Consider the following 144179-nt stretch of genomic DNA (forward strand, 5'->3'; position numbering starts at 1 on the left):
TTTACATCACATCCATCTCTCGTTAGCCTATCCTTTCGATATACGCTTGAATTTTTTCCACAAATCTCACTGCTCTGCAGTTCGGGAGTAACCAGTTATCTGGACCTAATATTACACGTGTTTTACCGCTTTTTAAAGGCGCATCGAACTCGGCCACTTTGTTAAGAATTCTTCGGCAATTAACCTATGTGTGTTTGAAAAGAGGGACAATACAAGTAGACAACCCAAACACAAGGAAAGGTAGCTGTACCGTAGGGGAAACCACACAGTAGTCAAGATACCTTAATATTAATGTCCAACAGCCTCCACACCCTAAGGCATCACTGCGGACTTATCCTCAATCGCCGTAAGTATAGAATGGCCTGAAATTGAAACAGTAGGTATAGACAGCTAGTCAGGCACCATATGTAGTGTTGCCAGAATTACATCCTTTTCTCTCATACCATGCATCGTTGCCAGATTTCCACCTTCCCTGTCCCCCCCCCCCTCCTCCTCCTCATCCTATAACATAGGCAAATTGCTCCATGTATTAAATGGCGACAAATTCAAAAAAGGGAGCTAAGCTAAAAGATGGCGAGAAATTCAAAAGTAGTGCCGTTCTGCAAGTGGGTTTGCCCATCCCTCCTCCTATGATGTCACTGTGAAACCAGAACTCTTGTCCTAAGTATAAATGGGCAGGAAACTGTAGATGAGGCATTGTCTACTGCCATTTAATACGGTTCATCTCTGATACTGGCACCATCCATATCGTTGCAACATTTCCAAAGTTCTACTCAACACCCATGCCAGTCTTAGCGTGTGTGGGATGCTATACACAGCCAGGACAACAGGTGTTTCTTCCTCCTGTAGCTCGAGCCCTGCCTGTTAGGCAAGATATATTTTGCCCCTGCTAGTCTGAGCCTCTTGGGTACTTCCAGGATATGTAGATAAGTTTTTCATGCTATGGGTTGTAACCAAGGTCAACTTGTCTGCACTCCAACTCAGTTCAGATTCGACTCAGCTCAGCTCAGTTCGACTCAGCTCACTTCAGATTAGATTCGACTCAGCCGAGTTCAGTTCAGATTCATCTCTGCTCAGTTCAGATTCATCTCAGATCAGTTCAGATTCATCTCAGCTCAGTTCAGTTCCATCTCAGCTCAGTTCAGTTCCATCTCAGCTCAGTTCAGATCCATCTCAGCTCAGTTCAGATCCATCTCAGCTCAGTTCAGATCCATCTCAGCTCAGTTCAGATTCATCTCAGCTCAGTTCAGATTCATCTCAGCTCAGTTCAGATCCATCTCAGCTCAGTTCAGAAATATACAGCTTCTCTTTCCCTAAATTTAAAAGATTCCCAGCCCAGCTGACAGTAGTTGAAACAGTTAAGCCTTGGACATTACAATTGAAACAATTTAACCCACTGCAATTACCTTAAGTTCAGAACCCAAGAGCTCATTTCTCCAAAGTTTTAAATGGTGAGATGATTCAAATTTCACTTGTTCTAAAATTATAATGGTGAGAAATTCACTTATCCTAAGTGTAATATGACAGAGAGCCCTCTGGTTGTCAGAACTAGATCGCTTATACCATACTGTATAGCTCGCTGGTGCAGCTAGTACAGTTGGCACATGAGACACTATGTTTGGTATGGGGATAGGAGAGGTAGGCACTCACGCCTTTATTTAGACAGCAAGAAGGGCCTCCAGGTCGCAGTGTCGGGATGCATCAGAAGCCACGCTGTGCCCTGTGTGCCCACTGAGTCGTGCCACTCCACTGTTGGAACCTCCCTGACTGTCAAAGGCAGCATATGCTGCACACCCACCTGTGAGAGGCACCACTCAGGCCAGCTGCCTCTGTGCAACTCAGAGCTGCTGCTGCCACACAGAACCTCCAGCATGCTCTGCATTGCTTCTCATAGTCTACTGGCCAACAGGCAGGAAGGAATCCTGTGCTAACAGGAGTATCTCGGCAGGCTGCAATGTAGGTAAACACCTGTTTGGGGACAGGCTGAGTATAGTGCCACAGTAGACTACACAACTCAGAATTTCAGATCCAGACAGTTTCTCACCTCTTTTTCCTCTGGAATGCATCGCTTTCAGACACATTTTTTCTGATGTCTCAACCGAGTCTCAGTTTTACAAGTAGTGTGCTACCAGAATTGACGATTATGACTGCACACTACAGAGCTGCAGCCAAAGAGAGAATCTTCAGCAGTCAAGTGGGTCACATGTCAAGTCGCATAACAATATATCATCTAGGTGACTCACAGTGCCCACATTAGTACACCTATTGTGATGAAGTGTGCACCACACACTAACTCTAGGTGCATGCCATGCTCTTAACCCAATTACTTGTCCTTCTGACAGAAACCGTATTAACCTCAAAGAGATTGATTTCAAGTTAGTTTTACATTTTATTTCATACGTTATACTGTCCACCAGTGTTCCATATGAATATTCCAGAAGAATTTGAATATGTTAATACACATTAGCAACGACTTTCAAGCAGCTATAAACCATGATTTTCGATTGTGAGGCTAGCTCTCCTTCACTCATTCTTTCCATACACCATTCTTGAATGGATCAAAAGAGAGTGTGGGGGCAGTAGCCACCCTAAGTCAGCCTATGCTGACTCTCCCATATGCTGACTCTCCCATCACTACCTTTTCTTCAGTACTACACAATGCCATAGTGCCACTGCACTGCACTTCCTTGTATTACACGAGTTTCTGCCTGTCAATCTATTGTAGACACCCCTTTACAAGATAGGCTGTTCCATCATCTCCTAAGTATTTCTCTTTCCCTGAACAGTCCCTAGATCCGATGCTAGCCTCAATGTTTGACAGTGTGAGAAAACTTCATCGTTCAGATGGCCTGACAATGAAATTATTCATACTTTGCTCTCATTTCCCAGTACGCAGATGAAAAGAACACATTGAAGGCCTCTATGAGGGGTAGGAGTTGTTGGCTGATTAGGTGATAGAAGAAGAAGAAGCAGGAGTTGATATAGAAGAGAGGGGTGGTACAATATTAGAATCAGAATTTAAAAGAGCTTTGGAAGATATCTCTAAAATCACTGGGGGAAGTGGCAACAAATCGACTGTTCACACTGGTGTGTAGAATGTATGATACTCACGATATACTGTCTGACATTCAGAAACCGGTATCCACACCATTTCGAATTTCACAAGAGTCAGTAACTCCGAGAATTCACCTTAACAGCTCATGTGTCCAAGTTCTCAACAGGAATAGTATACAGAAGAATGGAAAAGAAAATTCAGGATCTGTTAGATGGTTTATTTTTAGGAAGGATAAAGGCACAAGGGAGACAGTTCTGGTGTTGCAGTTGATAAGGGAAGTAATACCGAAGAAAAATCGAGACTTTTCATAGGATCTGTTGGCCTAGAACAGGTATTCGACAATGTAAAATGGTGCAACATACTCTCAATTCTGCCAAAAATATGGACAAACTACATAGAATAACAGGTAATATACAATACGTACAAGAACCAAGATGAAGGCTAAGTCTGGAAGACCTAGAATGACGAAGTACACAAATTAAAAAGGATGTAAGACAGGGGTCTAGTATTTCATCGTTGCCGTTCCTTTCATAAATTGAAGAAGCAGTGATGAAATAAAAGAAAGGTTAAAGAGTGGGACTAGAATTCAAAGTGTAAGGATATTGATAATATTTGCTAATAGCAGCGCTATCCTCAGTGAAACTGAAGAAGAATGACAGGATCTGCTGAATGGAATAAACAATCTACTGGACTACAAGATATGAATTGAGACTAAATCGAAGAAACGTGAATACAATGAGAAGAAGCACAGATGACAATAGCAAGAATTGGTTATCACAAAATACATGAAGTCTAGGAATCTACCTACTAGGCAGCAAAATAACCAATGATGGACATAGCAAGGAGGACATAATAAACAGACCGGCATAGAGAAAAAAAGACATTCCTGGACAAGAGAAGTCTGCTAGTATCAAACATAGATCTTAGTTTGAGGAAGATTTATGAGAACATACATTTCGAGCGCGGCATTATATGATAGTGAGTCATGGACCGTTGGAAAACTAGAACAGGACAGGATCAAAGCATTTGAGATGTGGTGCTACAGAAGAATGTTGAAAATCAGGTGGACTGATAAGGAATGAGGTGGTCATCCCCAGAAAATACAAGCAAAGGAATGTATGAAAAACACTGACAAGATGAAGGGAGAGGATGATAGGACATCTGTCAAGATATCTGGCAGTAATTTTCATGATACTGGAGGGAGCTGCAGAGAGTAAAAACTGTAGAGCAAGGCAGACCTGACTAATCCAGTAGGTTGCAGTTTCTACCTAGTAGGTCATAGGTTTGATATGGGTACCACTCAGTAAGGGTGTGCAGTTTGAGTGAAGCAAATCAACATTTGTGACTTACTATGAGGAAATTTTTCCAACAGCTTGCTTCAGTTATCTAGTAAAGGAAGATTTCATGTGTAGGACACGCTTACAGCAAACAGTCAACATAATGCAATTTAGGGACACAAATATCTCAGTCAGTTATTTTACAGTATTTGAGGGAGTGACACTGCACGTCGCCGTAGACCAGAATGCAGATTTGTGGAATGTAGAGCTGAGCGTGTACAAATAGAGAAAAATTAAACCATCCCACCTAGTCAGATGTTAGCTCTAACATGCCTTACATGCCCATAGCGTTCTTGTTGCACATGAAATACCTCCATCATGGGGATAAAACCATTGTTCATGTAGACTGCCAATAAAACTGTGCCAAGTGATGACTAAACCACCTAGTGCTTCCATCATTCATTTGACGTTCATTTCCTACCCCGCCCATTATTTTGGTTCATATTAGTTCCTCAAAGTGAATTCTATTAGGCGAGTGTCACAACTGCCCACCCTAACAGACCCCATACAAGCTGAGCTCTCACTAGCAGGGTCCAAGAATCTATCACTGGATAGACTGTTGTAGCTCCTTCGTCACTTAACACAGTTTTATGAGCAGTTCTAAGTGAACAATGCTTTTATCCACATGATGGAGAAATTGCAGATGTTAACTGCTATCCTCTTTAATCGAAAATTCATTTTAAGACCACATTTAATAAGGAGTCACCATATAACACCCTGGGATGGTTGTAACAAAGCTTTGCTTTCTTAATGAGTCATGAGTTTTGACACTTTAGACGTTCACTTTAGGCTCTAGAATTCAGAGTTAAGCTAATCTGATAACATTTCCATTGGTTATACAATTGATCAGTTTACAACTTCAATGTTGGTATATCCTACATCGTCTCTAGCCTTATGCAGTGTAATTATCACTGTACATTAGACTTATAATGGTGGTTGTGTTGTCTAATAAAAGAACCTCTATACAGCTAATGTGACCCTGAGGCATTTTCATCCGTTCTCAGAACAAAATTTTAATCGATATTTAAAATTTTGGAGAATTTCTGTAAATTTCTTTACACTAACAATGTACGAGTATAGCTAAAGCTGTTGTTGCTCCGACTACAAAATATTACGACTCTTCAATATTTGACTGAATGTCCAATGACCAACTACATGAAGGACATCAGTTTGCAGAAATGAGGAAACAACATGGTCGTCAGTCTCGTTTTCTGCAAACTGATTCATTAATTCAGCGCCTAGATACTGATATCATGACAGCATAATACACACATCAAAAATGTTTTGCATCACCCCGGTTTCCAGAACTCCTTTTGTTTTCTGCAAACTGCCAAGTTCTATCTATCTGCATAGCTATTCCATAAAATGTAACAAGTACAGTTTTCTTCCTTCTTTTGGATTGGGGTGGCATATGTATCTATCGTGAAGTGCTCCTTTTCGTGACCTAGTTGTCTACAGAAGTACGTCACGTTCTGGTATCGGCTGTAGAATTCCTGCAATCTGTAGTTACAAAGACTGCCAACTGGGGCAGTGAGGGTGCTGTCAGCAATGGCGCCTGTCTGTCCAGAGTTGCTACAAGCGCTCATCTGACGATACCTGGATAGGGGAATGCACAGAAGGTTGAAAGAACGGAAATGTGTAAAGTAGTGAGATTTGCCAAGGCATCCCATACGTGGGGGTATTCAACACTGTCTGTCAGATCGTAACATGTTTCATGTCAGCAGCATTACAGCCAGATGAAGATCATGAGATTTGAGATTGTGCTTTGCTTCTCTGTAGTTAAACAAGAACTGCTTTTACAATTACAGATGACCAGCACATAAGGTAATGCGAATTATACTACCAGTATGACACAATAATAAAATATATGAACTATTCCATTATTGCAGCAAACGCAGAAATAGATACCGTCTTATATCATAGAAACATATTCTTATCTTATAATCTGGAAAGTTGGCTGTGTCCTTTTCCTTTATAAGAATTTAACTGATTTTTATTCTATTGACGATGATGCTTCAGCTGCATTATGACATAGGACCATGAACAATTATCATTATAACAGTTGTATGATTGTGCTGTATTCTATCAATGTATAGAATTGCTTGTCTAATCATTTGTGTGTCAAGTCTGTGTGGCAGGCACCTTGAATGAATGGCTGCTTAACCCCAATTGCCTCGCACAGCACAGAATACGAAGTCTATGATAATGAGACCACTGTATTTGGGTCCTACTTAAAGGTGAGTACAAATGATGGACTGCAGTATTCACTTTTGCATTCTTTATTTAGAACAATATCACAGACAGATGCAGAGAGTCATTTCAGCATTATTGCAGAGATGTTTGTTGAACTGAATCCTTCACGATAGCATCTCCACGAGCTGCTGCTTGCCGTTTTGCCTGGCGATGACCCAGGGTTCGTGCCCGTGTGCGTCCCTGGCCCCAGTGTCAGCTCCTGCATCAAGCAGCACGGCCGCCACCTTTGTGTGGCCACATCTTGCTGCACAGTGCAGCGGCGTCCACCCATACTTATCCCTGGCATCGGGATCAGCAGAGGAGTCCAGCAATAGCCGTGTCACAGCCACGTGACCGCGGTATGCAGCCCAGTGCAGTGGCGTGGTCTGCCTGCTGTCCCCGACATCCACCTCTGCTCCACCTTCCAACAGACATGTTACTGCTTCCAGGTGTCCCCTCTCAGCTGCCCAGTGCAGAGCAGTCCACATGTCCTCGTCCCTCGCCCCCACTTTCGCCCCTGTCGCAAGAAGCACCCTGAGCTCCTCCACCGCCCCCTCCTTAGCTGCCTGGATCAGTCCTCGGCTAATCTTCTTTCCAGGAAGGCTCCTGCACAAAACATAAAAATTCTCACACCTTCCTGAAAACACACACTTAATAAAGAAAACATACAACCAAAAATGTATACATATGTCCAACAACGAGCCTACTATATTCCCCTTCTATGATACGAAACTCGTATATTAAGGTATAGTGGTTCTGTCTTCAACCACTATCCATTAAAAGTTTGTTTATGCAACCTCTCAAGATTTTCATCTGTCAAATTCCGACACGCTGATTGCTGTAACTCACTTTCTTTCAACTCGGGGTGCTGTTTCTTAGCAGTCATTATATCTGCTACAATAGATGCTTCAGGAAGCTTATACTAGTTCTCAGTGAAACTATCAAAGATTACACACAAAACAATTTACATTTACATGTTAAAGACTTTCCTGACATTAAAGCAAAATCCTTCAAACCTCTTATTGGTATATTTGGTGACCTGTATCAGCAAATTTTGCCAGCTTCTGTTTCACAGAAAAGAAATTCATCGAAACATTTTACATGTAACAATGGCACGTAATCTACTACTTCTCCATCGTGTGTGTGTGTGTGTGTACAACTGAAGCCTGTAACAGTGTACAGTCTTCTACATGAACATATTTGAAAAAACAGGGAAACACCGACACACACACACAAAGTGTCACTTGTATCTGACAAGTTCACTACAGTCATCCTAGAAAAGAATACATATTGTAAAATACGTGTGGCATGTGCTGGTAACTAAAATGTGGCAACTTCTGGACAAACAAAGCAAATAAATGATATGTACTTTTCTTATTCTGCCAAGAGATTTATTACAACTTATCAACATAATATTCATCTTCCATATGCCCAGATCCATTCTGTTAAAATATCAGATGCGCACTAAAATGGTAATACGACTGTTCCAGTTAAAATAAATCCATGAAATGGAATGAAAAATTAATGAACTCTTACATACATCATGTACTCTCGATGAATAAGTTTTTTGAAAATTTATGTAACATTCCATAACCTGTCCTATTGAATAATGAGGTAGAGAATGTGAATCATGAAAAAGTCTACAATATTTAACAGCCTGCAAATCGTGTTGACTCCCATAGTGCTTTACTAGGTCCACCAATGGTTGTGCTGGTTGTGGTGGTGGTGGTGGTGGTTGTGGTGCTTGTGCTCCACTGCCTATCTCTGTTGTGTCCACTGGTTTACAGGGGACAACAGTGACATTTACTACATAGTAGCAATGTTGCTACTTCATTTTAGAACACAGAGCGCACAGAGATACCAAAATCAAGTTAAAGCATCATGGGACTGTGTATGAATAGACCCTGTTGTTTGGAATCCGAGGCTATGGTAAAGAGCAACTAAGTCGATTCATCTATGTCTACATGTATACCATAAAATGACATGTCATGAGTAAGGGCAAAACGACTCATTTTGACTGATCAACTGACGTAATAAAACCATTTAAATATTTACAAATACACTGCAATAGCATTACTAATACCATGAAAGAGCTTGGATCCCAATTCCTACCAAATTTTTGCAGTTTGTTAAAATGTTTGTCCGAAAGACTACATGCCCGTCATGGGATAAATAAGCCATGGAAAGGGCCATCAGTATAGTAAACAAGAATGAAATCGGCTGATTGAGAGCAGCCAGACAGTTTGGTGTATCACAGGTGACTTTCAGAAGGCATGCCACAAACGAAGGGTCAGAGGTTTCAGACTACATTTGACGAGGGGTTTATGCAGGATATACTGTCCCAAAGGAACTAGCTTACTAAGCCACAGAACAAAATAGTATCTCTCAAAAATTTAATAAGGACTGACTGACTGAATGGATTTATGCCACACAATCCTGATTTATCTTTAAGGGAGCTGGAAGCTGCTACTTTGGCTCATGCAATGGTATTTAATAGAGTTCAGGTTAACAGATTTTACACGCTATATGAATGTCCTCAATAAAGAAGAATTTCACCGGCATGAATTTATCTGTACTTTCATGTGTGGACATGAGGCAAAAAATTTTTGCAATGACTGGAGAAACAAGTGGGGGTACTTACAAATGTTGAAAGGAGGTTGCACATTACAACATTAGCGTGCATGAATTCTGCTGCTAACTTTATACCTCCAGCTTTACTCTACCCCATAAAAAACCGAAAGAGCAATTAACTGATGGAGTACCTATAAGAACTCTAGAAATAGGGCCAGAAAGTGGATGAATGGCTGGAGAAATTTTTCTAGTTTCATTAAGGTAAGCAAAGAGAATAAAGTGTTTATCACTGATGATGATTGCTGGAATCTCAAACATGTTCAAGTGCTGAAATGTGCCAATGAAAATGGAGTTTCTCTATTTTGCCTACTATCCCACTGTAATTGCCAACTTCAGCCAATACACGTTTGCATTTTTGGGCCCAGGAAGACCCATTATAATGAAAGTTTCAAACCTCCTAGAAACACACCCAACGTCACCCAGTGCCAAATGCGTTAGCTCTTTGCCACTGCATAAGGTATAGAAGCATGTGTGGTTAATACTAAGAGTGGATTTCCTAAGGTTGCTTGACTCACTCCAGGTCACACTGTTGCTGCCCTCTCGTTCGCCTGCATCACTTACCTAGCTGAAATGTCCACACGCAAAAAGGGAGGCTAAGTCAAGGGAAAGTGAAAGTACCACTCAAGCAGGGCTGGGCTTCAGTTCCTAGTCAGCAGAATCTACCCTCTTTTGCGCAAGGCTAAGTATGCAGAGCCTGTGGGTGCCTGGGCACCATTCTACCTCGCCGCCATCACCGAGTACCTAGCAGCTGAGTGCTTGAGCTGGATGGAATCATAGCCTGCAACAATAAGACATACGTCACCCTGCACCACTTGGACCTGCAATCTGCAACAAGCTCCCCTCTGACATCACCACAGAGGCTTTTGTCCTGCCCAACATCCAAGCAATCCTGTTACCAAAGGAGTGTGAGAAGAAGGCATAAACGGTGGCCGCCTCTCTGGCTCATGGGACACACAGTGCTGCATGCTCCCTGTATGCAATGGGCTCGGCCGGCAGCTTGGACGAAAACAATCTTCGCCTGTACATGGTGACCAAAATTCACATCCACCTAAGCGTGACAGCAAATATCCCAATTTTTCTGCATGTTCACATGTTTTACAGAATATTTCACCATCTGAAGAGGAATACTTCCACAAACAGCTTTGAGACTTGTAAAAGATAGCTCTAGATGACTCAAGGCACCATTTGATGAAGTATTTCCAGTTTGTGCTGCAGTACAATGCTCATTAAAGAAACGTAAAATAACTCTGGTTTCTTCTGGCTTTCTGAGTAGCTGTACCAACAACAAGCTTCTAGAAGAAAAAGTGCACCAGTGAAAATTAACTGAGGATTGGCAGATATTTCGACAAGCTTGCAAAAGAATATAGTTAAGCAGGGTGGAAGCCTATAACTCAGATCTCAGTGCAGATGATGACTGTGTTTGTATGAACTGCACTATCTTCTTCCATTCAAGACCAGGGGAATCGTGCATTAAATATACTAGATGTAAGGTATGGGCTCACAGTATGCTGATATCCCAGGTACAGTTATGAATTTTGTGAGAAATCTTTTCAGAAACATATGCATGGATATGTATTAAACCTTCAAGAGGTTTTGGCTTAGGGTGTTTACTTTTTCTGAAAATTGTGCACCATCATTTTGTCCCTATTGTAAGTATAAAATGACACATGAGCATAGTTTCTTGTCTTAATTTTTTCTTAGTATTGTAGTTTCATGTTTAATGATTTCTAATAATTTTTGTGGACGTCCTGGATTTTGAAGTGTTTACATAATAAAAAATGATTAAATTTTTGAATAAAAACAAAACATTAAAATAGTGTGTCATTTCTGGAACTGTTCCCTACAGCATTACAGGTCACTAAGGAATCAATGAAAAAGGAAGTTCTGGAAAAACAAAAGCAAAATGGTTGCTGGAAAAGTGTGAGCATTCAAGATCAAGAGTAAGAAAGGAATTCTGTTGTTAAAAGCAGAGCAGAGCAAGGTTGGAAACAGTATAGTGAAGACCTCTATGAGTGAAAGGAACTATCAGATGACATGACACAAGAAAAAAATGGTCATCAAATAACAAAACATAGGGGACTCAGTATTAGAACTTAAGAAAAGCTTTGGAATACTTGCACACATACAAGACAATCTGGTTGGATAATATTACTTAGGAATTTCTATAACGTTTGGTGAAAGTGACACCCATATGACTGTTCAAGTTGGTTGCACAACCTATGACAAGGGACATACAAGCAGACCTTCAGAAAAAAATGTCATGCAGATACTATAGAAGCAGGCAAAGGCCAATAAGTGAAGAGTTCCACACAATCAGCTTGACAACTCATGCATCCAAATTTATGATGAGAACAACATACAGTAGAATGGTAGGGAAAGTTTAAGATCTATTATAGTCTGATAAGTTTGGATTTAGGAAAGATAAAGGTCTCAGAGAGGCACTTGCACTTGGTAATGGAAGCAATATTTACCAAAAATAAAGGAATGTTCATTGGATTAGTCTACCTTTAGGAAGCTTTGGCAGTGTAAAATGGTGCAACTCGTATAAAATCCTTAAAAATAGTTTAATAAATAGGGGAAATGCAGGTAACATGTAGTTATATACAATAATCGACAGGGAAAAATAGGAATGGAAGAAAGAGGAACTAATTCAAAATATGCTAGAAATGGTTCACCGTAATCGTTTAAAACGAAAATTGAGGTATCACTGCTGCAACTGAAGAGATTCAGGAATAGAATTAAAATTCAGAATGAAAGGATTTCATGATAGGATTCGCTGATGGTATTGTTATCATTAGTAAAAGTGAGAAAGAATTACCAGAGCGGTTGAATGGAATGAACAGTCTAATGAATACAGCATTAGGATTTACAATCAAAAGAAAGATGAATGTATTGGGTAGTAGTAGAAATAACATTGATAACAAAGTTATGAAAATTAAGGACCACACAGCAACAAACATAGACATGAGGGACAATGAAAGTTGCTCCAGCAGGGTAATACGACATTCCTCAGAAAACAAGACTACAAATACCAAACACAGGCCTTAATCTGTAGAAGAAGTATCTGAGAATGTACAACTGGAGCTGAGTAGTGAATGAAAATGAATCGTGCGCTGCGAGAAAAGCAAGAAAAGATAATACCACATTCAGAATGGGAGGCTATAGGAAGATGTGAACTGATAAGAAAGGAACTGTGGAAGTTCTCTACAAAATAGGTGACAAGAAGAAGGGACAGGGTAATAGTATGTGAAGACATCAGGGAATACAGCCATGGTACTACAGGGAGCAGTATTGCTACTCTCATGTGAAGAAACTCAGTTCCTCCCCCCACCCCCATATCTCACATAAACGTAGGTGGTGCTATCAACACTAAATTTCTTGGAACAGCCAGAAAAGTAATCTATAACGGTTACAGTTTCTGCTCTGTATGTGTGTCAATGCTGGGACAGGCTGTTATGCAAAACTGCAGCGGCGCGACCAAGGTGCTCCATATCTTGAGGAGCTGAGGCAGAAGAGGCCTTTTCCACTTTCTTCTGATTTGATTCTTTTAGATCGTGTTTATTGTTACCAGTAGGTATTTAATTCAGAATTCTAGGAAACTTTCTCCTCTCTCATTCTTTCCAATAATCTTATATTGTCTCTTAACTATGTCTTTTTACCTTCCCCTATTACAGCAACCCAATGATTATTAGATGTTTCTCTCTTTTTACATACAGAGATACCTATTCACTATCGTTGTATACTCTCTTACTGTCAGTTGATTTTCTGGGAGTGACAATGGCTTCCTAACCCGAATTATTGTTGCTGTTGTTTTGCTAATTATGACACAAATAAATCACTGAACTCTTCAAAATTACTCCTGGGTTGCTATTCAGTGCTGACCTTTTCCTCAACTTCCTCATCCTGTTGATATCATCACATTCCTCTAACATGCCATCCTTCTTTCCATTTCAGTTCGCTGGTCACGTTAAATCTAGATTCAGGCATCATATTTTCTTTTTCACATTTCCCAGCCTTCCTACAACTCCCCCCTTTCCCCCTCACCACTCCAATCGATGATCTTTGGGACTACCTCGAGTGTGCTGTTCATGCCATGGATTCTAAACTGAGAAGCCTAGTGCAGCTGGCCTGTCTGTACCTTCCAGAAACTCATTGACTCTCTTACCACATATGTTGTGCTGCCAAAGGAGCTTATTCAGGCCTTTGACAGGTTGTCACATTAATGCGATTAGATAGTGATGTGTTTCGAAAACAGCTTCTTTAAAAAAAATGTAGAGCAGTTTTAATACATTTCGTGTTTCAAACATGAATTTTCATGTCATGCTAACCAAACAAGAGAGGATCAGGCTGAATAATTAACAATAGGGGCTAGAAGTTAATTATCAATGATCTAGGGAGTGCAGCCAATTTAACCAAAAGAGAAAATTACTAGTAAGTAAACAGCACAAAGTATTGCACAAATATTTAAGTCTAGCCAAAAATTTTATTAGCTATCAGAAATTCAGGGGAATATATAACTAAGTGGTGTGGAGCAAATGGAAGTTAAATATCAGTGACTCTTCAATGTTCTGGTTATCGGAGAAGGTACAGCAGCAGCAATGGGTAGGGTAGAGAAGGCCGTCAGCAGCACCCTAACTGAAGGAAATCCTGTGGTAGTTACTGGAGAGTTTGTGAAGATACAGAAAACTTGAAAGACAGGCAGACAAATATGACGCCTTTTCATCAAGGATGCAGGCAAAGCATGCTGACCACTAAACCCCTTCTGTGGGAGTGAGTGTTGCATGTGCTCTGCATGATGGCTAAACTGAGAGAAACAATATGGGGACACTCCACACTGTATGGGAGCACCCAGAGCTGCCGTTAGGCCTGGGTTCTTATCCTTTGAGCTGGTCACAGGTTGCATGCATAATGATCAACCTCACATGGGTGCATAGACGCTCATTTCACCTTTTCTGCGAATCTTCTATACGAGCCATTAATGAGAAACAGTTTCATCTGCTGTGCCTTAAATGTAGTTAAAAAGTTTTCTTGTACCGTCTAAAGACAATAAAGGATTGTGCTGAGAAAATTATTTTCAGATTGTAAACACCGAGTTGGGAATAGCAATTGCTCTGAGTATCTACTTTACACGAACTGATTTCCTCAGGTCTATATTAGCTACATCATCAAACGAAAACTGTAAATATATTGTTGCTCAACATGATCTGTGCTGCAGTAGGCTACTTTGTACCAGGTGTTGGTTATGAGTGACACAGTTAGCCCTCATCTTTTCTTGAGTTTACGCAGCGTGACACTATTGCTAGGTATTTAAGTGTGAGTAGCAGTTGCAGAAGACACACTGAACCGCTTTAAACTCTACTTTATGCAAACAGGATTTTAGTGACCTGCACACTGCACAGAATGAGGCCTGAGGCACAGCTCGTCTTGCCCCCAAACTAGACACATCACTGCTTCAGCTTATGTGCTGAGCAACGCATCTTTGTGCCCACAGCAAAATGACTGATGCTGTATACAAAGGGTTTGTACCTTTGTTGAGATACCTGATGCATAAAGCTATAGGGCAACGTTTTGTACACATGCAATTTAACAGTAACAACAAATAAGGAGGGACTGTTTAAAGGTCAAAATTTTTGAAGCTACGAAAACTTGGGCTATTTCATGACATGTGCTGGTAAACACTGTTAAATTTAGAGATATGTCTGAATGTGACAAAACTGCCTATTGGCTTCTGTCGCTGGTTCTTTGGCCGATGTTTGTCTGATGATTTTACTGATGTTACGGCAGCATGATTGGCTGGCATTGTCAAAGCTTCACCCTCCATTGCCGGTGATAAAATGGAGCCGAGCTCACAGCCACAGACCATATGTACCTGTTGCACCAATGTCTGAGGGCTTTTCCGCGGTCATTTCCGGTACAGTTGTACTCTTGCTACCTGCGACGGTCGTTCGCTGCATTACAGGAATCCAGGATCCGTTTACCATAAGGCTTTCCGCTTTATTGTTGAAGCCATTCTCGTGTTTTTCTATTTCTACAGCTTCTCTGAATAAGCGGCTGATTTCTCAAGCTGGCCCAACCTGCAATGTCTCTTATGTTCTTTCATCCTGGTAATGATTGATCGTCCAGTCATCCCATCTGTGGCAGCGAGGTGGGCTCCAGTTCACCACTGGCAGTGGTGAAACTTTGACAATGTTAGCCACTCGTGCTGGCGAAACGTCAGTAAAATCATCAGACGAACATCGGCCAAAGAACCCGAGATATAAGCCAGTAGGCAGTTTGCCAACAAGTGGCGACGTAAGCCTTAAGAATTCCCTTTCAGTCTGCCAGGCAACAAAAGTATTCTGAGGTACCAGCAAATGGCTGTTGTAGGCATCAATGAAGCTGCATTTTGCAGGACAGAGACATCTATACAAACTGAGTGGCAAACATTATAGCCTTGAACACACACACACACACACACAGGTATGGGAATAGAGTTTCACACTTAACAATGGGAAATGCAGGTGATCATCTTGTGTCGCACTTACCTGGTTTCTTTTAGTGGCCCACCGAGCAACTGACTCACTTTGACCACCTCATCAGGGTGGTTGAGGATAGCATCGGCCCAACCCGCTGTGGCAAACACCAGCGAGTTGGCTTTTATGAAGGCGACAGCGACCTCTGCGAGGCTGGGACAGGAGTGCCTCACAGCCAGCACCGCCGTGCGCGCCGCGTTCTCTGCTGACAGCTGACTGGCCAGCTGCTCCTCACACTGGACCTTCAGCCCCCACACGCCGTACCTGTCGGCAGCTGCCAGGAGTTGTGGGGCCATGCGGGGCACCTCGGGAGCACGGGGGGAGTACATGTAGGCGAGCAGCTGGTGCAGCACCGGGCCCTCCACGTCGGGGACTGCGACCACACTGCTGCTGGCCTCCGGCGTGTCCTGGCAGAGCATGGCGGCGAACACGGGGCTCCTGCCTGCCAGGACGGCCCTGTGCGCCACCAGCCGCGTGTCACCGGCCACCAGCGTCACCGTGGCCCCTTCCCCAGCACCCGTAGCAGCAGCCTCTTGCACCTCCTTGGCGGCTGCCATTGTGAACGTTTCTGAAACAAGGCATCACTGAACAGCCATTTGCCCTTACACAGCACCGTAAATTCATGTATTAGGCATAGGTGATCTGTGCTCAGCAGTAGCGGGTAAATATCGCCCATTACATGTCAATCACAACTGCATGACATCCTTCCCTAGCCACAGGTTGTAAGTAGGCTGTTTATGTTTTCTTGTCATTGTATTCTTATGTTATAAAATTTTAATTGACAGCAGTTCATCAAATTAAGTAACTTGTAAGTTCCAATTCACTGCACACGTTTCTGTTGGTCATAGTATATGGAGAAGTAGGGACTGATAGTGTTTGCACGTGTGTTAATAATTCAGCAAGGGACTGGTTAACAGCATTGCTGGTTCTAAGGACAATTCCAAAAAACTTTGTGAGTGCACAAGTGGTGGTTATGGACTTGCTATATTAACTGCAAGACTCTTCACTGGTGATTGTGCACCCGCACAGTCACAACAGATGGCTGCTGGTCGTCTCTACCAGGACTATAGTGGGCCTGTCCACAATTTCTACAAGGACTGCAGTGGGTCTACACCTCTGGTGGCCCACCAATACCACAGTCTCTACCAGGACTACAGTGGGTCTGCTCTGTGATGACCTACCTACCAATATTCTTCAAAACTTCGACTGACTCTGCTGTGGGTTTGCTCTGTTGTGGCCCATTACCTGTCAGCATGTCGAGAGTCAGCACTGTCTTTCCGTTGGAAGGACAACACTACTTCTTCAAGACTGCATGGAAATCCACTACTTCCGTGTGCATTGTCTTTTACTGCTCAGACTTTGAAAAAAAAAAAAACACTGAAATTTTACTGTGATGAACAATCTGGACTGTCTTTATGGACTGTGAGAAAATTTTAGCTTTTGACCAACATTGTATAAATAAGTGTGTGCATTTGATATCTTTGTTATTGTAATTATGAAAAAAGTTTTCAAATCATTATTGGCCACTGCCCAAAAATATTTTGTAAAATTTTTTGTGGGGAGCATGGGGGCTATGTAAGTAGGCTGTTTATGTTTTCTTATTGGCAACCTTACGTAGCGCTCTGTGTGCTAGTTTGCATTGTTGTCTGCCATTGTAGTGTTGCGCAGCGGCAGCTGGATGTTAACAGCGCATAGCGTTGCCATTGTAGTGTTGCGCAGCGGCAGCTGGATGTTAACAGCTCATAGCGTTGGGCAGTTGGAGGTGAGCCACCAGCAGTGGTGGATGTGGGGAGAGAGATGGCGGAGTTTTGTAATTTGTCATGAACTGCTATATATATTATGACTATTAAGGTAAATACATTGTTTGTTCTCTATTAATATCTTTCATTTGCTAACTATCCCTATCAGTAGTTAGTGCCTTCCGTAGTTTGAATCTTTTATTTAGCTGGCAGTAGTGGCGCTCGCTGTATTGCAGTAGTTCGAGTAATGAAGATTTTTGTGAGGTAAGTGATTTCTGAAAGGTATAGTTTAATGTTACTCAGGGCCATTCTTTTGCAGGGATCTTTGATAGTCAGATTGCGTTGCGCTAAAAACATTGTGTGTCAGTTTAGGCACAGTCGTGTATAAATTGTTCTAAGGGGACGTTTCAAGGTGATAGCCACGTGTCTTCAACAATACAATATCAAACACCTGTATTTCTTACAAGAAGTCGACAGAAAGGGGTGAAGACACTATCTCTGTAATTTCTAGTCGCAGTACAGTGTTACAAAACAATGAAGGTTTTAAATATGGAGATCAGGAGCAATACAAACAAGACCTGGCGAATCTATAGCTCATAATCACTCCAGGTATTTAGGAAACTGCTAGTAATTACCTTTCCTGTTCCACTCCCAAGTAGAGCGACAGTGAAACAAGTACTAGAATGTAGACTTTCACGGCCGGAAATATCATGTCCATTATAATTATCCGGGCTGTTATGCCGTGGTCGGTTGATGAATTCTGTGTCAATTCCCAACGTTTCGTCTCCGACTGCGGGAGACATCTTCAAGGGGGTCAGTAGCTCGATGGAAGGTCCAACACACCCAGTACACTCAGTAGCGAGCCAGTGTGTGTGTTGGACCTTCCATCGAGCTACAGACCCCCTTGAAGATATCTCCCGCAGTCGGAGACGAAACGTTGGGAATCGACACAGAATTCATCAATCGACCACGGCATAACAGCCCGGATAATTATAATGGACAGTGAAACAAGTGTCTATATGCCTCCTTACGAGTCCTAATTCCTAGCATCTTATCTTTGGGTTCTTACGCTAAATGTACGTTGGTAGCAGCAGAATCGTTCTGCTGTCAGCTGCCAAAGCCAATTCTCTACGTAATCTCAATGGTGTTCCTTGAAAGAACATCAGCTTCCCCCCAGGGATTGACATTTGAGTTTCCACAGCAGCTCTGTAACATTTTCTTCAAACCTATTGCTACCAAATGTTAGAAGCCTGCCTCAATTTCTTTGATGCCCTTCCTTCAATCCGACTCGGTGACGATCAACACTCACGCAGTACCCAAGAATAAGTCGCATTACTGTTCCATAGATATCTACTTTACAGGTTATTTACACATTCCTAAAATGTACTGAGTACACGCCTTCCCTTCTACCCTACTTACGTGCTCGTTCTATTTCATATCGCTTTGCAGCGTTACTCCAGGATATTTAATCGACGTGACTGTGAAACAGCACACTTCTAATGCTGTAGTGGAGCACTACTGGGTAGTTTTTCCTACTCATCTGCCATAGCTTACATATTTCTACGTTTAAAGGTAGCTTTCATTCATTATACAAACAAGTAATTTCGTCTAAGTCACCTTGTACATTGCTAAGTCACTCAAAAACACCACCTTTCTGCACCTCAGCCTCATCAGCAAATAGCTGCAGATTGCCGCCCACCCTGTCTGCCAGCTCATTTATGTGTATGGAGGACCACAGGGGTCCTCTCACACCACCCTGCCGATACCCTTGTCACTGATGAACGCTCTTCATCAAGGACAGCATATTAGATTCTGTTATTGAAGAGGTTTTAAATTGTAAGACATTTCCTGGGGCAGATGTGGATTCTGACCACAATCTATTGGTTATGAACTGCAGATTGAAACTAAAGAAACTGCAAAAAGGTGGGAATTTAAGGAGATGGGACCTGGATAAACTGAAAGAACCAGAGGTTGTAGAGAGTTTCAGGGAGAGCATAAGGGAACAATTGACAGGAATGGGGGAAAGAAATACAGTAGAAGAAGAATGGGTAGCTCTGAGGGATGAAGTAGTGAAGGCAGCAGAGGATCAAGTAGGTAAAAAGACGAGGGCTAATAGAAATCCTTGGGTAACAGATGAAATATTGAATTTAATTGATGAAAGGAGAAAATATAAAAATGCAGTAAATGAAGCAGGCAAAAAGGAATACAAACGTCTCAAAAATGATATCGACAGGAAGTGCAAAATGGCTAAGCAGGAATGGCTAGAGGACAAATGTAAGGATGTAGAGGCTTGTCTCACTAGGTGTAAGATAGATACTGCCTACAGGAAAATTAAAGAGACCTTTGAAGAAAAGAGAACCACTTGTATGAATATCAAGAGCTCAGATGGCAACCCAGTTCTAAGCAAAGAAGGGAATGCAGAAAGGTGGAAGGAGTATATAGAAGGTTTATACAAGGGCGAGGTACTTGAGGACAATATTATGGAAATGGAAGAGGATGTAGATGAAGACGAAATGGGAGATAAGATACTGCGTGAAGAGTTTGACAGAGCACTGAAAGACCTGAGTCGAAACAAGGCCCCCGGAGTAGACAACATTCCATTTGAACTACTGATGGCCTCGGGAGAGCCAGTCATGACAAAACTCTACCATCTGGTGAGCACGATGTATGAGACAGGCGAAATACCCTCAGACTTTAAGAAGAATATAATAATTCCAATCCCAAAGAAAGCATGTGTTGACAGATGTGAAAATTACCGAACTATCAGTTTAATAAGTCACAGCTGCAAAATACTAACGCGAATTCTTTACAGACGAATGGAAAAACTAGTAGAAGCCAACCTCGGGGAAGATCAGTTTGGATTCCGTAGAAATGTTGGAACACGTTAGGCAATACTGACCTTACGACTTATCTTAGAAGAAAGATTAAGGAAAGGCAAACCTACGTTTCTAGCATTTGTAGACTTAGAGAAAGCTTTTGACAATGTTGATTGGAATACTCTCTTTCAAATTCTGAAGGTGGCACGGGTAAAATACATGGAGCGAAAGGCTATTTACAGTTTGTACAGAAACCAGATGGCAGTTATAAGAGTCGAGGGGCATGAAAGGGAAGCAGTGGTTGGGAAAGGAGTACGACAGGGTTGTAGCCTATCCCCGATGTTATTCAATCTGTATATTGAGCAAGCAGTAAAGGAAACAAAAGAAAAATTCGGAGTAGGTATTAAAATTCATGGAGAAGAAGTAAAAACTTTGAGGTTCGCCGATGACATTGTAATTCTGTCGGAGACAGCAAAGGACTTGGAAGAGCAGTTGAACGAAATGGACAGTGTCTTGAAAGGAGGATATAAGATGAACATCAACAAAAGTAAAACGAGGATAATGGAATGTAGTCAAATCAAGTCGGGTGATGCTGAGGGAATTAGATTAGGAAATGAGAAACTTAAAGTAGTAAAGGAGTTTTGCTATTTAGGGAGTAAAATAACCGATGATGGTCGAAGTAGAGAGGATATAAAATGTAGACTGGCAATGGCAAGGAAAGCGTTTCTCAAGAAGAGGAATTTGTTAACATCGAGTATAGATTTAAGTGTCAAGAAGTCGTTTCTGAAAGTATTTGTATGGAGTGTAGCCATGTATGGAAGTGAAACATGGACATGGACTGTCTTGTGACAGCCAGAGCGAGAGCACCAGCAGCAGCGAGTACTGTTTGTATAAAGCGTTTATTTTGCATTTTGTTTACGACCTTCTACTAAGGAAGGGATTCTATTTGTGTTTATCTGCTCTGCATAGTAACTAACAGTTCTTGATAAAACTTTACGTAGTTTTCGTGTTAGATTTCTTAGTGTTTTCTTGATCGTTTGGAACAGAAAGCGCCCTAAAACCGTCTTTTGTTTGTTTCGCGGCCGTTAGCCACTAGTCACTTGAATCAGCAGTTGTCTTGTGACAGCCAGAGCGAGAGCACCAGCAGCAGCGAGTACTGTTTGTATAAAGCGTTTTTGTACTTATTTGCTGCGATTAGCTTTTAAATAGTTTTTCTGGGAAAACCTAGCGTAGTTTTCGCGTCTCGTATTTCAGTGAGTGTTTCTTGATTATCAGAGTAGCTCATCAGAAGATTATCTTGGGAATTTGTCACCGTATAGGGTAGGGTAAACATAGTCATGTGTAGGGACTGTGGTTGTTGTGAGCGGACGCAAGGAGAATTGGCCACTCTTCGGGGGCAGGTGGAGGCTTTGTCTGTTAGGCTCATCGAGCTCGAGGCGCAGGCGTCGGCTCGTAGTGGCGTTGGGGCAAATGTGGTGAGACCTATGCCTACTTCGGTGGCCTTGGAATCACATGGAACCCCTGATGTCGCTGCGTCTTCCGGCAGTGAGCATCTTACCGGTCAGCCATCACTCCAGGGTGAATGGCGGACAGTGGTGGGCTCGCGCGTGCCTGGCCGAAAGGCGAAGGTGGGATCTGGCCGCGTGGCAGCTGCCTTACCCCTTTCCAACAGGTACGGGGTGCTTCCTAGTGGTGATGACATCGTTTCCGAGCCACCACAGGATGCCTCGCCTGTTGGGCCAGTGGCCGATTCTCCGGCAAGGTCCCGACAGTCACAGAGGGCGGGCCTATTAGTTATAGGGAGCTCCAACGTTAGGCGGGTTATGGAGCCCCTCAGGAAAATAGCGGGTAGGTCGGGGAAGAATGCCAGTGTGCACTCGGTGTGCTTGCCGGGGGGTCTCGTCCGTAATGTGGAGGAGGCCCTTCCGGCAGCTATTGAACGCACTGGGTGTGACCGGCTGCAGATAGTAGCACATGTCGGAACGAATGACGCCTGCCGCTTGGGTTCTGAGGCCATCCTTGGTTCCTTCCGGCGGCTGGCTGATTTGGTGAAGACAACCAGCATCGCACGCGGAGTGCAAGCTGAGCTTAATATCTGCAGCATAGTGCCCAGAGTCGATCGCGGTCCTCTGGTTTGGAGCCGTGTGGAGGGTCTAAACCAGAGGCTCAGACGACTCTGCGACTATAATGGTTGCAAATTCATCGACCTCCGTTATTGGGTGGAGAACTGTAGGGCCCCCCTAGACAGGTCAGGCGTGCACTACACACCGGAAGCAGCTACTAGGGTAGCAGAGTACGTGTGGCGTGCACACGGGGGTTTTTTAGGTTAGAGGGACCCCCCCTTGGGCGAAACGATAAAATACCTGACGGCTTACCAGAGAGGACATTATCATCGTTGATAAAGAACGTCTGTCCTCAGAGACCAAAAACAGGAAAAGTTAACGTAATATTGGTAAACTGCAGGAGTATCCAGGGCAAGGTTCCTGAATTAGTATCTCTTATTGAAGGAAATAGTGCGCATATAGTATTAGGAACGGAAAGTTGGTTAAAACCGGAAGTGAACAGTAACGAAATCCTAGACACAGAATGGAATATATACCGCAAGGATAGGATAAACGCCAATGGTGGAGGAGTATTTATAGCAGTAAAGAATTCAATAATATCCAGTGAAGTTATTAGTGAATGCGAATGTGAAATAATCTGGGTTAAGCTAAGTATCAAAGGTGGGTCAGATATGATAGTCGGATGCTTCTATAGACCACCTGCATCAGCAACCGTAGTAGTTGAGCGCCTCAGAGAGAACCTGCAGAACGTCGTGAAGAAGTTTCGTGATCATACTATTGTAATAGGGGGAGACTTCAATCTACCAGGTATAGAATGGGATAGTCACACAATCAGAACTGGAGCCAGGGACAGAGACTCTTGTGACATTATCCTGACTGCCTTGTCCGAGAATTACTTCGAGCAGATAGTTAGAGAACCAACTCGTGAAGCTAACGTTTTAGACCTCATAGCAACAAATAGACCGGAACTTTTCGACTCCGTGAATGTAGAAGAGGGTATCAGTGATCATAAGTCAGTGGTTGCATCAATGACTACAAGTGTAATAAGAAATGCCAAGAAAGGAAGGAAAATATATTTGCTTAACAAGAGTGATAGGGCACAAATCGCAGAATATCTGAGTGACCACCATCAAACGTTCATTTCTGAGGAAGAGGATGTGGAACAAAAATGGAAAAAATTCAGAAACATCGTCCAGTACGCCTTAGATAAGTTCGTACCGACTAAGGTCCAAAGCGAGGGGAAAGATCCACCGTGGTATAACAATCATGTACGAAAGGTACTACGGAAACAAAGAAAGCTTCATCATAGGTTTAAGAGTAGTCGAATCATAGCTGATAAGGAAAAGCTGAACGAAGCGAAAAAGAGCGTAAAGAGAGCAATGAGAGAAGCATTCAACGAATTCGAACATAAAACATTGGCAAATAATATAAACAAGAACCCTAAAAAGTTTTGGTCATATGTAAAATCGGTAAGCGGATCTAAATCCCCTATTCAGTCACTCGTTGACCACGATGGCACCGAAACAGAGGACGACCGAAGAAAGGCAGAAATACTGAATTCAGTGTTCCGAAACTGTTTCACTGCGGAAAATCGTAACACGGTCCCTGACTTCAGCCGTCGCACGGACGCCAAAATGGAAAATATTGAAATAAACGATATCGGAATTGAAAAACAACTGCTATCACTTAGTAGCGGAAAAGCATCCGGACCAGACGAGATACCCTTAAGATTCTACAGTGATTATGCTAAAGAACTTGCCCCCTTTCTATCAGCAATTTATCGTAGATCGCTGGAAGAACGTAAAGTACCTAGCGATTGGAAGAAAGCGCAGGTCGTTCCCATTTTCAAGAAGGGTCATAAATCAGATGCAAATAATTATAGGCCTATTTCGCTTACGTCAATCTGTTGTAGAATAATGGAACATGTTTTGTGTTCTCGTATTATGACGTTCTTAGATAATACAAATCTCCTTCATCATAACCAACATGGATTCCGCAAACAGAGATCATGTGAAACTCAGCTCGCCCTATTTGCCCAAGAAATTCACAGTGCCGTAGACACTGGCGAGCAGATTGATGCCGTATTCCTGGACTTCAGGAAGGCATTTGATACGGTTCCGCACTTACGTTTAGTGAAAAAAATACGATCTTACGGAATATCGGACCAGGTTTGTGATTGGATTCAGGACTTCCTAGAAGAAAGAACACGTCATTCTTAACGGTTCAAAATCTGCAGATGTAGAGGTAATTTCGGGAGTACCGCAAGGAAGCGTGATAGGACCTTTATTGTTTACAATATACATAAATGACTTAGTTGACAACATCGGTAGCTCCGTGAGGCTATTTGCAGATGACACGGTTGTCTACAAGAAAGTAGCAACATCAGAAGACTCGTACGTACTCCAGGAAGACCTGCAGAGGATTAATGCATGGTGCGACAGCTGGCAGCTTTCCCTAAACGTAGATAAATGTAATATAATGCGCATACATAGGGGCAGAAATCCATTCCAGTACGATTATGCCATAGGTGGTAAATCATTGGAAGCGGTAACGACCGTAAAATACTTAGGAGTTACTATCCGGAGCGATCTGAAGTGGAATGATCACATAAAACAAATAGTGGGAAAAGCAGGCGCCAGGTTGACATTCATAGGAAGAATTCTAAGAAAATGTGACTCATCGACGAAAGAAGTAGCTTACAAAACGCTTGTTCGTCCGATTCTTGAGTATTGCTCATCAGTATGGGACCCTTACCAGGTTGGATTAATAGAAGAGATAGACATGATCCAGCGAAAAGCAGCGCGATTCGTCATGGGGACATTTAGTCAGCGCGAGAGCGTTACGGAGATGCTGAACAAGCTCCAGTGGCGGACACTTCAAGAAAGGCGTTACGCAATACGGAGAGGTTTATTATCGAAATTACGAGAGAGCACATTCCGGGAAGAGATGGGCAACATATTACTACCGCCCACATATATCTCGCGTAATGATCACAACGAAAAGATCCGAGAAATTAGAGCAAATACGGAGACTTACAAGCAGTCGTTCTTCCCACGCACAATTCGTGAATGGAACAGGGAAGGGGGGATCAGATAGTGGTACAATAAGTACCCTCCGCCACACACCGTAAGGTGGCTCGCGGAGTATAGATGTAGATGTAGATGTAGATAACTAGTTTGGACAAGAAGAGAATAGAAGCTTTCAAAATGTGGTGCTACAGAAGAATGCTGAAGATAAGGTGGGTAGATCACATAACTAATGAGGAGGTATTGAATAGGATTGGGGAGAAGAGAAGTTTGTGACAGAACTTGACTAGAAGAAGGGATCGGTTGGTAGGACATGTTTTGAGGAATCAAGGGATCACAAATTTAGCATTGGAGGGCAGTGTGGAGGGTAAAAATCGTAGAGGGAGACCAAGAGATGAATACACTAAGCAGATTCAGAAGGATGTAGGTTGCAGTAGATACTGGGAGATGAAGAAGCTTGCACAGGATAGAGTAGCATGGAGAGCTGCATCAAACCAGTCTCAGGACTGAAGACCACAACAACAACATTGAAGAAGTCTTTCAGCCACTCACATATCTGGGAACCTTTTCTGTTGCTATCTCCATTAACTGGCTGCAGTGCGACAGTTGCAGATACTTTCCGGAAATCTAGCAGTATGGACTACCTTTTGCCCTTCAACCAGAGTTCGCAGTATAATCATGTCAAATGACAAGGCGAGATTCACACATGCAATTATTCCTGAATTTGTGCTGATTTGCACACAGAGGCTCTTAAATGAAGGAAATTTATTTTCTTTCAACAGATAACATGTTCAAGGATTCTACAGCAGACGAATGTTGAGAACATTGATCTGTAATTTTGCATATTCGTTTTTTTATTCTGGTTATATGGATGCACTTTTTTTCAGTCGCTTTGAATTTTGTGCTAGACAAGAGATTCGCGACAAATGAAAGCTAAATTTGGGGCCTATGCCGTATATCGGGTGTCGCCAAACATTTTAGCCTAAGGGTCACACTGGCTGTTCTACTAAATCCCGAGGGCAAGACCTGGCTACAGCCTCTAAGTTTTCCTGAGACCTGATACAAGTATTGCTCTGCTCTCCTCGGTACAATTCAGTTATTGTGACGCTTATCACTGTCATCATTCTTTACGAGCCGACAGTGGCACTTCAGTTGCCATTACGCAATGAACAGGTATTATTGCATGAAATCTGGGAGGGAAGAAAATGTGTAAGACTCTGTGAGTAATCACACTGAAGTCGGAAACGAAATATCAAGCAAAAATAGGAAACATTAACGGAAAGGAAGAAAAGCTGTTAAAAGTGTTAAAAACAATATAGCAGGTTGCCTTGGCTGGCTGACTGCAGTAATAAAAATGGATGAGCCAGACACTGCCACACTCTAAAATACCCAGCCTAAGAGCAAAAGGCAAGAGAAACACAAATGCTGAAAGGATGAATACCAAGTCGAATAGACAGCACCAGACGGGGCGGGGTGAGTTAAAATGCAGGTAGGGTGAAGGGATGGAAGACAAGGCCACATGCCAACCCTTAGACTGAATGTTAAAATCCTCCTCTCGAATAAAACTTGAAGCTAGATCGGCTGTTCAGGCACTGTCACGTAACACTGCAGGCAGTGCGCCAGGAAGGTTAAAGGTCCGTCTCAGGGCGGCTAAATCTGGACAGTCCAATAAGATGTCAGACACTCAAGAGTGAACCACAGCGACACTTTGGTGGGTCCTCGCAACGTAGGTGACCGTGAGCCAGCGAAGTATGTCCGATGAGGGGCCAGCAAAGGACGATGTAGTCCTTGTGAAAAGCTCGCATGGAGGACTACCACACATTCGTCGTCTCCTTTACCATTCGTAGCTTATTCAGCAAAGTCAGGGAGCAGCATTCTGTATACCAGAGCCCGAAAACTTTGCGGCATAATACTGAACCGAACAACAGATTCCGGTAGGCCGATCTCCAGACTTTACAAGTAGTCTATCTAGCTAGACTTTCAGCAAATTCATTTCCCAGGATTCCGACGTGACCTGGGGTCCATAGAAAGACTGATCGTCCATGATGTTTGAGGATGTAAACAGACTCTTGGATGACCGTTAGCAAAGGATGGCGATGACAGCACTGGTGGAGAGCTTGTGAGGTGCCCAAGTTGCTCAAGGGGTCGCTACAAATGAAGAAGGACTTCTGATGCAGGGACAGATATGCTCAAGGGGGCGAGAGAAGGCTACCAGCACTACAGTGGAAACACTGCGGCCATCTTGCAAGGAGCGCTGTTCAGTATGTCGTGCATGAGCGTAAACGAACCCAACATGACCATCAATCTTCGAGCCATCCGTGTATACTACCACTGAAATGGGTACACTTCAAGAGAAACAGGTGACAGAGAGCCGCGGGGTGAACCGAGACTTTTGGGACTAGTGAGAGGTCTAGAGGAAGCTGCAGCTGAGGTACAGACCTTGGAGGTGTACCTGAGTGGGCGTGGAAGAGAAGTGGTAGAGGAGAAGACGAGTTCAGAGAGAAGGCACCGGACACCCAATTTCTGTTCACCTATGGGAAGCATCCAGGTCATTTCATTGCCACGTTGAGAGCCGATGCACGTGCTGCGCTTTACACATTGTTACAACTACTTCTGACAGTGTTAAATGTATGGTGGTGACGTCTTCCGAGGAGTACAAAGGTGCAGTAGTATAGCACCATGTTGTATTCAACATGTGCCACCCGAAAAGCAAAATGTAATGGACTATTGTGTTTTGTGACTGTTGTTTCTTGGTGAAGATACAGTGAGTTTATCACTGAGTAATTTAATTTAAATTGCCTTAACGCTAAATTCAATGCAATTGCTAACTCAGAACCCAATTTTTGCATCAGCTCCGCAAACGGTTGATTCGCAATGTAGCGATTTTTATGAAGATAGTTGCTGGAATTTAATTCTTCCACTCACACAGTTTGACCAGCTGCGGAAGTTTGCTCATGTCCATCCCTTCCGCTTTGTTGACCTGTGAAGAAAAATGCTGCTAAGTGAAACCGACAAAAATATTTACAGATGTAAATTAAGTGATGAGCAGCATTTGAAGTCCTGCTGATGATTTCCACTAGTAAACTTGATTCACAACCATAGACAATTGTGAGTGGTGGTGGTGGTTTGTTTTTAGGGCCCTCAACATCCATCTTTTTCACATTCCAGTCTCCCCATTTTTCTGAATGATGATGAAATGGTGAGGAGAACAGGAACACCCAGTCTCTGGGCAGAAAAAAATCCGCCGATCTAGCCGGTAATCGAACGTGAGACCCTGTGATAGAGAGGTTCCAATAGTAACCACTAGGCCACGAGCTGTGGACAATTGTAAGTGGGATGTTACTATTACATAAATTTTATTAATCATAATTACAATGCTTAATTTCATTATGTTTATTGAATTACGTGACTTAGGCACAGTAAAGTTTCAGGAAGTGTCATAATTAATTACAATTAAAGTGTTCATTTACACGATATATGTGTCAGTAGTTAATTTGTAGTTTAATTGGTGGTAGAATAAAAGTAAATTATTATTTCACGATTAAGTTTCATCGTAACTTCGCTTAATGAGCATGATGCATTGCTAAATCTCACTCAATTAACCCTCTTTAAGTGCAACAGTTTTTCGTAGGAATCCATGAATAATAGGTCAATACGTTCCATTCCGAAAATATAGGCACCCAAAAAGACATAATACAGTAATATAATTTATTTGTAGTACAGTATATCCTGTTTCAGAAGAATGATGTCTCAAGATATTTGTTAACGACTGTGGCTGAAAACTTGTCGACAAAGGGAAATAGCATGTTCATACTTCGCATAGCTACTGTCTTATGGTTATCTTAAATGAATTCGTGTCAGTTAACGATCAAAAATCCTTGCCCTTGCATCGTAGCAGAAGCAGTCCCAATATTTGGCGCGAGGCGAATCGCGACCGGTACTTCTGGCTGAACGAAAACAGGCGGCACCGTCGGAGTTTCCATCCACTTTACAGAGCGCGGTGGTCTGCAGGTGCGGCTGCCATCCGCCCCGACACGTCAGGACCGTCACTGGTACGGACCTCCCCCTCCCGACACCCCTGACAAGAGGAAATTATGTCCCCATTTTGCAAAATACTCTTAACGAGCTTGGCTGACGTACTGACGCAACACCATCTCTTAGCGCAACACATAAATGCAGCCTCAATTCCTCTCTATGTCAACAAGTTTATGTTGATAAGATCATCTCACAGATGGCGTTGCATGTTCTGTATCCTGTATTGCCGATGCAAGCACCTTCTAGCTGCAGCACTGTCATTCGAGGTAATACCAGAAATCTCCAGTAGTACGGGGCTGCAACTATACAAGCAGCGCCACACGGAAAAATCGGCCAGTTCCCATTTGCAATCTGATAAGACGGTTCTTCCTAAACGTAATACGAACAACGTGTGCAAGTTGGTAATGTATAGTCACGTGTACGGTGACGAAAGTGTTGTCGACTTTTTACCGCCTAATTAGCTTATCACAGCTAAAAAATGTCTGGAAAAAGTGTGTCACTTTTCGAATGATTACACAAAAAAGCGGTCCTTTGTCAAGAAAGGACGTGCAGATCAGGCAGAGCTGAGAGCTTCGTTGCTGTTTCTTCTCAGTAACTCACGGAGGTAAGCCAGACGTGAGGCATCCAGCTTTCTACGAAGAATCTTACAATAGATTTGCAGTAGCATCGACATCAAAGCACATGGCTACATTCATGATGAAAGAAGGTACCCAGGATGAATTACTCGTAGCTGCTGCAAAACCAACAGCAGCTTACGAAGTTGTCACGCATCGTCAGTCCTTTACTGTGACGTAAAAGTGAATGCCTCAATGTATCCCGACTACAAAGTCGCAGCAAAGCAGTCTACAGTCAGAACCAAAGCTATAGCGATTGTTAAAAATATTATCGCACCACACTCCGTGTATGACCGCACAAAACATTTGCAGAGAGTTTCATTTTAGAACACTGGCACCGACGCATCGAACCAGGAGGCCGAAATGGTGTTTCCTTTAGTTGACCACTACTTAGTTGAAAGTGACGGAATCCAAAAGAAGCTGTTCAAGTTTGAGTCGCATAATAACGAAACATCGGAGACAATTGCAAAGTTTTCTTTAGACCCTTTAAGACAACTGCAAATTCCATCACATAAATTAATCGCTTTAGTGGAGGCAATACCAATAACTTCGGAGACCTTCTTCGACGCGGTCAGCGGAATGTGTTTCACCAAATTAAGGAGCGACTAGGAGACAATGTAGAGGGAACTGGATGGCCTGCCCGTATTCTCCACAGTACTAGTATCAAGCGCCGCTGCAGTCTTAACTCTAGACATTGAAACAACCGTCGTGAAAATACGTAATTGTGTTTCAATACACTCTGTTGAGGACAAGTTGAGAAAGTTCTGCTTATACGTTGATGTAAAGCATCAAACTCTTCTGTCTCATTGAAAAGCAAGATGGCTCGTTAATGCCCGCAGTTGAGAGAATTCTTAACCTTTGGACAATTTTTTGACGCCAAAGAGGCCACTTAAAATAATTTGATTTTTTCAGTAATCCCATGCGCGAAATTTATTTCACGTTTCTGTTTGAAAAATATATAGAAAACGAGAAGAGTAAAGTCTCGATAATTGAAGTAAGAAATATATTAACTTACACTTAAAGGTATATAAATGAAAGGAAGACAGTCAATTTTACCGGCATGCAAACAAACATGTATTTGAAGAAATTAAAGAATGAGAACCCTAGCCAAGAAATAATTTGATTTCAGAATTTGAACTTGAGACAATAGCTTTCTGTACCATAACATTTGATTAGTGGGAGAAATGGGATAGTTATCTTCATAAAGATAAGGTATTTGATTGGATGACGCCATCTGAAACCACAGATTGCTTGACGATTGAAAACGCTGCTATGTACCTGAATAAAAATTATGCGAGTATTTCAGGCGACAATTGTTTTCGGTAATACCATATCAGAGAGGTCCGAAGAGCTTTTCGAAACTCAGGGGAATGAACTGTTAACACTCCGTGGAAGAAAGGTGGATTTACTTTCTTAAGGAAACCCAAAATCCTGAACACAAATGCCGACTACTAGAATCTTGCGAGTATTTTTGTTCTATTCCCGCACACAATGCCACTGTGGAAAGAGCATTTTGGCTGACATCGACCCAGTGCACCGACGAAAGAAGTCGATTGCCGACAGGCACTGTGGAATCAATCTTACAGTGCCAGTTTAACTACAAGCTGACTTGCATGGAGTTTTATAAATACGTAAAGGGAAAAAAAAGATTTGCTGAAAGAGGTGAAATCTTCAGAAATATGTGGTGTACCAATTATTTCTCCGCAACAAATTACTTGTAAGTTCTAAATAAAAATAATTCTAATAAATGAATTTCTTGCTTCATTTCTAGTGCCCTATATGAAGAGTGTCCCGACGAGTCCCAACTAGATAGAGCAATGCTAATCATACAGGAGATCGAATTTCATACAACATACAGATACAGTCATGAATGTAAGTATGCATGATAAGGGATGCTACGTATATACGAAGCACGCACGGGAATAACGATAGAGGTCCATCAGAATCGTAAATTTTATTCGTGATGTCGTCTCAGAAAGGAATGGACGTACTGCAATATGCCAAAGTTTTTCGTGAAATCGATCAAGTCAACTGAAAATCCGCGTCGAAGTTTTGATGTAGGAAGAACGACCTCCGCCCCCTGTGGTTCGTATTGTGTGCTGCAGCTCCGTGCTACTGGCGTAACAATACGTGACCGTCACTCACATAGTGAGAACCGAGTTCGAATTGTTACGTTGTTTAGTAACAAAGCACACACAAGTGAAGTGAAATGAAAGCCACAGAAACGCAGGAGGATGAAGAACGTCCTGCCGACGGCGAGTCCAGTGTGGTAACCACTGCGCTACCTCACTCGATGCTGACGTCTTGACGTTTTGAACGCCATGACAACGCCCTTTATATTTACCTCTATGCATAATGACAAATTCACAATCACTGAAACTGAAACACCACCTCTGGATTTACACGATGTAATCTACTCTGTAAACGTTAACCATCACAACTGTCAATAAACTCCATGTAAAATTATTTAAACTCCAATAACGAAAGAAAATATGTGGTTCGTAACAACGACACGTTAAAACACAGAAATCTCGCTCTAACATGCATTAGAGACGTAATATAACATAGAAAATGCATAGACCCTCATACAGTACAACAATAACATCCCACATAGACGTAAGCACAATCTAATGTAATACTAGGTGGGAAGTACAAAGACGTACGTATAGTTCAACAATTATCTGAAGAGGAACACTTGAAAATGGCAATTCCGCCGAAACGAGGCCGTTGTCAATCAATGTAATGAACAGACGTCAAAACAACTGACAGCTAATTGGAGCAGTTGTAGGAGAATGTCATTTTTACCTCATGTTCGCTGCAGTCCCAGTAGAGAAGGTTTTATACTTGTGTCGGAAAAAGCAGGTGACACAAATTCAATTTAGGGTCTAGTTAAACAGCCAATACTAATCATGGTGAACAAGCGCCACAGACTCACTGTGCACTACCTCGATTTCCAGCAGTTCCACGTAAACAGTGGGTGACCAAAAAGCTAGCATTAGCGTTGCTGCTACGTGTATGCAACGGAGCGCGACTCCGATGCACGTGTGTAATAAATAAGCACCGATACGTAGGCAAGGCATCATCAGTGTGGCATTCCTGTCTCTCCGGCGTGCGTTCGGTAAATGCGAAAACGAGGACTGTGTCGATGTTGCCATACGAAACGGGACCAACGCGTTGTTATTCTGTTCTTGGCTGCCGAAGGCCAAACAACAGCAGACATCCACCGGAGAATGAGGAATATGTATGGGGCGGCACGTCTGTTGAAAACGACCACTGTTAGACAAGGGGGCAGGGGGTGGGGTGGCGGAGGGGGAGGAGGGCGCTGCCGCTTCATGGAAGAGCACGTCCCCATATCACAAACGACGTAACTCTGAAGTTAGACCAACAGAAGTGGGAGAGACGAGGTGGTCTGACGGGTAATGAACCCCTGTGTTCAAAAGATCGGATCTGATGTGATCCCTGCCTTTTGTCTGATGATGATGGTAACAAAATGATGGGATGAAAACGTCGTTATTGTATGTTTGTGAGTGTGTGTATTTTGGTGTCTTTAGCTTATATGATTTGATTAAACACGTACGTTATAGTTCCTGGTATTTGTCATGATGGGGAATTTAGTTCTGGGCTCGGGTGGATTTTGTCCCAGATTCCTGATGAGTAGGTGGTTGGAGTCTGTTTGGTGGACGAATTTAAAGGGCTTCTTTTGGATGATTTCTGGAATTTTTTGTATACTGTGAGTCGTATAGATGTCTGTTTGATTCATACCGGCTAGCATCAGCAGCAGTTCTTAAGTATTTGTTTTGGAGTCTCTGTACTTCTGCGATATTGCACTCTGCTATGTAGCACTCGCGTCCTCATCATCGTATGCTTCTCTCTGGCACATAGGTAGCTAATACATACCTACGAGAAAAGTAGCGGCCATTCTGGTAATCTTGATACGTTGTTCTGTCTGCCGTTTGTCGAGAAAAGTTGGGAATATTCTACTGATTTCTTGTACGGAGAACCTTCGATACGTAGCGTTGTAAGTACGGACGATGTAATTAACCAATTTTCCAGGAAGAATAGGTGCATAGTATTCATCATTTAAGAAAGAGGACCACAATTTTACCTTTTTTTATATCATAAGATGGCACTCTCTTGTATATATGTATAATCAGTTTAAATAAAACAAACTTTGCATATGACTTTCTTATTACGGTAAAAGTAAAGATAGCTCAAGATATCTTTTGGGCTCCTCCTTGAGGTTTTTCTGTATCCACCAATGGCACCCGCCCTATATACATCTACATGGATACTATGCAAATCACATTTAAGTGCCTGGCAGAGGGTTCATCGACCCACCTTCACAACAATTATTTATTATTCCAATTTCGTACAGCGCGCTGAAAAACGAACACCTACATCTTTCCGTTCCCTTATTTTATTGTGATGATCGTTTCTCCTATGTATGCCGGCGTCAATAAAATATTTCCGCATTCGGAGGAGAAAGTTGGTGACTGAAATTTCGCCACAATATTCCGCCGCAACGAAAAACTTTCTTTTAATGATGTCCACCTCAAATCATGTATCATTTTAGTGACACTCTCTCGCCTTTTTCGAGCTAATACAAAACGCGCTGTCGTCCTTTTAACTTTCTCGGTGTACTCCGTTATTTCTATCTAGTAACAATCCCACACGGCGCAGCAGTATTCTAAAAAGGCACCGACAATCCTATTATATGCAGTCTCTTTGGTAGATCTATTACATGTTCTTAGTGTCCTGCCAATAGAACACTGTGTTTGGTTAGCCTTCCCCACGTTATTTGCATCTGTTCCTTCCAATTTAAGTTGTTCGTAATTGTAATTCATAGGTATTTAGTTTAGATTTGACTGACTTATCGTGTAACCGAAATTTGACGGATTCCTTATAGCACTTATGTCGATGACTTCAGACTTTTCGTTAATTAGGGTCAATTTCCGCACCATACAGATATCTTTTCTAAAGCGTTTTGCAATTTGTTTTGATCTTCTGACGAATTTATTAGTCGATAAACGACAGCATCATCTGCTAGCAACCTAACAAGATTGCTCAGATTGTCTCCTAAATCGTTTATATACATAAGGACCTATAACACTACCCTGGGGAAAGCCAGAAATCACTTGAGTTTTATTCTATGACTTTCCTTCAATTACTACGAACTGTGACCCCTCTGACAGGAAATCACGAATCCAGTCACATAACTGAGACGATATTCCATAAGCACGCAATTTCACTACAAGCCACTTGTGTGGTACAATGTCAAAAGCCTTCCGTAAATCCCGAAATACGGAATCAATTGCAAATCCCTTGTCAACAGGACTCAACACTTCATGTGAAAAAAGTGTGTGTTCACAGGAATGATGTTTTGTAAACCCATGTTGACTGTGTGTCAATAGACCGTTTTCTTCGAGGTAATTCATGATGTTGGATCACAATATATGTTCAAAACTCCTGCTGCATATCGACGTTAACGATATGGGCCTGTAATTTAGTGGATTACTCCTACTACCTTTCTTGAATATTTGTGTTAGCTGTGCAACTTTCCGGTCTTTGGGTACGGATCTTTCGTCTAGTGAAGGATTGTATATAATTAGGTATGGAGCTAATGCATCAGCATACTGTGAAAGGAACCTAATTGTATACAGTCTGGACCAGAAGACTTGTTTTTGTTAAGTGATTTAAGTTGTTTCACTACTCCGAGTATATTTTCTTCTACATTGCTCACGTTGGCAGCTGTTGTTACTTCGAATTATGGTATATTTACTTCATCTCCTTTGGTTAGGGAATTTCGGAAGGCTGTGTTTAGTAACTCTGCTTTGGCAGCTCTGTCTTCGATAGTATTTCCATCGCTATCGGCCAGAGAAGGCACTGATTGTGTCTTGACGCTAGCATACTTTACATTCGACCAGGATCTCTATTTTGTGCCAGCTATACTTTGTTCACCATAAGAGTAAACCCGGTGTAAACAAACACAAGCTGGACGATCAGTCAGCAGCCGCAGCTCTGCTCTCCCACACTGGCGCTGTCCCGTTCTTTGAAGGGGGTCCAACGCACGAATTACGCATCTTATTACTACGTCACTGTCAATGAAACTAAGGCATCCTTATCTACTAACAGCCATCAAAGTTTTTTCTTAATCACACTTTAACTACGCAATTTTATTTCAAAAACCGTGTTCTCTCACAGTTTCCATAAACGCCACTTGCGCTCTGATTGTCGCGCTGTTGATACGTATCGTGTAAATGGATAACTGTTTGCTGCTTAGTGAAACACGCACGCAACACCGTCAGTATCGAGAAACAAGTTGTTCTTAATGTTTTTCACGAGCTTACAGAGGAAAACCAGCTCTGACGTTTCTCGAGAAACACTATTTAATAAAAATAAGAAGGTGGCTCATTTATATGCGTGATGTAATCTATAGATTGATGGTTACGTGTACTTGCGGGCGGCGAATCGAAAATCTTAATTTAGAGTGTTTTTCTTTGTTCGGTTTGAAAAACTAAATCACTTTAACATGAAATACATCAAATGTGTGGTAATTAATTCATACGTAATAACTTTTTCAAGAAAGTGCACATCTAGTTTCCAATTACATATCGCATGAAAAATTCTAGTTTTCTTTGGAAACACACATTCTTAGTTGTCGATATTTTAAAAAAGATTCTTAAATATTGTTGAAGTTAAGAATACATTACACAATTAAAATTTTTCGAGGAATATGAAAAGTCAAATACTCTGAATGTGCCCATTGTTTTGTAGGACAGATGTGATGTCTCGGGAGCCAGAGTGGTGAACGTGGTAGACAAATGGCAAACAGTAGTTTTCACGGCGTCGAGCTCACTACAACAATGCTGCAGTTTTGCAGTTGTCACCTTAACGCTGCAATCTGAACCCAACCGAACTGATCTGGAGCAGAGGTAATGGATTTATCGCGAGAACTGGCAGGACATTTAAGCTTGCAAACGTACTAAAAGCTTTGTGACACGTCACTGCTGAACGATGAAGAAATGCCGAACAGTACCTCATAAAAGAGGGCGAAATGTGGACCTTTTGCTGGCTTTGGATTCTGATGGCGTCCTTATGAACGTAGCAGTACTGAAATTTATTCCTCTGTCTCCGATAAGGAAGGAGTTGGATTACCAGGCGACTCACTGTAATACCATCAGTGGCTTCATTATTTAAATACCTAGGAAATCCTCTGAAAATGTTGAATGATGGTTGGTTGTGTATTTAGGACAGAATGCCGGAAAACTGAAAGCTTCAGGAGTGTTATAACTATTCTGTGGACCAGTGACTCGATAACGAACATTTGACAAGGGAGATGTAGAGCTGCAGTGGAAGGCGCCATCGCATTAACAGCGTCTCAAAAGCGTTGAAAAGAGGAATAAATACATTAGCATCTGAAGCTCATCCTGATGTTTACTCATTAGTGAAAAATCTTCGAGAAGATGCAGAATACCACGGCCACCTAAATTTTGATGGGAAAAGAAGACAGAAGGGCGTCAACAATGAAGAATGGCGAGTCGGTTACGAAGGCCAAAGAAACTCCAGACTTGTGTAAACTTAAACCATTTCTGACTTGGGTGGGCTACGCACAGAATTTGCAACGACGAAGAAAACGTCAGAACCATTGAAAAAATTTGTAAATGTTGGAAGGTACTTTAACTGTTTGCTATCTTGTAAATACTGTAAATAATGACTAACGCCTCCTGGCGTTCCCTCGAAACGACACAAAGTCGACTACATGTCTCTTGAAATTTGTAAAATATTCTCCAATGAAGACTGACAAAAGTATCTCAAGGACCAAGCCTTTTCCTCGCAATAATCGCAGCACTTGCCTTGAAAGGGTCTTTTGAATCAAAATCTGTACGGGCAGACACCGAATAAAAATTCTTTAGAGTGCAAACTTTGGCAATAAACATGGAATTAAATCCATACGTCATCCCTCTGTTAGAAGACGAGCAAACCTGCATGAAACTGGTGAGGACGAAATAATCATAAAAAAGCGACAGGTCGCAGTTTTGCATCCTTTCCACACTTTCTGAAGCTAATTTCCAGTAACACATGTCGTCGACTGCAGAAGGCCTGTTCAGGATGCGGCTAGGCGCCCGCTCGCCGCAAAATGGGACGATCAGATGATGTTACACAGCGCATCTTTTGCTTGTAATTTTTGACTTATGTCGTTGAGGGTAATGTGTTTGTTTGCTTTTATATTTTCACGTTAATTCCTTTTCCACAATTGTTGTTATATTAACTGTTAGTTCATTCGCTTCAGTCAGGAACCGCGCTGCTGCTACGGCCGCAGGTTCGAATCCTGCCTCGGGCATGGATGTGTGTGATGTCCTTAGATCAGTTAGGTTTAAGTACCGTAGTTCTAAGTCTAGGGGACTAATGACCTTGGATGTTAAGTCCCATACTGCTTAGAGCCATTTTTGTCAGTTCATTTTGCTTTCTAATTGACATGCTTGCCATATCGATTGCTACTTTTGTAGTGGCTATTACGGGTATGTGTTTTAAGGAATTTTTGTGTTATTGCAAGTAAACGGTGCATCTGCAATAAAATCTGATAAAGGAAATTTTACAGTCATAATCGACCTCAATGACTACAAGATTTTGACATTTTTCGAAGCTAACAACATAACAGAACTATCAAATAAACCAACAAATATACAGCATAACTAAAGAAAAGTACTAAAAGTTGTAATGCAATACTAACGGAATACCAAAAGAAATCACGTATTTTAATGAACCCACGCACACTGACGTTATGTGCTTAACCGAAGATACATAAATTCAACTCATACCAGCTCAACTGTCAATCTGATAAATAGCGCAATATATTTGATCAGTAAAAACTGAACAAACTACTAACAGAGCTGTATACATATAACAAGAAATGTACCACAAAAAATTCAGGTACTTTTGCAAAAGCAATAAAAGACATGCAGATTTCACGTAATGCGAAATTTCTCCCTTTTCACGTTGCAAACCTATATACAAAGATACCAGTACAGGAAAGAATATGAATTATGTAGCAAAATCTATTACAGCAGAGGAAAACGACTGTAGAAACTTATTAAATCAGATATCTCCTTAAAACGAATTTGTCAAAAAATTATTCTGAATGAAATGGAAAGATCTACACTCAAGCATTGGAGTAACTATAGGAAATTGTGTAGCTGGCACAATTGTGAACATTTTTCTCAACACATTAGAAGAAAACGTTTTCCGCTAACAGTGGCCAGTACTTAATAAGATCGTTTACTATTATAGATATGTTTATGACACGCTAATGTTCATTGATGGAAACAATACAGACAATATTATCCTGAAGTTACTGAACATCCTCCATCGCAATACCAAGTTTACTGTGGAATTGGGAATGGACAATTTAGTAAACTATCTTGACCTAAAAATTAGCAAAGGCAACAATTGCCACACATTTGACATATACAGAAAACCGACCACCAGAGATAATGGAATAAATGCTCACTCTAAGCATCCCAAAACAGAACAGCATGCCTTCCTCCACCGCACGATTAATATAATTTACTTCCAGAAAAACCAGCTATATAAAAGGAACTGAAAACACTGTTACATACCCTACAAAAATGATTTTGATCCAGATACACCAACCAAAAAAACACAACCGAAACTCACCACGATACATAACATAAATCTTACCAAAGGAACCTCAACAAAACATAGAACCTACATACTTACAATTTACTCAGGACGAATGTCAAATAAAGACAAATGCACTATTTAAAACCACAAACATAGAACTGGCTTTGCATACAAACAACAATGTTACATCGAAATTTCGTTCAAGTGCAACCAAAATCTCAGAACATGGCCACTTCTGGAATATACAAAACTGACGATTGCAACAATTTCTATATTGACTAAACCGCACGAAATTAATACCAGATTTTGAGAACACACTAGAAGCGGTAACTGATCAATCACGCTTCAGTTTCCACCTGAAAACTCAACACCACGATGTGGAGCTAATTGAAACTGTGTTAGAAATATTACACAAAATACTATGAACATTCTGGAAGAACTGAAAATTTATATTCTTACAAGGAAATATCCACACGAAATTCTAACTGAACACAGATTTTAAACACAAATACTATCTAGAAAACTGACAAAACAGAACACGAAAAGACAGTCAAATGTTAAACAAAATGTACATGGACCATAGATAAACTTTAAAGGAAAAGAAGTACACCGATAGGTATTAATCTCCGGTAAGCTGTTATTTATTTTGCAAACACATAGTAAAGAACTGTCAAAACTGAATTGTCAACATATCTGACAAACTTATTTTTACGTTTCGTAAGTACAAGATCTACTACACTTTGTGCGATATGACAAAGACTACTATATATGCAATATATTCGTCACTTCCAACTAGACGTTTAAGTACCAGTGCTAATGAAAATGCGAATCAGCCACAGTTTATGTACAGTTACTCTTACTGATGTTATTTCACAGGTCACTTGATAGCAGCAATAAGCTGAAACAGACCTGTCGTGAAAAATATTAAAAGACATACCTCATTGCAGCTAGTTTGCAGCATTAGTATCCATAATGTCTTATACTGACGAAATATAAATTTGTGTATTTAAATTTCGTTCTAAAACAACAGTCGTCATAAGGCTGCAACACTTTTAAGAAATACGTTTTCATACTTCCCTTCCCCCCATTCTTTGCCTCTTCAAAATGTTAAAAGAGACATTGAATTTCATTGTCAGTTCTCATTACGCTGAATCTTACTGTCAGTTCTCATTAATACAACGGACCTAAAACTAAAATTCACCACGGGACGTGATGACGGGCCACCCTGAAGCGACACGCGGTTGACCACTGCTCTTGTGACCTCGGGCAGTGGCGTCGCAACTAGTGCGCGATCGCCCATTTGTCTATTAAAAGCTTTACTGTATGTGGGCTGCAGTGTAAGCCGCTAGAGTATTACACGGTCAGTAACGGACGAGCTGTGTCCTGCAGACTGACGTCACGACCATCTGTTGCAGCTGCGCGTGTGAAAGCAGTGGAGTAACGCTGGCTGGCCACTTATTATACGAAACTAAAAATATTAATAACTAATGAAGGAATAACCCGAGGAACGTCATATTTAATGTACAACCTTCTGTTGTGAAAACAAACAATATGTCAAAGTCTGAGATCAAAAATAGTTGTATTTTGGAAGTTAGTAAAATTCCATAAAAAAAACGTAATTTTCCGACAGTCAAGAATTTAAATACAGTGATGTAATAGTTCACCTTCAGATGTGACAAATTTGGAACGTTTTTAGTTTCAGAAAACCTCTGGGACTTTTCTATAATAATAACTTCAAGAATTCTAAGTAAATATGTGTATTGTGTGTTGGGTGCGTGTGAATGAGAATGCGTGCGTGAGAGTATGTGGGACGTTCGGCATTATTAAAAAATCTTTCATGTAATTCTCTACAGGAACTGGCAAGTGTTCCAACTCTGTAACGTGGGAACGAATCCACTAGTGGTTCCCCTTCTAGTGAATGTCGCATGTCCAAGTATGTATGATTATGTTAACACAGCCAGAACATTCGCGACTACATAATAAATTTCCAGATATAGAGTAAAGCTTATATTTAATTTTGTTCTGTTTATTTAATTAGACAAGTTTCGTGTTGCTTAATTTGATGATGTCAATGAGCCTAGAGAAGTGGTTGGTGCTTGCTAGATTTTGGCGCGAGCCGCGCCCTAGAAGTGAGTTCTCATTGGTCGTAAGTGCTGACAGCCAATGAGAAGCGAGACAGCTGGCCGCCTAGCGAGGAGATATAGTTTTGAGTGTGGGAGAGTGAGAAAGGGAAGTCGCGAGGTACCTTTGATTGGAGGCGGTTATGCTGGATGTGACTTTTCGCATTACGTGTAAAATGAAGTCTTGGGATCACTTTGGCGTTATAGTCCAGTGTTAATGGTATCTGGTAGTGACCAGAAACTGTTTATGAAAACTTTAGAGTGTTGTGATAATTCGTTTCGACGAAAATCGCGAGTGAACTTTGAATTATATAGCGTGGCGGTACTGAGTATATTCTTACTGAGTATTTTATAGCGAGCATAAACTTTTACTAAAGACAACCACTGAATAACGTGTGCAGATGTAATTGGCCGATCATTGACTCTGTTACAAGTAATAGGTTTCGGAATTCGGGAAGGTAGAAGTTCTGGCTGTTTTAGGTATGGTGATAACTGTGAGCAGAAACTTTAGTAATTTTCGTAAATGTGGGCTGATGATCTTGCTTAACGGCAATAAAGATCTACTGACGGTTTAAATTTGAACTTCATGTTTAAAGAACGAGTGACATCCCATTTCCGAACCATTTCTTTAAAGTACATAGAAAATTTTCAGCAAATTTTATAGCGGCCTCCGGCGTGTAGCTATGAGGTTACAGTTTCCTCAGCACTGCTTTTCTGTGACCTGGTAAGTAGCTGCAGTCAGGAGTTTACGTGCGAACATCTACCGCTGTAATGAGATAGGTGAACAAAAATTATAAAAGAAATTGCATTGCAGCAGCAACATATGATCCGTCGCAATTGGTGCATCGCACGCACGCACGTAAAAAAAAAAATCCGTCACAGGGCCACATCTGTGCAGAACCGCTGGACGTCTCAGCCAGTGCGCCTGTTGCTGTGAAGAGCCAGCCAGTGTGTCGCTCCGCGCAGCTGTCGCAACCCCGAGGGAAGTGACAAGACCGTGACTCAGAGAGAACGTTTCACACTTGCATAAGCAATGCTAAGGTAATCGGCAGACCTACATCGACGGATAAGATGGTAACAGATCGCTTCTGCATACAAAAACATTGAGAAACCAGCCAGCGACCGGACACTCTTGCTCACTGACCGATGAAGGTGTCAGGTTTACCGCAAGGGAAATCAAAATTTTAAAATCAGCGTGCCTAGTTTATTCGATACACCAGTTCCCGTGAGATCACCGAAGTTAAGCGCTGTCGAGCGTGGTCGGCACTTGGATGGGTGACCATCCGGGCCGCTATGCGCTGTTGCCATTTTTCGGGGTGCACTCAGCCTCGTGACGCCAACTGAGGAGCTACTCGACCGAATAGTAGCGGCTACGGTCACCGAAAGCCATCATAACGACCGGGAGAGCGGTGTGCTGACCTCACGCCCCTCCTATCCACATCCTCCACCCAGGATGACACGGCGGTCGGCCTGAAGACGAACTGCTAATTTGTCCGAGGAGTTAGAAGCAGAGGGACGAAACAGTATTTGCCAACACAGAAGTAGAGGTATAATGGCCAGATAGCTCGAAACACATCTTCAACAGAATGCGAAGAAATGTCTGTTTTGCTTGGGAACAAGAATCCAAGAAGGCGAACTTCTGAAATACTTATATTTTGTGACGAAGTGAATATAGCACGAACAGATTGGATGGCAGACAAATAGTGTGGCGTATGAAAACACAGATATTGCCAAGGAAGCTTGTACACATTGCGAAACATGGTAAGGGTTTGCTGACGGTGTGGTTGCTGCAGGCTGTGAAAACTTGTATTTTATAGAAGGTACAATGGATCAAAACATGCTTGTATACATCTTAAGAGAATATACTGAAACTACACATCCCTTCTAAGGACACAGACAATACCACTCAATACTTATGGAAACTGCTTGAAGAGAACATCAGCAAAAGGCAAACGTCTAACAACGAAGACGTAAAACAAGCTCTTCAAGAAGAACAGGACAAAATTCCATTCTAGATTCTTATCAGGGGAATACCGAAGCGTCCGATTCCACTCGTCTGCTTTGACCCATGACATCACCAGTATGGCGGTAACGACCATTCTCAACGTCTCCAAACGGCGCCTACGATGTCATTGCATAAACACAACAGACACGAAAATACATATAAACCAACAAACACATCTCCCTCCAAAAATATAATGAAACTAACGGGACCAGCGCGGGAAACTGGGGGCTTTTGGGTGGCGACAAACTAATTATAAATACATACACACACTACGATCCCACACCACACAAAATGACGACATAAAAACACCACAAAATTCCCAAATTCCGCTACACTCACAATATCGACAGGAATCGGTCACTTCCCTTCACCTACATAGCTCAACCGCAATTGTCGAAACCATAAAATAAAAACCAATTATTCCAAACTTATAATCACACCACAACTCTCCATACCACAAAACCAACACCTAAAACAACAGAAGTTGAAATCGGACACTTCCCTTGACCTATATAGGTGAACAGCAGCTCACGATAGCAAAAGACATACATAACTACGACACATTGGAATCTGACACTTCCCTTGACCTCTATAGCTCAAATCCAACTGACGATACCAAAAAACTGAAATTGAGTACTTCCCCTAGGATACATAAATCAACCACAAGTGCCGATACCAAATCATCAACCACGAACACATGCAGCAAATAACACTGACCCAACAACACATAAAAACCCCACCAAACATCATAACACGCACACAATAGACCCAAAAAAACATTACCTACCACAAAATGGTTCCAGCGCTATACACTAGGTCAGCCACCCCAATCACACACACGCACACAGACATACACAAAGAAACAAACACAACCAAAACAAACCCCCAACTCGCATATTCTGCTTGCATACGCCGGATTTCACTATCTCAGCCACAAGCCCAAAAAGTTGCAGAAACTTAATGACGGACAATATGTCGCACCCCATTTCAGCCCGCATACGTGCACTATCAGACTTAGAAGTCACATCCATACCTAACAAAAGAAGCTTCCGTTGACCCATTTCCAGGCTGTATAGATATATATATAAATTGAGTGGACTAATACTTTATGAAGTAGCTTTTGCATGAAATTTTCTATTTTATTAACTTGATTATCGCTACGAACGTATTCTGTTACTTGTTTTTCAGTAAAATCACTTATCGAAGTGTCCGCCCCTGGTAGCTGAGTGGATAGCATGACGGAATCTCATACGTAACGGCCTTGGTTCGATTCCCGGCTGGCTCGGAGATTTTCTCCGCTCAGAGACTGAGTGTTGTCGTGTCCTAATCATCATTTCATCCCCGCCGACACGCAAGTCGCCGACGTGGCTTCAACTCTGAAGACTTGCACCAGGCGAACCGTCTACCCGACGGGAGGCCCTAGCCACACGGCATTTACATTTACATTTATTGAGGTACTGTTCTTTCCACAGCATTGGCTCTTCAGATTTTGCATTCGCTTCTTTTCACATTCCATAACCTTACTTTTTTTTAAATATACAGATAGGTTGAGTACTTCTTGATTTCACTGTACGCTGGTCTGTGTGCTTGCGTAGCTACTATGCCGTATTTAATACTTTTTCATTCGCACTTACATATTACGACAATGTGCAGTTTAATTGATACACCACATTAAGGATACCTTCAAGAAAAGTCAATTTTGTACGTTTCCTTATGCTAGTGTCGGGAAACGGGACCTCATAGGCTGCCCATGTTTCAAAAACCATGACTTAACATCACTAGTACTGCTGACTTCTCGTAAGATTAGCATTTGGCTAAGTAAAATCTACTTAAACGTATTTAACAAATGCCTGTATCAGTTTTATAATTCCGACATATTTCAGTCCTCTGATGGAAACTAATAACAAGAGCCAAGTCAATTCATACAGTTCTCGCAATGGAAATGAATGGGTCGTTTTGGGTTCAAGATGTTTCTATCGTCTGTAAAGGGGAGCACAGAAATTTATGCTGCACTTTCATCGTGACATTTTAACGTCGAGGGCACAACTTCGTAAACGATAGCGTCGTGTCCACTAACATTCGCTGTTTTGCAACGAAATATACGACAAACGCACAGTCCCGACTGCAACAGCTTGCCTGCACAACACGCCACACGGAAACCGACGCCATTCAGGTGGACCTTTCACGCGCTGCGTGACGAGACGTCACGCTTTCCTGTCACGCAGATTTCAGTACAGCAAGAGACTGGTAAGCGCTGCAAGGTTTATAAAGTTGTAATGCCGCCTCATCCGTTTACTCACATCAGCAAATCACACAACATAACATTTTACGTCACAGAACCATGAAACACAGTCTACAAAAGGCAAAAAGATCGTAAGGTCGGGTTTGTAACTATGTATTTGTTTACGTTATGGCACAATTAAATCCGATAATCCAGCTTAATTGTTGTATTTCTCTTTACAACAATTTAATTTGAGCAAGTCCGTTCACTGTTATGTTCGTATTTCCCAAAAGCGGCGTAAATCTTGGTTTGTTTGATATAGAAACTTTCGCACTAGTTGGTTGTTTACGTGCAGTTTGCATACAATGAAGTTACATTTTATTGTGATTAAGATAATTTAGCGGATACTGCAGTTGAGTGAGTGCTTAATTACTGTTGCAAGCGGCAATAACGTTTCACGTTATACCATACAGCTGACGCGCTAACCTGTAGGCCTAATTCTTGCTGCCCATAAGTAACAAAAATTCGTGTAGCGAAAAGTGTGGTAAGTGATTTAATTCTATTTTTAAGCGTGTAATCTGTGTTGCCAGGCGTGACGAGTGTGGATGGATACTCCTCAGTGGAAATCACTAGAATAATTAGTCACTAGAGGGCAAATTGTTTCAGAAATAGCTTACAGAAGATGGCACAGGATGTAATTTATATCAAACCAAATGCTAACAAATAATTTAATGTATTCCATGATAAATTCATATTATTTGAAAACAGCTCTGTACACAAGTTAATCAGAAAGGATACTAAACAGCCACGTAAAAAACCAAGGATCACTACAACGATCGAAGTATCTTTTGAAAGGAAAGGAAATTTATCTTTTCGCAAGAAGAAGTAGGAATCCTGAGTGGTTGCACGCTAAGAAGATACTTAAAATTACTAAGTAACATTATTAAAAATGAAAGAACATGTACATAATGTTAGAAAGAAGACTATATGAAATTTAGTGAAGTGAGAGACAGGATAACCAGCCATAAAAAGACATTACCATTTAACCGAACAGAAGGGGCATAAATAATGAGTCACAGGTAGCATTTAATAATCATTTTTTATATATAATAGAAATCGGTAGGGACAGACAGTTAAAGAGCAAAATCAGAGCAGTATCTTGAAAATATAACTTCCATAAAATTCAATCATATGAATATATTCCAACTTCGCCTTCTGAAATTAATAAAATTACACATTGCCTCGAAAATAAAAACTCTTCTGATTTTTATGGCATTTCCAACAAAGTACTAAAAATTTTTCCCATTCAATAAGCGCAGTCTTATATGAAATGTGCAATGCATCACCAACTCCAGGTCATTTTTCCGTGCGACTGAAATGTGCAGTTGTTAAACCTCTGTTGGAGGAAGCTAATGAGACAGATGTCGGTTAGTACCGACCTGTTTCATGGCTGACATTCTCAAAAATTTTTGAGAAGATGACGTATTCTAAGATATTATCTCACCTTAGTGACAATAGTATCCTTATCAAATTACAGTTTGGGTTTCAACAGGGCTCCTTTACTGAGAATGCCAATTACACGTTCACTCACTAGATTTTACAAGCATTACATAGTAAAACAGCGCCAATTCGTATTTTCTGTGATCCCTCTATGGAATTTGACTGCGTGGATCACAGTATTCTCCTAGATAATTTTAGGTCTTATGGGACTGATGGTATAGGCAACCAATGGATAATATACCTAAGCAAAAGAATGTAGAAAGCTGTACTTAGTAACTCAAGCAATATAGTCCAGGGACATAATTCTGACTGGGAGGAAATCACTTATGGGTTCAGTCTTATACCACTACTATTCCTAATACATGTAAATGATCGTCTATCGAGTATACAACATCTAGAATCGGTTCTTTTTGCAGATGACACTAGTATCGTAATTAATCCAAGCCCACATACGGAAACAAAAGAAATGGTAAACGAACTCCTCACAATTATTAACGGCTGGTTTTCTGCTAGTGACAAAAGATATTCAGCTTCACACATCTACAGGTAGTACAGCAAGGATGAGTAACATGGTGAGAAAATATATAGGGAGGAAATTCCAAAATTCTTGTGGGTCCATACTGATGAGAACTTAAATTGGGAAAAAACACTTCGCAACTCCCAAAACTTAGTTCAGCTACATTTGCACTTAGAATCATTGCAAATTTTGGCAGCAGACATACCAGTAATTTGGCATGTTTTGCATATTTTCATTCAATAATTTCCTGTAGAATAATGGTCTTGGTAACTCATCTTCCTTGTAAATAATCCACTATAATTCAAAAGGAACAATGATGTACATAATTACTATACGAAAAGCAAAAATAACCTTACTACCCCACATTAAGGTTGGTGCAAAATGCTGTGACAAAAACTTTTGATGACTTACACAGTCATATGAAACGTCAGATAGCGAAGTAAAATTTGATAACAAAGTGATAAAGTTTGTCCTTACAAGTCCTACTCCGTAGAAGAATTTCTATTACCGTAATGCGTAAAAGGAGGTAGGTAGGAATTACCAACTCGTGTCGGTATATTTAATTTTTTTAAAAGTAAAAAGGCTATCAAATCTTCAGAATTGAACCTATATACAGATCAATTTGCGATGTAAAAGTACAATGACTCGTTCCCCATCATTAAGACATATCATGGAAAATGATCAATTGAACACTTAAGTAACAGCATATAGAGGGCTCTTTCATAATGCACAAACATTACACAAACTTATTGTGAAATCACGAACTCCCAACGTAATTTTCGCCTCTCAACCTAACCAACATATTGAGTAATGCCACAGATCATTCCTTCACAACCTAAACACCACAAAATTTTAGAAGTGTTGAAATAAAGACAAAGTGTCGGTTTGCCGCCCGAGGCAATGTTATACGTAGCGATTGGCTGACAACCATCAAAGACAACGAATTTGGATTAAAAATTTTCGAAGACAAAGTATGTAACGAATTTTAAGCATTGCATTGTCAAATAGTTGTATTCCCGTTTTTATTGGGACCAAACGATTTCGGTCCGCCATCTGGTCGTCTTCGGGTACCTAGTACCGAAACAAGAGAATCAGGTAAGTGTGTACAATTCTAATATGTAACTAGAATGTGCAAATACATTACATGCAGCCCATCACTCATTATAATAAGATACTTACAAAGTCGAGCTCAGCTATGCACTTTTACTGCTGAAATAACAAACTTTGCTTATGTGATATTCCATTACAGTTATTAACTGTCTACGAGTAACAGTGGTGTCCTGACAACGAACCACCGTCCTATGCGCACGGGGTCGCATCGAGGCATGGCTAGCACTGCAGTTTCGCAGGATGAGACACCTGACACATCGGAACACAAACCATCTGAATCAGACGCCGTTTTCCGTTCACAACGTTGTTCTCACGTTTTTCGGAAATTAAATATGCGATAATGGGCGACAAATTTCGATCAATAAGTTATCAAAGGCTAGAGATGTAAATCTACCACAGTAAAGTCGCCTTTCTTTTGCTGGAAGTGGTGCTACTTTCTCTTGGGTGAAGCCTAATTTACACATCGACACCGGGTTGCATGCAAATACGCTACTGCCCACTGCGCATGCGCGGCGCGCGTTTGCGCAAGTCGTTGGTGAAACTAAACATTTTCGGCTTCTGCCAGGTTTGGAGATTAGTGGCGAGGGTCTGGAAGTTTGGTGTGGCGATAGGGTGTAAAACTGGCGTATGAAGTGAGGAAGGAAGGAAATGGTTCGCTTATTGGATACCTATGCTAGGCATAGGTGTTTGTGGGATTTAAATGGTGTGTACTAAAAAGCAGCCGCGTTGTGCGTGAGACCATCATATGCGATTTGAGCATGAATGGGTTGACATCGTCTGAGCTGTAAAGGAGAGTTCATTCGATTTGGAGTGGATACACAAAAGAATTAAGAAAAATACAGGCATGGGAAACATCTAGCTGCGGAACAGTTCACTTTTACAAAACTAAACCCCCTTGGTTTGAGTTGGCAGATTCTTTTTTAACGGAAACTGTTAACAGGAGGAAAAGTTACACAAATCGTTATGAATTTATTTGAAGGCGACAGCAGTGTTCATTGAGAAACGTATTTGAACTTTGCAATGTTGCCATGATTGTTGTAGCTTTTCATTCATGTCCCTCCTTGTTCCTAACTCAGTTATCGAGACGCTCCTGGTCTGCTAGCTGTGGTTGTACAGACTGTTGAGGAGCTGCTTTTCTCTGACGAACTACCGTATGCAGCACTGACAATTTTGTCAACTGTTTCTAGCAGCGGTGGTATTGGTTCTTCATATAAGCGAAAGTGGGAACCCGAATTCAGAATGCATTTTTCACGACACAGTGAGCTACATGCTTTGTTCGAAAATCAGTGAAGCATGTGGCCAGAAAGGCTAAGTTAAATGTTGTGTTAATGCAAACACGTCACTAGCTATTACATCTGAACCTTCTAGCACGATGAGAGTTCTGGACACCATACAATGTGATTTGTAATTTCACTTCCGGCGTCTTTACTTCACACACTACAATATTTTTGCTTCGTCACTGCAGTACAGACTATTTAGGGGAAACATAACCTATTCAGGTAGCATTCTATGATAAGATAAGTTTAAGGGTTTTGCATTACGGTTTGCTTCTGCAAGATCGCTGAGCTACGGAGCTGACGTCTTATCTTTCTTCACTCATGGACCCAAACAGGTTTCTTATTTCTTTTCTCATGCAGTGATTTCACGCAAAGAGGCATTAATTAACTACGCCACAACTCGTACAGCTGCCGAAACTTTCAGTTTAGACACGACTACGGGACTCACAAAACTATGAAACTTACGTGAACACAGGTTGCTGATGATGTTTCGTTTGTGGGTCGCTCACCTGAGCGGTTATCGGCGCCCGTACAAATTCCCAATGTTTAGTCAGTCCGATCTCGCCATTTTGATAAAATATGATGATGAAGACGACACAAACTCCCAGTCCCCAAGGGAAGAATAATCCCCAACCCAGCGGGGAATCGAACCCGGGACCCCGTGATGCAGTTGTAGCAACGGTAGCCACTAGAACACGAGCTACGGACGTGAACACCGGTGTCACCGTGTCTTCTGTCATGTATTATAAAACCACCTGCGTGAACTCGTTTCGCACAAGCGCAATGCCGTAGTTACACTAGCCTTAATGGAACAACAGCCACATAGACACTAGTAGTTAGCGAATGAGGAAACCAGATCGCTCCGAACAGCGCTCCTCTTAAGACATTCCAGCAGAGTCCAGCTGGCCGCCTTACCTGTCTCTCTCGGGTGTTCCAGCGGACGCCTCTGCGCCCCTGGCTGCCTTCTCTGTCAGGACTGAGCCGGGCGAGCGGCGCACACAGCAGAGAGCCGCAGCGGCAGCCGGCGCTGACGTCACGGGGCGGCGTTGCCAGCTCGCCCCCCAGCAGCAGGCCGACGGCAGGGACCGCACTGCGCGACAGAGGGGCGGGGGGCGGCGCGGCGCGGCTGCACTTCGGCCGGACTGTGTAGACGTCGCCAGCTGGGGATCGAGTCTGACGACAGATGAGAATCTGTTCCATCTTCTGGACTCAGCTGTACTGTGTAAACGCTATACCTGGATCCACCGGAGCAGGTTCAGGTGTCATCTAAGCTAGCACGTAACACGCTTTGCAACACGGCTCAAGTCGCCTATCGAGACGAGTATTGCGCTGCCGTGCGGGATTAGCCAAGCGGTCTGAGGCGTTACTGTTATGGATTGTGCGGCTGATCCCGGCGGAGGTTAGAGTCCTACCTCGGACATGGGTGTGTGTGTTTGTCCTTAGTATAATTTAGGTTAAGTAGTGTGTAAGCTTAGGGACTGATGACCTTAGCAGTTAAGTCCCATAAGGTTACACACACGTTTGAACATTTGATTACTGCGCTGCGACCGCATATATAGGGAGTTTCAAAACGAATATTCGTATTTTGATTGCATATATTTATTAAACTTTAAGACATACGAATATGAATCATTACACACATATTTACGAACCTCTCAAGTTCAGATTACAGATGTTTCATATGTCCTCCATCAGTGACACGAACATTATCACATCGATACTCAAATTGCTTCCATACTCTGGCTTGTCATTTATCACTGTTGTTATGGCTGTATGCATCCGGTTCTTCAACTCCTCCAGGTTCTGTGGGAATGTTGGAACATAAACGTTGTCTCTAACGAAACCTCACAGCAAAAAGTCAGAGGGTATCAAACCCAGTGACTGTGGAGCCCAGGTGACACATGCTAAGTCGCCAGCTCCTTGACGACCGATCCAACGGTTCGGTAGAGTTTCATTCAGATACTCACGCACTTGGTGACTCCAATTAGGGAGTGCCCCGTCTTGTTGAAAAATGAAGTTGTCTTCGTGCAGCCTCGAAAGCAAGCAGTTTTGTAACATAGCGAGATACTGCTGACAGTTAACTGCGTTTCCATCATTGAAGAATGGGCCATAAACAGATGATCGGGATATCGCACAAAACACATTGACTTTGGGCGAACCTCGTACATGTTCAATTGCTGCTTATAGGTTCTGTAGGCCCCAAATTCGAACGTTGTGTTTGTTTACCTGGCCACTAACATGAAAAGTCGCTTCTTCACTTAACACAATGTGTTATGCGAAAGTGTTATAATTGTCAATAGCATAAAGAATCTCGTTTACAAAATGCCACACTTTTGCGTTTGTCGTCGCGACGCAGAGCTTGTAACGGCTATAACTTCTATGGCGACACAACCAACCGACGTCTCAAAACACGCCAAATTGTTGTTGTAGGCAGTTGTAACTCCCGAATGGCACGATGAGTTGATTTTGAACGACTAGATTGCAAAGTAGTATGAATTCGTACAACATTTTCTTCAAGAACATGACGGCAGGCAGGACTCTTTCCTTTACATACAAATCCTGTATCTAGAAACTGTCGATGCCATCTGCGAATGTTCCGCCCATTCGGATGGATCAGTTTGGTACCTCAGGCTGAAACGTCTTTTCACTGTAATCACGGAACTGCACTCGAGAACACAAAATGATTTCTGCTGCGGAGTAGCCATTTTAAACATATGTCGGTTACGTAGCAAAACAGAAGACAACTGACATCTAGCGGCTATTAACATAAACTAGACTCTGTATTCCTTGCTCTAATAGCCAAGCCGAGGCGCAGCGATCGATAGTTTGCACAAAATAATACTTTGTAATATGTATATTCTTTTTGAATTTTGTATTCATCGTACATCTTACATACACTGTATTTATTATTGAAGATGTCGAGCTATAACCGTGGAGACAAGCAAACGGAAAAAGATCATCGAACTTTTCCCTAAATACAAGCAAGATTTGCTGCTGTAAATTGTGTTAGACCAGTACAAAGATACAACTGGAAAGAAACGAAAACTCAGATTAAACCCATTGCGGTCAACAAGGTAGAGGCATGGAGAGAAGTTATTGTTGACTTTAATTCTCGTAACATCGCGGCAAATGGTAACTCGAAGAGCCTGAAAATGTGTTACCAAAAAGCTAAGAAAAGGATCAACAAAGCATTTGCGCATGGCGAGGTCTAATTATGTATGTGATACGTAAACTGCAGTAAAAATTATGGCTAAACTTTTCAAGGCTGAAATGTGTAGAACAGGAGACAGTAATTTCCTAAGGCTGTAATGGAAAGTGGAGCTCCTGAAGCCACAACATTTTTGTGCACTGATCTGCAAGTTTTTTGCAACCAATTTTGCTGTTTAGAAGATATTTTATAACCCCATTCGTTATGTTCTTGTTCTGATACAGATTTGGATAACACAGGCTGCCGTTCATTCACATTATCAGTAAACGAGGATACAGCTGCATCTTCACGCGAAATTATTGCTCTCGTGGATGACAATGAAAATGAAAACGAAGGAAGGGATGTTTAGTCGAGCTGGTAACAACGATACTAAAATAATGTACAATGCTACGCATTTTGCACTGAAAATAACCTCTAGTTAAATGTAGATGAGCAACACACATGCCAGTATTCTGTCATACGAGGGTGTGTAGTCTCCTTGGTCCAACGATGTTCCAGTGCCTTCATCACATCTGGAAAATGAGTTTCCTCCAGGCCTGCGAAATAGTTGTCAACTCTGGCTATCAGTTCTTCGTTTGAAGTGAATCTTCATCCTCTGAGACAAATTTTCAGTTTTCAGAAGAGATGGAAGTCTGACGGAGCCATATCAGGTGAATCAGTTCGCGTAATTCAGCCACGGCGACAGCACATGTGAGTGGGCGAGCATTGTCTTGATGGAAGATGATTTCCTTCCTTGCTAAACCTGGCCTTTTTTAGCGTAGCTTTTGTTGCAATTTGACCAGGAGGTTAGCATACTATTCTCCAGTAATTGTTTGTCCAGTGGGGAGATAATCTACAAACAGAATCCCCTTCGCATCCCAGAAGATGGATGCAATGACCTTTCCTGCCAAAGGAATTGTCTTTGCTTTCTTTGGTGGCAGAGAATCAGCATGTTTCCACTGCTTTGACGGTTGTTTTGTCTCTGGGGTATAGCAGCGCACCCAGGTTTGATCTGTGATCACAAACTGACGCAAAAAATTTTGTTCGTTTCTCCTAAAACGGGCGAAACATTGTTCCGATATGCCCATTCTCGTGTGTTTTGGTTCAAATGGTTCAAATGGCTCTGAGCACTATGCGACATAACTTCTGAGGTCATCAGTCGCCTAGAACTTAGAACTAATTAAACCTAACTAACCTAAGGACATCACACACATCCATGCCCGAGGCAGGATTCGAAACTGCGACCGTAGCGGTCACTCGGCTCCGGACTGTAGCGCCTAGAACCGCAAGACCACTCCAGCCGGCTCGGGCGTTTTTGACCCAGCGTCGAGAGTCGCCGCACCCATCTTGCAGATATATTTTTTTTTCATATCTAATTCTTCAGTTATGATGTGATATACCCTTTCAGATGATATCTGGCAAGTGTGAGAAATTTCACGCCCTTTCAATCGGCGATCCTCCTTTGTGCACTTTTGCAATGATTTCTGGAGTAGCGACACATCTTGGCCGACCACTGCACGGATCATTACCTAATCTCTCCCGACCAAGTCCCTCAGTGTATTCTGGAAGTCGGCACGAATGTCCATTGCTTTCACACCTTTCTTTAATCACTGCTCGAATCTCGATTTTTTCCATCTTCGCAAATCATTGCGCCGGAACAACAACAGAGCCACGTCGCCGCCACAGCTCTCTTCAGAGAGCACTGACGTGGCCCGTGTTTGCAGGCGACAAACAGTCCAGGCTAAGAATTTTTAACACTTTGCAGCCCTGTCAGCAACTGTGATAAATTAATATGTCAAAAATCCACCTCAGTTGCGAAATGTTACTGGTCTTTACCCAGATTTCAGCTAGACTAATCTAGCCATCTTCAGAAGCGTAAAATAAACTAACACATGCCAGATCAAGGCACGGTCAAACATAGAAAGCTACAGTACCGTGGTGCCATGTGAGGCTACGTCACTCAGCTGAGGAACAGCCCCGGCCCCACTTCGTGGAGAGCGGTCGGTTAGCCGCGGACGCTACGTCGCAACTGACTGCGGCACGCGGGTTATGTACTGAGACGGTGGACCACAGGTGCCTGCCATTGGCTGTCTTTTTCTTAAGTACTGGGAAATTTCCTACAATGTTAAACCGTAAATTTGTGAGAGAACAAGGCACTAAGTAGATAGGATCGCGATGAGCGTTAACTGTAACCCGACACCTTATTAACTGATAAGAAATTTACTTAGACGTAAAGTTCAGATTGTTACATTAAAAACCGCATATTATCACCGCTATATTGTATGGTTCCGCACGATATCATGTGGGGGATGAGCAAGATTATATGTCCGTAACGCGAGAACTTCTCAGGGTTAGGACAAGGTGGAAATGAAATAATTTCCATTATACAGAGAGCAATACGTCAATTTGTTAACGCGAAATTTGACTAAAGTTGTTATGCTACGGCACTACATTACTACGGATTTATAACTGACTGGGTGTGTAAAGCTTAGGGCATCATTTATAACTTTATGCACACATGGTCAACGTTGTGTTTAGGAAACCTGTAGTAACTTAATCAAACATACACTAACTATAAATATAATATGTACGACCGTTCGTGATACAGGGTGGTCCATTGATCGTGACCGGGCCAAATATCTCACGAAATAAGCGTCAAACGAAAAAATTAGAAAGAACGAAACTTCAAGGGGGAAACCAGATGGCGGTATGGTTGGCCGGCTACATGGCGCTGCCATAGGTCAAATGGATATCAACCGCGTTTTTTTTTTTTTAAATGGGAGACCCCATTTTTAATTACATATTCGTGTTGTACGTAAAGAAATATTAATGTTTTAGTTGCACCACATTTTTCGCTTTGTGATAGATGGCGCGGTCCTGGAGGAGGTTCGAGTCCTCCCTCGGGCATGGGTATGTGGGTTTGTCCTTAGGATGATTTAGGTTAAGTAGTGTGTAAGCTTACGGACTGATGACCTTAGCAGTTAAGTCCCATAAGATTTCACACACATTTAAACATTTTTGATAGATGGCGCTGTAGTAGTCACAAACATATGGCTCAAAATTTTAGACGAATAGTTGGTAACAGGTAGGTTGTTTTAAGTTAAAATACAGTACATACGTACATATCAACATTTTATTTCGCTTGTTCCAATGTGATACGTGTACCTTTGTGAACTTATCATTTCTGTGAACGCATGCTGTTACAGCGTGATTACTGTAAATACCACCTTAATGCAATAAATGCTCAAAATGATGTCTCTCAACCTCAATGCATTTGGCAACATGTGTAACGACATTCGACTCTACAGCGAGTAGTTCGCCTTCCGTAACGTTCGCACATGCATTGACAATGCGCTGACGCATGTTGTCAGGCGTTGTCGGTGGATCACGATAGCCAATATCCTTCAACTTTCCCCACAGAAAGAAATCCGGGGACGTCAGATCTGGTGAACGTGCGGGCCACGGTATGGTGGTTCGACGACCAATCCACCTATTCAATACCGCTTCAACCACACGCGAGCTATGTGCCAGACATCCTTCATGTTGGAAGTACATCGCCATTCTGTCATGCAGTCAAACATCTTGTAGTAACATCGGTAGAACATTACGTATGAAATCAGCATACATTGCACCATTTAGATTGCCATCGATAAAATGGAGGCCAATTATCCTTCCTCCCAGAATGCCGCACCATACATTAACCCGCCGATGTCGCTGATGTTCCACTTGTCGCAGCCATCGTGGATTTTCCGTTACCCAATAGTGCATATTATGTCAGTTTACGTTACCGCTGTTGGTGAATGACACTTCGTCGCTAAATAGATCGCGTGCATAAAATCTGTCATCGTCCCTGTAATTTCTCCTATGTCCAGTGGCAGAACAACTACACACGACGTTTACTCGCCACCATGCAATTCCTGGTGCATAGAAATGTGGTACGGGTGCAAGTGATGTTGCATTCTCAACACCGACGTTTTTGAGATTCCCGATTCTCGCGCAATTTGTCTGCTACTGATGTGAGGATTAGGCGCGACAGCAGCTAAAAACACCTACTTGGGCATGATCATTTGTGGCAGGTCTTGGTTGACGTTACACATGTGGCTGAACACTTCCTGTTTCCTTAAATAACGTAACCATCCGGCGAACGGTCCGGACACTTGGATGATGTCGTCCAGGATACCGAGCAGCATAGATAGCACACGCCTGTTGGGCATTTTGATCACAATAGCCAAACATCAACACGATATCGACCATCTCGGCAATTGGTAAATGGTCCATTTTAACATGGGTAATGTATCACGAAGCAAATACCGTCCGCACTGGCGGACTGTTACGTGATACCAGGTACGTATACCTTTGTGGCTATTAAAGCGACAACTATCACAAAGCGAAAAAAGTGATCCAACTAAAACATTCATATTTCTTTATGTACTACACGAATATGTAATAAAAATCGGGGTTTCTATTTAAAAAAACGCAGTCGATACCGTTTGACCTATGGCAGAGCCATCTAGCGGGCGAATCATAGCGCCATCTGGTTTCCCCCTTCAAGCTAGACGAGTTTCGTTCTTTCTAGTTTTTTCGTTTGATGCTTATTTCGTGAGATGTTTGGCCCGGTCACTATCAATGGACCACCCTCTATCTAGTCACAAGGGTGACGTGGAACAAAACTCTTAATGGAAATGGTTAATCATTAGTTAGTAGTGGGTTCAAGACCCCTATGCATTTAAACAGATTATGCCACAGTAATCGTTGAAATACACACTCTAGTGTATCAGATATTAGCAGAACTGAACTCCCACCCGGACCTGGAACTCCGCTCTGCCCGCCGTATCCACAATGCCTCTGGTCCCACCTACCTCATGCAGGTGTTCTCTGAGTCCGCCCCATCCATTGACCATCTCCTCACCCAGGGTGCCCTAGTATACCACCGTCGCCACCCTGTCGAATCCTCCAAATCCCCTCCCCAATCTTACCGTTGCCAGTGGTGCCTGATGTACAATGACCACCTGACTCCCAACTGCAAACCCCCCCCCCCCACCTGTCCCATTGCAAGGCCTCCCACTTTCTTAAGAACTGCCCCAACCTCGCTGCTCCTCCTTCCTGTAATACCTGCAATGGCCCCCATCCCACCTACTCCCACAAGTGTAAAGCTAAACCCCCTCCAGCCACCCCTGAGCTTACAGTCCCAGTTTGTCCCGTCGATCCCCCTGTCCATCCCAACAATTCCCTCCGTCCATCCCTCACGGCCGAGGACATCATCTGGTTCCTTACCGTTGTGCTCCAAAACGTTCACCCTTTTCAGTGCCCCCACACCTTCCAACAAATCTCCCTTGCCGCTCGCTCTGTTTTCCACCTGAACACCTTCGCCACCTACTCCCACAACCAAGCCCACTTCACCTTCACACGCCTCAACACCCTAGTTTAAGTCTCTTCCCTTCCCTCTCTTCCCCCCCTCCTTCCCCCCATGGTGCGGCACGAGAATCACATCCTCTTCCAGAACATTCGCTCCTTCAGCTCCAACAAATACCTCCTCATGCACACCCTCTCCCACCACGAGGTCGACACCTTCCTCTTGAACGAAACCTTTCTCCAGCCCCACAATTCTATCCGCACCTCTCCCAATATCCTCCACCGCACTGACGCTCCTGGTCCTCGTGCGCAGGGTGGAGTCACGATTGGCCACCTTAAGCATATCTCCATCCGGCCGCAACCTCTCCTCAATGACCCCACTGAACACCTTATCCATAGCATCTTCTTCCCCTCCCTCACCATTACTTGTGCCACCGTCTATGTCTGCTCCACTGCTCCTCTTCCTTATGATTTCATCTCGCACATTGACCGCACCTTTTCCATCTATGTGATTGCCGCCGACCTCAACATCCATAGCTGCACTCCTGCTGCCCTTCGGCGGTGGCATCAGATCCTCTCCACAATCCAAGGTGACCTTTTTCCCCTTCCCCAGCACACCCGACCCGAAAGTGACACCAAACCCGATGTTGTCTTTGCCTCCGCCAACCTCCTTGGGCGTATCACTGTCGCCGTCCTTGATCCCATAGGTAGCGATCACCTCCCTGTCCTTCTCACCATAATGTCTGCTCACCACCCCCCTCCAGCTCCGCACCCTGCACCCCCTCCCAAGGTCGTCCATAACTATCGCCGTGCCAAATGGGATGCCTACCGGGACTCCATCTCCACCCAGGTCGAAAGCAACCCTCTTACGTATCGCCATCCTGATGACATCATCCACGCCTCGTCCTTCCTTCAGAAGGTAATTACTGATGCTGTGGAGGCCCATGTTCCTACGAAAACCATCCACCCACACCGTCCCACGCTCCCTCCACGGGCTGTCCTCCTCCTCCGTGAATCCCGCCACCTCTATCGCTCCTTCCTGCGCACTCGTGATAGGGATACACTCCAACGCCTCCGGCAAATACAGTGACATGTACGGAACCTTATTACAGCAACGAAACGCCAAGACTGGAGCCAGACCTGCACAAGACTCAACACCACCCTCCCTATCAACGCCTCCAAGTACTGGTCCGCCTTCCATCGCCTTACTGGTTCCCTTTCCACTCCCCGCTACCCCCTTCTCCATAACGATCGCCCCCTTTCTGACAACCTCAGTAAGGCCAACCACTTTGCTTCCCACCTTTCCGAGGTCATCTCCATCCCCGATGATCCCCACTTTGATTATTCTCTTTTCCCCACCGTCATGGAACGTGCCGATACCTCGGTCGCTCCACTTGCTCCTAGTCTCCAGTACTTGGGGCAGTTGCCCCCCTCCAACATAAACACTCCCATCACAGCACAAGAAATTAAACTTATCCTCCGTTCCAAACGCAACACGGCCCCTGCTCACGACTGTGTCACCTACAGTCACCTTTGAGAAAGCCACTATTCCTTCCTGACTGTCCTCGCCCATCTTTATAATGTCATCCTCTCTACTGGCTTCTACCCTGACCTGTGGAAGACCTCCCACATCTTCTTATTCCTCAAACCCAACAAACCCCCTTCTGCCACCTCTTCCTATCGTCCCATCTGCCTCACCTCCGTCTTCAGTAAGGTCCTTGAATCCATCCTCTCCCACCGTATCCATCAGCACCTTGCTCAACACCACCTACTCCCCCTTACCCAGTGTGGCTTCTGACCCTCCTTCTCTGCTGAAGACCAACTCCTCAACCTTGTTCACCTTGTGTCCCTCCAGCTCAACTCCCATCGCTCCGCCATTTTTGTTTCCCTTGACCTCCAAAATGCATATGACCATGTATGGCATCCCGGTCTCCTCTTTGAACTCCAAACCTACGCCCTGCCTCTCAATTTTGTCCGTCTGGTAGCTTCCTTCCTCTCGCACCGTCCTTCCTATGTCACCCTCCACAATACCAACTCCCGTATCTTTTATCCCACGGCTGGCGTCCCCCAGGGTTCTGTCCTCTCCCCTCTCCTTTACCTCTTGTACACAGCTGATATGCCCAAGCCACCCCCACCAGTCCACCTTCTCCAGTATGCTGCTGACACCGCCTTCCTGGCTCTCTATCCTACCCTCAATGTACTCTCCAAACCCACCTTAACCAGTTCACCACTTGGTGTAACCAGTGGTTCCTCCATCTCAACCCCTCCAAAACCCAGGCAATCATCATAGGTCACACCACTCGCTTCTTTCGCCTCCATGATTTCTACCTCACCCTTTATGGTCGTCCCATCCAGCTCACCCCCACCCTGAAATACCTTGGCCTCACCCTTGACCGACACCTCATCTGGACCCCTCATCTCCAAACCATCCAGCAGAAAGCCCATTCCCGCCTCCGCCTTTTGAAACTCCTATCTGGCCGGACATGGGGATTGCATCCTTCCACCATCCTCCACATATACAAATCCCTCATCCGTCCTATCATCTGTTATGCCAGCATTGCCTGGACCTCCACCCCCACCTGCTTTTACAAGGCCCTCCAAATCCTTGAATGCCATGCGCTCCGCCTTGCCTTCCGTATCCGCCTTCCTTCCCCCACACGGCTCCTGTATGAACTGATCCCCATCCTCCTCCTGTTCCTCCAACATCTCCGCATGCTTTACATTGTCCGCAGGCTTGACCCACCCCACCCTCTGGTTTCCTCCTTCCTCTCCACCCCCCCGCCTGTTGCCGCACCTCTATCACTGTATCCCTCCCTCTCTCCACCTCCACACCCTCGATCTCCTTCATCAGGGCAAATTCCAACACCTCCCCCTCCCGGATGACGAACTTCGCCATGACATCTACCCTTCCTTCCAACTATAACCTGGCCTTGTTCCCCCCCCCCTCCCCAGGGCCTCCTTTTTTCCTCTTCCCTCCTTCTCCCAAAGCGGATTTTCCTCCTTCCCCCCCTCCCCTGAGACCCTGCACCCCACACTTGCCTCTTTCCTTCCCACATCCCTCCCTACCTGACCCTCTTCAGCGCGCCCCCCCGCTCATCTCCCCCATCTCTTCCCCTCCCTCCCTTCTTCCAGTCTCCCTCATCTCCTTGCGCCTGGCCGATCCTCTGTTTTGATCATCGTCAGTGTACCACGTCAGTGTTGTGTTTAGTGCTGTTTCTCCTGTGTGTCAAGAGGTGTGATTTTAATTGTGTACTGCCTTGAGGTCAGTGTTTGTTATGTGCTACGCCATGCGTCGATACCTTTTATGCTCCAGTCATACTGTGCCTTGTGTTCTTTTAATTGTCGCAGTGTGTGACTTTTTGTGTGTGCTACTTTTAAACAGTTTTCACAGTTTTTTATCTCCATTTTACGGTCACCCCGTTTTTTGTCTATTGCCTTCCATGATGTTCCCCCTTTTTTATATCTATGTTTGCCATATTCTCTCCTTTGTTATTTTTAAATGTCTTCTATTGTTTGTTCTATGTCTTTCGGCTGAAGAGCAGCGCATATGCTGCTGCCAGCCCGCCCCGATGGGGAATTGAAATACAATAAAATAAATATCAGATATTACCTGTTTAGGATATTTCCTGTAAGGCTATTAACTATTTAGGATGAGGATTATTATGAGCTTGGTGAAATTCTCACATAGACTACCAAGAAATAAGCACCTAATGTTTAAGGTAGGGTGTGTCAGGGTGCACAACGACACTGCCAACAAACTTATATACTATTGAGCGATATAGGTCAAGCATTTACAAAATATAGTCTGCTACCTAACCTTAGATAGGAATAATATCTCAAAGGTTACATTGTATACAGCATGACCACGCGGAAAACGCTATAGTTTTCATTAAGAAAGATTCTTTAGTGCAACAAGGTCAAACTTATTTGCCTATGGAAGAATACTTTAAACCATATTGCATAAATATTAAACTTAAACTGGCGTCAAGATCTCATCAAACAGTATTGGCCAGCTTGAATTAAAGGTGGGCATAAGGTTTAATGCCTGTGGGTAGAAAGAAAAGGCAATGTATGCCAGCATCGTTAGTAGGTTTGACTACCATATTGTCAGTTCTGTTGGAACTAGAACTTTATTTACCGTAAGGAATATCAATTAAATCTTAATATTGAACGTTACCAAATACCTGATACTTCGACGCTTAAGACATATAAATTCACCACGACGTCAACAGCCCAACGAATATCGCGTGAACAAGTCGTTGCGCTAGAGCTGACCTCTCGTGGTGACTCCGAGAACTTTTCAAACCACTCTTGCGGTGTCAGACTCTCGTTGCAAGTACGAAAGAACAGAAAATATTCTCGATAAGAAATTCCAGTTTGGGAATCAAAGATTTGCATGCCTCGAGCGTGAACATAAAATCAAAGTATAGTGCTCTCTTGCAGAACATGAAATAAGAATGGAAACCCTCGAAATACATAAAGAAATTAAAGAATTAGAACTTGAAGAAATTAAAAGATTATCAGACTTTTAAACTGACACACTGTAAATTTCTTCCAGTCTTGTAATGTTCGATACATACCTTGTCAATAAATTTCGCACGCATTGCATTGTGACCGCTGTTACCTTCATTTCCTTGGGGTATGTAGTCTGTTTTAATTTCTTTGTAGACTGATTCGTATCCTGGAATTATATGTGGGGTTTTGTATATATCTTAATACAATCTAATCAATTTTCTGAGACCAATTTGTTATGCAGAAGGCAGTTTTTAATATTATTCGTGGTGTTCTTCTTCTGATGGGGAATTAAATAACCAGCAGAAACGGAAGGAAAATCTGCCTTTCAAGTTGAAACTTTTCACATTTATTCAGTTTTTTCAAAAACTTTTTACATAAAATTATTGTTAATAAACGCCGCCCTCACGCCATAATTATCTCTGTTGTCTTCATGTTCTGCAGATGCTGGAATTTCTGCGCACACTCTTCTCCCAGCAAATACGTAGTCATCGTTTCAGGTAGCCGCTCTGGTGCATTGACAGCCATATTGTGGAAGACAAATTTTGCAACTGTGGTGTCACCGCCAGACACCACACTTGCTGGGTGGTAGCCTTTAAATCGGCTGCGGTCCGTTAGTATACGTCGGACCCGCGTGTCGCCACTATCAGTGATTGCAGACCGAGCGCCGCCACACGGCAGGTCTAGAGAGACTTAGTAGCACTCGCCCCAGTGGTACAACCGACTTTGCTAGTGATGGTTCACTGACAAAATACGCTCTCATTTGCCGAGACGATAGTTAGCAAAGCCTTCAGCTACGTCATTTGCTACGACCTAGCAAGGCGCCATTACCAGTTACTATTGAGATTATGAATAATGTACCGTCAAGAGCGATGTTCACCATTTATGGACTAAAGTTAAGTATTCCACAGCTACATCAGTTTTTTCTACAGTCTAATTTCCTTGTCCTGTTCCAGACCTCACGCCAGCCTGCGTGAGCTAAAACGCGTGCATTTCGGCTTCCTGTCAAAACCGGGTTGGCTCTCTTGCCAATCCACAACAGCAACTATTGTAACTGCTGCACGATTTACTTTCATCCTGAGTCCTAAACTCAAACAGGGAAACCGCCTTTTCGCCACTCCAAACATTCTTTCAACTTCTGGTCTGGTCTTCTCGTGGGGACGATTACAGATTCGCTCAGCCGCCGTTTCTTCCGAAGTACCGACGTCAGCAAATATCTCCTTCACTGACAGTCACTGTCTCCCAGAAGTATGTCTTCCAGAATTTCTCTTGTTCTTAACTGAACGTGTACATGTGAGTTTCCGTAAATGTTGCTGTCATGGGCAGATCCTGGTCATCTAGCCGCTGAGCGACTGACATCGCTTCTACATAAAATCACACGTGACAATTTCTAAATATCTCAGCACTATCGCCAAAACTTTTTTGCAAATTTTTGGTAAGGTCCTATGGGACCAAACTGCTGAGGTCATCGGTCCCTAGGCTTACACACTACTTAACCTAACTTAAACTAACTTACGCTAAGGAAATCACTCACACCAATGCCCGAGGGAGGATTCGAACCTGCGACGACGGGGAGCCGCGCGAACCGTGACAAGGCGCCTGAGACCGCGCGGCGATCCCGTGCGACCACTGTCACCGCCAAGCGATTGATGGAGATTTGAGTACGGTCAAGAGCACCTGAAACGCCAGGAAAATGCTGTATTTGGCAAAAATCTCCTTCTACATCTACATATATACTCTGCAAACCATCGTGAGGTGCATGGGAGAGGTTACATCCCATTCTACCAGTTATTAGGGTTTCTTCCCGCTCCATTCACCTATGGAACACGAGAGGAATGATTGTTTGAACGCCTGTGGGCGTGCTGTAATTGTTCTAATCTTATCCACACGACCCCCATATGAACAATAAGTAGGGGGTTGTAGTATATTCCTAGAGTAATTATTTAAAGCCGGTTCTTGAAACTTTGTTGATAGACTTTCTCGGGATAGTTATCAAGAGCCTTGCAATTCATAACGTTCAGTACCCCTGTTACACTCTCCTACGGATTAAACAAACCTGTGACCATTCATGCTGCCCTTCTCAGTACGGTTCACGCACACACTTGAGCAGTATTCTAGAACTGGTCACACAGGTGATTCGTAAGCGATCTCCTTTGTAGACTGACTGCACTTCCCCAGTTTTCCCTTGAAACTTTGTTGATAGACTTTCTCGGGATAGTTATCAAGAGCCTTGCAATTCATAACGTTCAGTACCCCTGTTACACTCTCCTACGGATTAAACAAACCTGTGACCATTCATGCTGCCCTTCTCAGTACGGTTCACGCACACACTTGAGCAGTATTCTAGAACTGGTCACACAGGTGATTCGTAAGCGATCTCCTTTGTAGACTGACTGCACTTCCCCAGTATTCTACCAGTAAACCGAAGTCTACCACCTGCTTTACCCACGACTGAATCTATCTGATCATTCGATTTCATATCCATACGAAATGTTACACCCAGGTTTTTGTATGAGGCGGCCGACTTCAACAGTGACTCATTATATTAGAGTAATAGGACAGTACGGTTCTTCATTTTGTGGTCTGAAATTTTACATTTCTGAACATTTAGAGCAATTTGCCAATCCTTGCACGATGATGAAATCTTATCAGTGTAGCTTCTTTGAGATAGTATCTCATTATAGATAACTGCAATATCGGCACAAAGCCTGATTTTGCTATTAGTGTTGTCTGTAAGGTCATTAATATACAGCATCAACAGCGAGGGTTCCAGCACACTTCCCTGTGGCGCACTTGAAGTTACTTCAACATCTGACAATAACTCTGCATCGAAGATAACATGGTGTGTCGTCCCTACCGAGAAGTCCTCAGTCCCGTCATAAATTTCACTTGTTATCCCATTCGAACGTACTTTTGACAATAAGTGTAGGTGTGGTACTGAGTCAAATGCTTTTCGGAAATCAACAAATACTGCATTTTCCAGCTTGCCTTGATCCAATGTCCTTGTTGATGTCATGTGAGAAAAGTGTGAGTCAGGTTTCACATCATCGATGTTTTCGAAATACATGCTTGTTGGCTTTGAGAAGGTCATTCTGTTCAAGACACCACATTAAGTTTGATCTCAGAATATGTGCTACGAGTCTACAACAAATCGATGTTGGGTGTTTGTAGCGCCATTTTTTACCCATAAGCAGTTTGATTAATACCTTGTGGAAAACTCTGCCTGACGACAGCTTAGGGTCTTCATTTAATTAGCATTTCATTCTAAGTGAGCTGCATGGTCACCGATGGTATGTCCGAAAGAACAGATACCATCTTCATACAGTTAAGGTTAACCGGCCATTGGCCTTCTTCGTCTGTGCTGGATGCACACGCATTGCCCCAACTCTTACGGGACACGGTAAGATTGTCTGCGGCGAGTAATGAGTGCAGTTGGCAGAGACACTACGAATGTAGTGTGTGGGCATTAAGCTGGGAATGTGGGTCTCACGGGGAGAGTGCGAGGGACAAATCCCTGCAGTCCCACTATCCTCTGAGCCCTCGGCGGCCATGTAGGCAGGAGATCCCGGGTTCGAGTCCCGGCTGGGCACACATTTTCAGATGGCCACGTTGATGTATATCAACGCGTGTCGACAGCTTAGGGTCTTGATTTAATTATCATTTCAGCTCTGCAAGCTGCTGCTACGTTTAATTTAAACAGGTAACCAACTACCATTTGAAAGGTTCCTGTGGCTTGAAATCTTAAAGTTAAGAGCAGCATGCGCATTGCAGTCAATGGCTGGTTTCTTTTGGTTGGTTTCATCAGATAGTCTCTGAACCTTAGTTGCAACTGCTTTGCAGTGTTTTTGTCCAAGCGAAACGTCAGCATAAACGATTTGTTATTTACCTCCAACAGTGGATTCGTCCTTTCGTGGAACATGTGGGGAGCTAACTGGGTCTGGTCGTGGTCGTCGTTTTCAGTGGACACACCCGAATGCTGAGATATCCGTAAAATGAACGAAATGAAACGATGGAATTCAAATCGTGTAGGGTTGTTGCACACAGAATTTTGCCCATCACTGTTTCAGAAAGCTTGAAAAACGAAGAGTATAGTATGGTTTCAATAGTATGGAATGGAATGACATGGTAGTGTTGATGTATTTATCGTTACGACCAGTGCAGCGGAGAAACTAGCAACAAATGAAGAAAAAGATTCCGAAAAAGCCTGCTAAATGGTACCGCTATGTTGATGACACATTTGTAGTGTGGACACACGGTGAAGAAGAGTTGGATGTCTTCTTGGTGCATCTGAACAGTATTAACCCGAAGATACAGTTTACGATGGAGAAAGAGAGCAACGGTCAACTCAATGTCCTGTATGTGTCGGTAATGAAACGGGTGGATGGGACGCTGGGCCACAAGGTATATAGAAACAACACTCACACGGATCGATACCTCCACAAGGAATATAACCATCATCCAAGGCAAAAAAGAGGTGTCATGAAAACCTTAGTGGACAGAGCCAACAAAATCTGCGAGCCGGCTTACTTACAAAATGAACTAAATCACTTACGGTCAGCCTTCATAAAAAATGGATATACTAGCAAGGAAATTGATCGAGCCCTCCATCAAAGAAGAAAAGAAGCCAGAAGTCCAGAGCAACAACGGTCACCTACTGGAAAAGTTTTCCTACCGTTCATTAATAAAGTCACGGACCGTATCGGGAAAGTTCTGGCCAAGTATGGGATCGAAACAATCTTCGGGCCCACCAAGAAGATTAAGGAATATTTAAGAGCTGCAAAAGACGCCCGACACCCCGTAGCAACACCTGGGGTACACAAAATCCCATGCAGTTGTGGACAGATATATATTGGAACAACGAAAAGAAGTGTAAACATCCGCTTAACCGAACATAAAAAAAACTGTCGCTTAGGACACATCGAGAAATCGGCCGTAGCTGAGCATGTTTTTCGAAATGGGAATCACGAAATTAAATTTAATGAGACAAGCGTTCTAGCAGGAACATCCCATAATCATGCGCGCATGTATAGAGAAGCAATAGAGATTCACAAACACCATAACAATTTTAATAGAAAAGAGAAAGTTTTAAAGTTAGACAAAATATAGATGTCGACGTTGCGCCAGCAGAATGACAATCGATTGCTTTTAATCGAGAATGATGACGCCTTCCAAAGTTAGGCATATCGTCGGCATCAAGTGACGAATGGTGGCGTCCTCCATGCGCTCTGTAAACGCGAGAGTACCTGGAGCCTCAGTGGCAGTAGCCGGACGACCTCAGAAGATGCCTCCCGCAGCTGGAGACGAAACGTCAGGTAGAAATTTTATACGTCGACCACGGCCTCTCAGCCCGGAAGTTTTAACTGAAGAAGATTCCCAGAATTGACGTGAGATATTTTGCAGTGCAGTGCATGACGCAACCTCTGATCCAGCGACAAAGCTGAGATATTGGACGTCGTTAGTGGCATATCGCTAAATACTTTCTTACGTTCTATTCATCAACACATGTAGTATTGCCCTTAGCAGTATTCGGTAGTAAAAAATTTGATACGAACTCCGTAGTTGCTGCCAATCGCGCCAAGAGAGACCATACGTAAGAGATGGTGAATCGTTATTGGTTGCTGTCAGAATTCCCATACTTAACAGCAGAGTAAGAAAGGAAAATTCGAAATATTTGCAGTGAATAGTTAAGTGCTTTGAACTAATCAGCTAAATTGCCAGTCATCTCCCAACAACTGTTATGAGATTAATCATTACATACAAACGGTCGTCGGTAATTTCTTTAAGGAAAGTATTTCGGACATCAGCGAGGTGGGAATGGGGTAGTCATGTATTTACTTACCATTTTTGGTGTTAATAATAATTTTTCATTATTTCTATTCCTTTTTGTTAAAAGCAAAAGCGATGTTTAGCAATGCCACTACACTATAAACTGGCAGTTACAGTGGGAGGTGACAGGGTGGAGAAGAGTTTGTAACTCTTTAATTCTGGCGAATTTTGCATGAAAACCAGAAATGCACTCGACCCCCCCCCTTACCTACCACCTAATTAATTATGTGCACAACGGTAACGAAGGGAGTTGGTGGTGGACCCTGCTAGTTGGTAAAATGAGTGCATGCTCACAATAAAAATAGTAATCTACTGATTAAAGAAAGGAATTTTATCATATTAAATGACAGGAAATGGGATTCTGCATTTATCTGCGAAACGCTATGCTGATTAAACATTACAGTGAGATTTATTATAAATCAGAACACAAAGGTACTTGGCTGTCGATACAAACAGTTGGCTAAACGATAGGGTATACTGAACTATTGTGATAATAAGGGTTGGCTCGAGAACAAGGGGCTCCTACTCTCTGTGATGCAATAGATTGACGATAATGACTGGAGGTTATAATTAATCAAATATTACTCCCCCGACTACAATGCAGAGTCGCGATTAATAGTGAGAGCTCAAATGGGAACACATGGGGAAACAAACAAGGTGGACTTGTAGCAAAGCTGCCGAGGACTTCTGTGCAGAAACGACATGTCCTGCAGTGCTGGAGCCGTAAAATACTTTACCAGACCTGAAACCCGCTGCACGTGGTCGGTAGGCAGCGTTTTGACGATGTAGGCGCCGACTCCTGCCTTGCAGTAACTCTGTTTCAACCCGTGGCCTCGAATGATGTCCGAGAATTCTAAGTTCTGCTCGCGAAGCAGGGAAACTCCTGGATGCACAAGGATGTATCTACAGGAAGAGGCACAGAAAATGCTCCTAAACTCGCCCTGTCGGTACAGGTACGAAAACGAGGAGTAAGAATCTTCACCTTAAGGCGCAGAACGAAACTGGAATATGACCGCAGTCATACTCCTCAACGATTCCGAAAGAGTGAGACTAAGTCGCAAGATCGTCCGATTCTCATGAACATCAGATCCCGGATGCCATGCGCCCGTGCAACGCAAGAGCGAATCCAACGTTACTCAGCTCACCACTACCCTCGAAAAGCCGCGAATCAGCATTCAACATTGATTCCATAATTCCTCCACACTATGTCAGTACATCATTCGCGCCATTAGCTTCCGTTCCCTCCAATTTTGAGCAGGTCTTTGTGACGTCAACTGGCCTCAGTTTAAGTTGAACAACCATGCCTCTGCTATTTAGCTGGGGGCAATGAACTTGCCGTTTTACCGGCTACAGAAAACAACCTGGCAAGACCACCGGCCATCTGGCGCCAGACAGTCTCTCCCACCAGTGCACCGACTGCAAGAATTCTCAGAATCATGAAGACAGTACAGTCAGTCAGCGCCAACAACCTTCGTTCCAGACGCACAGGGACGGTAAACACACAACTGGGGCGACACTGAGACAGCTCGCAGGTCGTTTCGCCGTCCATACAACAGGCGAAACTTGACCGAGGTCAGTTGCCCCGCCAGGCGCTCAAGCCCATTGCTGTACGACCCTCTCCGTATTTGCAGAAGTGCTGACCCCCCCACCCCTGCCCCTCAGGAATATGCAGTGTGTCGCGTCCTCCGCTGCCCGCCTCGCCACAAGCCACCCAGGGAAGTAGCAGAGAAAACTAAAAGCAAGACCACACACAGTTCCCAACATGCATAGCAGTCAAGTGAAAAGTAATTTGAGACATCAGTACAAATACTCTCATCTTCGACCGTGGAATGGTACAAAACATTAATAAAATTGGTGAAAAAGAGAGGCGAAATGCAAAAGAAGGCATGGGACTTCTCAACAAGTGAACCTGAGTTTGGAGCGCGGATTTTTGCGTCAAGCAGGATCCTGTTTTCAGGTCAAGCTTGTTCTGAGGTTATTTACTGTCTCAACCCAAGGCTAAATGCTTCCTTCATACAACTGGTCGCAGAAGTAGCAAGCGAACTGTATAGCATTGCCCATGACAAACATGAAGCGAACACTAATCATTCTAGCATATCTATTCAAGGGCGTCGACTTTCGAAAACATAGGTGGGTGTCTATCAATGGCGGAATGTAGTATATGTTTTCTGGGGAGCCTTGATAGATTTTAAAATGCTTCTCTTTCCTTTATAATCTTCTATGAACACTGCCTGTGTCAAAGATCTGTATTGTGATACAGAAAAGTGTACCAGTACTATTAGAGTATGTTGAGACTGCGCTAGCTCAATCGGTAAGGCAGCAGACTTAAATCCAACGGAAATGACATCAAACTGGCGTTCAAATGTATTTGGACGAACCTACAGACTCAGAGGCGCAATGTATACCATATGGGCGCGCCTACAAAAATAAAAATCCTGACCCCCTAACATAAATGTACAACTTATCATTAATTAATGTAACTTTCATTGCAGCGGTTAAAAATAGCAATTGGAGTGTATTGTAAAATCCCATGTAATATAAACAAAGAGGTCATTCGTTTATTATATTCAAAGTATTAAACAAAAGTTATTAATAGTTATAAATGTTTTTATAAATTAAATACATTATAGTGATTGGCAGTCACTATCAACAAGCATAGACCTATAGATCTATCTATTGTTTGATTGCTTTGTACGTATAAAACCCGATTGTAATCACATTGACCTCTAGAGAATCTGGACCATGGAGTGAACTTTCTGTGATGGAAGGTATTGATTACTTCACTGGCATCAACAGATCATTTTGAATACTGTGGAGGCTGAGTTCACTAACTCTGTCTTGGGTCATAGAACTCCACAGACTATTCTTTACGAGTTTCAAAAATAAGCATTCAGCTGAAGAAACAGCAAAAGGAATAGTTAAAAACAGGCAACATTTTATACACTAATCTGGAACGCTATAGCTAAGATTGAATTCTCTGTTACTGACAGTTCTGTCAATTAACTGTCCAGGTTAATGAGGCTATTTCTTATTTCTGAGCTTTTTTGATCTGGAAATTTACTGGATAAATCCTCCTCACATTCATTTCGAAGAATTACTACTGCAGTCTCTTCGTCGGAAACAGAATTTCTAAATGTTGTGAAAACAATTTCGAAGAAATAGTTAACGTTATGCATACCCTGAAATTTGCTCTTTTATTTGCCATTAAAATGTCCCACTTCTTCTTCAAAGTTGTAGCGTATGACACTCCTTCTTAAAAATTTTACTGATAGCAAGGTAAATTATCAGCTGCATCTGAACAAGAATACACGCTTTATCAAGCTCTACGTTTTCCCACTGCAATATTTGAGATGCTAAATTGCAGAGATTTTATTGCAGCGCTATCTGAAAAATGAATTTACATTTCTCTAATTGGTTTTCCGAAAGAACCGCTTGTTCTCTTCCTTCTCTTTACTTAAAGCTGCACTAAACTGCGCTCGAACAGGGCTTGGAAGGCCCAACGGTTACCGACCGGCCGCCGTGTCATCCTCAGACCAAAGGGGTCACTGCATGCGGTTATGGAGGGGCACGTGGTCAGCACACCGCTCTCCCGGCCGTATGTCAGTTTACGAGACCGGAGCCGCTACTTCTCAGCCAAGCAGCTCCTCAGTTGGCCTCACTAGGGCTGAGTGTACACCGCTGGCCAACTGCGCTCGGCAGACTGGGTGGTCACCCATCCCTCAGCCCGACAGAGCTGAACTTCAGTCATCTGACGGGAACCGGCGTTACCACTGCGGGAGGACCGTTGGCTTCCCTTTACTTAGATGTCAGTATTATTATTTACTGGGCCTTAAGTAGCCTAATAGACGTAAGCATAACGGAGGGCTTTTACAGACTGGTCTCACGAAGACCAACGTGTCGGACGAAGCTTTATATGTTGTTACACATAAAGTGAGCACTTCACAATGCACATATTTTGCAGTCTTTTGTCTTTCTTGAATTCTCGTTCTGTCACTTTGTGTATGGCTGACATCTTGGCACCCTAACCGCAGCATTGAGTTAAAAAGTCCCCTTTCATCTATTGGACTTAGCATATCCTTTTCTGGTCCTAACGCACCTTCATCTTCATGAAAACTTAAAAAGCTTTCATTTATCTTCATGTGACACGGCTTTCCACTGTAACATATCTAAATATCTGAGTTAACTTCTTTTTGTAGTGTGATATGTTGCATGTGTAATAATATGAAATTATAAGGCATCATTATTATCACTAATAATTTTTTCAACGGCACAGGATAGGATATTCTGAATTGAAGGGCTAAGGTATTTTTGCGTATAGGCCTATTTTCGTTTACATATTAGATCGAGTAATACCAGATTCTACTTTGCGAGAAATCTGCTGGTTCCTAAACAGCTTACACTGTTGGATTTTCCTGTTTTCTCCCTAAGTCCCCGAAAAGCTATGTTATTCGATTCCATTCATATTTACAATGAGCTCAAGCCCCTATTCACCCGTTCTGACTTCTTGTTAGTTATGAATACATACCGGCCTCAAATGTGATCTTCTTACACCACGAACTGAAAACAACGCATGCCTCCAGACGGGCCACCTCCCACCTCGAACCACTTCCCTCCAAGCTGAAGGATTTTGTCAGGCAAACAACTTTTTAGTTATAACTGATAATCTGCGCGGTCATTTGTATAGTCCACCATATTAACAGGCCTAATTACATTTATAGCGATTTTGCTACTATCCTCTTCTTCGCCTTAATACTTCCTGTTATAACTTCTCTCTTCATAATACCACTGACTTGTGAAACTGCAAATTTCTGTAACCGTTGTTCTAAACTGACTGGACTTGCCGTTATTACATCATTAGTTCTTCCCGGATAATAGACAGTGTTGTCGAATAAAGATATGGAAAAAGTTAAATGTTCAGACACATGTGCATTACACAGTCTCCGGTACACAAAACTTCTAAAATGGCTGATTATTTATCTAAATGAAATATTTTAGTATGCATATTGATTGTTGTCATTGTTTTGTTATAACTAATCTGTACCATACTTTTGTGAGGTGCAAGGAACATGGTGCAATCAGAGTGGTACGAGAGACGGCAAAGACAAGGATTTTTTGTGTAGTCTGTGCTAAAACTTTTGCGTTGACTGATTCTATGAAACAGTGTTGATCTGACCATTTCTATGGGGTTGACTTTACTGTTTATCATATACACATTTCTGTGTTGATATCTGTATATATTTTAATATTTTATTTTGATTTTTAATTCTTAGTGAAATAACAATAATCTTTTACTTTTTGGAAGCCGCCAAAGTACCAGGCTTGCCTGCACTGCTGGTCCTAATGTTACAGCCCTGCACAGGCCGTGCGTTTCCGAGCTCTACTCAGTCTAAAATGAGTACATGGAGGGGCAACTCTGGGACAACAGCGACCCACCGACCACGTGTCTGCCCACACAAAGGCCTCTGTGACAGACCCTGGCCTGCAAGGACTATCGTGGTAGTGAGTTTACCTTATAAGGATACGTTACTGTAACGAATATTTTCGAAATATGTCATTGTGACATTAATCGATTCTTCCTCTGTTAAATTTTTTGTCTTTTTTCAACTTTTATTTCACTGACAAGATACCACTTATATCTGTATCAGGCATTGCTAACTTTAAACAATTCACATGCACAGTGGCTGTAAGAGGCAACAATATTATCAACACATTACTAAAAGAATATAACACATTCATACAAATCAAAATGAAAAAAAAAATCCTTATAAATCAGATAGTTTGAATTTATTGCAGAAAAAAATATGCAAAGATTTATTTGTGAAAAGAACTACAAAACAACTCCGTTTACACCAAATAATAATCATGACATGTTAACTTTCACTATACAACATTTTCCTTCTCAGGTCATTTGCACATATGAATTTGTTTGCAATATTGGTACTATCAATATTTTAGTCATTTCTTTATCAACATGCGAAAATTGCCCAATCATTCAATCTTTATTTATCATTATTGACAGAAAAAAAGTTTACAGTCGTGTAAGTGCTGGAAACGACTGCTCAGAGGTACAATAAGTAATAGGTATAGTTAAAATTATCCGAACAAACATAACAAATTCTATGAGCATTTCACGCATGGGACCACTCTTTTCCCCACTTAAGATATTTTTAATGTTTAAAACTTGGCCACTTCGTCTTCCTTCATTCTGCACAGATCTAGAAACATGCCCCCTATGCAGTGTTGGCTTATCTTCATCGCAATTCTGCTCCATAGAATTGCACGATTTGATCAGCACCAATTCGAGCGATGGCAAAAGCTTCAAATTATAAGTTCCAAAACATTTGAGTCAAATATACGATTTAGCGAATCCACATCCACGTCAGTTATTTAAAAAAATATTCGTCTGTACATTTTCTCTAGCGTTTGACAAGTATGAGAATCACTATCTTCATCGTAGCATTTTTGGCATCTTCCTTCTTCTGTGCACAACTGGTTTATGAATGTTACATTCGACTCCTTTCCAAATCGTTTCATTCCACAACTCAGAAAATATATTCCTTTTAGAAGGTACACTTGCAGACAGTGTTTCCACCAATGTTTTGATTTCCCAGTATGAGAACTGTTTCTTCTGAAAGGAATATTGAATTTCCTCAATCCTCCCAAAAGCTGAAATTAACATTTTCACGGAAATAAAAAACTAAATTGATGCAAGCCTGAAAATATATATGGTAGCCATTCCACCGACTTAACTATTTACTTCTGACACTTCTTCCAATAATTGCGAGATATTGTCATCATTATTTTTCAACCATTTTAGTTGATTGTACACTGACACACCACCTCATATGAGAGAATGGTCACAAAGTCAGTCTGAACATTTTCTGCAACACCATTATCATTGTCTTCTTGTAGAGACTGAAACACCACTAGTTTTTTTGGCTTGTGTCTTACAAATGATATTAATTCACGAAGAATCATCAGAAAGTTTCGCACATCTGGTACTACCAAATTCACATTATGCTGTGAACAATGAACAAATATACACTCCTGGAAATGGAAAAAAGAACACATTGACACCGGTGTGTCAGACCCACCATACTTGCTCCGGACACTGCGAGAGGGCTGTACAAGCAATGATCACACGCACGGCACAGCGGACATACCAGGAACCGCGGTGTTGGCCGTCGAATGGCGCTAGCTGCGCAGCATTTGTGCACCGCCGCCGTCAGTGTCAGCCAGGTTGCCGTGGCATACGGAGCTCCATCGCAGTCTTTAACACTGGTAGCATGCCGCGACAGCGTGGACGTGAACCGTATGTGCAGTTGACGGACTTTGAGCGAGGGCGTATAGTGGGCATGCGGAAGGCCGGGTGGACGTACCGCCGAATTGCTCAACACGTGGGGCGTGAGGTCTCCACAGTACATCGATGTTGTCGCCAGTGGTCGGCGGAAGGTGCACGTGCCCGTCGACCTGGGACCGGACCGCAGCGACGCACGGATGCACGCCAAGACCGTAGGATCCTACGCAGTGCCGTAGGGGACCGCACCGCCACTTCCCAGCAAATTAGGGACACTGTTGCTCCTGGGGTATCGGCGAGGACCATTCGCAACCGTCTCCATGAAGCTGGGCTACGGTCCCGCACACCGTTAGGCCGTCTTCCGCTCACGCCCCAACATCGTGCAGCCCGCCTCCAGTGGTGTCGCGACAAGCGTGAATGGAGGGACGAATGGAGACGTGTCGTCTTCAGCGATGAGAGTCGCTTCTGCCTTGGTGCCAATGATGGTCGTATGCGTGTTTGGCGCCGTGCAGGTGAGCGCCACAATCAGGACTGCATACGACCGAGGCACACAAGGCCAACACCCGGCATCATGGTCTGGGGAGCGATCTCCTACACTGGCCGTACACCACTGGTGATCGTCGAGGGGACACTGAATAGTGCACGATACATCCAAACCGTCATCGAACCCATCGTTCTACCATTCCTAGACTGGCAAGGGAACTTGCTGTTCCAACAGGACAATGCACGTCCGCATGTATCCCGTGCCACCCAACGTGCTCTAGAAGGTGTAAGTCAACTACCCTGGCCAGCAAGATCTCCGGATCTGTCCCCCATTGAGCATGTTTGGGACTGGATGAAGCGTCCAACTGAGGCGCCAGGTGGAAATGGCATGGCAAGCCGTTCCACAGGACTACATCCAGCATCTCTACGATCGTCTCCATGGGAGAATAGCAGCCTGCATTGCTGCGAAAGGTGGATATACACTGTACTAGTGCCGACATTGTGCATGCTCTGTTGCCTGTGTCTATGTGCCTGTGGTTCTGTCAGTGTGATCATGTGATGTATCTGACCCCAGGAATGTGTCAATAAAGTTTCCCCTTCCTGGGACAATGAATTCACGGTGTTCTTATTTCAATTTCCAGGAGTGTAGGTCTCGGCTGCAACTGAATAATCCTACTTTGAAATCTAGTTAAACGTCCACTGGCATTGCTTGCGCCATCATAAAATTGACCACGACTGTATTTTATGCCGAGGGATGAACGTCTTATGACATCCTGGACGATTTCAAACAATTGAACTCTTCACCTTTTGCTTACTAATCCAACGCCTTAACCGTTACGCTAACGCAGCTCGGCCTACGATGTAACTCCAGGAGGACTGTAACAACACGTCACGCAAAACACTGACAACCACTGTTGGTATGACTATGAACTACTCACACTTCGTCGAAGTACAATAGGAAATAAACAATTACCGCTGTTCTTTATTGCGATAAAGCGGTTCGTGAGATTGATACAAACACTTTTCCTTGCTATCGCCTGAATTAGGAGTCTTTATTGTTTGTTTGGTTTAATTAATTAATAGAATATGAAGCAATTGGTATAAAGAATGCTTTTTCCAAACTTTCTATAAAAGAAAGTCTGCTATCAAGACATTGCTTTTGTTCTATTACCGTACTGTATTTATGACTGAACGTTTCTAAAACTGAAGACACTCGTCCGTGCTCTGCTCTGCAGTCGAGATCTGGCAACGTCGTTCTCTGTTCATTGGCTGACTATGTTTTGTGACGTCAGATGCGCAGAACGAACCTAAACTCGGCCGCCAACATAAACGACGCGCTCTTTATTACCTAGCATCCCATCTGGTACTACCAAATTCACATTATGCTGTGAACAATGAACAAATATACGTCTCGGCTGCAACTGAATAATCCTACTTTGACATTCAGTTGAACGTCCACTGGCATTGCTTGCGCCATCATAAAATTGACTGCGACTGTATTTTATGCCGAGGGATGAACGTCTTATGACATCTGGACGATCTCAAACAATGTCCTAAGACTTGCTGAAGCTACCTAATAGAAGCCTGTAATTTCTTTTTTAATTTGAAGATTTTTATCGACATATCTGAAACATTTGGGTAGTTGTTTCTTCACTGATGTGTCGGAAGGCTCATCTACAATAAGAGAAAAGTGTAGTGCCTCCTTATTAGACTTCACGATGTTTTGCTGCACATGGCTGGATAATAACGAGACAACTTCATTCTATATATGGTAAGAGACCCACTTACTTGAAGTTCTCTGCCGCTGAGATTTCAAGTCAGGACCATCTTCTGCTCTAACAGCAGCAACTGATGAATATTTGATGCTTCATTGGTGTGACCACGAATTGATGTTCCTTACTGACTTGAAAACTGCAGGGACGATATTAGCTTCAAAATCGTCTTGCATGCACCTTTCATATCTTCTAATTTAAATGTTGAGTTAAGGGATATCACGTTGGTACCTTGTTCCGCAGTTGCCAGAGCAGTCACAGGCGTGTTTCATGAACTCTGAAACGTTCAATTGCCAGTTTCCACAGGGAAAATTCATTTCGAACAAATGTATTACACTGTCTGCAGAAGTAGCAGCTGGTGACAGAAGCACTACACTGGAATCAAAAGCATTCTTTCAAACACTACTGAACATTTTGTCCATTCTTTGCCGTAATAAATCAAAGAAAATGTGTTTTTCCATCCTTCTTGGCATGACCTACCTGACGGTTTTTTTGAAATTTTTTGCTTACTACGGCAACTCGAAGAAGACGTATTCTTAGGTTCCTTATTTTTTGGCTGAACATACCTCTCACTATTATCGGTGTCAGTAATTTCCACTTATGATGAGGACAGCGAAAAACATATGACAAATTTATCCATAGCGACAAGGAAACTGTTTGTGTTCGAAAGTGTGTGTAGAAGCAATACTCAGTATTATGTTTCAGCTTTCCACACGCGTCCAGTAATCGCGCAACATTTGGAAACTGTGAAAATTTTTGCCCTACGACGAGCTTTTGCTCCACGCATCCCGTCAGTACACCCTCTCCCTTGTACTAGCTATTAATGCAGTGACACCCCTTCAGTCTACAATTAAAGTTTCCACGTCCTTCAAAGTCATTGTGTCAACAAACGAAGCGATAACAATCCACAGTACCTGTAAGCAATTTCGCTGAAATCTTAAACCACAGGGCTGTTACATCAAAAAAATTAAAAAATTAAAACTATTGTGGTGGTTTGCAGCAATCGGCTTCCCTGTGTCTTTATTACTCCTCAATATTGGCAAGCAGACATCTTAAAACAATTGTTGACGAATGAAGTTGGCACATTAAATAGTGTGTCACTGGCAAGTAAACATGAAAGCAAGCAGCCTATAAAGACAATAGCGGAAACTATGGCTGGGTGTGTGACAGCGATTGCAGCATGCCCTCGTGGTTGGTAATGAATACTAACAGGTTGGGGTGTGTAAACATACGTAGGAGGCCTTACCTGAAGGATAGTTCCTGTTTGTTCATGAGCAGAAAATGGCTGGTAGAGGTGTTATTTGAACCATACTTGTTTGCAATGATTATTGCTAACAAAGTGATCGAAAGTCTTTCTACAGATTCCCGAGGAATAAAGCAATGTAAGTATTAATGTAAATTGGTGGTTAGTGTCTTTCAGTGGGTTAGTTCTACTTTTTATATTTGAGAAAGTTATTATATCTAACTTGGCTTTTGTAATTTCTAAATGTAAATAGTGAGTTATTCGTAGCAGGAGGACATATCTTGGCGGAATATTTATAAAAGAAGGACCAGAGCATTTAAGTGGAAGTCACGTAGTATGCTCTGATCATTTTTTAGAGAAGAACTTAAGGAACAAGAATTTACTAAGCCACGGATAAGGATTGTTTGTAAAGCAATAAAATTGCTATATTTATTTCTTGTCCAATGATCTTTTACATTAACAATTTTTCTACTCGTTTCAGTATTTGGCCTGACTCTGTTCCTTCAGTTTTTCCCAATAGAATGGAAAGTAATTTCAGACCAAGCCCAAAGAGGAGAAAGAGAGAAAAGGAAGTGGAGGAACGAGAATCAGTCGCTGACGTTCAGGCTGAAGTGGACGATAGTGTCATCTCCAAAGTGCAAAAAAGTGTGAAAAATGTTTGCCATTAATTTTAAAGTGGAGAATGTAGCAGAAAAGATTATCTAGACAGAAAGGAGTGATTTGTGCTCTGAGATCCGAGTTATGTATTTTAAAACGCAAAGTAATGAAGTGCAGCGCTGCTAAAAGCAATGTTTCTCATGATGTGGCGGGCAAATTTATCAAACTACAGGAAATTATGAAAAACGAGAAACATAAGGGAAGAAGGTGTACAGAACAAGACAGGAGATTTGCTTTGGCTCTTCCTTTCTGTTCACCAAAATCGTACAGGTCTTAGACGAAATATTTTTCTTTACCTACGCCAAGGACACTGAGGAGCTTGTTGAAAACTTCAGAGCTTAAGCCAGGTATTAATAGCTTAGTGTTTGATTTGTTACAACTAAAAGCTGAAAAATCTAACCAGAGGAAAAAATTTTGTCAGTAGTATTTGATGAAATGTCACTTAAGTCACTGTTGACCCACAGTGCATAAAATTACTTATTTGAAGGTTTTGACGATACTGGTGTAGAAAGTAGTATGATTGAAAGTTAACTGATTGCCAGTTATGTAACAAAGTCATTGTAGTGATGGTCAAAGCTCTTTAATAAAATTGTAAGCAAATAATAAGTTATTATTTATCCTGAGAAGTCATGTCAGGGCAGATAATAAAAGATATTTTGATTAACATTTTCGTTCAAATTCAGGATAGTGTTCTATAACCTAAAACCGTAGTTTGTGAACAAGGTACAAATAACGTAAAAATGAGAAAACTGTTAGGGATTAACTCTGAAAATCCATTTCTTGAAGTGAATGGAGAAAAACTATTTTTTTTCCTATGACAGTCCTCACTTATTCAAGTCACTGAGGAATAATGTCAAGAAATATGACTTTCAGCGGAAAGCAAAAGTCTGTAGTTGGAGTCACAGTGAAGCATTTTATAAGAAAGACGCCGTAGTTCTATCTAGACTTGCTCTCAAGCTCACAAAACTATGCATCACACTCCCTGTATTCACACCAGTGAGCGTGTATTTAGCGATGTGAACCCTCAATCGCTCTCTTGGTTGCGGTATTCAAGTACATATGATATTTGGTTCTCTGCCACCCTCAGCTGCTGCTACAGCTTATGTCTTTGAAATGTATGATAATCTGTCTGACTGTTTCAAATCACCAAAATGTATCAATACCAAGCAGTATAAAATAACACTTTGCACTGATTCTAAACGTTTACGGAAACTGTTGCAAATTCAGGAACATTTAAAGCAGCTATTTATTCTAAATGATGGAAAAAATCCACAGTGATTAGAGCTGTGATTGGTAATATAACTGCTCTAAAGTCCTTGTGTTCAGAATTAAATGAAAGGTTTAATTGTCCACCGTGGAGGACGGCCACTGTTGTATCAAATATGTCCCGATCTGGGCCAAAAATTGCGACTGTATTTGTCTAGAGTTACGCCAAAGGCGACTGGTGGCGCGGGATTTGTTTATTCTGGCGCCAAAGACTGTGCACCGGGTCGCTTCCGACCACTGAAGTTCAGGAATGCTGGGCCTCATCAGAACTTGGTCCAGTGGGCGGTAGAAACGTTTTGTCCCTGTCTCATGTTGCAGTGCTACCTGTTCAGATAGAGACAATAAACGCCATACTAGATTAAAGTCACAGTCGTCTTATAGAAAGATGCTCACATCTTGAGGATATTCTGTTAGGATACTTTTGTTGTTTGTATTGAAATGCAATTTAGTGTTTTGTGGAACATCCTAAGAAAAGGAACCAAGGCTGACCCATACAGAGGCACTGACAGCGGATAGCGATGACTGAGAGATTAACTAATTGTCATAGTATCTGTTTACGAGTCACTGATAGATATTATACAATTTTTACTGGTTAATAGCTTCTGCATGGAGTTCTTTCTGTGTAGAGGAACATAACATGTTGTGTAACTGCCTACGTAATGGAAGCCTATGTAAACATTCGGTCTTCTGGTGTATGCAAGACTTCTAGACCATTTTTTTTCACATAGAAATAGCAACAGGGGGCGTCATTCGTGCTTCACATTTTCTGTAGTCAGACTGCCCGCGCAAATGGCCAGTGCAGTCGCCGAGGGGAAAATCGTAGGTGGGAGCACGATGCCTAATGTGGACAGCGAATCCGGCTGAGGGAGGAATCGTTAGCGCCAGGGTTTCACTGGGAACAGATCCCGCCCATCCACCCCCCTCCACAGTGAGGAACAAGTACTGGAACAAGTCCCGCCTTCACCCCCTCTGCAGCAACTACGCATATTCCTTGGGATCTTCCCATAGTCTTTGGTCTCGATCTCAGGTTTCCAGTTGAACCACGTCGTTTACAGCGTTTGTTTGCTCATTACAGTAGCGAGCAGTGTTCTACCGATTGGCAGTATCTGTGTCTTTTAACGCATTCCCTTGGCCGCCTTAGCAGTGTCCTTAAGCACTGTAGCAGTATTGGGATTTTTCCGTGTTTCCTTCGTGACTTTCATAGCGTTAGCTTCGTCGCTGTAACACTATTTTACAACACTTGTACTTCTTCGCTGCAGCAGTGTTTTGAAATGAATGCTTTTAGATGACACGTTGGAGGAAACGAGTGCAATTACCGCAGGCCTCTCAAGCGGGATATTTCCATAGCGAACCCACAGAAGCTCTGCGAAATAATGCCTCCTGCTAAAATACGAACGTTCGTCTACATGTCCGTGCTACTTATGTGATTTTACTTTAAGCAGTTTACAACACCATAAAAAAATATTCCTGGGGAAGGGCAACAGAAACGTTGAACTATACGATGTGTTCATTTGAAACTGACTCTAGAAAGTGCTGGATGGATCCTTTCCCATTCGAACATGACTTAGGTGTTAATAATCATTCCATTCATTGCTAAAACCACTGTATTTTAGGAAAGTGTACCAATAATGAATTTGGCACCCTCAAACAACAGTAATTATTTAACAGCGGTTTTAACTTATTTCAAAATATTTTAGAAAGTTTTAAATTATAGATTAACCTAGAACACATGATTTTATCCTTTGAAATAGTCAGAGTTTCATTCACTATAGTAAACGCTGAAGATGTTTTAATCATCTATTACAGAGTTAGCAGAATAAAATCATTCACAACAACTGAACTTTATCATTACTGTTGAGCATATCACACTACCAAAGCCAACTGAAAATTTGATCTATCAGATATCCAAATGTATGTCACCTACAGTTTGTTCCCACTTTTGATTTATTCCAGTGTGTTAAGTAGTCACAAGAATTTTACTGAGTCAATAAAAATACGTCATTATAGAATTGGTTGTATTTATTACCTTGCTCATTTCACATATTTTCAAATTACTCACTGTCTTGGAGATCTGAGGTGGAGCCATTGAAATTTCAATTCATTTTTGTGTTGATAAAAAAAGTGAAAGCAGTCTACCTTGTTTCTCTATGTGGGGGGCCTGTCAACACTTAACTGTTGAGTTATTATTGTCTTGGTAACTTATTCATACTGAACTGTAATGTTATGAAATTTCACACAAAACTCCTACTGTACAGTTTAAAATTATACAGATGCAGACATGTTTTACTGAGCTGTCATGTGAGAAAGACCTCTAAGATGCAAATGATTACTTCTGCAATAGTGTAAAAACTTAGTGATTTTGTTCTGCATAAAAGACAGTAGTAGCTGAAGGCACTGCTATTTTGGTAAGTATTGTTATTCTTGATAAAAAATAATTTTGTAACCATTTCTTTCTGATTGTCAGGTTCATATGATTGGTATAATACAAGATGCAGTCATAAAAAAGATATATTAAACTGTTTGGAACGCTTTTGTCCATTTACTCATGAATTATGAGACGTGATTATTCTTGCACCTGAAGTATACTGCTATAAACAATTAAATGTTTGCTTTCCAAATACTTATCCCCATGGTAGTGTCATTAGCTACAAAAAAATGGAAGTGCTACACAAGACTCTGTTTATATGGTCTAGTTTTGGATATTCTCGAAATGTTTTACTGACTGAAAATGTACTAATATCCAGTACACTATACTAACCTTTTAGTTTGGCACTAATAAGCAACTTATTTTTGGCACCTGGAACATAATGAAAAATCCTTTTGAGGGAAGTGGCAATACATGTGATGTTTGTGTCTGTTAGCTACAATAAATTTAATTGTGAAAAATATAATCATGACAAGTGACTATATCTTCTTTCCTCTGTAGAACCACTGGTAGCCCCTTTGTGGACTGCGTTTCCTCCTCTTCTCTCAGAACTTCATTATTTCTCTTCTTCTCTTCTGCTCTTCCATCAAGGTCCTCAGTGTCCTTTTCTCCTCTCGGTTCCACTGGCGACACACTAATTTTTTCCTGAATTCTTCTCTATCACTGATCTCTGGAATATTGGTTGCTGTATATTTGTTTCTACAGTTTTCCTTGCCTCTGACCCTAATCCCCAATCCCAACCAGTCCTTCTGAAGTTCCACAACCCACTTGGTTCCTGTCTTTCCCATTGTCCAACCTGTTGTTTCCCACACTCTTTTCGTCATTCTGTCCATACTCGTCCTTATTACAGGTCCAAAAAACCTTGACCTTTTGAGTCTGATTTTCCCGGATATTGTTCTCATGTTATAGTACAGTTCTTCCCTAGGTTCTGCATCCATCTCTCTCCACCTCTTTTAGAACCCAGTATTTTTCTCAGCATTTTTCTCTCTTCTTTCTCTAGCTGTTCTGCCCCATTCCTTCCTAGTGTCATCGTTACTATATATGATTCACATAAACTTTCCACCCACATTCGAATTCCAGGGTGATGTTCATACTGTCACAATAAACTTTCACTACAGATAAAAATTAGAATTTTGAACCCACATGCTTTTAAACCAGAGCTAATGTCATAAATTGGAACCCACACTTTAAAGTTATCGGTCTGTAGAAGATCCTGTTAACTCCAGTTGCAATGTATGTATCAGATGAAGAGTGTACTCCTTTTGTATGTATTCACTTGTGCATTTACTGGTATATGTGTATCAACATAGAGCACCTTCCAGTAATTCATTAATCCCTTGAAAATCAGCAACTGTTGCAAAAAGTGGTAACTTCTATGAGAGCAACTCTTGAGACAACTTTTGTAACTTCTAGAGGACTATTTTAGAACAGATGTGCTGGAAATGGATATTTGGCTAAAACTGTTAGGGGTGTGATGAGCACACATATTTATGGTTCATTCTATTTTAACAACACAAAATGTATACATTTTCAATTGAAACATTTAATTTCTTTCACATTTGCTACATTTAGTGATTGTGGTTAGAGATGAAAAACTAAGTCTGTAGAGGTATATGACAACTCTGCACAAAGTTAAAAGTCTGCAAAATTTGGAAACAAGTTGACGCATCTCAGGATGAATGACTATCCAAATCTATGCACAGAAATTGAACTTCTATTGTAGAAAAATAAATTTGCAGGGCCTTATACAGGGCCTCACCTCCTCCAGTTTCTCCTTACTCTTTCTATCCCTATTCCTGACCGTTACCAGCCAACAACCAAGATGGACAGAGGCGCAGTGGAACCTCTGTTAATTTCAGTTTGTAGTCCCCTGGTTTCCTTTGATAGTGTATGACAACTTTCACTTCCATTTGCATCAGTACCATAAATGATTGTCTTTTTTGAATTCATTATCTTAAATGCATCAAGGACATACTTAACCATTTGAGTGGTTTCAGTGTTAATTTACAAATGCAATTCCAGGAAAAGTGAAATCAACATGCTGAATTTGGAAATACAATAGATTTTGCGTTCCTGTATGTCAATCAGGAGTCAGAATGTATAATTTCTGAAACTGTACAATGTTTCACACCATATTGAGATATAATTTATATTTCTACTGAAAACAGATTGATGGAGATTAACACAAAGTCGATAAAGAATCATGACTTTTGGTATGTTATATTTGGTACAAAATGTTACTTTGCTATTTTGTTGTTCCAGTAAATCGTTTAGAGACCTCCAAAAAATTTCATACAGTATTTGTAAAACGCCTCTTCACATTTTAGAAACAAAAGAGTAAAATAATTTATTTCACTCATTTACTCCCATAATTTTATATTTAACACAGTGACTGCCAACACCCACAGCAAAGCCTTATGCTGTTTATCCACAACTGTGGTGCTGAAAACCCATCAATGTGCATGCTGCATTCAGTGTTTTGTGAAGGAAACATTATAGTACTCTCCAGATTAATTTCAGTGAGAGTTGGGTTGTTCATCAAGCTAAGGTGAGGAGTGCATACTGAAGTAATGAACAAATCACTATTTACACAGTAATGGCCTACACAGTAACCATTCCAGTTTCAGAACCCTAGTATCTGATTATCTGCAACATGAGAAGCTAGGTGATTGTGCTTTTAATCAGAAATAATACTTCTGGAAAAATAATCTTGAAGTGTTGGAAATATTCTGTGATGGAACCAAAGCATCATGTTTGGCATTGTGTGAAAGTTACACAAACTCTCATTACTGAATTTACATCTTTTGTAAAATGTACATAATTCCTAACTGGAAGTTACTATAACAGAAGTTCTAGAGGAGGAGATGACAATACCATGTTGGCAATGTACAGATGCATAGGAGTAATACCAGATCCCTTCAAACACTCAAGTGCAAACTCTCTGAACCATCAGGAAATATACAATTTAAATAAAATCATGATATGGAAATGGCACACACTTCCAGTTCATACTGGATGCAAGTCAGAGCAGTCAAGAAGAAACACTCAAATTCTTTCATTGACTGTAGCAGGAGTGAAAACTTTTCATTGTTTAATGAGCAGGGGGTTATCCTTAGACACAATTTTGAAGCACATTTGCACTAATTTCTTGGACAAGCTGCCAAGAAAATCCTACAAAAATTATTTAAACTACTTGTCAGAGAAGGGAATAAATTTGTATGGTCAGAAAAGAATGATAGAAGTAAAGCTGGGAAGAGCCTATCACAGAAACTTGGGAAAGCCTAACTTTATCTATATTGAAATTAAATGTTTCACACTAAATCTGATATCTTAATGCTCTTCATTTATTCATAAATGTGACCTTTCACAATTATATTAACATTTTGATGTACATAATTCCAGTCCTTCACTGTATGTTAAGTGGAAGTGTCATCACTGTGACATTAAAATTTACATATGTAACATTTAACCCACTGACTGCCACAAAGCCACTGCATAGTTAGTAGTATGAGTTAATTGTCTTATTTTACATTAACTCTTACTTTTTATTTTTTTTAAATGGAAAATGAACAGTGACTGAAACATCAAATGATGACAGTATGCTGTTCATATTAAGGTGTATCTATACAAAAATTAGTGGCTTTCAGATTTTGTTTTTGTGTTAATTCCTCACTTTCAATTTTACAAATGTTATGTACATAAGAATGGAAAGTTAAAATTACTCCACCTAAATCTCCCTCTCAGCTTCTCATCAGCACTTGGTCCGTGAAACTAATTTAATATTGAAGTTGTGGAATATCCAGTGACAGAACGAACTGTGGCAAATAGCTAACATATTACAACATACAACAAAAAACGAAAATTCTTCTTTAGTTACACTGTCGTGAAGTAATCATGAACAGTGCAGTAGTATTTTCAGTTAGAAAAAACTGATTTCAGGTCACAATTGAGAAATTAAAATACATGTAAAAGTTATGCAAGTGTAAAGAATTTTAATACTTGTTGGAGTGGATGTTAAATTAGTATTTTGCTTCAAAACTACAAGACACATTGCTGAGCACCTGCTGAATTGGTCTCAACTGTTCCAGTTACTTCCATGGCAAATGCAGGTGAAGACAGCTTAGTACTGAATTCTGTACTCAGTATTTGGGCGAATATACTATAAAGAAACAGACTCCACTGCGAAAAAAGTCACCCAAAGCTAAAACCTAAAAACGTTCTCTCAAAGAATAATTTGAACTTAGAGAAAGTAGAACCACAGCATAGCTAAAAAGTATGATCATTATTCAGACAGTATGTCTGAAAGAAACACCAATTTTGACTGTAATTCCAAAAGGCAGCCCAATTTCTTAGTTCTTGTTAGATTAAATCAAGCTTTCATGTATTATTCTCTGAGCAGTACTATTGAAATGTTTTAAGGTGGGAAAAAGAACTAGCATAGCTTGAAGAACATACATTACATCCATGAAAGACTGTAGCATTTGTTTCCTGCAAGCCCACACTGGGGTAAACATACACATTGCTGGCTTTCCAGGAAAAATGAAATGTTACCCTCAACTATATACCCTCAGACTCAGAGTTGAAATATTAAAAGTTTTGGCTGGTTTCGTTGTCTGGGGGCTGGGATACGTAATTGCCGCATTACAAGTCAAATACTGCTGAGTCTACAGTATACAATATGAATATACACATGAATCAAATGGTCGAAGGTTCACATCAGTCGACAATTGCGAATTTTGAATGTAACATAGAAATTAATAAATGAAAGATTTCAGTTAAATAAAATCTGCACCTACTATTTAAATAATGTGTACGAAGAAGGCCATTTATTACTACAAAACACTTATTGATGTCAATGGTCCAGCAATTAAATAAAATACAATTTGACTAACAGGGAAACAATAGATTCCTACTTTACGTAAGAAGTTATGAACAACAACATAGCTCACGAGATATTCACTTCTAAATGCATACTACATCTTCAATGCAGAAGCCATGGAAATCTCACAAGTGCACAAGTCGGCACTGAGCTGTGGTTGGTTCGTCTTATGCTTCGCATCGAACCTTGGTTGCTGTTCTCTGTTTTGTCTCCCACGGTTATCACGATTATGCTGTTATCCTCTCTCTCCGCGAGTGGTAGCAGCAGCGTGTATCGATATTCGCACCCTTGTACTACCTTTGGCCTTGCCTCCAGCTGTGCCGTGTGTGGAGAGATGGTTGGTAGGCGTGGACAAGTGAGGAAGTCTCGATGGTGCGTGTCTGTCCAGGGCCGCTGGTGGCGTCCACGAGTGGTCGAGGTGTGAGGGGCTGTTCCTATTGATACGAGGTCCATGGCTCACTGATCCCAGACACGAAAGATGAGTCTTTACTACCAGCCAGCCCTAACCATTCACATTGTGTCGTTTGAAATTTGTTGTGGGTTGTTGGGACATTTCTGCGAGCAACAACGTGTGTTTTCAACTTGGCGAAATTCTAGTCGCCTTCCTGTGGAATTTAACTTAACTTGATTATTTTGAATTAAAGTGCACCAGCGGAATCTCCTACCTTGTGGCCATTGTGGTTCCGGTTACCTGCCCTGGCAGTTGACGTAAATTCAAGCAGTGTATTCTCCTCGTCGTGTTGTGGCTGTCCTGCACGGAGTGTAGTTTGACAGATGGATGTATAATTCGTTGTGGGCGCCGATATGTTCTGCGTTGTTCCATTGAACTCCCTGTTGTGTGCTGGTCGAGTGGAGTGGAAGTTATCCTTTCGCTTGGTCCATTGACTGTCTGTCGGTTGGTTTGCCATCGGATTGAGAATTGAAGGGGTAGGAGAGATATAGTCATAAGCCACATTGAACAAGTTTTGAGATACAGCAAGTTTAAAGTTCCATGGAGGTCTGAAAATGTTTAATAGAAAATAGAAACCTTATTTCTACTGCAAACACTTGCTTAATACTTGCAAAGCATGTTGTTAAATAGTCAGCTGTCTGCATGCTATAAGATATTAATTTTAGAATGATTCTTATTAAGATGTAGTCAATGGTGGCTTAAGACTATATCTCCCAAGAAATTGTTTATAACATAAAGTATGAATCTGTAAGGATTTATTTTAACTACTCTTACACAGCAAGCAGAATATATAATTTTTACACATTAATATATACATATAAGTTATCTGAGATGTATAAATTACTTTTCCATTAGTACAGTTAATCAAGGAACTTCCTCTACCTCATCATTGTACACGTTATTTCCAGTACATGACTGAAAGAAATCTTGATTTGCTGCAGGTATGTATGGCATAAGAAGTAGTACATCATCGATTTTTTTCTGGTTAATTGGTAGTGGCTTTCTGTACTTTATTGGCAGCTGATATGGATTTAGTTCAACTACCCTTTCTTTCTTTTTGACACGAATATCCAGTGACATGAAAGCTCCTATGTCTGAATAAGAGTGCTTTACACTTAGCTTGAAGGGCTCTTCAGACTCAAACTTAAATTGAGTAGCTTCACTGAAATGGTGGGGATCTCCAGACGTGGATTCTGTACGTTTTGAAATCAATGTCTTCAGCCTTTCCAAACTTCTGAAGTCTTTTCTTTCCATTTTAGTTACAATGAAATTTTTTGGACTCGCACATTTCATTACTTCTGCCCATTCATTTGGAGTGTACACTATTGGACGTCTGTGTCTTGCATACCGTTCAATGCGACCAAAATCACGATCGCAAGGTATCATGTTGTGACCTACCACACGGAAGTAATGATGGACAGAATCAAATCTTTTGGTAGCAACAAGGGACGTTTCCAAAGCAATAATAGTCCAATTCTTTGCCTGACCCTTGCAGTTGTCTGTGATCATGTGGAGATGTTTTGTCTGAGGATTAGTTACCTCCAAGTACTTCTATAAGCAGCTCCCAACCTCATCTGAACGCCGTCCTCCATCTTTCTCGCTCCACAGAAACATATAACCTTTATTTGATCCACAGTCGTGGACACCATAGTTGTATGTCCATATTTTCCTCTGGTAAAATTCTGAACCAACTGTTAGTTTAGGTGTGGGGGACGTTTGCTGCATGTCCATTGCTATCACATGATGCTCATTCGAATTTTCTTCAGCCAGAGCAGTTAAAAACGGAATCATATTTTGTCCTCCGCCAGCCTTTTTGAGATGCTGTTCATATTATTGTTTCTTTTCTGTGACTTCTTCTGCACATAATTCTGGGTTATTTATTGCAATTAGCAATCCATCACATTTTGAACAGGTGTCACTCTTTGTAGTTTGAAGTCTGTGTTAAAGCCTGATACGAAAATTTCTCTGAATTTAATTTCAGATACTGCAAGAACCTGCTTTTCCTTGCAGTACTCTGAGTATTTATCTCGAAATATGGAAGCAATTTTGAGATCACAATCCAAATACACTTTGTACAGCTTCGTATTCATATTTATGTGGGTAGTTTCCATGTTTTCCTGAAAGAAAAAAAAGATGAGCTTATATCCTCTTCCTAATAGTACTCAGTTTGAGTACATCCCCAACAGATTAACATAAAAACCTCTTCCATCTTCTTTTGGCGCTGCAAATCCCTGGTTCATTTGATGCTGCAAATTCCTCACTCTTCGTGCATGTATCTGTAAGCCATGAACCCTTAGGAAAGCTTCCTTGCAGAGCATGACTTCTATTCCACATACCCTCACATTATAAGAAAATGTAACATCCCTGGATGATATTTTCTTGGAAGACTTTTTTGCATAGCTTTGAAAGAAATTATGAGAAATATAACAAAACGAAATAATTATACAAAATATTATACCATTCATATTTAAACAGTGAACAAACCTCTGGTTCCATTTTCGTACAGCTCTTCAGGTAAGTATTCTGCGCATTAAAGTTTCCTATGTCCCAAAATGAATGAAAAATGATTTTTCTTCTCCAAGCAGTTTGGTGAATCATTTATTTAAGCAAGTACAGGGACCTCCTGTAGTAGCAGCCTGAACAGTCTTGTGGATTTTTAAAGGCTTATACTGCTGACCACCATTTCGTAGACGTTTTGCTTTACATCTTCCACTGATCAATATTTCGCTTTCTTTTCCGTGAAGGCTTTGGTTTTTCGTGTGGTTCTTCATTTACTCTACTTATTTCGAGATATAATATGATGAGCAAAATAGTCTAGGAATTTGCGTGAGATGTAGTCATAAGCCACACAAAACTTTAAATTTCGCTAAAATCACATTAATGAGAAAATATTTTTTACACATGTTTTGCCTATGAAACTACATTATTGCACCATTAAGCAGTAATATAAATGTGCCCATCAAGATTCATCATTAACACACAGTGGCTGACAAATGCGTTGGCAATGTTGAGAGAAAGAAATAAACATGCCACAGGAAGTTAATCACCAGAAATAAACCGTTTTATATACTTACCGAAACATAATCTGAGCTGGAGCTGCTGGTCGATGGATGCCAAGATTCATCACTGTCAGGATCCGAAGGGTAAAGGTCTTCACTTCCACTACTGTCTGTGTCAAATATGCGTTGAAGACCCAAAGATGCTTCAAGCGTTCCTAACCGACCTGCCATTTTGTCGTGGCTTGTGACTATGTATCTTCTGAAACTATCACCAGATGGTACAGCATAGAACTGCACTCTGTCATAGCCTGCCATCTGTTGCAGTAACACAAAACTTTTTCAACACATTGTGAAGAAGACATTGTAAAGAATGCCGCAACATGAAAAACTCAATTTCGTGAAAGTTGTGGCTTATGACTATATCTCTCCGAGCCCCTAAATTGTTGGGACAACTGCCTGTCTCACCTAAGTGAGCATTAGTGTTTGAATTCCAGGCCAACCCTTGGAAACTTCTGAGCGCTGTTTGATGTGCTGCCTCTTCTTATTTGTTGTTTTTTTTATGTTTGGCTTCGAGCCGATTTTAAATTAAAGTTGTTTTGCCCTTAGGGCGTGAGAGTGTTTGGGCCTTCAGCCTAATTTAATGATTTAAGAAAAGGCCTTTGGCCTTTTAAATTTAAATTCCTGTTTTTGAGTCTTAAGTTATTGGCCTTGAGCCGATTTTAAATTAAAGTTGTTTTGCCCTTAAGGCGTGATATTGCTTGGACCTTCAGCCTAATTTGGAGATATATTTTCAGATGAGGCCTTCTGCTCCTTAAAATTCAAATTCCTGTTTTTGAATCTTACGTTATTTGCCTTCAGACGGTTTTAAATTAGTTTTTCCCTTGAGGCATGAGACCGAATGGCGCATTTATCCGAGAATTAAGTTATAAAATTAATGGTGGGGTTGCTCTGTTTTTAATGTCTTCTTTACTTTTGTAATGTTTGTCAAATGAATAAAGTAGTATGTTCAAGTGCAACTGACAGCCACTCATTTTCGCCCTTCCCACAAATCAAACTATCTGTCCTATCCTGCGTGTAAAGCAGGGGATCTCAGGCACTACGAAATATTTCTGTCTCCTGTGACCACGAGCAAACTGCTCAACACTCTCCAAGTATTACTTCCTGCGACCCTCCGTCGCACCTTCCCCTGCAGCACTCCCCGTGACATCTGCCACCGTCCATCATGCCACCCTGTTCAGTACCCCTCGTGTCCTTTTCTGAAACAATACTTCTCCCCGACTTCCATATAGTCTCTCCATTCTTTGGTAGTTGCCTACCGTAGTAACGAGTGCTGTGATAGGCTAGAGTTCTTCCGCCAAGTCTCCAAGCCAAAGCACGCTCACAAACATATTGAAACACACACAAAATACTGGATTTACATTTAAATAACTTGAATTTGAATAAGTATTCCTATGGCTGGAACATAAACACGGTCTAACACACATTATTAAATAGATAAAAATGAAAGAAACGTGTATCAAAGGAATAGGAAGTAAAATAGGCCAGTAGCCTAATGTTTCTGTACTTTCTAAAGCACAGTAAATTTTTGACCGATTGCTTCATGAATAGTATAAATCAGACATAAACAAAGACATAGACGAATAAATATATTCATAAGCATGCTGCTACCGTTTTTTCGTGTAACTGTGGAGTACTTATGGCCTGACATGATCAATAGTAATCGACCACTTTAACCTCCAATAACTCATGTACTATTCAAGTTACATGCCTGTAATTCATACCTATTTAGGTTTGCATTAATAGCTTTCTAAATACATGTTGATCGAAAATATCGGATGAACCGTTTAGATTTTGGAAATTTGATTCTGGGTGTTACTTGTATAATTCACAGTCAGATACTAAACTTTAAACTAATAAAGATACTGAAATTCAGATAACACCATCAAAATCGTCATGCAAATAATGGTAATGTACATGTTTCTTCTTAAAGTATCATTATTCCTCTGGCTATTGTTAATTTCTACATGAACTGTGAAATGTCTGCCATTATGGTATCACAAAGTTCGCCATCTTTTTCACTCCCGCATGCCAATCTCCTTCATCGACACAAATGACAATCCTCGACACAGCGTCAACATGGAATTCCCAGCCTCGCGGTCAACCTGGACCACGCGCTGGGGCTGCCCCTCTCGCTCCGGCTAGTGTTGGGCACCACGTGGTTGCTGACAAGCCCTAGCCTGGCTAGCTGAGAGGCCCGTGCGGCCACGCCACCTCGGAACTTTTGAGAGCGCCAGAACTGGTCCGCTACCTCACAACATCACCATTATCAAAGAACAAGGGAAAAAGAGAACTGGTGTGAATGACACAAAATGGCATAAATCTCTTGGTTGACAGCAGACATTACAAACTATAGCAACAGGCTATTTTCCTGAGAAATTTGCAACAGCACATTAGACACTAACTTTTCGCACAGCAACAGCCACAATTCTGTATAATCCATTAATTAATCTCATTTATAAAGCTCAGGGACGGCAATGAAAGAATTTATAAGTTAAAATTTACCCATTACAGAAGCAAATAGTAATGAAGTAACTCATATACACAAATATCTTACTGCTTCCATTAGGCATTTCTACTGTATTTCAATCTTATATTCTTTAGTTTTCATAAGCTGATTGTAGATAGAAAAGCAAATCGACTTTGACTTGTTTGTGTATAATGTTGATTTTAGACAATCGAGTCAATCGTCTGCATCTTTGGCTTACTACCAACATAACAGGAACAAGAGAATTTTTTTCATATTGTACCGCTACGTTTACGTGCGATACATCTTCCGAAAAACGAAAACCGAATTTCGGAAACCTTTCTTCGCTGTCGTGTTTACATGTTAGGATGTGAAGCGGATTTGCTACATCAGTTAAATATGACCCCTGGAAAACAGCTGTTACAGTTTCTGGTTTAGTCAGCACAGTCGCTGTCTCTTTTCAATTAGACGAGACGTAAACAGTGAAAGGTGGCTACACTGAGCCACAGCGCGAAAGATCGCGGCAGAGAGTTTTGTTCCGCCGCCTCCACTGGCAGTGCTTATTGAGAGGTAGCGGCAAGCAGTTCTTGCCGAGAAGTTGTGGTGGACACTGCTTGTAGCTGAAGTTGGAATGAGATGGGGTAGTAGTGAGTGTTTGTTCGATGTTTTATGCAGTGGTTTGATGGGAGAGATAGCAGATGTTATTCCAATGGAGATATTGTAATGGTCAGAGTGCTTTTCGTCAATATATATGAAGGTAATAAATATTATGTTGTTTATTTATTTGTGTGTCCTGAATAATGTATCATTACAGGTTCAGTCAACAAAGCATCTGGCTTGTGTTCTTGTATTAGAGTGTAATTTTGGTTTTCTAGCATAATTATGGTATTTGTAATTTTCTTTTATCACGTCAGTATAATTGCTATTTAAAAATTCTTGTCTTGTTGAAGAAGAACCGTGCCAGATGTGCGTTGAGTCATACTACCACATACAGAACAGCTACACTTGTGCTTTGTTGGTTTCGTAGGTTTTATAGTTGCTGGGGACTTAATTAATTAATTGTGCTAACAGAAATTTTCTTACATTCTTTGTTGTCATTCTAAGCAGTCAGATTGCGTACTAAAACTAGTCAGGGCCAGCCGTTTACGAGACTTGCGTAATCGGACTTACAGCTACTAAAAATATTTGCATTATTTGTATTTAACTAAGCCCCCATACACGTGGCGACCCTGCCAGGATCGTCCCTTGGAATCTTCTGATTGTAGAAATAGTAGACAGTAGTATTGTTGTAGTAATCTGTAGTTTAGTAATTGTAGTCTATGTTGCATGTGTATATTTGGTAATTGTCATTCTCCTAATGGTATTTTTTTTTCTCAGAATTTGATTTGTTGTCTTGTATACGCGTTTGACAATTTAGTGCAATTATTTCAATTGTTCGATTAATCGTGTTTGAGGGAAACATTTCATGTAAATGGTATTGTTGGAGATAAAGAGTCATTGTGTGTAATTTTCGTACAGTGACGAATTTTTTATGTTTTGTAAATGATTACGCGGTCGATAAAAAAGGCAAAAATGATGTATAGTGAGAATGACGAAATTGTTAACATGGCGAACTCGCCAACAGAGGAAAACAGTATGATGGATAATGAAGTGGAAAACAATGTAATAAGTCGGGAAAATAGTCCGGAACCATTTCAAAATTTTTCTCAATCAGAAAATTCACAGAACCCGAGATTAACGACAGAAGATTCTGGAATAGTATCGAATACAGATAGCTTTATGGCTATGCAGAAGGAAGTTAGTTTTGTGGGAAATGTTAGGGGCGAAAAGAATTTCGAACAACTTAACACGGAGCAGTTGATGAGTCCAATATTAAATTTGGGATCTGAATTAAAAACAGTGGCAACACGGTTAGACTCACAAATAGTAACAATTAAAACTGAGATGGGAACTTTGCGATCTGAAATTAAAACTGATAGAGGAACAATGGAAACACGGTTAGACTCACTGGGATCACAGATGGGAACTTTGGCAACACGATTAGAAGGTGATATGGAAACAATGGAAACCCGGTTAGACTCACGAATAGGGACACGTTTCAAAAATATGAAAGATGAATTAAAGAAAGAAATTAGAGAAGAAATACAACCGATTTTGAATGCTCACAATAATAGTTTAATTTCAACAGAAATTAGACAAGAGGAACAGGACAGAGAACAGAAAAAAAAAGATCGCGTGATAGTACAAAATTTTTCAGAGTTAAATTTACATCGTGCACACGATAAGGAAGAAATAATTGAAAGAACCGAGGAATCCGTACCAAATGACAGAATAAATAACTTAACGCAACACTGTGAACAGTTAACTACTAAATGTGACAATACCGAAACCCGAGTCGTGACACTTACGGAAGACGTAAACTTATCGGAAAGAGTGGAAGAGATTTCAGATAAATTGTCAAATCTTAGTTTAAATGGGGGCAGAGATTCAGATGACACAGCTCCATTGCCATTTTCAGAAACCGAAGAGTACCAGAGCATAAGTAAACATGTTGAAAATCAGGGAAAATTTATTGAACGTGTGAAAAGGGAATTTGAGGCATTAAAAAAGCAAGTCAAACAAATCGAAGGCGAAATTGTAGGAAAACATAGCAAAAGAAATTTGGAATCACAGATAGCAGAGGGGTTTGAAGAAAATAATTTGTTTCATTTACGGGATGCAACAAGAGAGCGCCAGGCGTGCGAACTTGACAATAATCGACATTGGGACTGGGACAGACGCGGTAGGTCTTTCTCGCCACGAGGCGAAAACTTTGACTATAAACACTTTTTGACTGTTCGGAAATTTAAGATCTTCCGCAAATCTAAGAATGACATACATCCATGTTCATGGTTAGATCAATTTACGTACGCACTTCCGCCAAATTGGCCATTAAGTCACAAACTAAAAATTATGTGCGGCTATTAAAGCCCTCAGGGGATTCACTACTCTAAGTGAATATGTGCCGTAGCGAGCATAGGGCCCCGAGCTGTAGTGGTGCTATTTCTCTTTTAGTTTTCTGTACCGCTACCTACTCTTTTACTATTCTTTGCATCTATCAAAACAACTCTTCAACCATCAATCTATCTAGTGAGTAAGTAAACAATAACTGGATATGACTGTTTTACCCAAAAGTGACTTTGTAATTTACCGTTTGGACTTACTGTATCTTCAGCAGCATTTATTCGTAGCTTAAATGAAATTTTACCTGTTTATCTTCGTGATAATATTACTTCATATGTTGACGACATTCTTATTGCTAAAAAGACTTGGAGTGAGCACAACAAAATTTTGGATTCATTGTTACGTATCTTTGCAAGAGTTGGCATTACGGTGAACTTAGAAAAATCTGAATTTGGTCGTTCTCAGGTGAAATTTCTCGGTCACATTATTTCTACAGAAGATATTCTTCCTGATCCAAAAAAATTAGACGCTATTCGTAATTATGCTGTTCCTACCACAAAACGTGATGTTCGTAGTTTCCTTGGCGTCTGTAATTTTCTTAGACGTTTTGTTACATTGGACGATTTGGCCACACCTCGTTTATGCAAATTATGTCAAAAGCCGACAGTTTCTCACAGAGCACCGTTGTTTCCTATCATTCCAGCAAAATTAAAGGACATGGCTGCAGTTGATTTGTTCGGTCCAGTGGTTCGATCTACTAATGGTTTTGCGTACATTTTCGTAGCAGTGGAGTTGACATCAAAATATGTGTGCTTTACACCGTTACGCAAAGCAACAGCTCGTTCAGTATCTAATGCTTTCATCAAACATTTTCTTAAAGAAGTTGGTCATGTCGATAAGGTTATATCAGATAATGGATCACAGTTTCGTTCTAAAATTTGGCTTCGTACTCTACAGCGTCGTAAAATTAAACCAATTTTCATTTCACTTTTTCACCCTCAATCTAACGCTTCAGAGAGATGGATGAAGGAAATCAATAAATTGTGTCGTCTTTATTGTCATCAGAATCACAGAACTTGGGATCAGTATCTTCATATTTTTCAAAACATTCTGAATGAACTCTCTAATGATTCAACTTCTTTACCGCCTATACTGATATTAAAAAACAAAGCACCGACAAATCGCATTTCTGAAATCGTTCCTTTTCCGCCTACACGGAAACTGCGGCATTCTGAAGTTATCAACCTGGCTCTACAAAATATTACATCTGCGGCTGCTAGAAGAGAGAAATCAGCTAAGCGTCCTGGTCGTTTAAAAATCTTGTCAGTTGGTCAAAAAGTGTTAATTAAGTCCCATCGTTTGTCTCACAAGGGAAAAGGCTTGTCGCAAATTTTTCCTGCTTTATAACGGTCCATATAGAATTCGCAAAATTATTCATGATAACACTGTTGAAGTAGAAACTCTTAAATCACGACGCTCTAAGGGAATACATCATATATCTAACGTTAAAATTTTTGTGGAATGATATACTTTTGAAAAATTTTTGTAGAATGACATACTTGTGAGAAACTAACAGTTGTATGTAAACACACGGAGAGTACAAGGATACCGCGCTGTGTTTTGGCGGCGGCATATACTCAAAGCAACAGTCAAGTCTGCGCGCCGCACAAGGCAGTCGTTGACCGCAAACAATCACTTCCTACGTCATGCGCCTACAGCTGATCGAGCGCTCAGTGCGAATGCACTGACAGCCGTAAATAAATACACAGTCTAATTTCTCCGACTAAATTCAGTATAAAGCTATAGTGACTTGATGAATTCTGTTATTAACATTCAGTATTTTTCAGGATACGGTTCTATAAAATATTTAAGAACTTCAGGTAAATTCTGTGCGTGTCCGATGTTAAGACGACTTGCTATCGAGAAAATTTCAGGAAAAATGTCATTTCGAAGAAGAAAGTAATAAACTAAAAAGGTTATTATTAATTGAGTTTATTTTTCAGGTAACATATTTCCACTTAGGTACGTACTTTAGACGTAATTTGCTGCTCGCGATTACGTGATTCATACTTTGTGCTAATTACATGTTCAATGAAATTACTTGTGAAGCGACGTGCTTGCGTACGTTAACTGATTTTGACAATGATTATTAATGAACTGGATTGTTACTTGTGTATATTATGCATCGCTTGGCTGCACTGCTTTTTCACTGATGTCATATTTTTAATTATGTGCCTGCTGTGCCTATTTATTTAAATTATAATTGACACCTGATTAATTGTACTGATGTGGTTAGGTATGTAAGTTATACTTTGTGATTTATCTGCTTGGGCCTTCATGTTTACTTATTAAGATACGATGCTAATGACCTGTTTAGTACGTAAGATATTTGTTTACTGCTATGCGTATGGATTGCACATTTACACATTTCTGCTTGTTGTCATAATTACACTTTAATTTGGTATATAGCAACGCTGATGTACAGTGTACGGACATAGAGTTTAGGTTACACTATGGTACTAGATACAGATTGTTCGCTTGGCAGAGCCTCGTTGTAAGAATTGTGCTGCATCGACTTGTTTGACATTATGTTCACTACTGGTATATTTACTCGCTATTGCTTGTTTTGCTTACGCTCAGTGCTTTATATTTTTAAGGATTGCATATTTATACATTTCTGTTGTTGTCACAACTACTCTTTAATTTGGTATATAGCAATGCTGATGTACAGTGTACAAACATAGAGTTTAGGTTACACTATGGTACTAGTTACAGATTGTTCGCTTGGCAGAGCCTCGTTGTAAGAATTGTGCTGCATCGACTTGTTGACATTCTGTTCACTACTGGTATATTTACTCGCTGTTGCTTGTTTTGCTTACGCTCAGTGCTTTATATTTTAACATAAGAAAATGAACTGCAGTAATTCGACGAGCGACTTTAGTACAAGAAACATCATAGAAGTCACATGAGCTGGAGGTTTTATGAAAGCTGTATAAATGTATGCCAATAGGAAGGAAGCTAACGACATGACATACCAACACAGTTATTACATTGCATTTTTCGTGAGCAATTGAAATAGGAAGTGACACTTGACACAAGAAATACTCCACATGTTTGCTTCTGTTTGCCATAATTCTTGAAGTGGTGTACACACTGTGAAATATTATGATCATTCACACTCCGTAATCGTACTTAATTACTGAGAGTTATTCGAACTAAGTCTGTTAGAGGTCATGTATGCATTCTTTGTTTATAATTCATAATGAGTAGAAGAATTTGGTCAGATGGATTACACAGAGGTTGTGTGTTGACAGTGTGTCTTCGGATTGTATGGGATGATGAGGTTTGCATTAGGATTTTATCTGTACTTGTTCGAGGAGACTGACTTGAGGAAAGAGTTGTTATGGAAGTGAAATGATATTGGTGCTAGGGTTTATATGTATCGACGTATTGAAGAGGTATTATTGAGGTATTATTGAGATTATGTGAAGTTGATGATTATTGGAGTTTCTGTGGATAAGAGGTAAGGTAAACGATATTGATGATAAGATTTATATGTATCGACGTAAGAGGTATTATTGAAGTATTGAGATTTTGTGATGCTGATGATTATTGGAGTTTTGGTGGATAAGAGGTAAAGTAAGTGAGGTGCATTTTTTTTTTTTTTGTTGGTCTATATGGAACAAGGAGGATGAAGATAGCAGACTAGAACACTAAAATGGAAGGAAGATTGTCTACACACACTTTGTTAAATCACTAAGCAGTATGTACTTTTTTTTTTTGGAGAGAGGAAGTTGCATATCTTGGCACACTGACAGTTGTTCAGCAACCGTACATTTTGATTTGGCTTGGCAAACATTGGTCTTGACATGATGACTATGACGTTGACTTAACTATTATTGACTGTTATACATTGCTGCCACTATTACTTGATACACATGATGAACATGAAATTTTGACAGAAGTGCATGTACACAGTTAACAGTATTCAATTACACAGTAGTACTTAATGTGGATGAAAGATGAGTGAGTGTGTTTTGTGTGTTTTCCTTTCCTAATCCTACCCACCTATCTCCTAAATATTATTTTATTTGTTTGTAGTGGCTTGCACTGACACCCATAAATATTATAGGTTTACTGATGTTTGTGTATTTGTAATAGTAATATGACAATTATCTGATATCATTTGTGTGTTTGTTATGATTTGTATGTTTAGTGTAAGAGCATTGTAAAAGCATTTGTATGTGCATTCAAACTATTGTTCATGCTTGAACTGTCTGATTAGTGATGGTGAAATTATGGACTGTTACTTGTACTTTTTCTACATGATTGGTGCCACTAGGACATGTTTAATTTCTGCTAATGAACTGTGTGATCAGTGATAGTGAATATTATGGACTGCTGTCTGCACCTACTCAACATTGCTGGGTGCGACTGATGGACTGATTCTACTGAGATGATGTCACCTGTTGCTGTTTGCACCTACTCAACATTGCTAGGTGCCATTGATGAACTGCTTCTACTGAAAAATGTGACTTGTTGCTGTGTGTACCTCTTCAACATTGCTGGGTACCACAAATGGAACTGCTTCTACTGAAATGATGTTACTTCTTGCTGTCTGCACCTATTCAACATTGCTGGGTGCCATTGATGGACTGCTTCTACTGAAATGATGTCACCTGTTGGAGTCTGCCCCTGTTCCACAATGCTGGGTGCCACTGATGGACTGCTTCTACTGAAATGATGTCACCTGTTGGAGTCTGCACCTACTCAACATTGCTGGGTGCCATTGATGGACTGCTTCTACTGAAATGATGTCACCTGTTGGAGTCTGCACCTGTTCCACAATACTGGGTGCCACTGATGGACTGCTTCTACTGAAATGATGTCACCTGATGGTGTCTGCACCTACTCAACATTGCTGGGTGCTACTGCTGGAACTGTCAACTACTTGTTGTGAATATTTGTATAAACTGATTTTTTGTGTATTACTGTTTGTGAAAAGTTATAAGACTCTTACCTGCTCATATTCGTCATTGCTGACGCTATCGATTGAATTGTTTAACCACATGATATTCGTGTAAACTATTATGTAAAGTCATATGTATGAAAGAATTTGTATTCCTTACTGTATTTTATATATTAGGCTATTGTAAGGTCAGTGCAAAGCCAAAATTTTATCTAGTTATATGATACTTACGTATTAATATTATCTTTTATTTTTGTCTGTATTTTTTTGACGAATTTGGTGGTATTTTCACCACCAATGCTGGCAAAAATACCATCAAATTCTAGCCCGTGGAGGAAGGGCATATGAAAGGTGGCTACACTGAGCCACAGCGCCAAAGATCGCGCCAGAGAGTTTTGTTCCGCCGCCTCCACTGGCAGTGCTTATTGAGAGGTAGCGGCAAGCAGTTCTTGCCGAGAAGTTGTGGTGGACACTGCTTGTAGCTGAAGTTGGAATGAGATGGGGTAGTAGTGAGTGTTTGTTCGATGTTTTATGCAGTGGTTTGATGGGAGAGATAGCAGATGTTATTCCAATGGAGATATTGTAATGGTCAGAGTGCTTTTCGTCAATATATATGAAGGTAATAAATATTATGTTGTTTATTTATTTGTGTGTCCTGAATAATGTATCATTACAGGTTCAGTCAACAAAGCATCTGGCTTGTGTTCTTGTATTAGAGTGTAATTTTGGTTTTCTAGCACAATTATGGTATTTGTAATTTTCTTTTATCACGTCAGTATAATTGCTATTTAAAAATTCTTGTCTTGTTGAAGAAGAACCGTGCCAGATGTGCTTTGAGTCATACTACCACATACAGAACAGCTACACTTGTGCTTTGTTGGTTTCGTAGGTTTTATAGTTGCTGGGGACTTAATTAATTAATTGTGCTAACAGAAATTTTCTTACATTCTTTGTTGTCATTCTAAGCAGTCAGATTGCGTACTAAAACTAGTCAGGGCCAGCCGTTTACGAGACTTGCGTAATCGGACTTACAGCTACTAAAAATATTTGCATTATTTGTATTTAACTAAGCCCCCATGCAACAGCTTCGATCTAATATTTCTCATTAACGTTCACTGTACGAAAAGCCACTCCATCCATATTAGCCGAAAATTTTTAAGAACGGGACAAAGCCCAACAGCCCAAATACGTCTCAAAATCGGTTGCGTTTGTATACGATCGAAACTCGATTGCGTAATCGGAAATCCGGCAAAAAGAAACGGATTTCCTGAATCCATTTTGAAGTGGTTACATTACCAACAAAGCGGTAGTGGGAAAGGTATTTATGAAATTCGGTTTTCAGAGCCCCATGTGAACGGGGTGTATGTTGCCTCTGCTGTTTCCATAAAGGAACATATTAAACTACGTTAATGAAAATTTGTCGTTATTGACATTAACTAACACCACATTAATTAAATTTGTCCTTACTGACATTAACTAGCACCACATTAATTTTTTGTTTCGTGTTGCTGGTAATGTTTTCAGTTCGCTATGCATATTTTCATTTATTGCACTGTATTGTATTGACAAACTTAAATTTCTTACTTACTTCTGAATATCGCAACAGTCTTTGGACGAAGTGTCTTCGACTGACATAACTGTAACGCTAAGATTTTTTATGTAACTTGCGGTCGGTGGAAATGGTGATGGTCAGGGGTGGGGCTTAGACTATGGTATGCATGGAGGGCGAAATCCTGGCGCTAAGGGCTCGTGGGTGAAGGAGGCGCATGCGCAGAAGCAGCGGGCAGGGTGGGAACAGGCCGTAGGGGCGCTGCGCTCAGAGCCACCAGCGGCGGCAAAGTGGCGGTCCGACCACGGCGGCGGAACACAGCCGCCGAGAGAGGAGAGACCGACCACGCCACAGAGAGACCTGAACCAAATCAGGACGACCACTTCCCATGCTGTTTAGTGATTCGAGCTCCAGTTGTACTCAACAATTTAATATTCAGCTATGATAGCAGACACCAGCGTCCAGCCGCCAGTTAATGTTACAATTTTACAAAGATATCTTGCTCCGCTCTCCCAGTAATTTCGCAATTATGTAACGCAACACGAATTCCTTACAGACCAATGGAAAAACTGCTAAAAGCCTACCTCGGGGAAGGTCACTTTGGATTCCATAGAAATGTAGGAACACGTGAAGCAATACTGACCCTACGACATACCTTAGAGAATAGATTAAGGAAAGGTAAACCTACGTTTCTAGCATTTGCCGGCTTAGAGAAAGCTTTTGACAATGTTGACTGGAATACTCTCTTTCAAATTCTGAAGGTAGCAGGGTCAAATACATGGAGCGAAAGGCTATTTACAGTTTGTACGGAAATCAGATGGCAGTTACAAGTGTTGAGGGGTATGAAAGGGAAGCAGTGGTTGGGAAGGGAGTGAGGCAGGGTAGTAGCCTGTCTCCAATGGTGTTCAATCTATATACTAAGCAAGCAGTAAAGGAAACAAAAGAAAAATTTGGAGTAAGAATTAAAATCCATGGGAAAGAAATAAAAACCTTGAGGTTTGCTGATGACAGCAAAGGACCTGGAAGAACAGTTGAATGGAATGGACAATGTCTTGAAAGGAGAATATAACATGTACATCAACAAAAGCAAAACGAGGATAACGGAATGTAGTCGCACTAAATCAGGTGACGCTGAGGGAATTAGATTGGGAAATAAGACACTTAAAGTATTAGATGAGATCTGCTCTTTCGGGAGCAAAATAAATGATGATGGTCAAAGTAGAGAGGATATAAAATGTAGACTGGCAATGGGGAGGAAAGTGTTTATGAATAAGAGGAATTTGTGAACATCGAGTATAGATTTAAGTGTCAGGCCATCTGTGGCATTGTAGCGAGAAGGAAGCGACTCTGCCTTACTTCTCTGGTCTCTGTGTCTCTAACAAGGTGTCTTGCTGCTCGTCGAACAGTAGTAGCGCTCAGGTGCCAGGTTCCATCTGGGTTGGGGTCCTGCTGAAGTGGAGTGTTTTCATATGCGAGTTGTTACATGTCAACAACGTTTTGTACCATACTCGTTTTAATAAAGAAAACACTTTGACATACACGTCAAAGAATTTGCAATATGGTGGCTCTGGGCTACGCCATTATATTCAACCCTATACAACACATTAACCCATTTCTCACTTTCCATACTCGTGCTTTACATTGCTCACGACACGTGTCGTTCACTGATAACCAACCTTCACTTTAAATCTTGTGTAACAGCTGGAATATTTCCTCGCGACCGTTCTTTCAGAGACGTGCCGGTTACTCGACCACGCATTTTGAGTGGCGCCCCGCTGCTAACTCGCCCTGTCTTCCCGCAGGACAAGAGAGTTCCCACCTTTCTCCCTCAGCCAATAAGGACACTTCACTCGTCACAATGGGCGTTGAGATCGCTGTTGCTAGACGAATTTGACGTCACGTTTGCGGACATTGTGACAGAAGCTTGTCTCAGCACACTGTCTCTGATTGTAAGATCCTACTCCCTGATAGTCGGATCTTGTCCCTACTAAGGTAGCACAACATTGCCTCCTTTGATATTATCATTAATGCTCCTTGCTGACGCTTAATTGTCAGATGTACGTGTAGCCTGGCTGCTACTGAGCATTCCCGATCGCATGAATGTGCGTGATACTTGGCGTAAACACGTGAAGGGAATGCACGTATGCATTACACATTCCCCCCTTCTCTTATTTTCAAGATTCAATATGCTCGAAGACCTTGTTTAATTTTGAAATATTATGGGTTGGGTGTCTCTTGTCCTCGGTTTACATCTTTTGTCTTTGGTGCTACTTAATCTGGCACATACTCATACTCTGGTATCATTGCTTATCGATTACTGTTTTCATTATTACACTATACTTAGCATGATATAGCTATACAGATAAATGTCCTATTAACTTGAGTATGTATTCTATCTTCAAAGTTACTTCTGATCTTTATGTGATGCCTTCAGAGTGGCACCTTTCTAGCTTTAATTCTCTCCCGAATAAACCATGAACACTATACAACATATACCTTATTTAAAATTGAATATTTATCCAGAAGTACTTTAGTCTTATTTGAGATGGAACATCTGCTCATATACCACTTCCTTGTAGCTCATCTAAACATTTACGTATTAATTATTTCTATGTCCAATACAGAACAGACTAATCAAAAACTTACAATATTACCATTTGGCTTATTTTAATTTATAATGACCATTTTCTACTTTGTCCAAGAACATGTACCATAATCCTCGGATATGTAACTGCCATCCTATGAGTCACTGGTTCACTACTTTTTACTTTTTCGTCAGCGAATTCCGTCCTTTTCACTCTTATAACTTTAAAGCATTAGCCATGTTATGGCCATTCTGTTGGTCATAAATCAACTTGGTGTTCACTACACTAGAAATAATTTATGAAACCTACAATTCGTGATGGGGTGAGCTGGGAGATGAAAAGAAAGTGTGGTGCTGACGCCCATGTGAATGTGGCAGCAGCGAGCGATGTGGTGTGTAGCCGTTGCTGAGGCTTTGCAGACCGGCTGTCTCGCTCCATTGTGCTCAGCGTCTCTCCAGGCCCCATTCATGGGTTACATGTAACAATTTACACATTCATTTAGTCAACAGTTAATACCATTTTACCACAGCTTCCAAACTACATTCGACATACTTTTTCTTCAATTTCTATTCCTTGCTTGTTAGTCGATTCTGTGTGATCAAGCAAAGCAGTTGTGGTTTTCAGAACCTGCCTACTGCGCTTTTATTCCTTCATTTCGAGGATGTCTTACAATTATCTGAGACAGTTTTATTCTTACACTTCGATAAGAGATCAGTTCCCTTTATCGCCCACTCTCTTTGTATTCTTATTTGCTTTCTTTTGGCGAATAATTTAACATCTCATTCTCTCAACTTGTGTTAAAATTTTTACCTAGTATGGATTACCTTCTTCTAATCTTACATTGGCGAGCATTCTTTTATATCCTTCACGTGTACATCTACCAAGGGTTTTATTTGCAATATGTTGTTGTTGTGGTCTTCAGTCCTGAGACTGGTTTGATGCAGCTCTCCATGCTACTCTATCCTGTGCAAGCTTCTTCATCTCCCAGTACCTACTGCAGCCTACATCCTTCTGAATCTGCTTAGTGTATTCATCTCTTGGTCTCCCTCTACGATTTTACCCTCCACGCTGCACTCCAGTACTAAACTGGTGATCCCTCGATGTCTCAGAACATGTCCTACCAACCGATCCCTTCTTCTAGTCAAGTTGTGCCACAAGCTCCTCCCCAATTCTGTTCTATATCTCCTCATAAGTTTTGTGATCAACCCATCTAATCTTCAGCATTCTTCTGTAGCACCACATTTCAAAAGCTTCTATTCTCTTCTTGTCTAAGCTATTTATCGTCCACGTTTTACTTCCATACACGGCTACACTCCACACAAATACTTTCCGAAACGACTTCCTGACATTTAAATCTATACTCGATGTTAACAAATTTTTCTTCTTCAGAAACGCTTTCCTTGCCATTGCCAGTCTACATTTTATATCCTCTCTACTTCAACCATCATCAGTTATCTTGCTCCCCAAATAGGAAAATTCCTTTACTACTTTAAGTGTCTCATTTGATAATCTAATACCCTCAGCATCACCTGACTTAATTCGACTACATTCCATTATCCTCGTTTTGCTTTTATTGATGTTCATCTTATACCCTCCTTTCAAGACACTGTCCATTCCGTTCAACTGCTGTTCCACGTCCTTTGCTGTCTCTGACAGAATTACAATGTCATCGGAGAACCTCGAAGTTTTTATTTCGTCTCCGTGAATTTTAATACCTACTCCAAACTTTTCTTTTGTTTCCTTTATTGCTTGCTCAATATACAGATTGAATAACGTCGGAGATAGGCTACAACCCTGTCTCACTCCCTTCCCAACCACTGCTTCCCTTTCATACCCCTCGACTCTTATAACTGACATCTGCTTTCTGTACAAATTGTAAATAGTCTTTCGCTCTCTGTATTTTACCCCTGCCACCTTCAGAATTTGAAAGATAGCTTTCCTATCAACATTGTCAAAAGCTTTCTCTAAGTCTACAAATGTTAGAAACGTAGGTTTGCCTTTCCTTCATCTTTCATCTAAGATAAGTCGTAGGGTCAGTATTGCCTCAAGTGTTCCAACGTTTCTACGGAATCCAAACTGATCTTCCCCGAGGTCGGCTTCTATCAGTTTTTCCATTCGTCTGTAAAGAATTTGCGTTAGTATTTTGCAGCTGTGATTTATTAAACTGATAGTTCGGTAATTTTCACATCTGTCAACACCTGCTTTCTTTGGCATTTGGATTATTATATTCTTCTTGAAGCCTGAGGGTATTTCGCCTGTCTCATACATCTTGCTCACCAGATGGTAGAGTTTTGTCAGGACTGGCTCTCCAAAGGTAGTCAGTAGTTCTAATGGAATGTTGTCTACTCCGGGGGCCTTGTTTCGACTCAGGTCTTTCAGTGCTCTGTCAAACTCTTCACGCAATATCATATCTCCCATTTCATCTTCATCTACATCCTCTTCCATTTCCATAATATTGTCCTCAAGTACATCGACCTTGTATAGGCCCTCTATATACTCCTTCCACCTTTCTGCTTTCCCTACTTTGCTTAAAACTGGGTTTCCATCAAAGCTCTTGATATTCATGTAAGTGGTTCTTCTTTCTCCAAAGGTCTCTTTAATTTTCCTGTAGGCAGTATCTATCTTACCCCTAGTGAGATAAGCCTCTACACCCTTACATTTGTCCTCTAGCCATCCCTGCTTAGCCATTTTGCACTTCCTGTCGATATCATTTTTGAGACGTTTGTATTCTTTTTTGCCTGCTTCATTTACTGCATCTTTATATTTTGTCCTTTCATCAATTAAATTCAATATTTATTCTGTTACACAAGGGTTTCTAATAGCCCTCATCTTTGTACCTATTTGATCCTCTGCTGCCTTCAGTCTTTCATCCCTCAAAGCTACCCATTCTTCTTCTACTGTATTTCTTCCCCCCCATGCCTGTCAATTGTTCCCTTATGCTCTCCCTGAAACTCTGTACAGTCTCTGGTTCTTTCAGTTTATCCAGGTCCCATCTCCTTAAATTCCCACCTTTTTGCAGTTGCTTCAGTTATAATCTACAGTTCGTAACCAATAGATTGTGGTCAGAGTCCACATCTGCCCCTGGAAATATCTTACAATTTAAAACCTGGTTCGCAAATCTCTGTCTTACCATTATATAATCTAACTGATACCTTTTAGTATCTCCAGGGTTCTTCCACGTATACAACCTTCTTTCATGATTCTTAAACCAAATATTAGCTATGATTAAGTTATGCTCTGCGCAAAATTCTACCAGATTGCTTCCTGTTTAATTTCTTAGCCCCAATCCATATTCACCTACTATGTTTCTTTTCTCTCCATTTCCTACTCTCAAATTCCAGTCACCCATGACTATTAAATTTTCGTTTCCCTTCACTACCTGAATAATTTCTTTTATCTCATCATACATTTCATCAAATTCTTCGTCATCTGCGGAGCTAGTTGGCATATAAACTTGTACTACTGAAGTAGGCGTGGGCTTCATGTCTATCTTGGCCACAATGATGCGTTCACTATGCTGTTTGTAGTAGCTTACCCGTACACCTATTTTTATTCATTATTAAACCTACTCCTGCATTAGCCCTATTTGATTCTGTATTTATAACCCTGTATTCACCTGACCAGAAGTCTAGTTCCTCCTGTCACCCAACTTCACTAAGTCCCACTATATCTAACTTTAACCTATCCATTTCCCTTTTTAAATTTTCTAACCTACCTGCCCGATTAAGGGATCTGATATTCCATGCTCCGATCTGTAGAACGCCAGTTTTCTTTCTCCTGATAACAACGTCCTCCTGAGTAGTCCCCGTCTGGAGGTCCGAATGGGGGACTACTTTACCTCCACAATATTTTACGCAAGAGAACGCCATCATCATTTACTTATACAGTAAAGCTGCATGCCCTCGGGATAAATTACGGCTGTAGTTTCCCCCTGCTTTCAGCCGTTCGCAGTACCAGAACAGCAAGGCCATTTTGGTTGGTGTTACAAGGCCAGATCAGTCAATCATCCAGACTGTTGCCCCTGCAACTACTGAAAAGACTGCTGCCCCTCTTCAGGAACCACACGTTTGTCTGGCCTCTCAACAGATATCCCTCCATTGTGGTTGCACCTACGGTATGGCTATCTGTATCGTTGAGGCACGCAAGCCCCACCAATGGCAAGGTCCATGGTTCATGGGGGGGACTTGTCATATATAAATCATTATTTCAAGTGCCCGTATAGTTAAGTGAAGCATTGGCTATCTCTGTTCAACTGTTTCTCACCTGCACTATTCCTTTATGTTTAATGACCATACTGATAGTGTAACTGTGCCTATTATTTCTTCTTTCCCTCTTCTGCAGCCTGTTACTTCCCTCTAACTTATGTGTGCCTATTATTTCTTCTTAACCTCTTCTGCTGCCTACTATTTCCCTCTGACTTACTTCAATACTTCTTATTTTTACTTAAGATACGTCTCGGGTCACAATTACCCATTACTGGATGTGGGGACACCTTTGTATGACCCTCATCATCTTTATACTTCATAACTTATAGCAATACCGTCTTCGGCAACTCATGAACCTATACCTTTTCCAATGAGGTTTGGACCCACTTCCCATGCTTATATAACTTCAATTCTTCGCTTTATTCTGCTGCATTTACCTCTTTACCCTTTGGTCATGACTTACCTTATCAACTGGTAAACATACATTTCGCATTTCATTACCATTCGATCTCGTTGCTGTTCACTTATGTAAGCACAATTGCAGAATGATCCACACTTATATCTATTTTCCATGTTTTATCTAAGATGTTTGTTCACTGTCTCCACTGTGTCATTTTATAATTTGTTAAATTTGTTTCCAACAGGATAACATCTTTGTTTCTGTATACCTTGTTTACTCTGATAATAGCTTTTTCCTTTAATCACATAATTTCAGAGTTAGCTAAACATTTTCCGACTGGATAACACATTTTTATAGATATATTTTCCCTTTTTGTACTGTCTCTTTTTCTCACTTACCTTTGTTTCTCACTATTCCCATGTCTCTATATGTGAAGATGAAGAAGTGACTGATGATATAGAATCATTCCGAGAGAAAGAAGGGAATATTGCCAATATGACTAAACAGGAAAGTGATATTGCCAGTGCCTGAGCACCTAGTGTGTGTCACGCACTTTACATTGCAAAGAAGTGTTATACTTTGGCAATGGATGGTGAAGAATTATAGATGATAGTAAACAGTTCTTACTGAAAGAAGAAGAAGATAGACAATACGAAGAGAAACTGAAATAATACTGTCAGTAACTTGAGTGCCTGGTGTTCGTCAAACACCTAGCGTTGTACAGAACACAACGCCCTCTGAGGTTTTTAGTTAATTCTTTGAAATTGTTTCTCTCCTGTCAATCATTGTCTCCTGATGATTTATCTGTTATTTGTATGTTGAGGATATTGTATCTGTCTGTTTGTCAGTTCTCCTTGTATCCTATTTTCATTAGGTCAGTTATTTTCCCAGGGGTTTCTTCTCCAACCTCTGATTGTTGCCTACCAAAGAATCCAATGATCCAGTGCTTGCACAATTGCGTTTTCAACTGACTTGGATATTCCCATTAATTTTTCTTGTACCCTCGAAAGTAACTTGATCATAATGATTTATACTAAATCCTTTTCTTTCAAGGGATCATCTAAATACAAGTTCTTTTCGACATAAGTCCTGAAGATCTCTGTAACTCCTACAACCACTATTGCTAAAGTTTCGACGTTCAAATAGGTCTCTATGAACGCAATTATGAGCGCTGCTGGACCAATATTGGTTCATGAATGCTTGCATAAACCCCTCATATGTTTTGCTTTGCGATCCAGTTTTCATACCGCAGGATAATGCTTCGCCTTCCAACCTGTTTATAACACTGTTTATTTTCTTTTTGTCCTCCCAATTGTCCGGAAAGACACCCTCAAATTGCCGCTTAAAAACTACAGGATGTATCTGTCCTTGTGACGAAAAGCTGTGGAATTTGCACACCCACAGATACTTGTCATTTCAGGCTAACTGTTGTTTACTCCTATCTTTAACATTTTTGCGGTTTGAACCACGTCTCCAGTCTCCCTTTTATTTCTGCCTCTACCTGACTAGCATATTCGGATACCTTTTTCAAGTCGTTTTCTTGTGCCTGCTTTCTTACCTTTTACAGCTCTAGTGAAGCGCCCCTGAATTGCTTTTGCACTCTTTTTATACACCGTGTACTTTGTCCTTAATTTTCTTAATGTAAGCATTCTCTAATACATGCGCCTTTGTGCATTTACCGTTTAGACCATCTACTTGCTTCATTACTTCCATTACATCTATCTCTAATCGGCCTATCTTTGACTCATGTTTTTAATCTCGGCAGAATTCTCACTCATCTGCCCCACTATCCCACCTAGTCTATCTGTCATGTCAGCTTGGAATTCAGTTTTCACATTTGCAATTCTGCTATTGATAACTTCACTAAAACTACCTGGGGATTTGTCAACATATCCCTTAATATTATCTTTTTGCTCCCGTCTTCAATATTCTTATCAAGTTGCTTTGCAAATTCGTCAAGCTTCTAGTTATTTGACCTGTTGTTATAGTCCAATTTCTGATCAAGAGCTTGAAACTTATCTACCATTAAGGATAGTGTGTACTAGGACTTATCTTACTCATACTAGGTACCTTTACCTGTGTGCTCTTATTGAGTTCCTGTTGGCTACCCACAGGTACAGTTTCTGCTGACGCTACACTATGCAAAACCCTTGACTCTGTCATGTCATTTTCATGATTTGTTCCTTGTATTTGCTCATGTGACAAGTACTCCTCCTCCACTATATTACTAGTGTGTTCAGGCTGTAAATGCTGACCCACTTCCTGACTATCATCAGCCATATTCGGCTCATTTGCATTAATATCTCTATTCTGATCTGCTAATTCCACAGTCTCGTGATTTGCTTCATTCTCCACGGAAGTGTCACTGTTATTAATTTCACTTCTCTCAGGAGAATAAATCACGTCTCTGTGATGCATTTGAATTATTTTCTTATCGGTCATGGTGTGTAAACTCCTCCCTTTTAATTCTAGGTTAACATAGGGTATAGAACACAATGTCAGCTCTGCTGTGTTTGAGCTCGCCATCCTTTAATTATGTGCTCTGTGAGAGCGCTGCTATAGTGGTGCACTGTGCTGCAGATTGAGCCACCCCTAGCTGCTGTGTCCGTTGGTGTCTGCGTCGCTGGCTGACAGATGGCTTAATATTGCGCGCCGTATGTCCTCGCCCAATTGCAGAGTCGCCTTTTCGCTGAGCTCCATGTGCTGCCCCCTCCTCCGCTTGAGGTCGACATTCCTCCGCGTGGGTGGGCGTCAGCTTGTCCCTCCAGCCTCTGGGGTGTTTGTGGCAGCCGGCTGCCTTCGTGCGTGTCTCCTTGATTGACTTCCAAAACTGGTTTCACTCCCTGGCTGCTGCAATGCTGCTCACTCGATTTCTGCTACGTCACACCTCACCACTGCCCGATCTTTCTACGGGTGCCTCTCTGCTGCGAAAAATTGGTTACACATAAATGTCACGCACTGATTTTTACTTCTCACGTTCTCTGCGGGACTGTTCTGTTAACACCAAGTACATGCCCACTGTCTGCTCACTGCTTATGCTGTCCCAAGTCACTGTTTAAGTCTTCGTTCAGTTAATTCTTTTTTCCTACCTCACTGTTCATGACCAAGTTCTCTATTAACTGTTCACCCACAGTTCACTTTCGTATTCTCGCATGCACTGACTTTTGGCTCTGAGCACCATGCGACTTAACTTCTGAGGTCATCAGTCACCTAGAACTTAGAACTCATTAAACCTAACTAACCTAAGGACATCACACACATCCATGGCCGAGGCAGGATTCGAACCTGCGACCGTAGCGGTCGCAGAATGTACCGCCTAGAACCACATGGTCACTCTGGCCGGCGCACTGACTTTTAGTGCACATTTTGGTACAATGACTGCAGTGTTCAGACTCTGTTACTCTACTTAGCAGGATACTGTTCAGCAACAACCCCACAAGTGATGGCTCAAATGGCTCTCAGCACTATGCGACTTAATTTCTGAGGTCATCAGTCCCCTAGAACTTAGAACTAACTAAAACTAACTAACCTAAGGACATCACACAGATCCATGCCCGAGGCAGGATTCGAACCTGCAACCATAGCGGTCGCTCGGTTCCAGACTGTAGCGCCTAGAACCGCACGGCCACTCCGGCCGGCCCCCCACAAATGATGCCACGTACTATGTCCTCTGTGGGATTGTAGTGACAAGGAAGAGACTCTGCCTTACTTCTCTGGTTTCTGTATCACTAACCTGGTGTCTTGCTGCTTCGGTAGACCCTCGTCGCACAGTAGTAGCGGTCAGGCGCCAGGTTAAAAGTAGGTTGTCATCCTGCTGAAGTCAAGTGTTGCGGGATGCCAGTTGTTAAATGTCAACAACGTTTAGCACCATACTCGTTTTCATGAAGAAAATACTTGTCACACACGTTATAGAATTTCCAGTATGGCAGCTCTGGGATACACCGCTATATTCAACCCTTTACAACACATTAGCACATTTCTCACTTTCCATACTCGTGATTTACATTGCCCACGACACGTGTCGTTTATTGGTAACTAACCTTCACTTTATCTGATGTTTAACAGCTGGAATATTTACTCGCGACCGTTCTTTCAGAGCCACCCCGGTTACTCGACCGTGCATTGCAACAATATATATATATATATATATATATATATATATATATATATATATATATATATATATATATATGCAAACTTTCATCCAATGGGCGTTCAGAGCGCTGTTGTTTTCAGCCAATGGGTGTTCAGAGCGCTGTTGTCAGACGGATCTGACGTCACTTTTGCTGACATTGTGACTGAAGTTTGTCTCAGCACACTGTCTCAGATTGTAAGATCCTACTCCCGAATAGTCGGGTCTTGTCCCTACTAAGGCTGCACAACATTACCTCCTGTGATATTATCAGTAATACTCCTTGCTGACAAATACACCCCTGGAAATTGAAATAAGAACACCGTGAATTCATTGTCCCAGGAAGGGGAAACTTTATTGACACATTCCTGGGGTCAGATACATCACATGATGACACTGACGGAACCACAGGCACATAGACACAGGCAACAAAGCATGCACAATGTCGGCACTAGTACAGTGTATATCCACCTTTCGCAGCAATGCAGGCTGCTATTCTCCCATGGAGACGATCGTAGAGATGCTGGATGTAGTCCTGTGGAACGGCTTGCCATGCCATTTCCACCTGGCGCCTCAGTTGGACCAGCGTTCGTGCTGGACGTGCAGACCGCGTGAGACGACGCTTCATCCAGTCCCAAACATGCTCAAGGGGGGACAGATCCGGAGATCTTGCTGGCCAGGGTAGTTGACTTACACCTTCTAGAGCACGTTGGGTGGCACGGGATACATGCGGACGTGCATTGTCCTGTTGGAACAGCAAGTTCCCTTGCCGGTCTAGGAATGGTAGAACGATGGGTTCGATGACGGTTTGGATGTACCGTGCACTATTCAGTGCCCCCTCGACGATCACCAGTGGTGTACGGCCAGTGTAGGAGATCGCTCCCCACACCATGATGCCGGGTGTTGGCCCTGTGTGCCTCGGTCGTATGCAGTCCTGATTGTGGCGCTCACCTGCACGGCGCCAAACACGCATACGACCATCATTGGCACCAACCCAGAAGCGACTCTCATCGCTGAAGACGACACGTCTCCATTCGTCCCTCCATTCACGCCTGTCGCGACACCACTGGAGGCGGGCTGCACGATGTTGGGGCGTGAGCGGAAGACGGCCTAACGGTGTGCGGGACCGTAGCCCAGCTTCATGGAGACGGTTGCTAATGGTCCTCGCCGATACCCCAGGAGCAACAGTGTCCCTAATTTGCTGGGAAGTGGCGGTGCGGTCCCCTACGGCACTGCGTAGGATCTTACGGTCTTGGCGTGCATCCGTGCGTCGCTGCGGTCCGGTCCCAGGTCGACGGGCACTTGCACCTTCCGCCGACCACTGGCGACAACATCGATGTACTGTGGAGACCTCACGCCCCACGTGTTGAGCATTCGGCGGTACGTCCACCCGGCCTCCCGCATGCCCACTATACGCCCTCGCTCAAAGTCCGTCAGCTGCACATACGGTTCACGTCCACGCTGTCGCGGCATGCTACCAGTGTTAAAGACTGCGATGGAGCTCCGTATGCCACGGCAAACTGGCTGACACTGACGGCGGCGGTGCACAAATGCTGCGCAGCTAGCGCCATTCGACGGCCAACACCGCGGTTCCTGGTGTGTCCGCTGTGCCGTGCGTGTGATCATTGCTTGTACAGCCCTCTCGCAGTGTCCGGAGCAAGTATGGTGGGTCTGACACACCGGTGTCAATGTGTTCTATTTTCCATTTCCAGGAGTGTAGTTGCCAGATGCCTGGCTTCTACTGAGCATTGCAGATCTCATAAATGTGCGTGATACCTGGCCTAAACACGCGAAGGGAATGCACATATGCATTACAATTTGTATGGAGTGTAGCCATGTATGGGAGTGAAACATCGACGATAAATAGTTTAGTCGAGAAGAGAATAGAAGCTTTAGAAATATGGTGGAACAGAAGAATGCTGAATATTGGATGGGTAGGTCACGCAACTAATGAGGAGGACTGAATAGAATTGGGGAGAAGAGGAGCTTGTGGCACAACTTGACTGGAAGAAGGGATCGTTTGATAGGACATGTTCTGAGACATCGAGGGATCACCAATTTAGCACTGGAGGGCAGCATGGAGGGTAAAAATCGTAGTGGGAGACCAAGAGATGAACACACTAAGCAGATTCAGAAGGATGTAGTTTGCAGCAGTTCCTTAAAGATTAAGAAGCTTGCACAGCATAGAGTAGCATGGAGAGCTGCAACAAACCAGTCTGTGGACTGAAGACAAAACACACACACACACACACACACACACACACACACACACGTCTCTTTCTAAAGGCACTACATTTATTTCTACTTTGGACGGTGACTATGATGTTGCTTTTGTTTTCCAGGCAGTTTATATGAAATTACGAGTGACTCAAATGTGTAAATGCTCTCGTTACAAAATCCGCTTGATTGCTTTCAGAACACAAGGCTCAGAAGGCTGGAACAAGATGTCGCCTTGGCTCTTATTACCGTAGCTACGCCTTTCATCATAAAGAAAAAAATCGTAAGAAAGACGCGGCAAAATAGAAGGTGCTGGGTTCGGCCGTGGCTTCGAAGAAGGGATGCAGAAAGGGACTGTTATTTCTTATTGATGAGACTGGAGGATCCACTACAGTTTAAAATTTTGTGAGAATCAACGCAGATTGTTTCGACAAGCTGTCATCCTTCGCTAAGCCAAATATTCGCCTAAGAGAGACCATTATGAGGGAAGCAATTTCGCCAAGAAGAAAGAAAGACTTTGATCTAGTGTAGATATTTTTCCTTACGACTGTTCAACTATATTAGCTGAAAATTGTCATATTTAACAGTTAAATTGCGACTTCGGGCGAATCATACAAGAGCTTGTCTTTCACGCATCGTATTTCAGTTTCGAGTCTGCCTAAACCGATAACAGATGTATGCTGTGAAATCCGTAACTCTTTCATGGACAAGTATTTGAGGTTACTTGTTTCCTGTATTATTAAATCTTAAAACAAGTGAGAACTTTCACTTCACTTCTACTTTGTTACAGGCTTCAACAACTGAAGAGGAATGGCTTCGAGTCGGCCGCTGTGGCCCAGCGGTTCTAGGCACGTCAGTCTGGAACCGCGCGACCGCTACGGTCGCAGGTTCGAATCCTGCCTCGGGCATGGAGTATCGCCTCAGCTGTGCGACAGGATTCGTGATTTCCTGTCAGAAAGGTCACAGTTCGTAGTAATAGACGGAAAGTCATCGAGTAAAACAGAAGTAATATCCGGCGTTCCCCAAGGAAGTGTTATAGTCCCTCTATTGTTCCTGGTCTATATTAACGACATAGGAGGCAATCTGTGTAGCTGTCTTAGATTGTTTGCAGATAATGCAGCAATTTACGGTCTTGTTAAGTCATCATATGATCAAAAAGACTTGCAAAATGATTTAGATAGATATCTGTATGGTGCGAAAAGTGGCAATTGACCCTGAATAAAGAAAAATTCACATGAGTACTAAAACAAATCAGCTAAATTTCGATTACGCGATAAGTCACACAAATCTGAAGGCTGTAAATTCAACTAAATACAATTACAATTACAATTACGAATAACCTGAATTGGAACGATCACATAGATAATGTTGTGAGTAGAGCAAACCAAAGACTGCGATTCATTGGTAGGACTTTAAAGGTGCAACAGGTCTACTAAAGAGACTGCTTACACTACGCTTGTCCGCCCTATTCTGGAGTATTGCTGAGCGGTGTGGGATCCGCATCAGGTGGGACTGACAGATGACATCGAAAAAGTACAAAGAAGGGCAGCTCGTTTTGTATTATCGCGAAATAAGGGAGATAGTGTCACAGACATGATACGTGAATTGGAGTGGCAATCACTAAAACAAAGGCGTTTTTCGTTGTGACCGGATCTTCCCATGAAATTTCAATCAACAGTTTTCTCCTCCGATTGCGAAAACATTCTGTTGGCACCCACCTACATAGGGAGAAATGATCATCACGGTAAAATAAGTGCAATCAGGGCTTGCACAGAAAAATTTAAGTGTTCGTTTTTCCCGCGAGCCGTTCGAGAGTGGAACAGTAGAGAGATAGCTTGAAGGTGGTTCATTGAACCTTCTACCAGGCACTTTATTGTGAATAGCAGAGTAATCACGTAGATGTAGCTGTAGATGTACAAGTTTCTAGCCCACACATGAAGACTAGTAGGTGACACCTCAAAAGTTTTGGTTAGGTCTGGAGTGCTGTATTTCAGTGAATAATTCTGATAAAACTGTAAAACTTGCCACAATGGTTGGACTGTTTATATTGTGCACACAACCTGTAAGTTTTGTGTAATTTGATTCACTGCTTTTGTTCCAAGCGTACTCGTAGATAAATTGTCGCCACAAAGTTTCCCTCATGTGGAGGCGCCTCCCCGCCCCTCCAGCAGTGGCGGAGCAAAACCCGACTGACACAATTGTAGTCGCCGTGCTCTAGAGCCGCCTGTTGGCAGTGGGACTGGAGACTGGAGCAGCTGTCCAGACACTGGAGAGACCGGCTGTCGGCCGTCCTCTGGCTGGCCGACGTCTGGAACCGCAGAAGGCGGCCCCCACACTCCTCGTACTGTTTATCTGACCTAGTGTCGTGTATTTATAGAAAAAGCTTCACGATAATGTCTGCATTGGTAGAAGATAGCGGACTCTTCCGCCATTCGATTCTCCATGGAGGGGACTGCCAATAGGGAGGCGAACATGAGAAAAAGATTGGATAGCCAGTGAAAGCATAATGCTCTACGAATAGGAGCGTTAAATGTCAGAAATCTGAGTGTAGTAGGGAAACAGAAAATGTAAAAAGGAAATGCTAAGGTTCAGTCTAGATACAGTGGGGGTCAGTGAAGCGAGATAGAAAGAGGGCAAGGTTTTCTTGTCAGACGAGTATGGCTGATATCAACAGTAGTATAAAATAGTATAACAGGGGGAGGATTTATTACAAGCAGGAAGAAGGTAAGGCAGAAAAAGAATTTCTGTGAACATTCCCGTGGTAGGGTTTCTTCTCATCAACGTCGCCAGCAAACCAACACTGACAACAGTCGTCTATTTCCTGGAAGATTAAAACTGTGTGCCAGACCGAGACTCGAACACGGGAACAGTTTTGCAGAAGGGCTTCTGTGAAGTTCGGAAGCTGTGAGGACGGGTAATGAGCAGTGCTTGTAAAGCTCAGTGCTAGAGCACTTGCCTGTGAGAGGCAAAGGTCCCGAGTTCGAGTCTCGGACCAGCACACAGTTTTAATCTTCCAGTGCACACTCCGCTGCAGTGTGAAAATCTCATTGTGGAAGCTGTCGTTCAGGTGTACATTCCGACGTCTCAAGTTGAGGATGAAGATACAGAGAAAGTGTATGAGGATAAAGAACGAGTAATAGAGTCTGTAAATGGAGATGAAAATCTAATATTCATGGGGAATTTGAATGCGGTTGTAGGGGAAGGAGTAGAAGAAAGTGTTACGCGACAATGTGGGCTTGATACTAGGAACGAGGGAGGAGAAAGAGTAAGTGGGCTGTGCAGTGAATGACTCGTGAAAAACGTCTCACAGCTTCGTGTCAGACGATGCGACACAAAGATGAGGTAAGCATATGGTTCGTTCGAAACGTGGTTACCGATGGTGAGCCGTGAACTTTGCGGTGCATCGGACGCCGTAGTGAAACACACTGAGACGTGGCAACGCTGTGGCTGTCTGTCACTGGTGCCACGCGGGCTGACGTCACAGACACAGCTGAGCTCAGGGCCAGTGGAGGCCGGGCTTTGGCGCCGTGGAGGCGGAGGGGGCAGTGGCCACCGCAGACATCCGCCTGCGATTAGGTTTTCGTCACCAGTCTGATTCGAACTTTCTTTGTCTTGCAGGGTCGACATAAAACCACTGGATCATCTGTACAGGATAGCAGGTGCGTGCGAAAGTGTAAAACATGTGGCAAATACATGTTGCGCACAGAAGGAAGTTCTTGATTCAGTATTCGGGGAAAGCTTCTGACCAAACAGACGCCAATGCAGAGAGATTCACACACTGACAGGTGGCGAGGCATGAGAGGAGAACCAAGAAACACGCCACACATATTGAACAAATTAGGCAGTTCGACCAAAGTATACTTATATGTCAGTAATTCTGTATCACGCGCGGCCAAACAGACTTGTGGCACAAGCCGTAATTTTATTTTATCCATTCGCTGCCTTAACGTGTAGATAACACGTAGGCTGCAGTCGGGCAACACGCTGCTTCTGCGCCGGTGCGCCGCCAGCGGTTCGGCTCGCAGCTCTGCCGACTGGCGACGCACGCCCAGGCGCCTTCGCTTTGGAGGACGTCGTAGCGTTGACTGACGCCACGGGTCTAGAAAAGGTGGGAGCGACTGAATCACGGCTTCATTCGCACAATGCCCGTCCCTCAATATTCCTACAGTTTTAACGAGCTTAGATAGAACCTGCGGTCTGTATAAATATTTCTTTAAAAATTTTGACAAAGTGCTAAGAATTAGCTAATGAATAAAGCTGAAGCATGATAATTGTATAGTACGCAGATCAAGAAGTAAGCAAGTAAATAAACCTGGCAATTACTTACAGATCTTCAAAATTAAAAATTTACTTGATTTTTCTCAAGGTGCGTATTGTTCACCAGGATAGGAATTTAAAAAAAAGTACCTAATACTAGAAGTTAACATGGATGTTCCAGACAATTATGCAAGACTGTACTCTCAGCCGGCAACGGCATTGCCGCAGTGGATACAGCGGTTTCCGCGACGGCGCCGAAGTTAAGCGCTGTCGGGCGTGGCCGGCACTTGGATGGATGACCATCCAGGCCGCCATGCGCTGTTACCGTTTTTAGGGGTGCACTCACTCCCGTGATGCTGACTGAAGAGCTACTCGACCGAATAGTAGTGGCTTCGGTCAAAAATACCATCGTAACGACCAGGAGAGCTGTGTCCTGTCCACACGCCCCTCTTATACGCGTCTTCAGATGAGGATGACACGGCGGTCGGATGGTCCCGATGGGCCACTTGTGGCCTGAAGACGGATTGCTTTTTTTGTACTCTCAGCTGGATACATACAAAGATAACTAAAGTAGCACTGAGTTCTTCAGACTTTATGTAATAAGCATTCGAAATGGCTTGCTACACCATACACAAGTGAACACAGGGTAGAAGTAAAGTTTGGAATGTTTCGTTTGTATTTTGCATAGCTGGCTTAGGTTCGGTGCGCTGCGTCGTTACTTGCAGTATTTGTATCATCAACCTCACAGTTCCTTGGTGCGACAAATAAAGACGATATCTTAGAGTAACAGCGGTGTGTTAGAAATAAACACTGCAAAGTTTCACTGACGCGTACGCCCTGCACAGTGCGTGTTATGAAATTAGGAGGAGCCAAGCGCACACTGTACACTTTGTTGTAATGGAACATCTGTTATACCACGCACAGAAGGCGGATACCACTGAACAGTTCAAACCAGGCATATGACTCTCTTATAAAGGGCGTGCACGGAAGTGTTGACTCTCTACACCTCACGTAGCACATAAAACACTCTACTGCGCAAATAACAGTGCACCATAAGAGAGGAAGTAGTGCAATGGCGACGCAACAGTTAGTACACGGTACGTGAAGGTAAGGAACATTAGACGCAGTCACGATACATACAACTTCCGTGCGTCTGGCTTATTCACTTTATTTATTTATTGTTCCGTGGGACCACATTAAGGACAAGTCTCCATGGTCATGGAACGAGTCAATACATGAAATTATAACATGATTGTAGAAACAGATAAAAAGAAATATAAAAACATATTCAGGCGACAAGTTGTAAGTTTAAATAAAGAAAATCAACAATGTAACACTGGAATTTGCTTAATTTTTTAGCTCTCCCAGGAGCTCCTCGACAGAATAGAAGGAGTGAGCCATGAGGAAACTTTTCAGTTCAGACTTAAAAGTGTTTGGGCTACTGCTAAGATTTTTGAGGTCTTGTGGTAGCTTATTGAAAATGGATGAAGCAGAATACTGCACTCCTTTCTGCGCAGGAGTGAAGGAAGTGCATTCCACATGCAGATTTGATTTCTGCCTAGTATTAACTGAGTGAAAGCTGCTAACTCTTGGGAATAAGCTAATATTGCTAACAACAAACGACACTAAAGAAAATATATACTGTGAGGGCAGTGTCAGAATTCCCAGACTATTGAATAGGGGTCGACAAGAGGTTTTCGAACTTACACCACACATAGCTCGAACAGCTCGTTTTTGAGCCAAAAATACCCTTTTTCAATCAGAAGAATTACCCCAAGAAATAATACCATATGACATAAGCGTATGAAAATATGCGAAGTAGATTACTTTTCGTGTTGAAATGTCACTTATTTCAGATACTGTTCTAATGGTAAATAAAGCGGCATTTAGTTTCTGAACAAGATCCTGAACGTGGGCTTTCCACAACAGCTTACTATCTATCCGAACGCCTAGGAACTTGAACTGTTCCGTCTCGCTTATAATATGCCCATTCTGTCTGATCAAAATATCAGTTCTTGTTGAATTGTGAGTTAGAAACTGTAAAAACCGAATCTTACTGCGATGTAGCATCAAATTATTTTCCACAAGCCACAAACTTATTTCATGAACTACATTATTTGATAATGTTTCAATATTACACACAAGATCCTTCACTACCAAGCTGGTGTCACCAGCAAACAGAAATATTCTTGAATCACCAGTAATACTAGAAGGCATATCATTTATATAAATAAGAAACAGCAGTGGCCCCAGCACTGAACCTTGGGGAACGCCCCACTTAATAGTGCCCCATTGGGACTGAACATCACTACCACTCTCAATATTGCGGAGAATTACCTTCTGCTTTCTGTTCTTAAAGTAAGAGGCGAACCAATTTTAAGCTACTCCCCTTAATACATAATGGTCTAACTTCTGCAGTAATATTTTGTGGTCAACACAGTCAAAAGCCTTCGTTAAATCAAAGAAAACATCTAACGTTCGCAACCTTTTATTTAATCCGTCCAAAACCTCACAGAGAAAAGAGAATATAGCATTTTCAGTTGTTAAGTCATTTCTAAAACCAAGCTATACATTTGACAGCAAATTATGTGAATTTAAATGCTCCAGTAACCTTGTATACACAACCCTCTCGATAACTTTACCAAACACCGATGGCATAGAAATAGGTCTGTAATTGTCAACATTATCCCTGTCTCCCTTTTTATAAAGTGGCTTCAATACTGAGTACTTTAATCGGTCAGGAAACCGACCACTCCTAAAGGAAAAGTTACAGATGTGGCTAAGTACTGGGCTAACATACATAGAACAATACTTCAGTATTCTGCTAGCTACCCCGTCATATCCATGAGAGTTCTTGGTCTTTAGTGATTTAATTATTAGCTCAATCTCCCTCTTGTCAGTATCATGGAGGAGCATTTCAGGTAACAATCTCGGAACACTTTTTTCTACGAGCGCTATACGATTCCCTGTTGGGACTAGATTTCTAATTAGTTCACCTGCTATATTCAGAAATTGATTATTAAATACTGTACATATATGCGACTTATCAGTAACATGGACATTCCCACTGCACACTGATTCTATATCCTCGACCTGTTTCTGCAGACCAGCCACTTCCTTTACGACTGACCATGTGGTTTTAATTTTATCCTGAGACTTAGCTGTCCTATCTGCATACCACATACTTTTTGCCTTCCTAATAACTTTTTTAAGTACCTTACAATATTGTTTGTAATGGGCTGTTGCATTTAGATTATGACTGTTCCTAACGTTTTGATATAATTGCCACCTTGTTCTACAACATATTCTTATCCCTATAGTCAGCCACGCAGGCTGCCTGTTTGTGCTAGTACCCTGTTTTGAACGTTCTAACGGAAAGCAACTTTCAAAGAGCACGAGAAAAGTCTTGAGGTAAGCATTATATTTATCGTCTACTGTATCAGCACTATAAAAATCTTGCCACTCTTGTTCCTTAATAAGGTTTACAAAGGTCTCTACAGCAACTGGATCAGCTTTCCTAAAAAGTTGATAACTATATTTAACATGTGTTGCAGCGTAAAAATCTTTTAGAGTTAAAATTTGTGCATCATGATCTGAAAGGCCATTCACCTTTTTGCTAACAGAATGCCCTTCTAGTAATGAGGAAGGAACAAAAATATTGTCTATGGTTGTTCTACTGTTCCCTTGCACTCTCGTTGGAAAGAACACGGTTTGCATAAGATTATATGAATTAAGGAGGTCTACCAGCATCCTTTTCCTTGCACAATCACTTATACAATTAATATTGAAGTCACCACATATAACTAACTTTTTGTATTTCCTATAAAGTGAACCAAGAACCTCCTCTAGCTTTAGCAAAAATGTTGTGAAATCGGAGTGTGGGGATCAATAAATAACAACAGTAAGAAGTTTAGCTCCACTAAATTTAACCACACCTGCACAACATTCAAACACCTTTTCAGTGCAGTACTTTGAAACATCAATTGACTGAAATGGGATACCGTTTTTCACATACAATGCTACTCCCCACACTGCAAAAAGCTCCTAGGAAATCTGCCAGCCAACCTGTATCCTGGTAAAGGAAGCCTCTGAATTGTCTCCTTATTCAAGAAGTGTTCAGATATACCAATAATTCCAGAGTCAACATCTATAAGTAGTTCACTAACTTTATCTCTAATACCTTGTATATTTTTATGAAATATACTAATTCCCTCATTAATCGGATACCTAAGCTTTGTCGAAAGTGGTTCCTTTGTTAGAGAGACTTCCCTTAAGCAGGAATACCTATCAGCTGACTTCAATCTAAAAAAGGTACAGTTTTAACACCCAATACTACAGGAATTTTCCCATGAGTTATCCCACCACCCCCACCTATGCTGTCACCTATAAGCTTTGACAGCCTCCCTTTCCCATACCTGTTGAGGTGCAGGCCATGTCTAGTGAAACCCGTCCTGCTGATAGACTCCACCGACACCACTGAAATGTGACCCATGCCTTCTGTCATCAGCGCACCCCCAAGTCTCATGTTATTACGCCTGACGGCTGTATTAAGATGAGTCCAATCGTGACGCTGAAACAGTCCCACGAAATGCACATTCGTGTTTCCAGTCTGAGTGGCTATCTTTTTCAGATCACCATCTATGTCATACTCCCCATCCCTATCAATACTATTACCAGCCCCACCCACAATCACTACCTGATCCTCTTTAGTAAAATCCCTACATAACCCCCCTATGTTAACAGTCACCTGAGCCAATCCTGCATTAGGCTTGACAATGCTGGTGACCTGGTACTCACTCCCCAACACTTCCTGCAACTGCTGGCCTCCACCTCTACCATGAGAACCACCTAACAGCAGAACCTTCTTCTTTATCTTAGACTTTGCAACTGCCCTAGCCACCGTAACTGCTGAGGTCTGCTGCATACTTCCTACATCTACAGCTACTAGAGATTCCTCTCCACTAGACTCTGACAGCATGAAGGGAAACCACTCACAACGCACCACAGGGGTGTAGGTCAAGGTTACCGTCCGATGTTTGTGGTCTATCGAGCTGGAAAACAGCACGTCAGGTGGACCTAAAAAAGCGACCTAAGTTAAGGTCGTGTCACACCTGCGTGGCGTATCTCGAGCTACGCCTACACTCGCCGTACGTGGCACGTACCCTGATTCTAGATACATGTACCCCTAAAACCGAAAGCCACCTATTGTGATCTATGTTTTCTGTGTTCGTATTCGCTCATGTGTTGATACGACGTGCTGACTAGAGTGCAGTTTACGGATGGTTCTGGAAATGGCGTTCAGTGTGCCATGGTGAGAGCCAGACCTAAGCTCTAGTGTGCCATGGATGGACCGTAGTTCAGGCAGCGGTAGCGACGATGAACTGCTGTTGTTTTGTCGGTAACTGCTGTTGTTATACTCGGTAACTGCTGTTGTTATATTCAGTATCAAATAGAATTCTGTTCATCCGGTAGATGTTAGAACAACAGTGTATGGGGAATGCCACAACCTAGTGCAAGATTTACACCTTGACGATGGAAGATTGAAAACTTATTTTAAAATTAATGGAAAACAGTTCAGTGGAGTTTTATCACTCACAGGCAGGGGTATTAAAGAGCACGACACACATTACAGAAAATCACTACCTCCTGGAGAACGGCTAGCTATTTGTCTATGGTAAGAACTCCTTGTCCGTAATGTCGAAATTGAAATATAGCCTTTTTGTGAATAATGTTGTAGAAAATGGAGTAAAAGTGTATGTTAACTACAATTGAGTTACACGAGTGTATTTGTCCCCTTTTGTGATAAGAGAAAATATAAAAAAAATCGGTCCAGGGGTTTGGGATGAATTTTTACCTGTGGCTTGCCCACATGTGCACATGTCGAATATATTTCACACATATTTCGCACGTATTGGTACACGCATTTCATCCGAATCTCTAGCGAATTTAATCCTGCATTTTGATTTACACGCAGCTCAGTGATGAATCCAGCACCAGCCTTTCCAGCGTTGTTGTATCTCACATATTTTTGTAGAGTTTGATATATAAAACATATATGTTCGAGGAAATTTAAGACATGTTATTTGGTCTTCAGTGTGCCAAACTGCAGTGCCACGTTTCTTCCCACAACATTTTTCTATCGCACGTCGCTGTATTTCGCTCAGTGGAATTTACACGTGTATATTTTGTAGTCGAAGCTATCAAACCTAGACACATCAAAAACGTTTTTCATCACCGCAGTTCCCAGAACTCCTGGAGATAGACGTTGACTGTAGATATTGTATCACAGACACAGTCCCTTTGACGGGTCAGAGATGTCACTAAACCCGCCTAAAGATGTGAAACAACCATGGCTCGTTTTGTCTACAGTTCAAGCATGCCTTAGACGGTCAATACCGCTATTCGATCGCGTCCGCATTGTTACTTTGTGCCAGGAAGGGCTCTCAACAAAGGAAGTGTCCAGGCGTCTCGGAGTGAACCAAAGCGATGTTGTTCGGACATGGAGGAGATACAGAGAGACAGGAATTGTCGATGACATGCCTCCCTCAGCCCGCACAAGGATGTCCGCTACCTACGGATTATGGCTCGGAGGAACCCTGACAGCAACGCCACCGTGCTGAATGGTGTTTTTCGTGCAGCCACAGGACGTCTTGTTACGACTCAAACTGTGCGCAATGGGCTGCATGATGCGCAACTTCACTCGCGACGTCTACGGTGAGGTCCATCTTTGCAACAACGACACCATGCAGTGCGGTACAGATGCGCCCAACAACATGCCGAGTGGACAGTTCTTCACCGATGTGTCGCATATGCCTTCAACCAGACAATCGTCGGAAACGTGTTTGGAGGCAATGCGGTCAGACGGAGCGCCCTAGACGCGCTTTCCAGCGAGTGTATCAAGGTGGAGGAAGATTCCCTACTGTTTTGAGATGGCATTTGTCGGGTCGACGTACGACGCTGGTGGTCATGAAAGGCGCCGTAACGGCTATACGATGACGTGAATGCCATCCTCCGATCGATAGTGCAGCGATATTGGCAGCGCATTGGCGAGGCGCTCGTCTTCATGGCGGACAACTGGCGCCCCCATCGGGCACATCTTGCGAATCCTTCAGGAGAAAGACGTCGCTCGACTAGAGTGGCCAGCACGTTCTACACACATGAACCCTGGGATACATTGAAGAGGGCTGTTTATGAACTGCGTGACCCACCAACTACTCTCACGGATCTACGCCGAATCCCGTTGAGGACTGGGATAATCTGGACCAACAGTGCCTTGATGAACTTGTCGATAGTATACCACGACGAATACAGGCATGCATCAATGCAAGAGGACGTGCTACTGGGTATTAGAAGTACCAGTGTGTACAGCAATCAGGACCACCAGTTCTGAACATTTCGTTTTATGGTGGTACAACATGCAATGAGTGGTTTTCATGAGCAATAAAAAGGGTGGAAACGATGTTTATGTTAATCTCTATTCCAATTTTCTGTACAGGTTCCGGAACTCTCGGAACCGAGGTGGTGCAAAACTTTTTTTGATGTGTGTACATTCAGGTCAGTGGAAATCAAAATGTCCTACGGTGCCTTTCCTGCTCCCAGTCAGCCTCTTTGACATCCAAGCCCCCTTCAGATAAACACTCACAAATAATACTGGGTGGGATTATTTGTGACGGGAAGAATAAGAACTCTTCAGAAAATTTGCACTCTTCATTGCCTGTTAGCTAATACCCTTCTCTTTTGTGTGACATAAAATTGAATACAGGTAACACAAAACCAGTAAAGACTAGAGACAAACAATACAGTACACATTTCTTCAATCCTTAGGTTCCAGCATTTTCTTCTTCTGTGCTTTCCTTAATGCAAAAGAACCTATTACCTCACGAAAGTCCGCCTTATAGGCAATTTTATTGTCAGTGGCTAGGACTGGGAGGCCAGGCAGACGTTCCTCAATCACTGCCGAACGCAGATAGCTTTTAATTGTTTTCAGTTTGCTGCAGCTTCGTTCACAGCTTACTGATGTCAGCAGTGACGTGCAGTGCAGTGCATGCGTAGAGCTGCACTGATGTAAGGAAAAAACTACTTCCAGGAAAAACTTCTCGCAAGTCATGCTTGCACAGATGTTGTAACAGACGAACACAATTGATTTTTCATTAATTTTAGTCACTAACTTCTTGAATAGGGTCGGTTCCTGCCAAACATCAGCTGCAATCAAGTCTTTCGAATATTTTCGTATTGGATCGACTCACTTTTTTGCAGACCTCAGTCTGCCACTGTGTGACCACTGAGGAATGCGAAATTTTCATGTAGGCCCTTTGCGCTGAGTACCCTTGTTTCAGTTTACGTTCAAATTTTGTCAACTGTTACTTTGATGTCTCTGAAAAACAGGTTAGTTGGGTCTAGTGTTCATGATTCGTACTCGCGGATTTCGTCGTGTTGCCTCCTCTTTCTGGAAGCTCGTTTGCTTTCTGCATCTACGTATACATGGATAATCTGCACATCACAGTTAAGTGCCTGGCAGAGGGTGCATCGAACCACCTTCACAATAACTCTCTATTATTCCAGTATCGAACAGAGCACTGAGATAAACGAACACCTATATCTTTCTGTGCGAGCTCTGATTTCCCTTATCTCTGGAAGAATACCAGCCCAAATTGTGAAGTTCCTGATAAATATAAAATCCATGTTGTAGATGACCAGCTTCATACTTTAATTCTGCGGCAAGAGAAGAGTCTTCAGTTTATTCCAGAGCTTTGACAATACATGAATTATTTATTAGAGCTGTTACAGCTAGGCGTCAGCCGATCATCTTGTCTGACTACTTCCTTTTAAGTTGGTTTTTGTACACTTTTGCATTAATTTCCACCGCATGTTGGATCCAACAAAAAAGCAATCATGCTTCTGTACAACCCCAGATGTGATGATAATGATGATGTTTGGTTTGTGGGCACTCAACTGCATGGTCATCAGCGCCCATACAAAGTCCCAATGTTTACACAGTCCAATTCAGCTACTTGCACGAATGATGATGCTGCTGCTGCTGCTGATGATGATGATGAAATGATGAGGACAGCACCAACACCCAATACCCGGGCAGAGAACATCCCCAACGCGGCCGGGAATCGAACCTGGGACCCTGTGATCCTGAGGCAACAACGCTAGCCACAAGACCACGAGCTGCCGACACAACCCCAAATAGGCTAACCGTTTGAGGACACGATGGGGCAGAATGCAACCCCCAGAAATTTTAAGGAGTGTGACACACATGGTACAAACTCTGCAAGTTTGTTCATTCCCATGATTCTGGATTGGACTTCTTTACATATGCCGACCATATTAGATGCATTATCGTAAGACTGATCACGACATTTTTGCACATCCAAACCATCGGCTTATAGTATTTCTAATATTCACTTTTTGATGTATTATCCAGTCTCCCCATCAACTTCCTTTATTTCACATCCAGCTTCTGTTATTTTTGTATAACGTTTCACTTTACTCATTTGTTGTGCGTGAGATACATTTGAAGTGCAGTCAAATATGGTGGTGAAATAGTTGGTCTCCTTGATCTCATTGATAATGGTATTTCGAACTTTGTTTGCCATTATATGGATGATTTCATTTTGCATTGACTTCGACAAATAGGATACCTGTTGCCTTTTTACGTGATCTAACTGGTACTTGATAGTAGGATTGAATTTGCCGAACAGGATTATAAAATTAAGAAAAGTTGCTTTACTAGTTTGAGGAAAATTTTCAGCGAGATGACTGCGTGTTTCTTCAGAACCTCTAAAGGCAAGACAGTTTGTGGCAAGAGACATGACAGCGATCGTTATTACGCGCAGAATATGTCACCGTTTTCCTTTCTCAGACTGAATTATTTTCGCGATCTCGCGGTCGATGCCCTGACACGATTTCACTTACTGCAAACGGGTCTTCCATTTTATAAAATATTCTTTATGTGTTTGTGATGCTTCGTGCTCAGACAATCTCTCCGATGCTTTTTTCCAACTCACGAGACGTTCCCTACACAGGGCTGATGTAGAAGAGCTGCCGTACAGCTTGCAATCAGTACAGAAAGCTCTGCAGTTCCTGCTTTCGAACAAACAAGCCAGGATCTTCCAATATTTTCCGGATTTGCCATTGTTCCCAGCAACATGTGATATGACAAGTGACTACCGTTGCATTCAGTGGACCTAAAATATGTTTTCTGGTTGTTTATCATTTCGTAATACAGCTCGTTTGCTGAAGAATGACCTCTGTTGATTTGCAATTTTTTCGTGGTCCGGCCATGTGCGTGGGTCCATTGGATCTATAATTTTGTCTTTGCTATCCGTCTGCAATAAGTCAACAAATGCTAGCTCAGCGGCGTGTTGCTCCTGAGATAGTACTGACGATGAAGTCTGTTTACCGTCATCTGAGACCTGAACCATCGACTGTTCAGTCGAATTATCTTACTGTCCGAATTACAAGAATTGTTCGAAGTTCCTGAAATCATAATATCAGAAGTATCAGAGGAGCTTGATGATACGTGTGCTTTGTGAAGCCATCTTATCATCTTAGAAGTCGATTTATTTCTTTCTTCAATTTTATTCTTATTTCTTTTTCTGTTTTAAGCCCAGAAAGCTTGCTTCTTGGTGATTTCATCGTTTGCTCTTTATTACCTAAAAATATAAATTTATTTTAACACTGACACGTCGTTCTTACATACAAAATCATGATCATGTTTGTGAGTTTTAATTAATTACAACACCAGTTTGTAAACCAGCAGTTATAAACACTCCACAGAAATGCAATACTGTGCGCCATTACGCCTATACTCCGGCCTCGCTACCGAGCAACGTTCTCTAGCCGCTCGCAGACGCGACTTCAACTCAAGGACTGACCCTCCACTCCCGCTCACCCACTCCCACACTGTTAACTGCACTGCAGTCTTTTCTTCAGTTTATGATCTCTGCACAGAGCCTTTGATAGATACTATGTAAGGTTACACCTATGTACCACTACAACATGTTCATAAGCATCTTGTCTTATCACCTGCATCCACTCATGCCCATTGTGCATTCGGACGGACTTGGGCAATTCCAGCAGGACAATGTGACACCTCACACGTCTAGAATTGCTAAATAGTGGCTTCAGGAACACTGTTCTGAGTTTACACACTTCCGCTGGCTACCATACTCTCCCGAGACGAAAAATTGTTAAGCATATCTGGGATGCTTTGCAACGCACTATTCAGAAGAGGTCTCCACCCGTTTATACTCTTAGGGATTTACGGAGACCCTTGCAGTTCCCTCCAGCACAGCTTCAGGCAGTAGTGGAGTCCACGCCACGTCGTGCTGCGACACTTCTGCATGCTCGCGGGGGCCCTACAAGATATTCGGCAGTTTGTAAGGGAACAACCGTGTGAGGGGAAATGACAAGTTTAATATCGCAATATTTATCACCAAAATTACAGCTTTTCACACAGTTTTTAACTCGCCAACATAAAAACAGCGTAATGCATAACACATCTTGCAAACATCAAAAAGTGATATAACATAATACACAACAATGTTAAATGTTAACTCTCTGAAAGCACATTAATCCTAAATACAATATTATGGAAGTTTAATTCGAAGTTTCTTTACCTTAATCGTAAGCACAATAATATGAAAGTTTAATTTGACGTTTATTTACAAAACTGCTCCTACACATACATTATGATGTTGGTCAGTACCACGAAAATCGTCCGATTCCAGTTGTACTATTTAGGATGACAATCAAGTCTACGGTGGATGGTTAGTCAAGTGCAAATTTGAGCGCAAGTTTACCCAAAGCCGCTCGAGTTTACAGTGGACGCAAGCTGGTGAACCGACAAAGTTTACGCGTCTGCGCGCAGCATTTACCTTAAGCTGCGACGAGCTGCTGTCTGCAAGGCCGCCCTCTCACACTGAAATGCCTACAAAACTAATCTGGCCATTGCTGAACTTTCCAGCAAAAACCTTCCCTATGTTTCTCGTTATGTGAGAAAACATGTACTCAGCCCTAGTCTTATTATGTGGCGATATACACGCACGTGGTTGGAGCAGCATGCGTATTATAGTGCACTCTCAGTTCTCGCTACTTGGCTGGTTCGTTTCTCCACAGTTGGAGACAAACGTTGCCACAGCTGATTCTTTAGCTGGAGTGCAGCCACTATGAACGCAGCGTCCACACAAATTTCTTCTCTGCATCGTACAGAGCGTCAAGTGCTCCGTTCTGCACTTGACACCAGATCAGACAACAGTCCCCCCAAAAAATTTCTCTCTTGTCCTACTCATGGCAGAACTGCATCCCTCCCCTTGGGTTCCTTTTTCACGTCACGGCTTTTTTCAATCAATAGGAGCTTTCCTCTTATTTTGTACAAACACCTTCTACCAATCACTATGTTCCTTCTATCAAACTGCGTCCAAACACTAGTATTTTTCTCCTTCCTAGCGTGTCTCCGCCAATCGGACGTTTTTTGCCCGTTCTAGATGCCTAAAGTACATTGACATTTCCATGTCTTGTACTCGCTGGACGAAAATGTGTCACTTGCTTTTGTTTGTATCTCATTAGAATTCCAAAAAGCAGTTTTCTAAGGCTTCTTCTATGCCCTTGAGCAGCTGCCTCGTGCCTCGCTACAGGCAGGCCTCTGGCTTGAATCACCTGTTGCAGGGTCGCTGTCCTCCTTCCTGCCACCCCTTTAAGTGGTTTCCAGCGTAACTCCAGCAGTGCAGCATCACTACACCATTGTAGAGCTGGTTTTTCAAAACTAAAAGCGACTCGACTCGTGTTCCCTGTTCTACCTTCCGCTCAATGACACACATTGTATAGGAATTGTGTGTTAATTACAGTCGATTGGCTGTCATCCGTTTTTGCATTACATATTGATAGGCAAATGTTCTAATAACTGCCGATTTACGTTAGGTGTCATCTTCACCTTTCCATTGCGATTTCTAAAGGTCTTCTGTGAGGTGTGAATCTGACCATTTATTCTGCCACCTTACAAGGTGTAACAGTTTCACTAATAAGTTGATAGTCAGGGAAGAGTAACTGGTTCTCAGTACCTGAAACTATTGAAAGGCAAGGTAACAAAGAAAGAGGGAAGTTTGTAAAAGTTGGCAAAAATAGATGTGCTAATCAATATTGAGTTCGTAAGTAATTTTTCTGATTGAGACAACAATGAATTATTGAAATTTGCTAGAAAACAGGGAATGGATTGAAAAGGTCAATTGGTAGAACTGAGTGATGAGGTTATTCATTTTGAAGCGTGCGTGAAGAGCAACAAAATTAAAACCTGCTCCCCAAGTCCTCTGTGCAGAGTGTTGCGTGAACACCCAGAGCTCTCTTTCTCACTCCTCAAAAGACTCGGCAGTTACTTGCGGTCGTCCACGTCACAGGGTTGAGTCGACAGTGTTGCCATCCTCTCAGTGAACCCTGGCATAACACAGCAACCAGAATGTGAAGATGTGATCGACGAATTTGCTATAAACAAGGAACAAAATAAACAACTTTGCCTGACTTGAATGTGAAGAGTTCAGGAAGTATGTATTTATTATATTATTATTATTAGCGGCAGCAGCAGTCGTAGTATTAAGTCACATACAGATGTACGTTACAAGGTGGTGATTTTATGTCGAAATGAAGGGTGAAAATATTTTTCTCTGCCTAGGGACAGAAACTAGCAAAATTCACCCTTGCCATAGACTGACCGGCAGTTGGTGTTTTCATTTTAGCGACGCACTCCAGCAGAGCTATTGATTTTTTATGTTTTACTTGTACACAAGGTACATGATCAGCGAGATTTCGATTTATCCAATAGAATTATGATTTTATGGGTCAGAATATGAAAGGGTACTCATTGCAGTGAATTTCGTTTGTTTCGTATAGTTTGACAGTAATGTTTCACAATTACAAGAAAAATATTGCGGCGTAATGACAAGGGGGTACGCTAAACAAACTAGTCAGATAGAGTAATGTTTTCTTTATCTTTGAGAAATATTGCCACGCATTTTGGGATGGTTTGAGATTACGAATTGTGTGTATTGTTGTCGTTCGGATGTACCTTCATCAAGAGCAGTTCGTGGTCTGGCGAGCCCCGCCGCTCTCCCGCGCCCTCCTCGCCCTTAAAACATGGCGACACGTCCGTAAACGCACACCTGCTGTCTGGTCGCCGTGTGCACGTGAGAAGCCAGCACTGAGCGGCAGACTGTTTCAGCAGGTGGGGGTAGGGCGTTAATTGACTCCCCTGTCCAGTTAAGACAGGGCTAACCTGTACAGTCCACATGTCACTGTGAAACGTCCCCTTAGAACAACTTATACAAGACTGTGCTTAACCTGACACACAATGTTTTTAGCGCAACGCAATCTGACTTTCAATAATCCCTACAAAACAATGGCCCTGACTAACTTTAACCTGTACCTTTCACAAATCACTTACCTCTCGCAAATCTGCGTTTTTTTTATTGCTGTTTATATTAACTGTTTTATGTGCTGCTGCATTGCCTCGTCCCTTAGTTTAGCATCTGAGCTCAGTAGATTTAAGTTAGCTTAATAGGGGGTACACTATATAAGAAACTAACTACGATGGATTGGAAGAAATGCATTGAGAAGCTAAAAAAAATGGTTTGGCCAAAAAAGTAGTGTACAGTGGAAAAAAAACTATTTTTGACAGAGGATGTGAACAGAATATAGAAAGCAGGCTTAGATAGGACTTTTGGGAATAATGATGAATGAAGGGAGATCTCCAAGAAGCAAAGACAGTTTTGTTTGCAAAATACTGCAATGAAACAAACCCTGTCCTTTCCTTTTGTGTTATCCCACTATGTGTTTGGGTACCCGTGTTTAATTATGTTCTTCCTATCTTTATATGTTTATCTGATAAGACTTATGTTGTAGAATTTTTCTAATACTAAGCTACATTCACTATGATGAGGAATACTGTTATCCTCAAATATAATTGGCATTAATAACATGTTATTTACCTTGTAAATATGCTTAGACATTATTTATTCTGTTTTGTTTTAATGCTCATGTGTAAAGTTGATGTTTCAAAAGTTATTCTGATCTTTTATGTATGTACTCATAATTCCTGTAACACTGATGTATATGTCTATTTCTATTCTTTTGTAAAGCCTGTACTACAAATGTTATCTGTATTGTTATGTTCTTTAATGATGTATTTTGTACCTTTGTAATTGTATTCTCATGTTATAATATTGTAATTGACGCCAGTTAATCAAATTAAGTAACTTGTAAGCATTCATTTCACTGCACACATTTCTGTTGGTCATAGTATATGGACAATATGTGAGAAGCAGGGACTGTTAGTGTTTGCACGTGTGTTGATAATTCAGCAAGGGACTGGATAACAGCATTGCTGGTTCTAAAGACAATTCCTAAAACTTTCTGCGTGCACAAGTGATGGTTTATGGACTTGCTATCTTCTCTGCAAGATTCTTCGATGGTGATTGTGCACCTGCACAGTCGCAGCAGATGGCTGCTGGCCATCTCTACAAGGACTACAGTGGGTCTGCATCTTTGCTGCCTCACCAATACTCTCTACCAGGACTGCAGTGGGTCTGCTCTGTGATGACCTACCTACCAATCTTCTTCAAAACGTCGAATGACTCTGCTGTGGGTTTGCTCTGTTGTGGCCCATTACCTGTCAGCATGTCAAGAGTCAGCACTGTCTTTCTGTTGGAAGGACAACACTACTTCTTCAAGACTGCATGGACATCCACTACTTCCGTGTGCATTGTCTTTTACTGCTCAGACTTTGATAAAAGAAACGGCAGTTTTACTGTGATGAATGATCAGGACTGTCTTTATGGACTGTGAGAAAATTTTAGCTTTTGACCAACATTGTATAAATAAGTGTATGCATTTGATTTCTTTGTTATTGTAATTATGAAAAATTTTATCAAATCATTATTGGCCACTGTCCAAAAAATTTGTAAAATTTTTTTGCGGGGAGCATGGGGGCTATGTAAGTAGGCTGTTTAGATTTTTATATTGGTAATGCCATGTAGCGCTCTGTATGAAAATCACTGGCTGTGCTGTGTGCAGCCTGTGGCTAGTTTGCATTGTTGTCTGCCATTGTAGTGTTAGGCAGCGGGGAACAGCGCGTAGCGTTGCACAGTTGGAGGTGAGCCGCCAGCAGTGGTGGATGTGGGGAGAGAGATGGCGGAAGTTTTGAAATTGAACTGCTACATATATTATGATTATTAAGGTAAATACAGTGTTTGTTCTCTATTAAAATCTTTCATTTGCTAACTATCCCTATCAGTAGTTAGTGCCTTCAGTAGTTTGAGTCTTCTATTTAGCTGGCAGTAGTGGCGCTCGCTGTATTGCAGTAGTTCCAGTAACGAAGATTTTTGTGAGGTAAATGATTTGTGAAAGGTATAGGTTAAAGTTAGTCAGGGCCATTGTTTTGTAGGGATTATTGAAAGTCAGATTGCGTTGCGCTAAAAACATTGTGTGTCAGTTTAAGCACAGTCTTGTATAAGTTGTTCTAAGGGGACGTTTCAACTGTACAGACGTGACGTGGTTTCGGCGTCACAGGCAGCTATCGAAGACCGCAGGAGCTGCTATTACACTTGTCAGCGTCCGGTGGGGGGTGCTTCTAGACACCGTAGTGGACTTCGCATCCCAAATTGCGTATTATAAAACTGTACCGTTTCAAGGTAACGGTACATTGAAGAATTGTAAAAACACGTCACTTTCTTTCAGATTTGTTATAACTGAACGTCATATAAGGACGCATCAGCTGTTAAAGCCTTCATTAAAGTTTCGGTACGAAGGCTGAACTTGCAGCAGCACGTTCAGAGACCGTGAATAGTTACAATAGAAAGAAAACAGCCCTCGGTCATTATTTTTAACCTCAGCCCGTTTTTCCACCTGCACCACGCTAGTAACGAGCAGCCCTTAGTGGCTCGCCATCACAGTTTTCTTTACCTTACATTTCTTTGTGACTAAAGCCCTTTTGGCATATTTATTATTTTATAAATGACATATAAGTACTGCCAGTCTTTCACAATGATTCCGTACTTATATTCTGTACCATACGTTTTTAGTCATAATTCTGTGACCATCTTATAGTCCATTCTTTGATTTACATTCTGAGGAAGACGCTCCTAGCAATGTTGAAACCCGGTTTATTCGTTAAAAATAGTGACCGAGGGCTGTTTTCTTTCTATTGTTCCAGCAGTTCATTGTCAGGCAGCGGTTATGAGCGCTGAGGTACTGAGCACACGCTAATTATGGGGATGATTCGCGTCCTGCCACATCCAAAAATTGTTCTTCACGCCTTCACGTTTGTCAAAAGCTCCTGGGACTTCTCTGTTAAGCTAATAGAAGTATGTTCTGTAATATTTGATGTTGTGTACATACAGCAGCTCTCTGTCTCTCTCTCTCTCTGTCTCTCTCAGCTGTGAGTTGTCATTGTCAGTAATTTACAAATTAAACGTGAAACTTGCAAATGCAAATGTACATTCACACACACACATTGATCATCTCGCAAACCAAATCCTTATTGAAAATATAAATTATAGAACCAACTCACTAATTTGCAACACAATTAAAAGATAACGTAATCTGTAATATATGAAATGTAACTATATATAAAGTGTATAAATGACAATTTACGAGCTAGTTCTTCTAGGCAGCTTCTTCCACAAACAAACGTCTCCAATTAAAATGCATTTTTAACCACGAATATTAAGTTTTTCATCATTTTATTACAACAAATTTTTACTAATAGCGACTCGTTTTCTAGAGATCTTGATTGTGTTGGTGTTTTGAAACAGCATTCGCTCGTGGGACATCAGGTGAGTGAGCTGCTGCCTTACCTCGCCTGTTGGAGTGGCTGCCCGCCCTTCCTAACTACAGGCAAACTCCTGACACTAGTTCTTAGAGTTTCTACAAACGAGTTTATCTTGTTGAGACACTGTAATGAACACAGTGGAATACACACGTTATTGGATTAATTGCTGGTTGGCTGCACCCTTCCTTTTTTTTTTTTTTTTACTTTTAAATCTATAAGTCTTCTCACTTTCGCTGTTGATGAAGGCGTTTTAGCAAAAACAGTTGGCACAATTTTCTCAGTATGCTTCGGAGCTAATTATTGCCAACATTTTAATCTCTCCTTTATCGACAGCCGCGTCCACATCAGTGCAGAACTTGACACATATGTGAAGGATGTAAGTTTAGGCTGACGTACCCTGCAATCAAGAAAAACCGTAACTTCCAGTCAGCCTCCACTGGAGATGACTGTTGTTCTTGTGAACGTCACGTTCGCCTCGCGTGTTGTGACCGAGTGATCGCGAAAGTCGACAGACAACTCGTTTCGTCTTCCATACAGCCTGTGTCGTCAAAATGACATTCATTCTTTATTTTTATTTTATGCAGTCAGATTGCGTGCTAATACTAGTCAGGGCCACACAGTAACCGGTCACACAGCTACTAAAATTATTGCATTTATACATTAATATTTTTAATTAAGACCCCATGCAGTATTACAACTATGAACAACTTGAATTTGAAAGAACACAATGAAAATGTTGTGGGGAAGACTAACCAAAGGCTGCGTTTTATTGGCAGGACGCTTAGAAAATGTAACAGACCTACTAAGGAGACAGCCTACACTACGCTTGTCCGTCCTCTTTTAGAATACTGCTGCACGGTGTGGGATCCTTACCAGGTAGGACTGACGGCGTACATCGAAAAAGTTCAAAGGAAGGTAGCACGTTTTGTGTTATTGCAAAATATGGGAGAGAGAGTCACAGAAATGATACAGAATTTGTGATGGAAATCATTAAAAGATAGGCGTTTTTCGTTGCGACGGAATCTTCTCACGAAATTCCAATCACCAACTTTCTCCTCCGAATGCGAAAATATTTTGTTGACATCGACCTACATAGGGTGGAACGATGACCAAGATGAAATAACGGAAATCAGAGCTTGTACGGAAATATATAGGTGTTCATTCTTTCCGCACGCTACACGAGATTGGAATAATAGAGAATTGCGAAGGTGGTTCGATGACCGCTGCGGTCGCGCGGTTCCAGACTGTAGAACCGCTCGGCCATCCCGGCCGCGGCCGCCTGCAGAGTATCCATGTAGCTGCAGATGTAGGTGAGTTGCCAGCGGAAAACAAACACGAATACTACCAACATGTCTCTCCGGTACGGAAGCCTCGATGGTGCAGCTCCGTAGCTGGCAGCTCCTGGAGGCGAAGGCGACGTGGGCGTCGTAGCAGTGGCTACAGAGTGAGATACCGACTGCGGGAACGCGTTCGCTGCCGGCGTCTGGCCCAGGGAACTAACTCAGAGTGCCCTGGTCGGGCTCAGCCTGGGCACTGAGCTGAACACTGGCCAGGCACCAGGACGCTGCAGGCGCTGCTTTCGGCCGCAGAGAAGGCGTGCGGGGCCGGCGAGCACTGGCCGGCTGCAGCCCGGCCGCCGCTCGCCTGCTGTCTGCGGAACCGAGCTGTCCCCTGCGAGACGCTCGCCCGCACGACACAACTCTGTTGCCGGTTGCCGGATGAGTAGGCGCTAGGCTTGAGACGGCTGCTGCATTTCCACAGGCAAACGTGGACTGTATCCCCAATGTAATGTTTGCGAAATGAAACTGTTTTTCGCCTTTTTTTAATTTTTCTGTTTCCGTGCTGTTGCAAACCGTATTAGAAAATACTAAAAGGCTTTAGGGTGCTGTCGCAATTAAGTTTTCTTTCCATTCACTGCATTTATGATCCTATTCCATTTCTACATCTACATCCACATCCTTACTCCGCAAGCCACCTGACGGTGTGTGGCGGAGGGTACCTTGCCTACCTCTATCGGTTCTCCCTTCTATTCCATTGGTCGTGGAAAGAAAGACTGTCGCTATGCCTCTGTGTGGGCTCCAGTTTCTCTGATTTTATCCTCATGGTCTCTTCGCGAGATATACGTAGAGGGGAGCAATATACTACGTGACTCCTAGGTGAACGTATGTTCTCGAAACTTCAACAAAAGCCTGCACCAAGCCACTGAGCGTCTCTCTTGCAGAGTTTTCCACTGGACGTTATCTGTCACATCTGTAACGCTTTCGCGATTATTAAACGATTCTGTAACGAAGCGCGCTGCTCTCCGTTGGATCTATCTCTTCTATCAACCCTATCTGGTACGGATCCCACACCGGTGAGCAGTATTCAAGCAGTGGGCGAGCAAGTGTACTGTAACCCACTTCCTTTGTTTTCGAACTGCATTTCCTTAGGATTTTTTCAATGAATCTCAGTCTGGCATCTGGCATCTTGTCACTCCATTTTAAATCGTTCCTAATGCGTACTCCCAGATAGTTTATGGAATTAACTGCTTCCAGTTGCTGAGCTGCTATATTGTAGCTTAATGATAAAGGAACCTTCTTTCTATGTATTCGCAGCACATTACACTTGTCTACATTGAGATTCAATTGCCATTCCCTGCACCATGCGTCAACTCGTGGCAGTTCCTCCTGCATTTTAGTACAATTTTCCATTGTCGCAACCTCTCGATATACTATAGCATCATCCGCAAAAAGCCTCATGTTATCCGCAAGATGATTTATATATATTGTGAATAGCAACGGTCCTACAACACTCCCCTACGGCGCACCTGAAATCACTCTTACCTCGGAAAACTTCTCTCCATTGAGAATGACATGCTGCATTCTGTTATCTAGGAACTATTCAATCCAATCACACAATTGGTCTTATAGTCCATATGCTCATACTTTGTTCATTAAACGGCTGTGGGGAACTGTATCTTGCGGAAGTCAAGAAACATGGCATCTACCTAGGAACCCGTGTCTATGGCCCTCTGAGTCTCGCGAACGAATAGCGCGACCTGTGTTTCACACGATCGTCTTTTTCGAAACCCATGCCGATTTCTACAGAATAGATTTCTAGTCTCCATAAAAGTCATTACACTCGAACATAATACGTGTTCCAAAATTCTACAACATTTGTTGTTCTGCTTGCATTTTGTTTTTCAAACTTACTACTGAACTACTGCCTCTGTCCACTTGTTCTACCTCTGCTCAAACCTGACCACACACCATATCTTCTGGTTCAACACGGTGTTGTTCTAGGGGGCGCGGCTTTAAATGCCAACATTATGTATGGAGGTCCAATAATCAGCTGTTTTACGGTACGCAATTGATTGTACCTATTGGATGTTCACGTGACTCGGATGTGGGACGTTGCGACGTGCTGTAACAGTGGTGACAGTTGACGTGGCACCCGTCCTGTGGCAGCGCTGTGAGTGATCAGACGCCGTGTACCAAAAACATCGCTCACAGCAGACCTGAGTAAACAACTTACGATGGAGGAAAATTAACATCGACCTACACAAAAGCGTAAATAGTGGAAATCAGCAACAAAAGTCTACGAGCTGCTCTCTGTCTGCGCAAAGTTCGTTATAAGAAAGACTGATACCATGTGGCGTGTCAAGGATACACGCTCTCCCGGCAAACAGACATGTAAGCTACTAAATAGAATGTAGCTGCGATAGATTTCGGTAACAAAACTGGCGACAATGCAGCGAATGTCTTACCATTGAGAACTGCTCAAAAATATGAGAG

At 41.9% G+C, this 144179-nt stretch overlaps 1 protein-coding gene across 1 annotated transcript; it reads right to left on the bottom strand.

Moving 5' to 3' along the window:
* Nucleotides 1–6666: 6666 nt before the first annotated feature.
* On the bottom strand, nt 6667–51415 carry LOC126108603 (ankyrin repeat domain-containing protein 65-like). The gene is made up of 3 exons (XM_049913905.1): nt 51368–51415; nt 15780–16335; nt 6667–7230 (listed from the first exon to the last, which is right to left on the bottom strand). Exons 2-3 carry the CDS (start codon nt 16322–16324, stop codon nt 6750–6752), a joined length of 1026 nt encoding a protein of 341 aa, XP_049769862.1. The 5' UTR covers nt 16325–16335; nt 51368–51415; the 3' UTR covers nt 6667–6749.
* Between the last annotated feature and the right edge of the window lie 92764 nt (nt 51416–144179).

Source organism: Schistocerca cancellata, chromosome 11 (assembly GCF_023864275.1).
Source record: "Schistocerca cancellata isolate TAMUIC-IGC-003103 chromosome 11, iqSchCanc2.1, whole genome shotgun sequence".
NCBI classification, from domain to species: Eukaryota; Metazoa; Arthropoda; class Insecta; order Orthoptera; family Acrididae; genus Schistocerca; species Schistocerca cancellata.

What these genes read in the sequence shown, in the direction of transcription:
- LOC126108603 (XM_049913905.1), bottom strand. Translation starts at nt 16,324, where the DNA reads ATGGCAGCCGCCAAGGAGGTGCAAGAGGCTGCTGCTACGGGTGCTGGG. An exon ending in GGGCCACTAAAAGAAACCAG is followed by an intron (nt 7,231 to 15,779) that starts GTAAGTGCGACA and finishes TGTTTTGTGCAG; the next exon opens with GAGCCTTCCTGGAAAGAAGA.